Here is a 119,162-nt window from a genome sequence, read left to right on the forward strand (position 1 = left end):
CAGTTTCCCCATCCCTCCGCAGAGGGATGAAGTCACTGGACAGCGGGTCCTGTGACTTGCTTCTGGGTCAGCAAGCAGGGTGAGCTCAGCTCTGCGGGCCCCCCTGGCCTGGCTTTGGGGGGTCGGAACGGCCTGGGGCTGGGGGGGGGCTCCACGCCATAATCCCGTGGGATCCCGGGAGCTGGTGGGGGGGGTGCAGGGCCAGACCTGCCCTCCCTGGTCCCCCCCTTCCCCACTGCATCTGTCCAGCTCTGAACCCCCAGAGGCTGGGCTGGCCCAGGAAGCAGGAAGGCGCCCCAACTGGGCGCGGAGCTGGGGAAGGGGGTTGACTTTCTGACACCCCCCCCCACCACGCGGCCCCGGAGCACCGGAGTGAGAGTCTAAGTTATAGAAAAGTGTGTATGGGGGGGTGCTGGCGACAGAGATGAGACTCTGACCCCGGACGCCCTCCCCAGGACCGCGGCGCCCCTCTGGCCGGGCGTTTTAGCGACCGCAAGGCAAGCCGCACGTCGGGCCTCAGTTTACCCACGGAGGGAGGCCGGACCACCCAGCCCGCGGTCCTCACTCGGCCTCGGCCCAGCCCGACGGGGAGGGCGCCCGGGGCTCGGGAAGGGGCTTACCGGCGGCGGCGGCCCGGGCTCGCGGAAGCGGCGGGCGGGGTGGGGGCCGGCGCCCCTCCCTCGCGGGCTCGGGGCGCGCGCGGGCGGGGCCGGGCGGGGCCGGCGCGATCTGCGGCGGGGGGCTGCCGTCGGGCGGCGGCGCGGGCCGGGCCGGGCGTGCGGGCGCCGTGACCTTGGGCGCGGGGCTGCTATTCCGGGCGCCGCGCTCAGGGCCCGGGAATGCGGCTCCGCGGGCGCCCTCGCCGCCGCCCGCGCCCCCAGCCCGCCGCCCCCGCGAGGGCCCCAGCGCCGGGCGAGCGCCTCCCGGGGGGCGGGGGCCCTCCCAGCGCATTCCCGGGCGCTGCGGTCACCGGGCGCGCCCCGCCGCGCCGCCAGCCGCGGTCCGGCCAGACCCCTCCCCAAGGGCCCTCCCGGCCCGCGCCGCCCCCGGGAGCTCGGCGCCCGGCGCGGATCGCGCCCCCGCCCCGGCCCCCGCGGGGACCCCCAGCCCCGCCCGCCTCCCGCCGCGGCCCCAGCGCGCCCCCTGGCGGGCGGGCCGGGGCTGGCAGCCGGCGGGCGGGCGGGGGTGCCGGGACCCTCTCGCCCCCTGGGCTCCACGCAGGCTCGGCCCCGCGCTCCTCCGGCAGGAACCCCCCCCCTCCGCCTCGGGACCCCCGGACCTGGCCACAGGGAAGGGCGGGGCCCATGCGGGGCCGCGGAAGGGCCGGCCCGCCCCGCCCAGTCCGCCGCCTGCCTGCGGCCTCTGGGGCAGGGTCACCCAAGGGCATTTATTAAGCACCGAGGTGCGCTCCTGCAGCTTTTCTTGGCGGGGGTCACTGAGGCTTGAACCCAGAAATGTTCTACTTCTGACTTAACACTCCCAGCTCCCCTCCTTTTATTTTTTATTTTTTTATTTTTTTTTATTTTTGTAGTGCTGAGCGTGGGAACCCAGGGGCATTCTACCTCCGAGCTACACCCCCAGCCAAGCCCTATTTATTTATTTATTTATTTATTTATTTATTTATTTATTTTGCAGTACTGGGGATGGAACCAAGGAGCATTCTACCTCCAGGCTACACCCCCAGCCCAATTTTTTTATTCTTTATTTTTTTTATTTTTTTGGTGGTACTGGGGTTCCTGGAAGCCCTCCTACCTCCGGGCTACACTCCCAGACCTATTTTTACATTTTCTATTTGGAAACAGGGTCTCCTAAGTCAGTGCGCGCGGCTGGCTTCGAACCTGCGCGATCTTCCCGTCTCTGCCTCCCAAGCGCGGGGATGACAAGCGTGCGCCACCACGCCCGGCTATTCTTTAGTTTTTAAACAGGGTCTCACTGAGTTGCAAAGGGTCTCACTAAATAGTAACTGAGGCTGTCCACGAACCAGGATCCTCCTGTCTCAGCCTCCCAAACGTTGAGATTACAAGTGGGCACCACCACCACCCCTGGCTTTATTTATTTATTTATTTATTTATTTATTTATTTATTTTGCGGTACTGGGGATGGAACCCAGGGGCATTTTCCCTCCAAGCTACACCCCCTTGCCCTATTTTTTATTTTGAAACAGGGTCTCACTGAGTTGCAAAGGGCCTCACTAAGAAGCTGAGGCTGGCCGCGAACCTGTGATCCTCCTGTTTCCACCTCCCAATGCCCTGGGAGTACAAGCACGGGCCACCACGCCCGGCATTGTTTTTTATTTTATTTATTTTTTTAATTTGAAACAGGATCTTGCTAAGTTGCTGAAGGCCTCTCTAAATTGCTGAGGCTGGCCTGACCCATGATCCTCCCTCCTAGCCTCCAAATGCTGAAATTACAAGGCTATCTCAGTGCTTTTAACCGCGTGGCCATCCCAGGCCTGTTGGGGAGGCAGCCCCCACCTTCTGATGCACAGCCAGGCTCTGTGCAGGCATGGCAGGGGGTCAAGGAGGTCCCTGGACCCCCGAGGAGGTGCCAGCCACAGAGAGGTCAGAGAGAAGAGCGGTCTGCCCAGGGGAGGTTGGGGGCTGGAGCCAGTGACCTAAGTGGGGGTGGAGAAGAGCTTGGGGTGGGGGAAGGCTCTACTGGGGGGCCGGAGGGGCCGGGGCACGTGTCCTGGGGGACAGGCACTCTATCAGGGCGGGGGTGGAGGGAGGCAGTGGCTGGTCCCACCAAGAAGGTGGCTGGACAGGAGAGGCAGCAGGTTAGCCTGAGGAGGGAGGCCGCCCCATTAACTGAGCTTTTAAGATGGGGGCCGGAAAGGGGTGGCAGCCTGGGCCTCAGAGGCCTGGGGAGGACGGGCTTCGTTTGTTTATTTATTTATTTATTTATTTTGGTACTGGGGATGGAACTCAGGGGCATTCTGCTTCCAAGCTACAAGCTACACCCCCAGCCCTATTTTTCTTTCTTTCTTTCTTTCTTTCTTTCTTTCTTTCTTTCTTTCTTTCTTTCTTTCTTTCTTTCTTTCTTTTGCCGGTCTGGGGATGGAACCCCGGGGGGCATTCAACCTCCTACCTACACCCCCTGCCCTATTTTTTATTCTTTATTTTGAAACAGGGTCTCACTGAGCTGCAGAGGGCCTCAGTAAGTAGCTGAGGCTGTCCGCGAACCGCGATCCTCCGGTCTCAGCCTCCCGAGTGCTGGGATGACGAGCGTGTCCACCGCGCCCAGCTTTGGTGCCTAACTATTACCGATCAGTAATACTAGTACTTTCTTTTTCCTTACTGTGGACTAAACACACATTTTTATTTGGATTTCACCTGTCTTTTATTTTGATTTTTCCTTCTGCCAACGAACGTCCTTAGAATCCCTTATGACATTGAGCTCTTTCTGTTGTAATTAGTAAAAAGACCCACGCAGGTGGAAAAACAGATCATTGCAGTAAACAGTGGCCAGTTCCGATGCTCACTCAGCGCCCGGAGCCGATCAATGTCCCCGATCGGAGGCAGGTCGATGCTGCATCTGGCCGGAGCGACGCGGGGGACACGGGGGTGGGGTGTCAGCGGAGCCATGTCTGCTGGGTGGAGTGCCCCAGGAATGCCAACCCTGCCCAGGGGGAGCACGGACCAAGCCAGTGCCAGCTGGAGGAGCACCCGGTCTGGTGGGACAGACAGACAACCAGCAAATCAGGAAAGAAATGGATCAGGGGCAAAGAATTGTGGGGGTAGCTGGGCGTGGTGGAGCACACTTGTAATCCCAGCATTTGGGAGGCCGAGACAGGAGGATCGCGGTCTGCGGGACAGCCTCAGCTACTTAGCGAGACCCTTTGCAACTCAGTGAGACCCTGTTTCAAAATAAAGAATAAAAAACAGGGGTGGGAGTGTCACTCGGAGGTAGAATGCCCCTGGATTCCACCCCTAGTACCGCAAAGAAAATAAAAAATAAAATAAAAACAAAATACTAAAAAATAGGGCTGGGAGTGTAGCTCAGAGGTAGAATGGCCTTAAGTTACATCCCCAGACCCGCAAACGTAAGTAAATAGATAAGTAAAATAAAATTACAAAGTCTAGCCAGGCATGGTGGCTCACACTTATAATCCCAGTGGCTTGGGAGGCTGAGACAGGAGGATCGCGGTTCGCGGATGGTCTCAGCCTCTACTTAGGCTCCTTGCAGCTCAGTAAAATCCTGTTTCAAAATAAAGAATAAAAAATAGGGCTGGGTAGCCGGGCGTGGTGGCGCACGCTTGTAATCCCAGCACTGGGGAGGCTGAGACAGGAGGATCGCACAGGTTCAAAGCCAGCCTCAGCTACTTAGTGAGGCTCTCAGCAACTTAGTGAGACCCTGGTTCTAAATAAAGTATAAAATTGTAGAAAAGCCCCTGGGTTCCACCCTCAGTACCACACGCGTGCGCGCGCGCACACACACACACACACACACACACACACACACACACACACACACACACAGGACTGGGAGTGTAGTTTGAAGATAGAATGCCCCGGGGTTGACCCCCCACACAAAAAAGATTCCACTAGATACAGGAGGATCTGGTAGGAGGAGCGATGAGGATGCTTCCAGAAAGAAACAGAGATGCCAGGGTGGGACCCAGTCCCGGGGAGGTGGAGGGCGTGCGTGCCAAGCCCAGGCAGCACGCCCGCCCAGGCCACGCCGCTGGGACCTGGGGCTCCGGTCCCCAGGGCCGGCCTGCTCACGAGTGCAGCCCTGTGAGCCTCGGCCCGGGGAGGCCGCCCTGGCTCAGCATTTCCCCCACCTGCAGCAGGTATTTTGAGAGAAGCTTCCCGGCACTTCTCCCGAGAAATCTGCTGAGTGTGTCAAGTTATCTCAGGTCAGGGACAGAAGAGACCGGAGGGGAATCGGGCGGGTGGCCTGCAGCGGGAGGGGCTGGGCGCAGCCTGGGGTGCGGGGGCTCCAGCCTGAGACAAGCGGGAATCCAGGCTGGGCTCCAGAAAAAGGCTCTGTTCAAGAACGGCGTTAGAGCCGGGCGTGGCGGCGCGCGCTTGTCATCCCAGCATTCGGGAGGCTGAGACCGGAGGATCGCGGTTCGTGGACAGCCTCGGCTACTTAGCGAGGCCCTCTGCAACTCAGAGAGACCCTGTTTCAAAATAATGAATAAAAAATAGGGCTGGGGCTCCTACCTTTCTTATCTCTTTATTTTGTTTGTGGTTTTTGATTGTTGTGGTACTGGAGATGGAACCTGGGGGGCATTCTACCTGAGAGCTACATCCCCAGACTTATTTATTTATTTTTGTAGTACTGGGGATGGGACCCAGGGGCATTCTACCTCTGAGCTCCACCTCCAGCCCTATTTTTTATTACTTATTTTGAAACAGGGTCTCCCTGAGTTGCAAAGGGCCTCACTCAGTACCTGAGGCTGGCTGCGAACCTGTGCGATCCTCCTGTCTCAGCCTCCCCAGCGCTGGGATGACAAGCCTGTGCCACCACGCCTGGCTAATTCTAATATATTTTCATCACCGCAAAAGGAGACTGATAGCCACCAGCAATTGTCCTATCCCCAGTAGGTGAGGCGTCTACTGGAAGGCTATGTCCCCAGTTGTCCCTGAAAGCCCAGCGGCCAGGCTGTAGCAGGCAGGGAGCCCAGGGCAGCTGGTCGGGGGGCTAGACACGAGTTCCTGCTCAGCGGGACTCAGGCTGGGAGACCCTCCAGCTCAGAGGTGGAGGCTCATAGCACCGGCCGCAGCCACAGGAGAGGGAGGGACCTCGTCTGTGCCCAGGATCAGCTGACCTGGGGCTCCAGGCCAGGGCCTCTCATTTCTGCTCCCAGGTGGCTTCTGGCTGTCCAACCACGCGCTTTTACGGGATTGAGGGCTCTGCCTGGCACTGCTCCCTGGGGCTGCTGGGGCAGGATTTCTGGGGGACGGACTTGCAGGGCGCCCAGTGGAGTGGGGGCCTGGATCCGCCGGGACCTAGACTCCAGGCTTCGTCACTTGGGGTTCACTGAACCTGGGCCTGTACTGTCCTCTGCAGTAGGGTAGAACCCAGAGGCATTCTATCTCCGAGCTACACCCCAGGCCTATTTTTTATCCTTTATTTTGAAACAGGGCCGGAGTTCAAAGGGCCTCGCTAAGTAGCTGAGGCTCTTCTTGAACCCGGATCCTCCTGTCTCAGCCTCCCAAGTCCTGGGATTGCAAGTGTGCACCACCATGCCCAGCTGAGACTCTGTTTCAAAATAAAGAATAAAAAATAGGGCTGGGAGTGTAGCTCAGAGGCAGAATGCCCCCGGGTTCCATCCCCAGCACTACAAAACTAAATGAAGAGAAACACTTGATTTAACACACGGGTGCCCTGGCTTTCTGCCCCCAAGGATTCCAGGGTGCCAGGGGGTGAGGGTTCAGAGCCACACGCCCCTGAGTTGCTCACCCCTCCTGCCACGCTGGTTTCTTATCAGCAAGGGACCTGGGCTCCCCGGCCGCCGCCAGCTGGTCCCCAGAGTGGGCCTGGAGTCTTGGCCCTGGCGTTCAGTCCAGACTCCCACAAAAGTGCTCGCCAAGCACCCTGGGCCACGAGGAGCCCCTCCCTCTCCCTCACCCCCTGAGTGTTTCCATGTGATACACCAGGTGGACTGCGGCCATTCAGAAGGTGCCTCCTGTCCCCCCCGTGGTGTGGCTGGGCCCGATTCCGAAACCTGGTCTCTGGAAAATTCCAAGGCCTGGTTCCAGTCACCTGGGTGCCTGCTAATCCCTTCCCATTCTGGGCCTTATGTAACCTTTGGGGATTAATACCCTGGCGTCCACAGGCAGCAGCCTGGCTGGGGTCACAGCTAGCCCGTCCCTGCTAGCGACTGGGCCCTTCTGAGCTTATGTGGAGCCGGGGGACGGGTCCTGGGGCCCTGAGCAGCGTCAGCGCCCAGCAAAGGGGTCAGGGTTACGTCTGGGGCTCAGAGATGCCCCATCAACTGTCCCCTCTTTGGCCATTTTGGGGACACCTCCACTGGACCCCGGAGTCTGGAAGTCACAAGCCCCAGTGGCCACACCTTGGTGCACCTTCTCGGTACCAGAGCTCCATCACTGTGCCCCTCCGCCCAGGCAGGCCCCCTGCCCGCGGCTCCCCCACCAGCCCCAGCCTAGAGACCCCGGGCTTCTCTCCTGCCCTGAATCCTATGGGGCTCCCCAGTGCACAAAACGATCAAGCCCCCCAATGCCATGTGAGCCCCTGGAGCCCTCCACCCCGCAGCCCCCTGCCCCGGGCGGCCTCCCCAGGCTGGGTCCCGGTGCCTCAGTTTCCCGCCGGGTGAAAGGGGCGCCGTTAACAGTTCCCAGAGAGCAGAAAGGTGCGGGGCTCTACTGCGCGCCCCCACCGCGGCTCCCGGGGGCCGCCCCGCCCTCTCGCCCCGCCCACCAATCGCCCCGCCCACCAATCGCCCCGCCCCGCGCCCCTAGACTCCCGGGGCGGCGCTGCGCGGGGCCAGAGCCAGTCCTGGCGGTGCGGGCGCTCCCGCCGCGCAGATGGAGCCGGGGCCGAGGCGGCGGCGCGGGAGCCGCCAGGTGGTGGCCGCCTTCCTGCGCGACCCCAGCTCGGGGCGCGTTTACCGGCGCGGGAAGCTGATCGGCAAGGTGGGGGCCGCGGGGGGGTGTCTGGCCAGCCCTGCTGGCTGCGGCGCCGGGCGTGGCGGGAATCCGGACTCGGCTGTGCGCGGGCCTGCGCGTGTCCGGCGGGTGCGCCCGGCCCGGGCTCCAGCCCGCTGCGCCCCTGGATCCTGCTGCGCCCCTGGGTCCGGCTGCGCCCCTGGGTCCTGCTGCGCCCCTGGGCCCGGCTGCGCCCCTGGGTCGGGCTGCGCCCCTGGGTCCGGGCTGCGCCCCTGGGTCCGGGCTGCGCCCCTGGGCCCGGCTGCGCCCCTGGGTCGGGCTGCGCCCCTGGGTCCGGGCTGCGCCCCTGGGTCCGGCTGCGCCCCTGGGTCCGGGCTGCGCCCCTGGGTCGGGCTGCGCCCCTGGGTCCCGCTGCGCCCCTGGGTCCCGCTGCGCCCCTGGGTCCGGGCTGCGCCCCTGGGTCCGGCTGCGCCCCTGGGTCCGGCTGCGCCCCTGGGTCCCTCTGCGCCCCGGGGTCCGGGCTGCGCCCCGGGGTCCGGCTGCTCCGTCTCTGCCGGTGCGTGTGTGTGCCCGGATGTTGTGTCCATGAATTAGGCTGCGCGCCAACAGCCCGTGGGGCGCGTTGTGGGTCCGGGCGTAGTTGCGTCCCCCCGTCCTGTGTCTATATCGTGTTCTGCGGGTTGTACGCGTCCCGGGCCGGGTGCGTCTGTGTCGTGCGCTCAGATCTTGGGCTGTGTGTCCATCCAGACCTGTGCGTCTGTGTGTCCTGCGCTCAGATCTTGGGCTGTGTGTCCATCCAGACCTGTGCGTCTGTGTCGTGCGCTCAGATCTTGGGCCGTGTGTCCGTCCAGGCCTGTGTGTCCGTGCGTTGCCGTGTGGTTGAGTCCGTGCGCTGTGCCTACGGGCTGCTTTGCGGTTCTGGGTGTTGTCCCTGCCGTGGGTGCAGGGTCCGGGTGCGTGTACGTCCAGGCGCGGGGTGGCCGTGCGGCTTGTCCCGCCTGCGCGGTGGCCTGAGCCGGACCCGCCCCGCAGGGCGCCTTCAGCCGCTGCTACAAGCTCACGGACATGTCCACCAGCGCCGTGTTCGCGCTCAAGGTGGTGCCTCGTGGCGGGGCCGGGGCCGGGCGCCTGCGGCCGAGGGCGAAGGTACGCCATGCCCCTCTGCGCCCACCGCGCGGCCCCCGGGGGTCCCTGCCTTTCCGGGGTGCGTGGCCATGGCCTGAAGCCCGCGGGGCGCACCCCGGGGCGCACCTGTGCACAGGTGGAGCGCGAGATCGCCCTGCACAGCCGCCTGCGGCACCGCAATATCGTGGCCTTCCACGGGCACTTCGCCGACCGCGACCACGTGTACATGGTGCTGGAGTACTGCAGCCGACAGGTGCGGGGCGGGGCCTAGCGCGGCCACGCCCACCGCGTGTCTACGGGGCTGTGCGATCCCCGCCCCTTCTTCCCGTGCCTTCCCCACGCGCGGCGCTGCCTGGGTCCGCAGACCCAGCGGGGTCGCCCCTCCTGACCTGTACCCACCTAGGGGCTCTCGGCTCCCTTTGCACACCCAGGCTCGCTTATGGCGACCCCCGGCCTAGCTGTACCCTTAGGCTGGCTCCGCCCCCTAAGTGCACCTGCCCCCCCCTGCTCATGCACATTTCTGTTCTCCGCTGATGGCCTGGCGGTTTCCCCCAAAATCACCCCGGGCCGTGCGTGCATGCATACTCGTACCTGGGGTCCTCCCTGCTCGCCTGTGCCTGCGAGCTCACCCGGGCCGTCCCACCATCAGCCGTGCCTTCCCTTTGCCTCCCGGGGCCCCTGGGACCCCCTGCCCACCTGCCTGTGCCTGCCCGGCTGCACTCGCAGTCGCTGGCCCACGTGCTGAAGGCCCGGCGGACCCTGACGGAGCCTGAGGTGCGGTACTACCTGAGAGGCCTGGTCAGCGGCTTGCGCTACCTGCACCAGCGGCGCATCGTGCACAGAGACCTGAAACTCAGTGAGTCCTGGGGCGGCGGGAGGCCCCGGGGAGGGGGCGCGGGGTCCCATCTCCCCTCGTGCCCTGGACCTGCCCCCCCCCACAGGTAACTTCTTCCTTAACGACAACATGGAAGTGAAGATCGGAGACCTGGGACTGGCCGCCAGGGTGGGGCCCGGGGGCAGCTGCCACAGGTAAGAGCGGAGGCCCCCAAAGCCCCTCTGCATGGGCCTGGGGGACCCCAGGACGGGCATGGGATAATGCCCTGGTCACTCACCCCCAGAGTGCTCTGCGGGACTCCAAACTTCCTGGCCCCAGAGGTGGTATCCAGGAAGGGGCACTCCTGCCAATCGGACGTCTGGGCGCTGGGCTGTGTCATGTGAGTGCGTGCCCAGGGGCCCGGGTCTGTGGAAGACGGGCAGGCCCGGCCAGGTGGGGCCGGGGTCAGCTGCCCAGGGAAGGTTAAATAAGGGGGAGCCACAGCACGGGGGTGCACGGGTGTGTGGGGCGTGGGCAGGGCGCATCTGACACCCTTGGGGTATCCCGGCCTGAGCGGGGTGTAGTGGGGGTGACTGAGGGAAGACAGGTGAGTGTAGACAGGTGTGGGTGAGCAGTGCTCGCACAGGTAGACCAGAGCATGTTTACACAGGCAAACGGGAGGTAGAGCAGGTGTCAACAAATACGCCGGGCCGGGCGTGGTGGCGCACGCTCGACATCCCAGCATTCGGGAGGCTGAGACAGGAGGATCGCGGTTCGCGGACAGCCTCAGCTACTTAGTGAGGCCCTTTGCAACTCAGTGAGACCCGGTTTCAAAATAAAGAATAATAAAAATTAGGTTGGGGGTGTAGCTCAGAGGTAGAATGCCCCTGGGGTTCCATCCCCAGTACCTCAAATAAATAAATAAATAAATAAATAAATAAATAAATAAAAACAAGCCAGGCATGCTGGCGCACACTTGTAATCCTAGCATTTGGGAGGCTGACACAGGAGGATTACGGTTTGCCGACAACCGCAGCTACTTAGTGAGGCCCTTTGCAACTCAGTGAGACCCTGTTTCAAAGTAGAGAATTTTAAAAAATAGGGCTGGGAGTATAGTTCAAAGGTGGAATGCTCCTGGGTTCCATCTCCAGTACCACAAGGAAGAGAGAAGAAAGAAAGAAACAAAGAAAGAAAGGAAGGAAGGAAGAGAGAGAGAAAGAAAGGAAGAAAGAAAAAAATATCGCTGGGGGTGTAGCGTGGAGGTAGAATGCTGCTCTGTTCCATTCCCATTACTGCAAAATAAAAAAATAAATAATAAATAAATAAAACAAATACACCAGCATGGCAAAGGGGTGTGCAGGACCCAGGTGCCTGCTGTGGACAGACAGACAGACAGACAGCATCCACCAAGCAAGAGCCCAGGAATGGCCGGGCGTGGCTGCGGCTCAGGCATGAGACACCCCGGAGGTACCAGGCAGGATGCTGGGTCGTTCCCGGCCACGTGTGTGCCGGTAGTCACCAGCAAACTTCAGACGCGCGGGACGCCTGCCTTCCTGCTCCCCACCTTGCCCAGGTACACGGTGCTGACCGGCACCCCACCTTTCTCGGCGGCACCCCTGTCGGAGATGTACCAAAATATCCGTGCCGGCCGATACCCAGAGCCGGCCCACCTGTCGCCCAACGCGCGCCGCCTCATCGCCCGCCTGCTGGCGCCCAACCCGGCCGAGCGGCCCGGCCTGGACCACCTGCTGCAGGACGACTTCTTCACCCAGGTGCGCGGCGGGCCCAAGCGTGGCCCGGCCCGATGTCGGGCTCCTCGGGGGGCCCAGGGGCCCAGGAGTTGGGGCTGACCCGAGGTCACCTCTCAAAGGGCTTCACTCCTGAGCGGCTGCCGCCTCACTCCTGCCGCCATCCGCCCGTGTTTGCCATCCCCCGGCCTCTGGGCAGGCTCCTCCGGAGAGTGGGGCTGCTGCTGACCCAGTGCCCGGCCCCCTGTGAGTACGGCCGACGCCTGCCCGCCCTGGCCGCACCTGTCCCTGCATGGCGAAGCGAGGTGTGGGGCAGGCGCCTTCCCCTCCGCGCGGGCCCCGGCTCTGCCCCCCAAAGCCTTGTGCCTCTCTCAGGCCCCTTCGCCCCCAAGGAGGCCTCGGGCCCCGGAGAAGAGGGGCCAGAACCTGCCTCCATGGACTGGGGCAGCGAGGTGAGAAAATCAGGGAGGGGGTGTCCCTGCCCCCTTCTGCACAGAAGCCTCGGCCCACCTCAGGGCTCCCCGGCCAGGACCCCTCCCCGTGCTCGCCTCCTGACCCACCGGGGCTGTGACCCATCTCTGCCTAACTCTGTCTCAACCCAGGGTTCTCCGTGGGCCCCCGCCTCTACTCATTGGCTCATCCGCCACCTCTATTAAGTGCCGACTGTATGCCTCTGAGACGCACCTGGGCTTTATCCCAAGGGGAAGCCGGTTCCTATGTGTGCCAAGCAAGGAGAGCCCCCAGGGAGGGCCGGCGACCCTCGCCCACCTTGAGCCTCTTTTGGGGTGGGGGAGCCCTCATTTAGGCTGTTTCTTCCACAGGCCTCCCTGTCTGATACAGGGGCGCCCTGCCCCGAGGCCCCCGTCCACCTGGTCACACAAGGGACCCTTCAGAGTGACCCGGCAGGTGGGCAGACCCTCCACCCTAGGCAGAGGCAGCGGGTGGGGGGTGAACACTGAAAAATTGGGGTAGCAAGAGTGTCTTGAGGGGGGCACAGCCCCTCTCCCAGCCTCATTTTTTCCACCTGCAACATGGGAAAAATGGCAGGATCCTTCTGGGATTAAGATGAGATTTCCTAGCTGGGCGTGGTGGCGCACACTTGTGATCCCAGTACTTAGGAGGCTGAGACAGCAGGATCGTGGTTCGCGGACAGCCTCGGCTACTTAGTGAGGCCCTTTGCAACCCAATGAGACCCTATTTCAAAATAAAGAATAAAAGCCGGGCGTGGTGGCCACACTTGTAATCCCAGCATTCGGGAGGCTGAGACAGGAGGATCGCGGTTCGCGGACAGCCTCAGCTACTTAGTGAGGCCCTCTGCAACTTAGTGAGACTGTTTCAAAATAAAGACTAAAAAATAGGGCAGGGGGTGTAGCTCAGAGGTCAAATGCCCCTGGGTTCCATCCCCAGACCCACAAAAAGAAATAAAATAAAAAATAGGGCTGAGGGTACAGCTCGGAGGTAGAATGCCCCTGGGTTCTATCTCCAGTACCGCAAAAATAAATAAATAGAAGGAAGGAAGAAAGGAAGGAAGGAAAGAAAAACAGACAGACACCAGGTGTGGTGGCGCTCACTTGTAATCCCCGTGTTTGGGAGGCGGAGACAGGAGGATCTCATAAGTTCGAAGCCGGCCTTGGTGGCTTTAAGAGACTCTGTTTAAAAAAAAAAAAAATATATATATATGGTCTGGGAGTATAGCCCGGAGGGAGAAGGGTTTCCAGAAACCCCAGTAACACAAAAGAAAGAAGAAAGAAAGAGAGAGAGAGAGAGAGAGAGAGAAAGAAAATATGGCTGAGGGTGTAGCTCGGAGGTCGAATGCCCCTGGGTTCCACCCCCAGGTCTACAAAATACAAAATGAGAGGCCGGGCGTGGTGGCGCACTCTTGTCATCCCCGCGCTTGGGAGGCTGAGACAGGAGGATCGCGCAGGTTCGAAGCCAGCCTCAGCTACTTAGTGAGGCTCTCGGCAACTTAGTGAGACCCTGTTTCCAAATAAAGTATTAAATAGATCTGGGAGTATATCCTGGAGGTAGAAAGCCTCTGGGTTCCACCCCCAGTACCACCAAAATATAAAATGAGATTGTCCAGATGCAGGAATCCGGATGGGGGTGACTGGAGGGCCCTCTTAGTGGGAGCCCAGGACTGTCTCTCCCTCCACCAAGACACCCGCACCTCTGATTCCCCAGCACCCAAGGGGAGCCCGCAGCTGGAGGTGGAGGCAGCCATCAAGAATCTGCAGTGCTGCCTGGATGCCGGCCCTGTGGGTAGGCACCTGGTGCCCCCCTGCCCCCTGCTTTGCTTTAGTGGCGGAGGAAAACTTCCTGTGCCCCGTCCAGGGCCCTCTGGGTGTGACTGGGGTTCCCTAGGGAGCGGGAGGGAGGGCCTCACCACGGGGACTTCCGGCAGGTCTCTTAAAACTCTGTGCAGGGCAGCTGTTGGGCAGGGTGCTGGGGGCGGCCTTCTTTGGAGGGGAGGGTACCTCTGAAATTCATACCCAGTATTTTTTTTTTTTAATCGGGTCTGGGATGGAACCCAGGAGCATTCAACCCCTGAGCTACACCCCCAGCCCTGTTTTCTGTGTGTGTGTGGTACTGGGGATAGAACTCAGGGCCTTTTCTACCTCCGGGCTATACTCTCAGACCTATTTTATAATTTTATTTGGAAACAGGATCTCACTAAGTTGCTGAGAGCCTCACTCAGTAGCCGAGGCTGGCTTCGAACCTGTGCGATCCTCCTGTCTCAGCCTCCCAAGGGCTGGGAGTACAAGCGTGCGCCACCACGCCCGGCTCCCCCAGACCTATTTTTAACTCTTGTTTTGAGGTACTGGGGATGGAACCCAGGGGCATTGGATCTCCGAGCTCCACCCCCAGCCCTATTTTTTATTCTTTATTTTGAAACAGTCTCACTAAGTTGCAGAGGGCCTCACTAAGTAGCTGAGGCTGTCCACAAACCGCGATCCTCCTGTCTCAGCCTTCCAAGTACTGAGATTGCAAACGTGCCCACCATGCTTGGCGTGGAGCAAGTTTTTTTTTTAAATTAATTTATAGCCAGGCATGGTGTCACATACCTGTAACCCCAGTGTTTGAGAGGCTGAAACAGCAGGATTGCAGGTTGGAGGAAGGACAGCCTCAGCAACTCAGTGAGACCCTGTTTCAAAATAAAGACTAGCCGGGCGTGGCGGCGCACGCTTGTCATCCCCGCGCTTGGGAAGCGGAGACAGGAGGATCGCGCAGGTTTGAAGCCAGCGGCACTGGCTTAGGAGACCCTGTTTCCAAATAAAAATATAAAATAGGTCTGGGAGTGTAGCCCGGAGGTAGAAGGGCTTCCAGGAACCCCAGTACCACCACCAAAAAAAAAAAAAAAAAAAAAAAAAAAAAAAGAAGGCTAAAATGGGCTTAGCCAGGCATGTTGCCCTCGGCCTATAATCCCAGTGCTTGGAGGGAGAGACGGGAGGATCCCAGGCTCGCAGCCAGCCTCAGCTACTTAGTGAGGTCCTCTGCAACTTAGAGACCCTGTTTCCAAATAAAGAATAAAAAATAGGGCTGAAAGTGGTAGCATGGGGGTAGAAGGCCCCTGGGTTCAATCTCTGGTTCTGCAAAAAAAAAAAAAAAAGTAAGATGCCGTGGGTTCAATCCGCGGTACGTATGTACGTGTGTACATGCATGTACCCACGGTTGCCCCCAAACCCCTGTGCACGGCTACATGGGCTGCTGGACCCTCGTCAGCCCCCACTCTGCTCCCCGGCTCAGGTCAGCTCTCTTTGTGCAGCCATGGAAGACCCTCCGGGAGAGCTGCGGCCAGTCCTCTGGGCCCCTAAGTGGGTAGACTATTCCAGCAAATACGGCTTTGGCTACCAGCTGTCAGATGGGGGCAGCGGTGTCCTGTTTCGGGATGGTACCCACATGGCCCTGCGCCCCCCAGGAGGGTAAGTTAGGGGGCTCCTCTGTCCTGGGGGATCAGGCCCTCCCCCTTAATTTTTTTTTTTTTTTTTTTTTGGTGGTACTGGGGGTGGAACCCAGGGGCTTTCTACCTCCGCGCTGGGCTTTCTACCTCCGCGCTACACTCCCAGACCTGTTTTATACTTTATTTGGAAACAGGGTCTCACTAAGTTGCTGAGGGCCTCACTAAGTAGCTGAGGCTGGCTTCGAACCTGCGCGATCCTCCTGTCTCAGCCTCCCAAGCACGGGGATGACAAGCGTGCGCCACCAGGCCCGGCATCCTTTCTTTATTTTATTTTATTTTATTTTGAGACAGGGTCTCACAAAGTCAGCAAGGGTCTCACTAAATTGCTGAGGCTGGCCTCCAACCTGTGACCCATCTCAGCCTCCCATGTACTGGGATTACAGCATCCATCAGGACACCTGGCTGTGACCAGGACTGTTGAAAGGCCGGGGCTGGGCGTTGGGGTGGGGTGGTCCTTGAAGCCCCTGCAGGGCGTGTGGTGGGACGGGACAGAGCCCCACACAGCCCTCCCGTCCGCAGCCAAGTCTGCTACCTGTCGGCCCGCGGGAAGCTGGATACCTTCAGCTTGAGGAGTCTGCCGGGCGCCCTGGGTGCCAAGCTGGCGGTCTTGCGTCTGTTTACCAGCTACATGCAGCGGCAGCTGCGGGAGGTGAGCGCGGGGCTGCGCCGGGCAGGGGCTGGGAGGTGAGGACCACCCTGATGCCTTCTGTCTACAGGAGGGGGTCTCTCCCGCGCCCCACCAGCCCGCGGCGCCCGGCCTCTGCCTGCTGCGCTTCCTAAGCAGCCCGCAGGCCCTGCTCCTGCTGCTTAGTGACGGGACGCTGCAGGTGAGCCAGCCCTGGGAGGGACAACCGAGCTGTCCCAGGCCAGCTTTGGGGGCCAGGAAACAGCACCTGCGAAAAAATAGAAAGCAAAGCCGGGCGTGGCGGTGCACACCTGTCATCCCCATACTTGGGAGGCTGAGACAGGAGGATGGCAGTTTAAGGACAGCCTCAGCTACTTAGTGAGGCCCTCCACAACTCAATGAGACCCTGTCGCAGCTCGGAGATAGAATGCCCCTGGGTTCTAGCTCCAGACCCGCCAATCCCAGCATTTGGGAGGCTGAGACAGGAGGATCACGGTTCGTGGCCAGCCTCAGCTACTAGTGAGGCCCTCTGCAACTTAGTGAGACCTGTTTCAAAATAAAGAATAAAGCCGGGCGTGGTGGCGCACGCTTGTAATCCCCACGCTTGGGAGGCTGAGACAGGAGGATCGCGCGGGTTCGAAGCCAGCCTCAGCTACTTAGTGAGGCTCTCAGGAACTTAGTGGGACCCTGTTTCCAAATAAAATGTAAAATAGGTCTGGGAGTATAGCCCGGAGGTAGAAAGCCTCTGGGTCCCACCCCCAGTACCACCAAAAAAAAAAAAAAAAAAAAAAAAAAAAAAAAGAAAGAAAGAAAGAAAAAAGAATAAAAAATAGGGCAGGGGGTGTAGCTCGGAGGTCAAACCCATAAAAATAAATAAATAAATAAATAAATAAATAAATAAGGCTAGGGATGTAGCTTGGAGGTAGAATGTCCCTGGGTTCAACCCCAGTACTGAAAAAAAAAAAAAAAAAAAAGCAGATCCCAGCTCATGGTACCCGGGCTGGGCAGCCATGAAGACCTGCGGGGTCTCCTCCCCTCACAGGTCAGCTTCGGCGGGGTGGGGGCCCAGCTGGTGCTGAGCGGTGAGGGCGAGGGGCTGCTGCTCACCCACTGGGAGCCCGGGCGGCCCCGCACCTCCTACACCCTGGGAACGCTGCGGAGCCACGGCTGCAGCCCCGCTGCCCGCCAGCGCCTCGGCCAGGCGCTGGCCATTCTGCGGAGCGTCTAGCGCCCCCAGGTCACAGTGGACCACCGCGTGTTGGTGCCCCGACGCCGCCCGCCAGGACTGCATTTCTGCCCCCGCCGCCTTCCCCGAGGGGACATCCCTGGGGGGAGGGTCACACGGGAGGGACAGGAGGGCGAGGGACTTGCCTGGGGCTGTGACTTCAACCAGAGTTTTGTGGGGCTTTTTCTTTTTTCTTTTTATTAAAGAAAACTTGACTCTCTAAGCCGCCCTCTACTTCATTTGCCGGGGGGAGTCTGTTGAGCTTTGGAGATGGGGTAACGGTTCTGGTGGCAAAGATGGCTAGATTTTCACCAGGGCAGAAATGAGAACCGAGAGCCGGGCGTGGTGGCGCACGCTTGTCATCCCAGCACTCGGGAGGCTGAGACGAGAATCATGGCTCGAGGACAGCCTCAGCTACTTAGTGAGGCCCTGTGCAACTCAGTGAGACCCTGTTTCAAAATAAAGAATAAGCCGGGCGTGGTGGCACACGCTTGTAATCCCAGTGCTTGGGAGGCTGAGACAGGAGGACCGCGCAGGTTTGAAGCCAGCCTCAGGTGAGGCTCTCAGCAATTTAGTGAGACCCTGTTTCCAAATAAAATTATGAAATAGGGCTGGGGGTGTAGCCTGGAGGTAGAAAGCCCCGGGGTTCCACCTCCAGTACCACAGAAAAAAAAGAAAAAGAAAAAGAAAGAAAGAGAGAGAAAGGGTTCCAAGTCAGGCATGGTGGTACAGGCCTGTAATCCTAATACCTGGGAGGCTGAGACAGAGGATCACAGACTCGGGGCCGCCTCAGCAACTTAGCAAGACTCAAACTTAGTGAGTAGTGTTCCTAAATAAAATTAAAAGGGCTGGGGGCATAAACGGGCATGTGTTCATTCATAAAAATTCCCTCCACTGCCGGGCGTGGTGGCGCACGCTTGTAATCCCCACGCTTGGGAGGCAGAGACAGGAGGATCGCGCAGGTTCGAAGCCAGCCGCGCGCGCTGGCTTAGGAGACCCTGTTTCTAAATAAAAATATAGAAATAGGTCTGGGAGTCTGGGAGTGTAGCCCAGAGGTAGAAGGGCTTCCAGGAACCCCAGTACCACCAAAAAAAAAAAAAAAATTCCCTCCATGGGCATAGGTAGGCTTTCACGGGCGTGTGTTCACGCATAAAAATTCCCCCCATGGGCATAGGTAGGCTTTTATAGGCGTGTGTTCACGCATAAAAAATTCCCCCCATGGGCATAGTTAAGCTTTCATAGGCGTGTGTTCACGCATAAAAATTCCCCCATGGTAATAGGTAGGCTTTTATGGGCATGTGTTCATGCATAAAAATTCCCCCATGCCATAGGTAGGCTTTCACGGGTGTGTATTCACGCATAAAAATTCCCCCATGGGCATATATAGGCTTTCACAGGCATGTGTTCACGCATAAAAATTACCACATGGCATAGGTAGGCTTTTATGGGCGTGTGTTCACCCATAAAAATTACCCCATGGGCATATGTAGGCTTTCACGGGCATGTGTTCACGCATAAAAATTACCACATGGCATAGGTAGGCTTTTATGGGCGTGTGTTCACACATAAAAATTCAACCTATGGCCATAGGTAGGTTTTAAAGGGCATGTGTTGCCGGGCGTGGTGGCGCACGCTTGTAATCCCCGCGCTTGGGAGGCAGAGACAGGAGGATCGCGCAGGTTCAAAGTCAGCCGCGGGCGCTGGCTTAGGAGACCCTGTTTCTAAATAAAAATGTAAAAATAGGTCTGGGAATGTAGGCCAGAGGTGGAAGGGCTTCCAGGAACCCCAGTACCACCAAAATAAATAAATAAATAAATAAATAAATAAATAAATAAAGGGCGTGTGTTCACGCATAAAAATTCCCCCCATGTGCATAGGTAGGCTTTCACGGGCGTGTGTTCACACATAAAAATTCCCCCCATGGGCATAGGTAGGCTTTCACGGGCGTGTGTTCACACATAAAAATTCCCCCCATGGGCATAGGTAGGCTTTCAAGGGTGTGTGTTCACAAATAAAAAATTCCCCCATGGGCATAGGCAGGCTTTCTCGGAAGTGTGTTCACGCATAAAAATTCCCCCCATGGGCATAGGTAGGCTTTCACGGGCGTGTGTTCACGCATAAAAATTCCCCCATGGGCATAGGTAGGCTTTTATAGGCGTGTGTTCACGCATAAAAAATTCCCCCCATGGGGATAGGTAGGCTTTCACGGGCGTGTGTTCACGCATAAAAATCCCCCCATAGGCATAGGTAGGCTTTTATAGGCGTGTGTTCACGCATAAAAAATTCCCCCCATGGGGATAGGTAGGCTTTCATGGGCGTGTGTTCACGCATAAAAATTCCCCCATGGGCATAGGTAGGCTTTTATAGGCGTGTGTTCATGCATAAAAATTCCCCCATGGGCATAGGTAGGCTTTGCATAAAAATTCCCCCTATGGGCATAGGTAGGCTTTCACGGGCATGTGTTCACGCATAAAATTTCCACCATGGGCATAGGAAGGTTGCACGGGCGTGTGTTCACACATAAAAATTCCCCCATGGGCATAGGAAGGTTGCATGGGTGTGTGTTCACGGATAAAAAGTTTCCCCTATGGGTATATGCTACCGCATATCAATGCAGATCTTGAGAAAGCTCGACCAGGGGATCCGCAACGGCGTAGATCCCCCATGAAGCATGTCTAGCATTCCTTTCTTCATAAAATTATTTTAGGATTATTTGGATTAATATGTATAATTGGAATTTTATGTATAAGCATTATATCTAAAACTGATGGGCAGCGGCTCGTGAGAGACTCAGGCAGCAAAGATTTTTTCCGAAGGATAAAGATATCGGGCCAACATCAAGTTCAAACTGACCTTAGTTTGAGCCACTGGATAAGATCGGGTTCGAGTCGGCCTCGTGACGTAAGACAAAGCACACTATGATTGTTTAAATGTCTGGCACCCTGCCCTAAACTCTATAAAAAACAACTTTTTCCTGTCTTTGGAGATCCTGCTGCATGACTATGCCCTTGCTTCTACTGCCAGAAAAGAAAGTAAAAAACTGTAACGAATCCTAAATAAAATGGAGAGGGTTGAATCTAATTCGTGCGGTCGTCTTCTCTCATCGACCTCGGCTTCCCCTCACCAACACACGAATCTCGACTCCGCTGGGGCTGGACCCCGGCAGAATGGCGCCTACCGCGGGGCATGACTGGTGAGGAATCCCCCTCATTTTCAGGGAGCCAAGTAGATTGCTCGAGGGTGCTGCAGACCCCCGTTCCGTAGAACAGGCAAAGAAGGGCAATGACGTTGAAGGTGGGACATACTGAATCAAAAAAAGAGGTTTCTTCATTGATATTGCATACGATACTGCTAAGCATAAGAAAAGAGGTATCTGTTTTTACTCAGCAACTTAGACACTTTTCTCTCCTTTCTACGAGAATGTTCTCCTTGGTTTCCTGAAGAAGTAACTTTAAACTTAGAAACATGGAACAGGTTAGAAAAAGAAATGAAACTATATTATACTAATCATGGACCGGAAAGGGTCCCTGTAAAAGCTTTTTCTCTACGGAATCTTTTTAAAGATGCCTTAAATACAACTCATGAGGCAGTCTGTCTGGCCACCCGGAACCGCGATCCTCCTGTCTCGGCCTCCTGAATGCTGGGATGACAAGCGTGGGCCACCACACCCCGCCATCCTTTATTTTGAAACAGGGTCTCACTAAGTTGCAGAGAGCCTAAGTAGCTGAAACTGGCCACAAACTACAGTCAGCCTCCCAAATGCTGGGATTACAAGCGTGCGCCAGTGCGCCCGGCTCCGGCTCTAAATTTTTAATTTAGAGAAATAATCCACAATTTCCCTGGGGGTCTCAGGTCCACAGCAGTGGCAGGACGGGTGTCATGTGCAGGTATGACCACACGGTGGAGACAGAGGACGGGCCGTCTGGTCCACCCGGCTGCTAACAAGTTTTTTGAGGATTCTGAAGCAGGTGCTGCGTTTAATGTGTGCGTGCGTGCGTGCGTGCGTGCGTGCGTGCGTGCGTGTGTGTGTGGTGCTCAGGATGGAACCCAGGGGCATTCTACCTCTGAGCTACACCCCCGGCCCTATTTTTTAATTTTCAAACAGGGTCTCACTGAGTTGCAGAGGGCCTCACTAAGTAGCTGAGGCTGGCCGCGAACCGCGATCCTCTGGTCTCAGCCTCTCGAATGCTGGGATCACAAGCGTGCGCCGCCACGCTCAGCTTTAAATGTGGATTTCAAATTACGGAGCATCACTTGGTACAGAGAAATCCCTATAAGCCAGGCGTGGTGGCGCACGCGTGTCATCCCAGCATTTGGGAGGTGGAGACGGGAGCATCATGGTTCACAGTTCGAGGCCAGCCTCAGCTACTTAGTGAGGCCCTCTGCAACTCAGTGAGACCCCGTTTCAAAATGAAGAATAAAAAATAGGGCCGAGGGTGTAGCTTGGAGGTAGAATGCCCCTGGGTTCCATCCCCAGACTCACAAAATAAATAAGTAAATGAATAAATACATACATACATAAGTACTTAAATAAAGCTCTAGTAATAAAAGCACTAAAATAAAATCCAGGTGAAGGCGGCTGGGCAGGCTCAGGGGACCCCCAGCTGTGGTGGCCCCGACGCCCCTGGATCTGATCCTGTCTCGTCCCGCGTGGTCAGAGCCAGCATTCCAGCACCTCCAGGATCTCTCTGCCCCCAACCTCCAGCCTCCTTCCCCTAAGGGCCCTGGAAGACAGGAGCCTCGGCCGGTCACCGGCCCCCTCAACTGCACCTGCAGAGCCCCCTCTGCAAGGGAGGTGGCCGGTGCTCAGGCCCGGGCTGAGGGGAGACGTCCTGACGTCCTTGAGGTATTAAGTGTGTTGTGCCACGGAGTTCCCTCTTCTGTTTATTTATTTATTTATTTATTTATTTATTTATTATTCTGGGGATGGAACCCAGGGGCATTCTACCTCTGAGCTACACCCCCAGCCCTGTTTTTTTTTTTTTTTTTTTTTTTTTTTTTTTTTTTTTTTTTTTTTTTTTTTTTGTGTGTGTGTGTGTGGTCCTGGGGTTCTGGAAGCCCTTCTACCTCCAGGCTACACTCCCAGACCCATCTTTATATTTTTATTTGGAAACAGCTGAGGCTGGCTGCAAACCCTGATCCTCTTGTCTCAGCCTCCCGAATGCTGGGATTTCAAGCGTGCGCCGCCACTCCCAATTTACCCCAGCCCTTTTTATATTTGTTTATATTTTTTATTTGTTTGCAGAACTGAGGATTGAACCCAGAGGCATTCAACTTCTGAGCTACACCCCCAGCCCTACTTTTTGATTCTCTATTTGGAAACAGTGTTTCTGAAGGGGCTGTGAACCGAGATCCTGCCTCTGCCTCTTCCAAATGCTGGGATTATAAACGCGCACCACCATGCCCAGCTCTTATTTACTTTTGGGTTACTAGAGATGGCATTCTTATTTTTTCCTTTGGCAGTACTGGGGTTGGAACCCAGGGGCATTCTACCTCTGCGCTATGCCCCAGGCCTTTTTTTTTTTTATTATTTATTTATCTGGTGGTACTGGGGTTCCTGGAAGCCCTTCTACCTCCGGGCTACACTCCCAGACCTATTTTATACTTTTATTTGAAAACAGGGTCTCTTAAGCCAGTGTGGCTGGCTTCCAACCTGCGAGATCCTCCTGCCTCTGCCTCCCAAGCGGGGATTACAAGTATGGGCCACCACGCCCGGCTATTCTTTATCTTGAAACAGGGTCTGAGTTGCAAAGGGGCCTCACTCAGTAGCTGAGGCTGTCTACGAACCACGATCCTCTGGTCTCAGCCTCCCAAATGCTGGGATTACAAGCGTGCACCACCACGCCCGGCTTAGGGATGGCATTCTACCTCTAAAATACACCCCCAGCCCTATTTTTTATTCTTTATTTTGAAACAAGGTCTCACTAAGTAGCTGAGGCTGTACCTGAGGCTGGCCGCGAACGGGGATCCTCTGTCTCAGCCTCCCAAATGCTGGGATTACAAGTGTGTGCCACCACGGTGGGCCCAGCTTTATTTTTGAAGCAGGGTCTCACTGAGTTGCAAAGGGCCTCATGAAATTGCTGAGGCTGGCTATGAACCTGTGATCCTCCTGCGTCAGCCTCCCAAGTGCTGGGGTTACAAGGCCTTTTTCCAATAAGGTCACATTTAGGGGTTCTGGGGGACATTTCTTCTTTGGGGGTATCATTCAGGAAAGGACAACTCCCCAGGGCTAGGGATCCGGACCTAGGAGATTTCAGAGGGAAAGAAGGGGAGACCCCTAAGGACTGTACTGCAGCCCAGGAGGGGTCTCTAGCTAAGGCCGGGACAGCAGGGGTCCATGGCGCCCCCTCCTGGAAGCCCTCCAGGTCCCCCTCCACACTCTCCTGGTCTCTGCCCCCCAGGCCAACGCTCCCACCCCCCCCCTCCCGGCTCAGCAGCAGATTCTCCTCCCCTCAGGTGGGCAGCGGTCACCCAGCCCCTCGGCCCTCCATCCCCGCCACGCACACGCCGAGGGCTCCGTGTAGTAAAAAGGCTTTATTAAGAAGGCTTTGAAGTCAAAAAATAAAACTCTTGATACAATTTTTTAACCCTTAAATCAGCTCAGCAAATATATAATCAGTAATTTAGCTGTGTAAGATTAAAGGTCCATTACTTCATTTAAAATAAAATATATTTTTAGTTCTTAAAATTTATTCCATAAAGTACATATTTCCCTATAAATTCCCTACATATACACAAGAGGTAAAAAGTAAAAGTTAAAAAAAAAAACTTTAAAAAATTTAAAAAATGACCAAAAAAATCCTACTCTCTCTCTCACTCACACGCACGCACGCTCACATACGCACAACACGGCTGCGGGGAGGGGATTCATAATTAAAAAGAAATTACTTAGAAATTTCTGGTTGGGCCGTCCTTGGAACCCCACCCCCCACCCCCTCCAGCTCCCGGGGGCTGATGTACAAAAAAAAAAAAAGTAAAATCAGTAAACGCAGCCCCGCAACGGGAGTTAAAACGCCCCCCTCCTCTTCCACAGCCTAGGACCGACGGGGCGGGCGGGCACGAACACTGTCAGACCCCACACGGCTACATACGAGGGGGTGGGGGGCGGCGGGGAGGGGGCCTTCCACGAACACAAGGCGCACGCAGGCCTCTTCGCGGGTTTATTTCGGCCCGCCCGCTCCGCGCCGTGGCGGCCTGGTGGGGGGTTAAGGGTCCTCGGCCAGGCCGGCGCCCGCCCCCACTAGGAAAAGATATGGATGGCCTGCGTGGCGGGCGTGCGGCAGGCCGGGCACTCGGGCTCGCTGCGGCCGCAGATGCGCACGGCGCAGTCCATGCAGAAGAGGTTGTGTCCGCAGGGCACGAGCGCCGCCATGGCCTCGCCGTCCGCGCACACCACGCACTCGCGCGCGGGCGCGCCGTCGGGGGGCTTGCGGCCGGGCTCGCGCGCGCGCGGGGGGCGCCAGGCGGGCTCGCGCGCGGCCGGGGGCGCCCAGGGGGCCGGCCCGCGCAGGTCCAGCGCCAGCAGGTCGAGCGCCAGGCCGCCGTCGGGGCGCGGGCCGCGGCCCCAGCGCAGGTCGGCGCACACGTCGGTGCCGTTGGCCTGGAAGTCGCTGCCCGGCGCGTCGGCCGCGGCGCCCGTGCGCAGCGTGATGTGCGCCTCGATCTCCTCGCGCGCGCGGTCCACGTTCTCGGGCATGCCGGTGACGGCGAACACCGGCTCCCGGTCGCGGCCCGGCGTCACGATGTAGGTGTGCGTGCGCTGCTGGATGCGCTTGATGGTGGCGCCCTTGGGCCCCACCACCAGCCCCACCACGCGGTAGGGCACGCGCACCTGGATGGTGGTCTGGCCCGGCAGGTGCGGGGGCCCCGGGGCCGCCGGCCCGCCCGCCTTGCCGCGGGACGCGCGGATCAGCGAGAAGTGCTCGGCGGCCGCCAGGATCTCGCGCTTGGCCAGCTCCACGTCCTCCTTGCGGCCCGTGACGATGAAGACCGGCTCCTCGCCGCGCACCGGCGTCTTGATGTAGGTGTTGGTCTTGGCGCGCAGGGCCTTGATCTTGCAGCCTGGGGAGGCAGGGCGGGCGTGACCGGGGCGCTGGAGCTCCACCGGGGCCCCCCGAGCGAGCCAGGGCTCCAGGGTCCAGGGCCAGGCCTGTCTCATCCCAGCACCAGGGAAGCGGAGCCGGGGACTGCAGGTTCAAGGCCGGCCCGGGCAGCTTTAGGAGACCTTGTCTCCAAAAGGGCTGGGAGCCGGGCATGGGGGCACACGCTTGGCATCCCAGCGCTGGGGAGGCTGAGGCGGGAGAATCGCAGGTCCTACTTAAAAGTGGTAAGGCCTTCTGCCACTTGGGGCGACCTTGGTTCAAAATAAAGAATAAAAAGCCAGGGGTGGTGGGGTACCCTTGTGATCCCAGCATTCTGGAGGCTGAGACCGAGGCTGAGATCGCGGCCAGCCTCAGCTACTTAGTGAGGCCCTCTGCAACTCAGTGAGACCCGGTTTCAAAATAAATAAAAACAAGGCTGGAGCCGGGCATGGTGGCGCACGCTTGGAATCCCCGCACTGGGGAGGCTGAGACAGGAGGATCGCACGGGTTTGAAGCCAGCCTCAGCTACTGAGTGAGACCCTGTTTCCAAATAAAATATAAAATAGGACTGGGAGCATAGCCTGGAGGTAGAATGCGTCTGGGTTCTACCCCCAGTGCCACCAAAAAAACCCAAAAAACAACAAGGCTGGAGCCGGCGTGGTGGCACACGCTTGTAATCCCCGCGCTTGGGAGGCAGAGACAGGAGGATCACACGGGTTCAAAGCCAGCTGCGCTGGCTTAAGAGATCCTGTTTCTAAATAAAAAAGTATAAAAATAGGTCTGGGAGTGTAGCCTGGAGGTAGAAGGGCTTCCAGGAACCCCAGTACCACCCCCCCCAAAAAAATAGGACTGTGGGTGTAGCTCAGAAGTAGAATGCATCTGGGTTCCACCCCCAGTACCACAAATAAATAAATAAATAAATAAAATTAAAAATAAATAAAAAATAGGGCGGGGGGTGTAGCTTGGAGGTAGAATGCCCGAGTTCAATCCTCAGTAGTATAAAAATAACAACAATAATAAGTTTAAAAACCACAACAGTAAGTTTAAAAAAGAGAGAAGAGGTATACACGGGTGTGTGATGGTGCAAACCCAGGATCCCAGTATTTGGGAGGCTGAGACAAGAGGATCACTGGGTTCGAGGCCAGTCCCAGAAATCTTGGGAGACCCTGTCTGAAAACAAAGAAATAATTTTTTGGGGTACTTGGGATGGAACCCAGGGACATTCTCCCTCTGAGCTACACCCCCAGCCCTATTTTTTATTCTTTATTTGGAAACAGGGTCTCACTGAGTTGCAGAGGGCCTCGCTAAGTAGCTGAGGCTGGCCGCAAACCTGTTTGATCCTCCCGTCTCAGCCTCCCAAATGCTGGGATGACAAGCGCGCGCCACCACACTGGGCTTCCCTGGGACATCTTAAAAGGTCTGGGTGATCCCGAAGGGACAGCACTGTGGCTCGGCCTGGGATCTCACTCCAGAGGGGCAGGGACAGTACCCCCCTCCCCTCGTGGCACTGGGGATGGAACCCAGGGGCATTCAACCTTCAAGCTATACCCTCAGCTCTATGTTAGTTTTTTACTTGGAAATAGGGTCTCACTAAGCTGCTGAGGCTGGCCTTGAACCCGCAGTCCTCCTGTACCAGCCCCCCCCCATTAGGATTACAGGTGTCACCACGCCCAGTTGGGCAGCTGCCTCTGACCTGACACTTCACCCACTGTCTGGGTGGCCCAGCCCCATCCTGGATACCCCACCCCCACCCCAGGGCCTTTGCTAGGTCTTCAGCTCTGGCCAGGCCTGGGGTACTGCCCCCCAGATCCTGCCTGGCACCGCCAAGCACAGGACACAGCCTCAGCACCACCAGGGGGTGCACAGAGCGCAGCAGGCCTGGAAGGGGAACCATGGGGCCAGCAGGAGGCTGGAACCAGGGGCCCCAGCACGGAGCAGGGGCTTCACTGGCACCAACACTCTTCCCTGGGGATGGAACCCAGGAGCATTTGACCTCTGAGACACACCCCCTGCCCTATTTTGTATTCTTTATTTTGAAACAGGGTCTCACTGAGTTGCAAAGGGCCTCCCTAAGTAGCTGAGCCTGGTCATGAATGGTGCGTGATCCTCTGGGTCGCACCGCGCCCGGCCCCTCCCTGCTTCTCACACCCCACCTGTCTTCTCCTTTCTCTGCACAAATCACAGGCCAGGCCCCTCTCCTCCAGGAAGCCTGCCCTCCCTGTGTAGACTTGGACCACGCTTGCAGGCCTGACTCCCTGAGCTCGAAGCGGTGCACGGGCAGGCTAGGAAGCCATGCATGGGCCTCAGTTTCCCCATAGGACAGAAACACCCAGTTTGGCGGGCTCTGGAGCGGCCGGTGGCCTGAGGCAGCGCCCTGTCCATCTGGTGGCCAGGAACCCCCCACGGCTCCCCAATTCTGCTCTGCAGGGAGCTGAGCCCCAGTGGCCCTGAACTGAGTGCCAGGCCCACCCACCCAAAGACCAACAGCCACAGGTGAGGCTGAATGCAGACCCAGGCCCGGCTGGCGGAGGCTGGCCGACCTGCACGGCAACCCCGAGCCGCCCTGGCTACAGGTCCCCTGCAGAGGCCGCGCCAGTGGACATCACTCAACTGACCCCGTTTTGGGGCACGCTCTGGGCAGCGGGCCCAGACCTGGGATCTGCAGTACACAATCAAACACCAAGGCCCAGCCCCGCCAGAGCAGCACTGCTGCCCCACAGGGTGGGGACTGCCGCGGGCCCTGGGGATACGGGCAGGCAGAGTGGGGTGGGGGTGGGGCTCTGCCTGGGTCTACAGTAGAGGGAGGGGTCCTGGCAGCCCTGGCCCCAGCCCCAGCCCAGGCTGGCCCTTCTCTCCCCTGTTCTGTTGCCACGCCCCATCCAGACCAGGAGGCTGCGGGAGCTTCTCTGGGGCTCAGTGAGACGGGGTGGTGGCAGCTGACACAGGCTAGGTATACAGTAGGCATTCAATAAAGGCCTACAGGTGGGCATGGTGCCTGGTGGTTAGTGCTCGCCTAGTATGCCCCAGACCCTGGGTTCCATCTCCAGTATCAAAAGTCAAAAAAGATCTAAGCTGGGCACGGTGGCTTGTCATCCCAGTACTTGGGAGGCTGAGACAGGAGGATCACAGTTCTTGGACAGCATCAGCTACTTAGTGGGGCCCTCTGCAACTCAGTGAGACCCTGTTTCCAAACAGAGCATAAAAAACAGGACTGGGGGTGTATCTTGGAGGTAAAATGCTCCTAGGCTCAATCAGCACCACGAGAAAAAAAAAAAAAAAAAAAGAGAGAGAGAGAGAGAGAGAGAGAGAAAATGAATGAATTGCGGCACAGAGGGCGGAGGGAAAGACAAGGCCCTGCACCCTGGTACTGGTGTGCTGAGGAGGCTGGGCGGATGTACTCCTTGGGCCCCCTAGGGAGAGCAGCCCCAGGACCTGGGGAGTTCAGACACCCCCAGAGCAGAATGGGGTGGGTGAGCAGAGGAACAGAGTAGGCGTGGCCAAGCCACAAAGGACTTGCTGGTAACACTGGAGAACTGGGTGGTGGGAGAAGCTGGGAGCCACAGACGGTTCTGGAGTTGGGGAGAGGCAGGGACTGCTGAAGCTGACATCCCTCCTGGCAGCAGGCCCCCCTCCTGCACCCCACTTGTGGGGTGGGAACCCCCAGGGAAGATGCTGTCTTCCCTTCAGAAAGGGGCTGCCATGGCCCTGAGGTCACAGGGTGAGGGCACAGGGCCACCTGCGTCCCAAAGCCCTAGATCCTGCTGTCCACTGTCAGCAAGACCCTAGCCTGGCCCCATGGGTGTCACGCACACCCCCAGGTGATCAGGGCTGAGGCTGCCACTGAGACCCCAGGACGGGCTCTCCAGGGCCCTGCCGCCAAGCGAGCTCAGCCTGATCCCTGGGGGGCAGGTGCCCCGGCTGCCCCCTCCCCACTCTGGCAGCGCCTCTGGTGGCCTGGACACACCCTCAGATTCCACCCCCAGTGTCAGCCTGGTGCTATCTGGGAAAGACCCCAGGCCTGGGGCGGCATTATCTGTTCCCACAGGCTGAGGGACCCTGAGGACACAGAAGCTGCCCCCTGGCCCGCCCTGGTGCGGGACAGGGGCGGGATGCGGGGAGGGGCGGGGTGGGGTGGGGGCAGCCTAGGGTCAGCGGTGCTCAGCCTACCCACTGCGCGGCTCCTGGAGGTGGGTCCCAAGTCCCACACAAGGCCCAAATAATAAATAATAAAAGGACAAAAAGACAGGAGGATTCCGGCCAAGCGCTCCACCCACAACTAGCTAGGGAGGGGCGGCGGCAGGTGAGGGCAGCGCTGAGGTCCCCGCTGCGGGAGGGTGGCCTCCAATTCAAGTCCCCCACGCCCCTCTTAGCTCCAGTGTTTAAAAGTCCAGAGGCCACCCCCCAACTCAGCCCCGCAGCCCACCCCCGCCCCGCCCCGGCCCCACCCCGAGCTCTAGAACCCGGCCGCACCCGGCTACAGAAAGTTGAGGCCGGGGAGGCGGCGGGGCGGTCGCGGGCGGTGGGTGTGCGCTCCACGGGCACTGCCCACCGCCGCTCGACGGCCAATGAGCAGCGGCCAATCTGATGTCACCCTGCAAATCCAGCCCGAGTCTCTAACAAAGAGAACAATGAGGCGGGCCAGGGGGACACTCCACGGAGCCGCAGCCGGGGCCCCTCGCCCGGGGCCGCCGAGGACAGCTGCAGGGCGCCCCGAGCAGCCTCCGCGCCGCCTCCCCCGGGCCCCCGGCATCCCCTCCCCGCGCACCCCACCCGAGGGTGCCCGGGGCTGGCTGGGAGGGCGCCTTCGTGTGGCCAGAATCCCCGATCCTGACCCTGCCCGCGCCGAGCCACCCCAAACCCGGGCCGGCCCCGCCCACGGTGGTGGGTGGACGCCCGGCGCCGGGGTCCGGGCGGCGGCCTCGGGCGTCCCCCCGGGCTGCCGCGCGGAGCCCCCTCCGCGGCAGGAGGCGCGGACAAAGGCGGCGGCCCCGCGGGCGTGACCCCCGACGGCGGCCACTCACCCTGGCGGCCCACGATCTCGGCGACGTGCTCGGAGCTGGGCACGGGCACGCACTCGGTCATGTTCACGCTCTTCTTGCGGCTGCCGATCACGCTCATCTGCTCGGCCAGAAGCGTCGGGGGGCCCAGGCCCGCGGGGTGCGGCGCGAAGCCGGCGAACACGTCGGGCGGCGGCCGCGGCGGCGGGGGGCTGGCGCCCGGCTCCAGCAGCGGCCGCGCGGGGGCCGCGGCCAGGCCGGCGCCGGGCTCGGGGCCGTCGGGGGGCGCGGGCTCGGCCTCCCCGCCCTCGGCGCCCGCGCGGCCCGCCGCCCCCAGCCCCAGCGCCGACAGCTGGTCGAGCGCCAGGCGCAGCGCGGCGGCCGCGTCGTCGGGCTCGGGCGGCGGGCGCGGGGCCGCGTCGTCGGCGCCGGGGCCCGGGGGGCGCGGGCCGGGGTCCCCGCCGCTCGCCGCGCCGCCCCCGCCGCCGTCGGGCTGGCCGCCGGGGCCGGGCATGGCGGGCGCTAGCGCTCGGGCCCGCGCTGCTGCCGCCCGCGCCGCCGCCGGCGCCGCCCTCCGCCTCTGCGAGCTCGGCCGCCGGCCGCCGGCATCCAGCGGCGGGGCGGGGGCGGCCGGCGGGGCGGCGGCGCGGGGCTGCTCGGCCGGCGGGCGCGCGGCTCTCTGCGGCTCGGCGGCTGCGGCGGCTCCTGGCGGCCGAGGCGGCGGCGCGCGGGACGCTCCTGCTCCGCCCCCGCCCGCCCGCCCGCGCCGCCGCGACGTCACCGCGCCCAACAATGGGCGCCGCCAGCGCGCACGCGCCGTCACGTGACGCGCCCGGCCACGCCCCGCGCGGCCACGCCCCCGGCACGTGCGGCGCTGAGGGCGGGGCCGGCGCCAGGCTGGGGTCGCCGCGCCCGGGCTCCCGCTCCTCGCCCGTGGCCCGGCTGGGGTCCCGCTGCCCGAGCCCCCCGAGATCGCGCCCGGCTCCCCCCTCCGCCGACAGCCAGGGACTCTCTCCATTCCTTTTTTTTTGGCACTGGGGGTGGAACCCAGGGGCTTTTCTACCTCCGGCTACACTCCCAGACCTATTTTATACTTTATTTGGAAACAGCGTCTCACTGAGTTGCTGAGAGCCTCACTCAGTAGCTGAGGCTGGCTTCGAACCTGTGCGATCCTCCTGTCTCCACCTCCCCGGCGCGGGGATTTCAAGCCTGCACCACCAGGCCCGGCTCCCGTCCCCTTTTGCGCCCTGTCCTCGAGCCCCCTGGCGGTCGCTCCCTGCCGCCCTCACCTGCCTCGAGCCCGGACCCACTGGAGCGCTCCCTCGGGGCCACCCCTAGCCACCCAGACCAGGGTCAGGTCCTCTTTCCCTGTCCCCCTGGCGACCCTCCTGAGCTTCAGGGCCCCACCCACCCTCTTCTGTGCAGCTCGACCCAGGGCAGGCCTTGCAGGCAGGCTGGGAGTGTCCACCCCAAGGCCTCCATGAGGCCGCCCTGGCTCGGGAGTGTCCACCCCAAGGCCCCCATGAGGCCGCCCTTGCTCGGCTGTCCTGTGCTGAGAAGGAACCTACCTAGCTTAGCTTGCCGGGCAGCCTGGGGTAGCTGCAGGGCCGGGAGGAGCCCGCCCTCCGCTCCCACCCTCTCCCGCTACCCTCACCCACCCTGGCCTCTGGCCTTGCGGAGTCCATCCGTTGTGGTCACTTCTCTCTAGACCGTGCCACCTGCCAAGGTGCTGGTCACAGCCCTGATGAAAGTCCTCACACCTCCCTGGCTGGTTCCTCTGACCGGTGAGGTCCTCACTCTAAAAGGCTGGGCTACGTCTGTAATCCTAGTAGTGGGAGGCTGAGACAGGAAGATGGCAGATGGGAGGCCTGCCTCCGCAATTTGACAAGACCCTCAGCAATCTAAGAAGACTATATTTCAAGATTAAAAAGAAGCCAAGCATCGTGGTGCACGCTGTAATCCCAGCACTTGGGAGGCTGAGACAGGAGGATCACACAGGTTCGAAGCCAGCCTCAGCAACTTAGTGAAACCCTGTTTCTAAATAAAGTATAAAAACATAGGTCTGGGAGTGTAGCCCAGAGGTAGCAAAGCCCCTGGGTACCACCCTCAGTACAATTAAAAAAAAAAAAAAAAGATAAAGCAAGCCAGGTGTGGTGGCATACACCTGTAATCTCAGCATTTGGGAGGCTGAGACAGGAGGATCGCAGTTCCCTTCCCGGACACACTCAACTACTTAGACCCTCAGCAACGCAGACCCTGTTTCAAAATAAAGAATAAAAATTAGGGCTGGAGGTGTAGCTCAGAGGTAGAATGCCCCTGGGTTCCATCCCTAGTAACTACACACACATACACACACACACGCACACGCACACGCACACACACATAGGGCTGTGGATCCTGCTCAGTGGTTAGGGCTTGTGCAGCACGTGGGAGGCCTTCCCTGGTTTGAGAGGGAAAGAGAACCAGATGGGGTGGCCCAGGGTCAGGAAGGTCCCGCTAAGGAGCCAAGATGGGAGTCCTATATGCCCAGGGGGGGCGGGGCTTCCAGCCTCATCCCCAGAGACCATGCAGCCCCCCCATATCACCTTGGCTACACGTCCTCAGCCCCCAAGTTGAGTGCGATCCCAGGGAATGCAGGCTGGGGTGCCTTGTCTGTCCTTTGGGGCACTGACAGGGCCCATGAGCAGAGGAAGCTGCTGCCCTGGGAGAGCCCTGGAGGTTGTAGCCAGATGTGGGTGGCTTGGGGACCTCCTGTCCCATCCACGGGCTGAGGCCAGGCACTGGCGGCCTCTGCCAGGTGCTACCACCAACCTAAGACCCCAGAACTTGTGTGTGTGTGTGTGGTCCTGGGGTGGAATCCAGGGGCTTTTCTACCTCCGGGCTACACTCCCAGACCTATTTTTTATATTTAGAAACAGGGTCTACTAAGTCGCTGAGAGCCTCACCAAGTAGCTGAGGCTGGCTTCGAACCTGTGTGATCCTCCCATCTCAGCCTCCCAAGCGTGGGAATTATAAGCATGCACCACCACGCCCACCAACCCAACATTTTTTTTTTGTACTGGGGATGGAACCCAGGGGCATTCTACCTCTGAGCTACACCCCCAGCCCTATTTTTTATTCTTTATTTGGAAACAGGGTCTCACTGAGTTCTAAAGGGCCTAAGTAGCTGAGGCTGTACATGATCCTCCTGTCTCAGTCTCCCAAATGCTGGGATTACAAGCATGTATCACCATGTCCAGCTTACCTATTTTTCAGTACTAGGGATGGAACCCAGGGGCATTCTACCTCTGAGCTACACCCCCAGCCCTATTTTTATTTTGAAACAGGGTCTCACTGAGTTGCAAAGGGCCTCACTAAGTAGTAGCCGAGGCTGGCCGCAAACCATGATCTCCCTGTCTCAGCTGCCCAAATGCTGGGATTATGTGCCACCACGCCTGGGTACCTGAGTTGCTGAGACTGTCCTCAGCCCTGGGATCCTCCTCTTCAGCCTCCCAGGTACTGGGATTACAGGCCAGTGTCCCTGTTCCCGGCTGAGGGGTGTAATGGGCCGCTGGCCACCTGACCTGCCTCCTTCACACTCCAAGTGCCCTGACCGAGGTTCTGTTCCCACAGGGACCTTGGGCTAGAACTCAAGAGGGACCCTCAGATGGCAGCTCACTGTTGGACAGCCTGCTGTGTGGATCTCGGTGGCAATGCTGGAGGGACTGTCCCATCCCTGCCTCAAGGCCGCCCAGAGAGCAACAGGTGGGCAGGGTGGTGGTCCAAGCCAAGTCCCGTGGTTTATTTAATCTAGGTTGGTGTAGGCTGTTGGGATCTGGTGAACAGGAACCCCAAGGTCATGGGCACCAAGAAGGGGTAGCCCTGAGCAAGCAAGACTGCACCGTGCCATGTTCCCAGGGGACCCCAGCTCAGGCCCCAGGACACGCCCTCTGCCTGTCTGTCCTGGGGTGAGGTGGGTAGTTCTGTCCTCTGGGCAGCAGGGCCAGGGACCCCAAAGCCGCCGTGCTGCTGCCCCCAGCCCAGCAGGGTGCCTCCTGAAACCCCCCTGCCGGAAGCGGTGCCTTCTGAGTCCTAAGTGTCTTATTTATTTACTTTGTGGTATGGGGGGTGGAACCCAAGGGCTTTTCTACCTCTGGGCTACACTCCCAGGCCTATTTTATATTTTATTTGTAAACAGTCTCACTAGGTTGCTGAGAGCTTCACTATGTAGCTGAGGCTGGTTTTGAACCTGCACAATCCTGTTTTGGTCTCCCAAGTTTTGGAAGACAAGTGTGTGCCACCAAGCCTGGCTTCTTCTTCTTTTTTTTTTTAAATCACAGTACAGGGATTAAACCCAGGGGTATTTTACCTCTGAGCTCCACCCTTAGCCCGATTCTTTTTTATTTGGAAACAGGGCCTGAGTTGTGGAGGGCCTAAGTAGCTGAGGCTGGCCGCGAACCTGGATCCTCCTGTCTCAGCCTCCCAAGTACTGTGATTACAAGGGTGCCCACCAGCCTGGCTCTGAGTGTCTGTCTTGACATCCAGAGGGTTGGGGATACCAACCCGGCAACACAGACCCCTCTCCATAGCAGGCTCTTTAGACCAGAGCCTGGCCAGGCTCACCAGACTTTGCCTCCTGACCCACACACAGGTAACTGGGGAACCTGGGTCCAGGGGGCGCCACCCTTCATGCCTGTCATCCCAGAGACTCAGGAGGACCGCCGAGCCAGCCTGGGCAACACAGTGAAGCCCCATCTCAGAATAAAAATTAAAAATGGCTGGGGATGCCGGGCGTGGTGGCGCACGCTTGTAATCCCTGCTCTTGGGAGGCAGAGACAGGATCGTGCTGGTTCGGAGCCAGCCCTGGCTTAAGAGACCCTGTTTCCAAATAAAAAAATATAAAATAGGTCTGGGAGTGTAGCTTGGAGGTAGAAGGGCTTCCAGGAACCTCAGTACCAACAAACAAACAAACAAACAAACAAACAAACAAACAAACAAACAGACAGACAAAGGCTGGGGATAGCCATGTGTGGTGGCGCACGCTTGTAATCCCAGCATTCGGGAGGCTGAGACGGGAGGATCGCGGTTTGTGGACAGCCTCGGCTACTTAGTGAGGCCCTTTGCAACTCAGTGAGACCCGGTTTCAAAATAAAGAATAAAAAATTGGGCTGGGGGTGTAGCTCGGAGGTAGAATGCCCCTGGGTTCCATCCCCAGACCCGAGAGGGGAAAAAAGGCTGCAGAAGCCAGGCTAGGCGGCTCACACTAGTAATCCCAGTACCTGGGCGGCTAAGACAAAGGATTGCTGTTTTTTTTCCTTTGTGGTGCTAAGGATTGAACCCATGGGCATTCTACCTCTGAGCTGCACCTCAGACCTATTGTTTTAAATTCTGAAACAAGGTCTAAGTTGATGACAGCCTCACTAGGTTGTGGAGGCTGGCTTTGAGCCGGAGGATTGCAGGTTTGAAAAATCCTCAGCAACCATAAACCAGACATGGTGGCGCATGCCTGTAATCCCAGTACTTGGGGGACTGAGAGGGAAGGATCACAGGTTCAAGGCCAGCCTCAGCAACTTAGTGGAACTTGGCAACCTAGTGAGACCCTGTTTCAAAATTTAAAAAAGGACTAGGGGTGTAGCTTGGAGGCAGAATATCCCCGAGTTTAATCCTCAGTCTCGTGTACACACACACACACACACACACACACACACACACAAAATTAGGGTTGTAGCTCAGAGCCAGAATATTTCTGAGTTCAACCTCCAGTACCAAAGTAAAATCAAATAAACAGAGGGCATGGCACATAGTTCAGTGGTGTACCCAGTGTGAATCCCAGTACTTCAACAACTAAAGAAACAAGGAATCCTGGATGCTCACAATTAGCACAGCCTGCAACCGCCTTCTGGGGACAGGACCGTGCCCGTGCCCCACCGCCTCAGTGTCCTGGAGGGACATGGGCCCCATGGTGGGCTCAGCAGGTGACCCCAACTGACAGGAGGTCCGAGCTAATGGACCACAGCCTGTCACCTACAGGGACGATGGCCGAGCCCTAGGGGGCCAGGAAGGAGCCTTGCTGTCCTCTGACCACAGATCCTGGCTGGGGCAGCAGGGCTCCTCGGCCCCTCAGACCACACCGACACACCCTCACAAGGAAGCCATTTTCTCCACCCTCACAACAGCTCTTGTATCATCAATTTATTGAAGGAAACAGCTTGGCGCGGCGCCTCTCGCTGCCCTCACTGGGCCCCAGCCCCCTTGCTGGCTGCGGGCCCGACGCTGCCCTCACGCTGCAGGCTGCAGGCAGAGCAAGGCGGCCGGGCCAGGCCACCTGGCCACGGGGTCTGGGCACGGGTGCCCTGGCAGCCCTCCTGCACTGAGTGCCTGGGCAGCAGCCGTGGGGACAAGGCTGGCGTCAAGAACGGGGGCACCAGAGGCCCTGAGTTCACACTTGGGGGGCCTCCTCCCAGGCAGGACTCAGGAGCGCGCCCCACTCCCTCCAGAGCCCAGTCCTGCAAAGGCGAGCGGCGGCCCAGCGCGGCTGTGGGCTAGGTCTGCGGGCGCGCAGAGTAGAGGTGAGCTCGCATGCGGCTCGGGCCCAGGCACGGCCTCTGGAAGGACGGGGGACGGTCACTGCGAGGCTGGAGGGCAGCGCCTGGGCCCCTCCCCGCTCCAGGCCAGGGCATCTGCAGAGCTGCCCCCCCCCGCCCCCCACCGGCGTGGGGCCAAGGCAGGGGCGCCGACCCGGCACCTGCTCTAGGCGCGCTCCAGCTCCTGGTCCGGCTCGGGTTCCTCCTCCTCCTCGTCCTCCTCGTCCTCATCCTCCTCATCCACACAAGTCTTGTCCAGCGGCGCTTCACCGTCGCGGGCCAGCTCCTCCACGTGGGCCAGCATGTCGGCCATCAGTGCCTCCTCCAGCCGCTTCCGCACCTGCTGTACCAGCTCCTCCTGCTTCCTGGGGACAGGGATGCTGCGAGGCCCTGCGGCTCGGGGCTTGGGAGGCCCAGCAGCCAGCAGAGGTACTGAGGGGAGGACTGCGGGTACGCTCACCCCGTGCCCCACTCCCCGTGGCGCCGTGGGGCGCCATGCTCCTGACACCTCCCTGGGCCGCAGGCACTCACCCAGCCAACAAGCTACTAAACTCAGTGGCACCTTGCCCACTGGCACGCCACTTGGGTGCTGGCACTGGGGACCAAACCCTGGGGCACTCTACCTCCAAACTATACACCCAGACCTATTTTGCCACCACGCCCGGCTCCCTTTTTTCTTTTTTTCTTTTTTTGGGTGGTACTGCAGGTGTAACCCAGGGGCTTTTCTACTTCCAGGCTATACTCCCAGACCTATTTTATATTTTATTTGGAAACAGGGTCTCACTGAGTTGCTGAGAGCCTCACTAAGTAGCTGAGGCTGGCTTCGAACCTGTGTGATCCTCCTGTCTCAGCCTCCCAAGCGCTGGGATTACAAGCGTGTACCACCACGCCCAGCTTTTACCCCTATTTTTTATTCTGTATTTGAAACAGGGTCTCTCTGAGTTGCAAAGAGCCTCACTAAGTAGCTGAGGCTGCCTGGGAACCATGATCCTCCTTCCTCGGCCTCCCAAATGCTGGGATTACAAGCGTGCGCCCCCACGCCTGGCCTAACTGTTGCTCCTTAACTTGCTGGTTGCAGAGGGTGGTGTCCAGCTTCCCAAGTGTTGGGGCTGTGGGCGTGCACATCGTTAAGGGGCCGGCCCCGCATTCCAACTGTGGGCTCCCTTACTCTGCCCCGTGGTGGTCTGGGTTTCCTTCACTATTGCTTAAGGGGTTTGGGAAGAAAAAGGGAGTCCAGGTGTCCACCCACTGAGTGGCCGGTCCCTGGCTCCCTGTGCTGGGCTCGTGGGCGGATTCCGGTGCTGCCCCTTCCTCTGCCCACCGCCTCCGGCTCCCGACAGCAGGGCGGACACGGCCCCCGCCAGGCTGTGGACGCGGCTGGAAGACGCCTTCTGTGTCTGAGAACATCCTTAGGAGGTTGCAGGGCCAGGCCTGTGAGCTGTGGGGCCGGGGCCACAGGACGGGGCGTGGGGCTGCTGAGCGGGTACCTGATGTCCTCGTCGGTCACCATGAACGCTTTGCACAGGGGCTGTGTGGTGTTCAGCCATACGCCAGGGTTCTTCTCCACGGCGGCGGAGAGCTGCCCCGTGATGGGCATGGTACTGGTGTGCAGGGCGCTGGCGATGGCCGACAGCAGGGTCTCGTCAGTGCAGCCCGGGCCTACCCCTGCCAGGAAGGGAGGACAGTGCCCAGCAGGCGGTCAGGGGCGGCACCTCTGGGCTTCTGTCTTCAGGGTTCCCTGAGCATGACCGAAGGGACTCAGGAGCACCTACCTCTAGGCCACACCCCTGCCCGTCCTAATTTTCTTTTTCTTTTTGGTACTGGGGATGGAACCCAGGGACATTCTACCTCAGAGCTACACCCCAGCCCTATTTTTTATTCTTCATTTTGAAACAGGGTCTCACTGAGTTGCAAAGGGCCTAAGTAGCTGAGGCTGGCCGCGAACTGTGATCCTCTTGTCTCAGCCTCCCAAATGCTGGGATTACAAGTGTGCGCCACTATATCTGGACTGCTTTATTTATTTATTTATTTACTTATTTATTTATTTTTGTGGTTGTAGAGATTGAACCCAGGGGTATTTTACTTTTGAGCTACACCCCCAGCCTGATTTAGGCTGCCCGCGCAATCCTCCCGTCTCAGCCTCCCGAATGCTGGGATTACAAGCGTGCCCACCACACCGGCTTTTTTTTTTTTCCCAATTGAAAACAGAACATGGTTTCCCTATGCTGTTGAGACTGGCCTCAAACCTGAAATTCTCCTGTCTCAGCCACCCAAGTACTAGGATTATAAACCTGGATTTTTTTTTTGGTGTGGTACTAGGGATTGGACTCAGGGGCATGCTACCTCTGAGCTACACTTCCAGCCCCTACTTTTTAATACTTTTTACTTTGAAATAGGGTCTAAGTTGCAGAGCCTCCCGAGCGCTGGGATGACAAGTGTGCCCACCAGGCCCGGCTCTCTTTTTAATTCTGAGAGGCCTCGTAAGCTGGGGAGTGCGGCCTCACTAGCTGCTGAGGCTGGCTGTGAAGCTGCAAGCCGTCCAGACCCAAGCCTGTGGCAGGGCCCAGCGCGCTGCCCTTGCCCTCTGAAGTGGTTTTGCCTTTTGTGATGCTGGGCCTCGTGCCCTCACTGAGCCTGGCCTGAGCCTCTGATCCTCTGGTCTCAGCCTCCCAAGTACTACAGCCACGCGCCATCGGCCTGGCCCTGGCAAGTCTCCTTACTTAGGACCGCTGAAGGGGAAAGGGCCAGGCGGGCTGGTTCACACCACCGCCATCCAACCACACGAAGGACAGGGAGTCCCCGCCCACAGGCCTCCTCCAGCCCCAAGGTCAAGCAGCAGAAAGCAGCCCAGCCCGGCCAGCCCGCCTGGGGTCTCCTCCCTCAGGGTGGGGGTGGGGCGGGCTCACCCTGCAGACCCTTGGGCAGGTCCATAGTTCTGACCAGCTCCTCCGCGATGTCGAAGGCGCTCAGGCCACTTAGTTTCTTCTCCCAGAACAGCTGCAAAGGAGGCCGCGTGGGCGGTCGGGGGCCACCTCCCCCACAAGCCCACCCAAGAGTCGGGCGTCCCGCCTCCCAGCTCCAGGCCCGGCCGGCAGCCGGCAGCCGGCAGGCCTTTGTACACAAGTGTGGAAAGAGCCAGAGGTTCTGTATCTTTTTGTGGTCGCAGGAATTGAAGGCAGCGTCCCTCCATCACGGGGTGCTCAAGTCTTGTCCCCCTTCCTACACTCCCAGCCTTACTTATTTATTCTGTGGTCCTGGGGATGAAACCCAGGGGCATTCTACCACCGAACTACACCCCAGCCCTGTTTTTTCTTCTCTATTTTAAAGCAGGGCCTCACTGAGGTGCGGAGGCTGGCCTTGCGAGCCTCGTCTGTCTCAGCCTCCCAAGCGGCTGGCCAGGCGGAGCTGCGCCACCGTCCCGGGCTGGGCGCTTAAGTTTCTTTTTGTTTCTGTCGCGTCCCTCCCCGCTCCCGGTACTGGTGACCGCAAGGCATGCTTCCCACAGAACGGGCGCAGAGCAAGGCTCGGCTGCGAAGGGCGGAATCCCAAAGAATCTGGGCTCCTTTACCTTACTTTACTTCTCGTGGTACTAGGGATTGAACCCAGGCGATTCTACTTGGAGCCACACACCCCCAGTCCTTTTAAGTATTGGGGATGGAACTCAGGCGCACTGTACCTCCGAGCTACGCCCCAGCCCTATTTTTAGTCTTTTTAGTTTCCAGACAAGGCCTCGCTGAGTTGTGAAGGGCCTTGCTGGGTAGCTGAGGCTGTTTGCAAACCGAGATCCTTTGGTGGGTCTCAGCCTCCAGGCTGGGATTACAAGTGTGGCGCACGCCCGACTCTATTTTTTTATTTTGAAACGGGCTCACTAAGTTGCAGAGGGCCTCACCAAGCAGCTGAGGCTGGCCGCGAACCTGCAATCCCGTCTCAGCCTCCCAAGGTCCGCTCGCTGCGCTCCTGGGGCCCCTTCCCCGGCCCTGGGCGGTCTCTGCGCTCACCTGGCGCGGCTGGTCCACCGCCTTCTGCGGGTCGCTCTTCACCTTGTTGCTGGGGTGGTTGGTGATCTTGGTCACCGGCTGCTTGAAGATGGACGCCGTCTGCCGCACGGGCAGCGCGGTGTTCAGGTCGGGCTTGCCCTGCGGGAACCAGGGGATGCATCGGGACACGCCGGCCCCAGCCCACGGCCGGCGCGGGTGGCGCGCCCCGAAGGCCGGCTCCCGCGTTGGGGGCGGGGGGCGCCGCGCGGGCTCCGGGAGCCAGGCGGGCCGCGTCCGCGCCGTCGCCATCGTCGCCATCGCCCGCCCTCCCTCCGGCCCCGCAGGGCGTGGCCGCCCCCGCCCGGCGCCCGCCCGGCCCGCGCACCTTGGCCTGGCTGGCGGAGTCGTAGCGCACGCGCTGGCGGCTCTTGTTCACCTTGCTCATCAGCATCTTGCCCGTGCGGAAGTCGAAGGTGCTCAGGTCCATGGAGCCGCCCAGGTACCGCGCCAGCTGCGGCTTGCTGCGGAACTTCTTCCCGCTGGGGCTGCGGGCGAGCGAGCGGAGGGGAGGCGGGTCGGCGCGGGCTCGGCCCAGCCCGCCGGGCCACCCCAGCCCCAGCCCGCCGAGCCCCCCAGCCGGGGCGCCCCCGAGCCCCAGCCCGCCGAGCCCCCCAGCCGGGCCCCGGGCCTGCTGCGGCCTGGCGCCAAGGCCCGAACTGGGCAGGTGTGGAGAGCAGCCCTCCGGGACGGGGGCGGGGCAGCACCGGGCCCTGCCTTGGGTGGTCACTGCCTGGAGGGGCCCAAGGGGGTCTCAGGAGACTTTCACCTGAAACCACACTGCGGAGCGACTGGCAGGATCAGGGCAGCGAGCAGGCGGGTGTAGAACCAACAACCCATGCGGAAACCGGCCAGCGGCCCCTTGAACGCGCTGAAGCCACTTCCACGTGCCCTGGCCACTGCACCCTAGAGTGGACCCCAGACCCGCGGACACGCCCGCAGAGGAACGCATGTCGTAGCCCATGGCTCGTAGGTCCACGGGTGGACGGACAGACATCAGAGTGCCACCCAGGCACGAGGCTCTGATGTTGGATACAACAGGATGGCCCTGAAGACACACAGCCAGCACGTGCCCGGACCATGGGACCATGGGACGCGTCTAAAACAGGCAAGTCCAGAGGCAGATGGATTCCCGCAGAAGGCTGCACAGGCCTGGCGGCCCATGGCGGCAGGGTTTCCTTTGGGTGATGAAAATGTTTTGGTGTTATTCGGTGGTGATGGTGGCACAAACCGGTGAATACACTAAAACACCAAACTGCAAACAATTTTGAACTATGTGGTATTGATATTTAAAAAAGTCATTCAAAATAGTTCTAATAGCACTTGCCTGGTATTCAGCAGGCCAGCTGGGTCACGCAGTGACTTCTAAACAGCTGCTGTTATTAATAACTCATGCCGAGCTTGGTGGGCAGCTAGCCTTTGTCTTCTGGAACCCTCTAGGGCAGGCTCCTAGAGGCCAGACGGCTCGGACGGCTCAGAAGCCAGTCCAGCCAGAAGGAAGCCGACTCGGCCAGCCCAGCGGCATGGAAACAGTGGGTGACAGCACCCCAGCCAGGGGTGGGTGACCCGCAGCTGGGGCCCAGGAAGCTGCGCTCTCCAGTCCCCCCAGGAAACGGGATGGTGCCCAGGGCTCAGGGCGGGCGCTGGGAGGGAGAACTGCGCGGCCTGGGGCCCCAGGGGCAGAGGACCCTGGAAGGTCCGCTCTCCCCATTATGCTCCGGACTGATGATGACAAGCCCAGGGCAAGGAAGAACCAGAGGCTCAAACGACCACAAAGGGGGAGCTGGCGCCGCCGCCGGCCATCCCAGCACTTGGGCGGCTGCTGGCTTCCAGGACAGCCTGAGCAGCTTAGTGGGACCCTCAGCAACCTAGCAAGACCCTGTTTCAAAATAAGGGGCTGGGGCTTGTAAGTAGAATGCCCCGGGGCTCAACTCCCAGAATAAAAGAAGGAAAACCATCCCAAGGAAGGGACCCCCAGTACTCAGGAGCCAAGAGCCAGCACGTCTACACCCGCACCCGGCCCCTCAGAAGGGGCCAGGGACGACAGTGGGTGAGGGGCGGGGCTGTGTTGCAGGATGTTAGCGCGGTCCTGGCCTTCAGTGATGAAGAGTCTAAAATGGAATCTGAGTCAGGCGTGGCGGCGCACGCTTATAATCCCAGCACTCGGGAGGCTGAGACAGGAGGATCGCGGTTCGCGGACAGCCTCAGCTACTTAGTAGGCCCTTTGCAACTCAGTGAGACCCTGTTTCAAAAGAAAGAATAAAAAATAAGGCTGGGGGTGCAGCTCAGAGGTAGGATACCCCTGGGTTCCATCCCCAGTACTGCAAAAATGGAATCTGGCGATGGCTGCGCACATCTGAAGATGTACGAATAGGCTAAGAAGCCACCGACTTCCACAGGGGCGGACTGCTCTGTAGGTGAACCCCATCTCATGAGAGCGTCATCCCACCATTTGGGAGCTGTTTGTGGACAGCATCAGCTATGTAGCCTCAGCAACTAAGCAATATCCTACACAACTTGAGACCCTGCTTCAAAATAAAAAATAAAATAGGGCTGGAGGATGCAGCTCAGAGGTAAAATGCCCAAGGGTTCGTTCAATTCACACACACACACTTGTAAACCTGTGCCTGTGGTCTTGCTAGATTGCTGACTCTCACTACTTGAGGCTGTCCTCAAACCTGGAATCCTCCTATCTCAGTGCCTCCAAAGTACTATGATTACAAGTGTGTGCTACCATGCTGGCTTTTTTTTTTTTTCCCCCTGTGCTGGGGGTGGAACCCAGGGGCATTCCACCTCCGAGCTACACCCCCAGCCCTATTTTTTATTCTTTATTTTTGAAACAGGGTCTCACTGAGTTGCAAAGGGCCTGAGTAGCTTAGGCTGTGAATGATATCCTCCTCTGTCAGCCTCCCAAATGCTGGGATTACAAACGTGCACCACCATGCCTGGCTGGCTTTTTTATTTATTTATTTTATTGTTACAGTTACTGGGGATGGAACCCTGGGCTTGTAACTCTGAGCTACACCCCCAGCCCAATTTTTAGTCTTTTTTTTATTTTTTATTTTATTTTACTGCTGGTCTGGGAATGGAACCCAGGGGTATATACCTCTGAGCTACACCCCCTGCCCTATTTTTTTTTGGTGGTACTGGGGTGGAACCCAGGGGCTTTCTACCTCCGGGCTATACTCCCAGACCTATTTTATATTATTTGGAAACGGGGACTCACTAAATTGCTGAGAGCCTCACTCAGTAGCTGAGGCTGGCTTCGAACCCGTGCGATCCTCCCGTCTCAGCCTCCCAAGGGCAGAGATTACAAGTGTGTGCCACCACGCCCGGCTCATTCTGTTTTGAAACAGGGTCTCACTAAGTTGCGGAGGGCCTAAGTAGCTGAGACTGCGAACTGTGATCCTCCTGTCTCAGCCTCCTGAATGGGATTACAAGCGTGCGCCACCACACCCGACTGTCAGGCTTTTTTAAAAAAAAAGTTAAACGGCATCTCTGGCATCTCACTGGGTGGTTGAGGTCTTACTACTTCCTGAAGGTCTTCGCCTGCGATGCTATGTCAGCCTCGCAAGCACTGGGATGACACACGTGTACCACCACGCACTGGCTATTCATTTGTTGGGGGGATTCTGGGGACTGGACATGGGGTGGTTTATCACTGCGCCACCCTGGCCATTTTTACTTACTTATTATTTTGGTACTGGGGATTGAGCCTAGTGGTATTTTACCATTGAGCAACACTCTAGCACTTTTGATTTTGAAACAGGGTTTAAGTTGCAGAGGCTGTCCTTGGATTTGTGACTGTCCGTCTCAGCTGCCCAAGTACTGGGATTACGCTGATGTGCTCATTCTCCGCTCACTAGGTTTTTACTTCTGTACTTACTTTTGGTATGAGGGACTGAACCCAGGTGGGTTCTACCTTTGAGCTAACTCCCAACTCCTCCTTTTTTGTGTGTGGGACTGGGGATTAAACCAGGGCATTTTACCTGTGAGCTACAACCACAGTTCTATTCATTGACTGATTGATTGATTGGTGGTTCTGGGGCTCCTGGAAGCCCTTCTACCTCCAGGCTACACTCCCAGACCTATTTTATACTTTTTTATATTTGGAAACAGGGTCTCTTAAGCTAGCGCTTCGAACCTGCATGATCCTCCTGTCTCCGCCTCCCAACGGGGGGAGGGGGAATTGGGGGGATTACAAGCCACCACGCCTGGCATTATTTATTTTTGGCGGGTCTGGGGATGGAACCCAGGGGCACTGACCTCTGAACTACACCACCTGCCCTGTTTTTTATTCTTTTATTTTGAAACAGGGTCTCACCGAGTTGCGGAGGCCCTAAGTAGCTGAGGCTGTCTGCGAACCACAATCCTCCAGTCTCAGCCTCTGGAATGCTGGGATTAAAAGCCTGTGCCACCACACTCGGCTTACTTATTAGTTTCAGACAGGGTCGCTGGGTGTGGTGGAGCAGGTTTGTAATCCCAGCATTCCGGAGGCTGAGACTGGACACGTGTAATCCTCCTTTATCAGCCTCCCAAGTAGAGGGATTATAGGTGTGTGCCACCATGCCTGGCTCCCTCAGCCCCCCCCCCCTTTTTTAAACTCAGGGGTATTCTACTTCTAAGTTACACCCCAGATCTCTTTTTACTTATTTTGAAACAGGGTACCATTCCCCTGTCTCAGCCTCCCAACTGCAGGTGGCTAGCCCTCTTTCTTTTTTGTGGTACTGGGATTGCACCCAAGAACATTCTACCCTTGAGCTATACCCCTAGCTTTTTTATTTCCTGGATACTGGGAATTGAACCCAAAGGCATTCTACCTCTGAGCTACATCCCAGCCTGATTTTATTTCTTGTTTTTTTCTTTTTGTGGTACTGGGGATGGAAACCAAGGGCAATCTACCTCTGAGCTACATCCCCAGCCCTTTTTTTTTTTTTTTTGGTGGTACTTGGGGTGGAACCCAAAGGCTTTCTACCTCCGGGCTATACTCCCAGACCTTTTTTATATTTTATTTGGAAACGGGGTCTAAGTTGCTGAAAGCCTAAGTAGCTGAGGCTGGCTTCGAACTCGTGTGATCCTCCTGTCTCAGCCTCCCAAGCGCGGGGATTACAAGCGTGCGCCACCACGCCCGGCTCCCAGCCCTATATTTTTATTCTTTATTTTTTTAATTTTTAATTTTGTGTGGTACTGGAGTTCCTGGAAGCCCTTCTACCTCCAGCCTATGTTCCCAGACATACATATATATATATATATATATATTTTTTTTTTTTTTTAATTTGGAAACAGGGTCTCTTAAGCCAGCGCAGCTGGCTTCAAACCTGTGCGATCCTCCTGTGTCCGCCTCCCCAGCGTGGGGATTACAAGCGTGCGCCACCACGCCCGGCTTATTCTTTATTTTGAAACAGGGTCTTACTGAGTTGTGGAGGGCCTAAGTAGCTGAGGCTGGCTTTGAACCGGATACCATCCTGTCTCAGCCCCCCAAGTACTGGGATATATAAGCATGTACCGCCACAGCTGACCACTGAAGTATTTAAAAAAAATTTTTTTTTGCAGTACTGGGGATTGAACCTGGGGACATTCTACCTCCGAGCTATACCCCACCCCTATTTTTATTTATTTATTTATTTATTTATTTATTTATTTATTTATTTATTTATTTGTGTGTGTTACTGTTTGAGGAACCCAGGGGCTTTTATTCTTCTGGGCACACCCCCAGCCCAATTTTTTCTTCTTTTTTTGCAGGTCTGGGGATGGAACCCAGAGGCATTTGGCCTCCGAGCTACATCCCCTGCCCAATTTTTTATTCTTAATTTTGAAACAGGGTCTTCCTGAGTTGCAGAGGGCCTAAGTAGCTGAGGTTGTCCACGATTGTCCAGTCTCAGCCTCCCAAATGCTGGGATTACAAGTGTGCGCCACCACGCCCAGCTTATTCTTTTATTTTGAAACAGGGTCTCACTAAGTTGCGGAGGGCCTAAGTAGCTGAGGCTGTCCAGGAACCCGGATCCTCCCGCCTCAGCCCCCCAAATGCTGAGATTACAAGTGTGAGCCACCAAGTCTGGCTCTGATTTTATTTCTTAAGGAAACGGTCTCACTAGGTTGCTGAGAGCCTAGGCTGCAGAGGCTGGCTTTGAACCTGAGTATCATCCTGTCTCAGCCTCCCAAGTACTGGAATATATAAGCATGTGCCACCATGGCTGATTCCCCAAGTTTTTCTTTTTTCTTTCTTTTTGCAGTACTGGGGATTGAACCTGGGGGAATTCTACCTCCAAGTTACACCCCCAGCCCTACTTTTTAGTCTATTTATTTTGTGTGTTTGTGTGTATGATACTGTTCGTGGAACCCAGGGGCTTTTCTTCCTCTGTGCTACACTCCCAGACCTATTTTATACTTTATTTGGAAACAGGGTCTCACTAAGTTGCTGAGAGCCTTGCTAAGTAGCTGAGGCTGGCTTTGAACCTGTGCGATCCTCCTGTCTCAGCCTCACAAGTGCTAGGATTACAAGCGTGCGCCACGCCGCCCGGCTCTTATTATTTTGAAACAGGGTCTCACTAGTAACAGAGGGCCTAAGTAGCTGAGGCTGTCACCGAACTGTGATCCTCCTGTCTCAGCCTCCCAAATGCTGGGATTACAAGCACACACAACCACGCCCCCCCAAGCCTCTGTGTGTGTGTGTGTGTGTGTGTTACTGGGTATGGAACCCAGGGCATTCTATCTCTGAGCTATACCCCAGCCCTATTTTTTATTTTATTTTTTTTAGACAGGGTCTCACTGAATTGCAAAGGGCCTCACGAGGCAGTAGCTGAGGCTGTCCTTGCACTGCGATCCTCCTGTCTCGGCCTCCCAAATGCTGGGATTACAAGAGTGGGCCACCACGCCCGCCATCCTCCCCCAAGCTTTTTAAAATTTTGAAATAGGTCTTGCCAAGTTGCTGAGGCTGGCTTCCAATGTGCAGTCCTTAAGTCTCAGCCTCCCATGTACTGGGATGATAGATCTGTCTCACACCTGGCTTGACTGGATATTTTATTGAATGAGAACTAAAGATCTGATGAAACCATATATAGTAAAAAGAGCCCCTCGGCCTGAGCTTCGCCCAGAGTCCTAGAGGCCAGTATCCCAAGACCAAGGTCCTGGCCCAGGAGCACCCAGACCCGACCGTGGAGCAGCGCTGCACTAGCCCAGCTTTACCTCCTACAGCCGGCCGGCTCAGGGTGGGGCTCAGCTGAGGACCTGAGAAGTTCTGGTTACACAGGGACAAGAGGTGTGGCGACCAGTCTCTGGACACTCAGCGCCTGAACCATGGGCCTTTGCAGAGGTCCACCGCCTCAGAGTGGCCCTCCCCAGCCTGGACCGCAGGGGAGGCGCCCGGTGACCTAGCGACCCCAAGAGAGGAGGGCCCACTCTTAGGGCCAGCCGAATGGCCAGGCCAGAAACCCAGCAGGTGCTGCGGAGGCGTGTGTTAATTTAACAAAGCACCAGAGAGGCCCACTCGGACTGCTCAGCAGCCCTTGTGTGTGAAGGGAACCCTGAAGCCTACCAGTGTGCATGGAACCCGTTCTGGCAGATCCCGGCCAGAACAGAACTCCAAGAATTCCAGCTTTCTAAAGCGCGGGTGAAGGAGTGAAGTCAGGGGGCAGGGAACAAGGGTAGCAACCAGTGTCCCTCAGAGAGGCTGCTTACAGCTGGGAGTGGTGCTGCACACCTGCAATCCCAGTACTTGGGAGGCTGACATCCCGGGAGGATCCCAAGTTCCAAGCCAGCCAAGGAGCAATTTAGCAGACACTGGTTTCAAGATAAAAAATAAAATAGGGCTGGGGGTGTAGCTAGGAGGTAGAATACTCCTGGGGTCCAATCCCCAGTACCCAAAAGAAAAACAGACTGTAGCCCCACTATTCGATGCATGAAAATCTCAATTTATGGAGTCCCAGCTAATTATAGTACACCTTGCAGGCCCAAGGGTCCCACCTCCCCTTGACCACCCCCGCTCTTCTTGGAAATCAAGACCTCATCTTGCTCTGAGCCAGTTACCACACTTCCAAACACAAGCTACCCCTCACTCTAGCTTCCAAAGACAAAGGCAGGACAGCAAAGACCGACACAGGCCCAGAGTGCTGGGCCTCAGACGGCTAAGGCGATGCCCCGCTCCAATGCACCCCCTCACTGGCCAGGCGAGGCGGCACCTCCAGCACAAAGCTGGCACCCCAACACTGAAGAAGCGATAAAGCTGGCTCAGAATCAAACGCGTCCCTCGGGCTGGGGGTGTAGCTCAGCGGTACTGTCTCCCTAGGTTTGATCCCCAGCGAGAGAAAGAAAAAGAAAACTTTCAAAATGAAAGAACACACAGCAGGTGGCCGCCTGTCAAGCCAGAGCGGCAGGCAGTGACTCTTTGTTCGTCCAAGGGGATGCCCTGCCGTTCCCCAAGCCGCAGCCGGCCCCTCCTTCCACTCGGGGTGGAGGGCTCGTCCAGGACCGCGCCCCCGGCAGCTCTCCGCCAAGGCTACCGTCTCAAGGGCTCCGGGGTCGCAGGCGAGGTCTCGAGCCAGGGCACACAAACCGCGAGGGACAGCGCCCTTGGAACATGCCCAAGAGCGAGGGGGGGTCCCTAAAATAAAAACGCGGCTGGGAGACCCGGCCCCCCTGCGGAGCTCATCCCCAGGGCGGGGGTGGGCCCGGGAACGTGCCCTGCTCCCCGACACCACGGCTTGGCCACCCTCCCCGGGCTCCGCTCAACCCCGGGAGCGCCCCAAGGGACCAGAGGGAGAACCCGCCCCCACCCCGCCTCCCAACAGCGTCTGACCGCCGCCCGGCGCCCCTCGCCCAGCGCGCACGCTGCCCACGGCCGCGGGTACAAAGGCCTCCGCGCTGGCCCGCCCGGGAGCCATGCGGCCGCGCGCCCGGCAGGACGCATGCGCACTGGGCCGCCGCGCGCCTGACGGGCACGCACGCGCGACGCACGCCGGGACGCACGACGCACGCGCGGCCCAGGCCGCGGCCCGGGGCAGGGACGCCCAGGCCGGCGCAGAGGCCGCTGGGAGGCGCCCGTTGGGGCCCTGCGCGGCCGGCGCGCTCATTCACCTATAGTAAAAGACATCCCTGTGGCCGGCCGACAGCCCCGACCTTCTGGGCACTTCTTCCCTCTCCCAGCCCTGCGGGAGCGCCGGGCACTCCCACCTCTTCCGCTCCATCGCGCCCGGCTCCTTGGCCCGCCTCCGGGCCCGCCGCCGCCGCCGCGACCCCCGCTCGCCGCCGCCGCCGCCTCAGCTGCCTTCGCCGCCGCCGCTTGCCGCGGCTGTTCCGGCCCGCGGGCCCCCGCCCTCCACCCCCAGCCGGGCGCGCGCCGGCTTTGCCGCCCTCTCGGCCCCCTCCCCGCGCTCGCCAGCCCCCGCTCGGGGGGCCGCTCCGCCCACCCGCCCGCGCGTGGGGCCCCAGTGCGCAGCCGCGGCCCAGGCTCCGCCCCCGCCCGCCCGCGGTCTCCGCCCCGTGGCGGCGGGGCCAATCCGCGCGGGGTGGGCGGGGCCTCCGGCCGGGCCGCGCGTGCGCTCTCGGCCTCCGCAGTCCGCGGGCGCTGGACAGCGGACTCCCGGCCGGTGCGTCCTGGGGCTCCTCGCGGCGGCGCTTTTCGTCCGGGGGCACCCGCGGGATGCGCGCCCTTGGTCGAGGAGCCCCTTCGGACTGCTGGTGTTCTTTCCTCCGCGTGGGGCCCGGGCCTTTCCGCTGCCCCTGGTCTCCCAGACCCCAGACTTCTCCTTGGGCGTCCAGATCTCGTGGCAGGCTGGGTGACCAGCCCCCTCCGTACCCCAAGTGCCACCCAACACCTAATTATGGCGATGCTGGGGATGGAGCCCAGGGCTCTGCGTGTGCAGGGCGAGCGCCCCACCCTCGAGCTAGTCCTAGCCCCGCGCAATAGTCTTCTGACCCCTCAAAATCCTGGAATCTGAGCTCCTTTCTCCACTGCAGGACAGCCATGTCTTTCTGATGGACTAGGTCCCCATCACCCCGCCCCCGCCCTAACCAGACAGGTAAGGAACCGGTAGGGTCACTAGACTCTGTCCCTCACGCTCGGCCTTGCTCTGGGTGCACGACTGGCGCTTCTTAAAAGGACTGTCAGCCGGGCGTGCTAGCACACGCTTGTCATCCCCGCGCTTGGGAGGCTGAGACAGGAGGATTGCAGAGGTTCGAGGCCAGCCTCAGCTACTGAGTGAGGCTCTCAGCAACCTAGTGAGACCCTGTTTCCAAATAAAATATAAAATAGGTCTGGGAGGATAGCCTGGAGGTAGAAAGCCTCTGGGTTCCACTCCCAGTACCACCAAAAAAAAAAAAAGAATAGGGGTAGAGATGTCACTCAGAGGTAGATCGCCCCTGGATTCCATCCCCATTATCGGGGGATTAAAAAATAAAAGTCTTAGTCGTGTTCCAACCCCAATACAGCAAAAACAAACCCTGTTTGAAAATAAAAAAGGGCTGGGGGGTGTAGCTTGGAGGTAGAATGTCCCTGGGGTTCAAGACCTCAGTATACCCAAAATAAAAAAGACGAAATTAAAACACAACTAGTTTTTTTTTTTTTTTTTTTTTTTTTTTTTTTTTTTGCGGGTCAGGGGATGGAACCCAGGGGCATTCGCCCTGTGAGCTACACCCCCTGTCCTATTTTTTACTGGGTCTCACTGAGTTGCAGAGGGCTTCACTAAGTAGCTGAGGCTGTCCCTGACCCACGATCCTTTGGGTCTCAGCCTCCTGAATGCTGGGAGTACAAGCGTGGGCCACCACGCCCAGCTAGTTTTTGGTTTTTTGACAGTACTGGGGTTGGAAGCCAGGGGCATTTTACCTCGGAGTTATGCCCCAGCCCTATTTTTATTTTTAATTAATTTATTTTTTTGGTGGTACTGGGGGTGGAACCCAGAGCCTTTCTACCTCCAGGCTATACTCCCAGACCTGTTTTTTTTTAATGTATATTTTATTTGTAAACAGGGTCTCACTGAGTTGCTGAGAGCCTCACTAAGTAGCTGAGGCTGGCTTTGAACCTGTGTGATCCTCCTGTCTCAGCCTCCCAAGTGGGGGGTTACAAGCGTGCGCCACCACGCCCGGCCCTCACCCTTATTTTTAATTCTTTATTCTGAAGCAGCGTCTCACTGAGTTGGAGAGGGCCTCACTAAGTAGCTGGGTCTGTCTGCGAACCGCCATCCTCTGTCTTAGCCTCACGTACTTGGATTATAGACAGATGCCGCCGCGCTGGGCTTAACATGTCAGTGTATAAAGTGGAGGGGATGTTCCTGTGGACTGATGAAAGCAGATTAGTTGTTTCTGAGCTGGTTTTCTTGGACGGGGTAAAGCAGTGGGGATTTCCTTGTGCCTGTGCGCAGTGTTGTTTGGACATCTGCCTGTTACCTGTCTCTGTCCTGACTTCTTAAGTCAGCCTGGAACTGTTGGTGTTAGTGAGTTCATTCTGGTCTGGTCCTTTGGGCCTAGTGCAGCCCAGTCTATGGATATATTTAACTGTGTGAGTGTGTGCTTGGTGGGGGTTGAACCCAGGAACATTCTACCTCCAAGCCATACTTCCAGCCCTTTAAAAAATTTTTATTTTAGGCCAGGCGTGGTGGCGCACGCTTGTAATCCCCGCGCTAGGCTGAGACAGGAGGATCGCACAGGTTCAAACCCAGCCTCAGCTACTTAGTGAGACCCTGTTTCCAAATAAAGTATAAAATAGGTCTGGGAGTATAGCCCGGAGGTAGAAGGCCCCTGGGTTCCATCCCCAGTACCACACACACACACACACACACACACACACACACACTGAAACAGGGTCCCACTAGGTTGCTGTGGGTTTCACTAAATTGAGGAAATTAGCCTCAAATCTGTTAATCCTCCTGTTTCAACTTCCTAAATGCAGGGATTACAGGTGGAAGCCACCATACCCATTTTTTTTTTTTCCTTTTGCAATGCTGGGATTGAATCTGGGGCCTTATGCAGGCTAGGCAAGTATTCTACCACGGAGCCACTGAGCGACACCCCGTACCTCCTGGGCTCAGCCTAAACCAGTGGTAAACGCTACTCATCATCCAGGTCCTTCCGTCTCAAGCTTCTTAACTTGGTCTCATTTGAAAAGTTCCTTCTCCATGGAAAAGGGCAGGTCCTTAGGGCACGGACCACTTGTCACCCCGCTGTCACACACGCTCTGAAGAGCTGAGTGGGCAGATGAGGGAGAGGGGAGGCGGTGATGGGAGGACGATGGCCAGGAGGATCTGAGCCCCGCCCCCACCACCTCCCCTGGACTTCGGCAGCCCTGACCCCGGACGCTGCTGCTCTGGACACAGGCTCTCCCTCTAACCCAGGCCAGGGCGCGATGGGGTCAGCTTCAGAGCTGGCGTGTGTATGGGGACGCGGAGGCCCAGGCCAAGATGGTGAGCGGTGTGAACCAGACTGGGGCCAGCCCGGGCACGGACACAGGTGTTTCTGTTACAGATCCCAAGCCAGGGAGGGGCACCCGGCCTCCACACCCAGCTCTGTGTGTGTGTTACTGGAGACTAAGCCCAGGGGTATTCTACCTCTAAGCTACACCCATCTCTGTATTATTATTATTTTTTTCAGTACTGGTGATGGAACCCAGGGGCATTCTACCTTTGAGCTACACCCCTAGCCCTAGTTTTTATTCTTTATTTTGAAACGGGATCTCACTAAGTTGCGGAGGGCCTCACTATGGAGCTGAGGCCGTCTGCCAACCATCCTCCGGTCTCAGACTCCCAAATGCTGGGATGACAAGCGTGCGCCACCAAGCCCGGCCTGGAAATAAGTGTCTTTATTGGAAGATTCTGTCTCATGTAGGCTACAGCAAGGTGGCTGGCTGTGAGTCCAGAAAGCAGCCGCCACCTCCAGAACCCGCAAAAATTAAATGCCTGCAGTTTCCCCCTCTTTCTGGCTCTTCCCAGGGAAGGCAGTGGCCCTGTCACAAGGACCCCAGCACCATGGAGGCTGGGGAGGAGCCCGGCCTCCTGTCCACAGTCTCGGGGCCGCAGTCCTGTGTGCGCTTCCGGGGCGCCTGCCCAGCTCACATCCTGACTGTGGCTTCAGGAGATGCCGGCTAGAGGCGCCTATATCACCAATCCCAAATCCCTGACCCACAGATGCTGGGAGACTGAGTATTTATTGTCTTAAGCCATGAAAGTTGTGGGGTAACTTGTTAGGGCGGCGCTAGATGAACACACGCTGTACAGCAATCATCCATCAAACATTTTAAAGGCCGAGACCATTTCTGCCAGCCACTGGACAACCGCCCTAGGTTCGCAAGTGGGTGGGACTGGAAGGACCCCGGGGTCACCGGGTTGACCCAAGTCGCGGCAGGATGGAGGTCCAGGCGGGGCTGGTGTGTAGATGATCCCAGCGACACGGCAAGTCCCGAGATGCAGCCTGAATCTGCCATGTCCTCCGCGGCCGAGGTGGGAGGAGCCGCAGACGCCTGGGGGAGGGGACAGGGCCAGTGAGAGTGACGTCCCTCACGGGGAGCTGGCCCTACCAGGTACACCTGAGCCGGCAGATGGGTCCACTTCACGTCAGCTGTGTAATGGGCATGTAAGAGCAGTGTGCACGCAGCACGGTCGTGTGTAAACAGGCTGACAACACCAGCAAAATGAACGGCCTGACTCTGCGTACAGGGCCCATCCCAGGGGGCTGGCGGCGGTGGGGTCAGCCTCAAGCTCCCCATCTGTAAAGTGGGGCGTCCCCAGCCTTCCCGGGACTGGTGGGCAGGCACTGCTCAGCCTCCAAGGCTGGCGGCCCTGAGGGCACCCGCCTTGGAACCCCTCCGATCAAGGTTGCCTGTTGGGCTGGCCAACGCTAGGCAAACAGGGAGACACCTGCAAGCCCTCTTCATGCAGGACCTTAGGGGTGAGCAATCCCGGGAGCCCGGAGACCCCAGCTCTTCCGGCCTCAGCAACCCTGGCGCACCCCGGACTCACCAGAGGGTCCACGAAGGGCTGGCGCCACTAGTTGTCCTTAAACTTGCCATTGATGTACGGAACCCAGTCGAGAATGAGCCGCCAGTCGGTGGCCCACACCAGCCCCACAGTCCCCACGGCGCCCCACACGCTGGCCGTGGGAATCCTGTGAGGACAGTGGCGGTCAGAATCTTCCTCCTATACCCCTCTCCTGTCCCCACCCGTGGGTGCCATCTGGCCCCAAGCAGCTGCCCAGGCCTGGCCCCCGCCCAGGCCGAGGGTCCCACCAGATGGACTCGACGCCCCTGCCAACCGCAAGCCCTCCGGGAGTTCTGGAGGGGACCGTGCTCACTCAATGACCAGCCCTCTCCCAGGAGACCATCCAGAGGCTGGCCCAGATAGGACTGCCCAGTGTCAGGTGGCCCTGGGACCCCTGCCTCGTCTAAGCAGCTCCAGCCCATCTGTTAACAGGTTCTGCTAGCTGGGCGTGGTGGCGCACACTTGTAATCCCAGCATTCAGGAGGCTGAGATTGGAGGACTGTGGTTTGTGGACAGCCTCAGCTATTCAGCGAGTCCCAACTCCGGACCCTCAGATAGTGTGCTAGGGACTCCCTTCTAAGGACCAGAAAAACGTAGCACAGCATAGCAAAAATGGTAGAAAGTCACTTCCAAGATGGAGTTGGAACGCTGTGGCACTGGGCGTGATGATGCACACTTGTAGCACTCCCAGCTACTCAGGAGACTCAGGCAGGAGGACTGCAGTTTCAAGGCCAGCCGCAGCAACTTAGCAAAACTCTTGGCATCTTAGCACGACTTTCAAAAATCAGTAAGTCAGGTGCCGAGCGTGGTGGCGCACGCTTGTAATCTCAGCATTTGGGAGGCTGAAACAGGAGGACTGCAGTTTGTGGCCAGCCTCGGCTACTTAGTGAGGCCCTTTGCAACTCAGTGAGACCCTGTTTCAAAATAAAGAATAAAAAATAGGGCAGGAGGTGTAGCTTGGAGGTCGAATGCCCCTGGGTTCCATCCCTAGACCTGCAAAAATAAGAAGGGAAAAAAAAAAAAAGAATAAAAACTAGGGGTGAAAGCCGGGCGTTGTGGCGCACAGTTGTAATCCCTGCGCTTGGGAGGCTGAGACAGGAGGATCGCACGGGTTCGAAGCCAGCCTCAGCTACTTAGCGAGGCTCTCAGCAACTTAGTGAGAACCTGTTTCCAAATAAAATATAAAATAGGTCTGGAAGTCTAGCCCGGAGGAAGAAAGCCTCTGGGTTCCACCCCCAGTGCCACCAAAAAATAAAAATAAAATAAAATAAAAATAGGGGTGAAGGTGTAGCTTGGAAGTAGAATCCCCCTGGGTTCAATCCCTGTACAACCAAAACAAAATAAAGCCCTGGGCTTGGGGCGCTGGGGGAGGGACTTCTCCTTTAGGCGGGGGCCCTGGAGAACCTGTCTCAATGGAGAGAGCCCCAAGTGCAGACCGGGGACAGCTCTGTCTCCCTCATTTACTGCCGCCCTCTAAAGCTGGCACCGGGGCAAGGGTCCCCAAACAGCGGGGTTCTTTCCCCCCGTGACACAATCATCACTCATCACAAGAGCAGTCCAAAAACTATGCTGTTTGAGCCGGGCGTGGCGACGCACACTTGTCATCCCAGCATTCGGGAGGCTGAGACCGGAGGATCGCGGTTCGCGGACAGCCTCAGCTACTTAGTGAGCCCCCCCCCCCCCGCAACTCAGTGAGACCCGCTTTCAAAATAAAGAATAAAAAGTAGGGCAGGGGGTGTAGCTCAGAGACTGAATGCCCCTGGGTTCCATCCCCAGACCTGCAAAAAAAAAACCTCTGAAAAACTATGCTATTTGGACTCTTAACTTCCCCATCATCCTGGTCACTCCCCCGGGGGACCCTAGGGATTTGAGGGGTCTGGGAGGAACCTGTGAACTTGGCTGACCTCCACCAGGCACCGAGGATGGACATTCACAGTCCCCACGCTGACCATCCTGCAAAAGAAGCTGTCTCCGTGAGGGGGTGACGGGCAGAGTGACCAGTGACCTCCACGTCATGAGGATCAGGCACAGCCCTCAGGGCTTCCTGGGAGGAGACTGGTGTCCTGCCCCCCTAAGTCGGAGGCAGGTGGGATGGGCTGCAGCCCCTCATACAGGTGCCTGTGAGCTTCCTCCACCGCAAACCTTCCTTTAGTGTTTTTTTTTTTGCCCTCTAATTAAAACATCAGCCACCAGAGTTTATTGCTTTATCTCCAACACATAGCGAGTGCTCAGAAAATGCTTGCTGACCCAACAAACGTGACTCCTGTTGCACCTGAAAATTCCACTGTCCACTATACTTTCCGGACACTCCCTCACCACCCTACCAGGAACAAGCCCTGTTTCTCTGCACCTCAGCAGGAGAGCAGATGACCCCAGGTTCAGATGGTCACCCCGATTCCGGCTCCCAGGGGGCCACCACAATCCTAGCCTGGCTCCCATGTGCGATTACAAACAGGTGCAGGTGTATCGTTCACACACCTTTTAAAAAAAAAACATTCCAAGGACAGGAGGCCCGGACAACTCAGCCAGGCCCTGTCTTAAAATAAAAAGGGCTCAGTCGCCAGCAACAAAAATATTGAATAAAATCTTTTTTAGCGCTGGGTACTGAACCCACAGATACTTTACCTCTGACCTACACCCCCGGCCTTGCTGTATTTCTATTTTGAAACAGGGTCTAAGTTGCGGAGGGCCACATCGCTAAGGACATCTGCGAACCCGGCTCCTCCTGTCTCAGCCTCCCGAATGCTGGGGTTACCAGCGTGCGCCACCACGCCCCGCTCACTTTTTAAAAACCAAAACAGAAGCAAAGCCGGGAGCCGGCAGGTTGCGATTCAGACCCAGGGCACCGACTGGGACCCAGGACGCCCGGGGTGGCCACACACGCTCCTCGCCTCCCGGGCGTGTCTGTCCCCGTAGGGCCCCCCAGGTAGAAATGGAAAAACTGATGCTCGGAGCGGCTGAGCCACGGGGCGAGGGTGCCGGAGCGGTTCGCCTGTCCCAGCCTCAGTTTCTCCCTCCGTCACCGGCACAGCAGAGGGCTCCAGGCCGGACGGCTCCGGCGGGTTGGGGCGGGGATGGCGGGAGGCTTCCTCACCAGTTCTTGACCAGCTGCTGGTAGCGCGGGCCCAGGAATTTGCTCAACATCGTGCCTCTCTGTCCGCAAGCTCAGGGTCACCCGGTCCTGCGCGGACCCGGACTCAATACGCATGCGCGGCCGCAACGCGCACGCGCGCAGGGCACACGCCCGCCTTGCCGGGTGGCGGAGTGCGCGGGACCGGAAGGGGTTGAGACCCACTTCCGGGGAGGGTCGGAATACGTAATTACGAGGCTCTTGATGGGCGGGCGCGCGGGGCGGGGCTTTGGGTCACGTGGCGGAGACTTCCGGTTCCTGCGCTCGGGCTGACGGGACCTCACCAGCGCGCAGCTCGCGGCTGCACTCGCGCTGCCCTTTCGCTTGGGCCGCGTTGTTTACAATGAAGGGTATTGAGGCCCTGCGGGGCGGCGGCCTGGGATCTGGAGTCGCAGTCGGGCTTTAGGGGCTGTAGGATTTTGGCCGAGCGGCACTGCCTCCCTGAGCCTTCAGTTTGAGTTGTTCGCGAGTTCCCGCGGCGGAGGGAGCGCGCTCCTCGGGGCGCCGCAGGAGCTCCCGGGTCTCGCTCACGCGGACCCCCACCGTCTCTCCATCTTGTCCTCAATTCTCCAAGCGCCGCCTCCCTCAGGAAGCTCTCGGGGACTGCTTCACCCCAGCACCTTGACGGAATGGCCGGATCCTGCGCGAGGCCTGCGTTCTTTGCTTTGGGTCCCGGAGTCGAGCGGCCTTTGTCGTAAGGGAGGGACCCGGTGGCTTTGCCTGCCCAGCCCCAGCCCTCCTCCTGGGACCTGACCTCGACCCCGACCAGTTCCCAACATGGAGACTGCAGTGTGGGCGCCACCACAGTAGACATCCCCTCCAGATCTCTCCAGTTGTCCTGGGTTTTTGGGTGCTCGGGATCAGGAAGCATATTAATATGGCTGTTGGGCCGGGCGAGGTGGCGCACGCTTGTCATCCCAGCACTCGGGAGGCTGAGACATGAGGATGGCAGTTCGCAGACTGCCTCAGCTACTTAGGCCCTCCGTAACTAAGTAAGACCTTGTTTCAAAATAAAGAATAAAAAATAGTGCAGGGGGTGTAGCTCGGAGGTCAAGTGCCCCTGGGTTTTGTTCCATCCCCAGACCCGCAAAAAAAAAAAAAAAAAACAAGGCTGTTGGCACAAAGTTAAAAAGTGGAATGTAGCTGGACATGGTGGTGCGTGGTAGTACATCCCAGCAACTTGGGAGGCTGAGACAGGATTATCACAAGTTATAAGGCCAGCCTGGAAACTTAGTGAAGAGACTGTCTCAAAATAATGAAAAGGCCAGACATGCTAGGGCTTGGGAGACTGAGACAGGAGGATGGCAGGTTTGCGGCCAGCCTCAGCAATTGGCGAGACTCATCAACCCAGCAAGACCTGTTTCCAAACAAAAATTAAAGTAGGGCTGGGGTGTAGCTTGGAGACAAAATGCCCCTGGGCTCAATCTCTGGTGCCACACACAATAATAAAATCCATAGCGCGACACATGCACAAAAAATAAAACGAAATAGGCCTGCGGGTAGAAACAGACACCCCCACACGGTGTGTAATTCACCAGAGTACCAGAAAAAAAAGAAAAATGTCTTCAAATGGATATACTGGTTTGCTGGGAGCCTGCAGGGAGGGGCAGGGCTCAGGAGGTCACCCATCTCCTGACCCCAACTCCTCCCACTTCTAAGGCACCAACAGGCAAGTGTTGGGGCTGCCCACTTCCAAGGAGCCAGAAGCTCCTGGGACCAGGACCGGAGCCCAGGTACGGGTGGCACTGAGATCTGAGATAAGCAGGGCCCTAACAGCATGTGCTAGCACCCCGCTGCCCAGGGCTCCATGGTTTGCAAGTCTGGTTCTGGAGGAGAGGCAACACTCCTTTCAAGAGCAAGGAATTGAAGTCAGCAGCAGCAGGGAGCCATAGGTGGTTTCAGAAGGAATGTGGCCCACCCCACTTTCTGCGTGATACTGGGATCGAAGCCAGGGCCTTGAGGGCTCTCCCGAGATACAGCCCAGCTCTTGCCTCTTTCTGTGATCCTGGGGCCTGAACTCAGTGATCTGTCCTCTGAGCTACTGTCCAACCCTATTTTACTTATTTTGAAACAGCATCTCCCTGATTTAACAAAGCTGGTCTGGAACTTCTGACCCTCCTGCCTTAGCCTCTGAGTAGGTGGGATTATGGGAATCTCCTCTTGAGGCACTTAGTGATTCTCCCACCCACACACCTGCTGTCTTGGATGGGCTAATCTAATCTCTCTGTAACATCCGGGCACACAGCCAGAGCACTTGGGAGGCGGAGAAGAGGATCCCAGGCCAGCGGCCAGCCTCAGCAACTTCAGCAACTTCGCGAGGCCCACTTTCAAAATAAAGAATAAAATAGGGCCAGGGGTGTAGCACAGAGGTAAAATAGCCCTGGGCTCAATCCCCAGCACCACCAAAAAACAAAAAGATGCTGGGCGTGGTGGCGCACGCTTGTAATCCCAGCATTCGGGAGGCGGAGGATCCCAGTTCCCGGACAGCCTCCGCTACTTAGTGAGGCCCTTTGCAACTGAGACCCTGTTTCATGCATAAAAAAAAAACTAAAAATAGGGCTGGGAGTGTAGTTTGGAGGCAGAATACCCTTGGGTTCCATCCACAGTACTGCGCGCGCACACACACACACACACACACACACACACACACACACACACACTATATGCACAAATCAGTTCCAGCATTTATGCAGCTGGAGGAGACAGAGGCTTCTGGGCCACTGTCCGCCTGGTCCTGTGGGCAGAACTAGAAGCAAAACCAGAGGTAAGTAGGTCCTTACAGCAGAACCCCACGAGGCCCAGAAGTCACTAAGGACTGACTCCACGTTCCTGCCTATCCCAGGGCAGCCGCTAGTGCTGCGCTGGAGGACCTGGGCTCCTCAGGCCTCCCTTGACCTTCCCCAGGAGCACGGCTACCTCGAGGGCATGAGGCCCCAGGAGTGGCCAAGACCAGCTGTTGGTGTGAAGGCAGGCCGCGAGGCTCCAAGCCGGGGAAAGTGACCAGTGGTCCCTGTGGTAGACCCAAGCCTGAGACCAGATGGGGGATCCGGATGGGCCCACCCCAGGAAGGCCGCCTGTCCACACCAGGGTGGCCACTCCGGGTAGGAGCCTGCCAGGGTGAAGCAGGGGCACGCTTTATGCTGCCCCTCCCGGCAGCTGCAGCCCCCAGATCCAGGGCATGGGCTGGCATCCCACACTAGAGGAGGCAGTGCTCCAGGACACTCCTCCCGTGAGAGGCACCACGGTCCCAGTGGAGAGGTGTTGGGGTCCCCAGGCTTCAGGGGCTGTCACCCTCCGAGGACTCAGGGAGAAGAGCTCCCGGGGCCCTGGCGTGTGCACGTCTGTGTGAGAGCTCACAGGGCCCTGCAGGGTGCATGCGCATGTGTGGTCTCTTCCTACTTGGCCAGATCAGGAAGAGCCCAGGCTGCACGGCAAAGGGGGAACTGGGTGCCGCACAGAGCGAAACCCCAGCTTCTACCAAGCCCCGCCAGGGGACACAGGCCCACTCCGCTCTGGAATCAGCTCCCGGAGTACAGGCTGTGGAGGGGTGCTCAGGTCAACATCGGGTCTTTTTAATACAACTTTTAATAATCTGGTCGATCACGAAATGCAATGCTTACTTCTAGAAACAGCAAGACACGAGACTTTTATACCAAAAAAATTGTTGCTTACAAAACATATGCAAAAGAAAGCTGAAAAAAAAAGACACAGAAGGCGTCATCCTTACTAATTTTCTTCTACATTTAAAAAAATTTCATAACTAATGTTTTTTTATTTTCCTTAAAAAAAATATTATGCTTAGGCACGATTTGCTGGTGGCTTCCGAAGAACAAGCCAGTTTCGCACAGCGTCACCCTCAACTGAGTGATATGTTTTGATTCTTCCATATTTTATATAGTTAAGGCATTTCTTTTCCTTTTCTGACAAAGTGTATATTTTGTTGCTTGCTTTCTGGTTGTTTACCCCCCGCCCCCCCCCCAAAAAAAAAAAGAAAAAGAAAAAGAAAAAGAGAAAAATGCCCCTCTGCCCAGCCACTGGGCTGGGAGGCGATCGGAACCGCCTGGGCCGGCCTCAGCCCGGCCGGCCCAACACGGTGGTGAAGACCTGGCGCCTCCTCCGTAGACCTGAGTCCAGGGCGCGGACAGCTCGTCTGGGTCCCGCGGCGGTCGCACCTCTCACATGTGCCCGGCCGGGTTGTGGGCCTCGCTCAGCCCTGGGTGGGTGCCTGACAGTACCATCTGGGGGTCTCCGACCACAGCAGACACCTTCTCCTCCTCGCGCCGCTTCAGGCAGGCCGCTTTGGGGTTCAGGTTCCGCTCTGGGAAGAGGGGAGAGTGCCGTGGGCGAGGGTCCCTGGGGCCCCGAGGGTGGAGCGCCCACAGCCTGCCTCTGCTTCTCTGCCAGGGAAAGCGGCCAGGGCGGGGAGCCTACCTCGCACCTGCTGCTCCAGGCCCAGGATGACCTGCACGGCCTGCTGCAGGATGAGCAGCTTGGTCTGCGCCTTGTCCGACTTGAGGTGCATCTGGCACATGCGCCCCAGCTCCCGGAAGGCCTCGTTAATGTCCCGCACGCGCACCCGTTCCCGCGCGTTATTGGCCATGCGCCTCTCCCGGTCCCTCAGGTCCTTCTCCTCCAGGGACAGCACCTCTTCTGTACTGCTGGGTCACAGCACCGGGGCTCTGTTAGCACGCGCTGGGTGGGAGGCGTGGCTGCCGGCGGAGTGTGTGTGTGTGTGTGTGCGCGTGCCTGCCTGAAGGCTGGGGTGACACCGCATGTTGGCGATATTGGTATGTGATGGCTGCTGTGGGCTGGTGGCAGTTGTTGGTGATGGCTGGTGTTAGTGTGGGGTGACAGAGGTGTCAGTGGCAGGCAAGTGACAGGGTTGTGGTGTAGTCACACAGATGACGGTGGTGCTGCGTGCGTGGGAGCATGTGGAAGCATTCTCCCGTGTGCGTGTGCTGCCCACGTGTGAGCACTCAGACCCAGCGTGAGGCCAGGCCGGGCTGTGTGCGCCACTCGGGAAGCCCCGAGGTCGCTGCCCTAGCTGTTTACAGGGAGGAGCCTGGCCCTGTGGCTGCTGTTCCCTCCTGAGACGACGACCTTCCCCACCAGGGTAGCTAGCTAACTGCTGAGCGGAGCGCTGGCCTAGGAGGCCGAAGCCTGGGTCCAGAGCACAAAGGTCAAGCCAGCGCACACCAGGAGGCCCCGCGCTGTCTTCCCCAGGTGGACTCTGTCACTAGCCGGGCTGACCCCCTGCGTCTAGCCACTGCAGACTCCCGAGCGTGTGGTCTGCACCCTACATGGCCCCAAGTGTCCGTGCCCAGGAGCCTGGAGCCCAGACGCCCACTTGCGGGGCCGTTCTAGGCCGCTCTGGCTTGCGTGCCCTCACTGCTCTGCCTGGGTATGAGGGAGGCCTGGCCGAGATGCCGGGGCCTGCGCACTGACCCTGCTCCTCAAGGCTGCCGCCCTCCCACCCTGCCTCGGGGGCTGGAGCCCAGGACAAGCGCGCAGACCAAACTGTGGACCAGAGGCGGCCATGCTCCTGGCTGCTCCTTCCCTCAAGGAAGGAGAGGCCCTCGGTGGCAGTGCGGCCATCCCCGTGTCGGGCAGCAAGTGCGAGGTGAGGAAGGGTCTGGGGTGGGAAGCAGAGGAGGTGCACAGCCGGGCGCAGAGGGCAGCGTGAGGCAGAGAGCAGAGGCAGGCTCGAGAACGGGCGGGGCACGGCGCGGAGGACACAGCAGCCTGGCCGGGCACTGCGCCGGTCCAAGCCAAGTGCTGCAGAGAGAAAGGGTTAACGGGACCACGCAGGAGCAGAATGGGTTAAGGAAGCAGCTGCCAGCAGGAGGTCACAACGGGACCTGCACCTTCCACCTGCCCAGCTGGGGAAGGGGCGTAGGAGCCCCCACTTCAGACAGGGAGATGGGCAGAGGAGGGGCAGGCCGAGGGTGCCGCACATGCGTGAAGGCAGTTGGCGAGGGCGGCTTGGGGCCCAGCTCAGCCTCAGGGCCGGGGGCAGCCTGCCCGAGAGTGGGCTCTGGCTGGAGCCGGTGGGCGGGAGCCCCTGGGTTGCAGGACACCGAGGTCTACAGGGCTGGGGGCCCAGAGAGCCTGGCCCGGCCCTCCCGCCCTGGAGGGCCAAGGGAGCGGTCAGGAGGGGCTGCAGGGCGTGGGGACACTGCTGCGGGGAGCAGGGTGGGCTGCGGCGAGGCGGGCGGGGCGGCGCCCCACTGACCTCGCACCTGCTGCTCCAGGTTGAGGATGACCGACACGGCCTGGTGCAGGATGAGCAGTTTGGTCTGGGGCTTCTCACTGTTGAGGTGCAGCTGGCACATGCGCCCCAGCTCCTTAAACGCCTCATTGATGTCCCGGACCCGCAGCCGCTCGCGGGCGTTATTGGCCACCCGGCGCTCCTTCTCCCGCTCGGCCTTCTGCTCTGGGGGGAGAAGGTCGTCCTCGTCCTCGTCTGGGCTATGGGGGAGGGGGCCGGGGCCAGAGGGAGACAGTGAGGCTGCGCGCGGGCGCGGCCGCGGTGCGGGCTGGTGCGTGTGCTGTGCGTGTGCGCGTCCTGCGGGGCGGAGGAGGGTGGCACCTGGTCCGCGTGCGCGGGGCCTTCAGCTCCTTCTTCTCCTCCTCTGAGTGGTCAGCCACTGAAGCGTTCTCCTCGTCCTCCTTCTCCTCCCGCTTGATGTCGCCGGTGCCCACCACAGCGCCGGCCCGCCCGAGGCCTGCAAGGGTCTGGGGTCAGGGGCTGTGGCGGGTAGCCACCACCTCCATGGCTGCCTGGGGACCCCTCTCGAAAAGACACCAGCTCTTCTGGGACAGCCAGGTCTTCACTGACCAAAAACAAGAGCCGGAAGAAACCCCAAATGCAAAGAATTGAACCCCCACCTCACACCACACACAGGTACCAAGTCCAGACAAGAATAAGAACTGAAGGGTAAAACAAGACTTCTTCATAATACTTAGCAGAAAGACCGTGTGCAAATCCCGTTGCAAACTTTGGGGCAGCAGGGAGTTTTTGGAATACCAAAAAAATCGTCTGGGGGGTAGCTCAGCCCAGGACAGGTCCCTGGCTCCAGCACCAGCACTGCAAACACACACACACACACACACACACACACACACACACACACCCCTCAAAACAAACAAACAACTGACAGCCATTTTCTCTTGTAGGGGAAAAAAATAATAATTTAAAAATATGAGCTGGGTATGGTGGCACACACTTGCAATTCCAGTACTTGGGAGGCTGAGACAGGAGAATCACAGGTTCCTGGCCAGCCTCAACTACTTAGGCCCTCTGAAACTTCGTGAGACCCTGTTTCAAAATAAAGCATAAAAAATAGGGCTGGGGGTGTAGTTTGGAGATAAAATGCTCTGGGTTCAACCCTCAGTACTGCAAAAATAAATAAATAAAAATTAAAAATATGAAGCCAGGCATGGTGGCACACACTTGTAATCTCAAATACTTGGGAGGATGAGACAGGAGGATGGCAAGTTTGAGGCCAGCCTCAGCAGCTTAGATCCTTTGCATCTTAGTGAGTGTGTCTGTCTGTCTGTCTGTCTCTCTCTCTCTTTCTCTTTCTTGTACTGGGGATGGAACCCAGGGGCATTCTACTTCCAAAGAATACCCCCAGCCCTATTTTTTAGTCTTTATTTTTGAAACAGGGTCTCACTGAGTTGCCAAGGACCTCATTAAGTTTCTGAGGCTGTCTGCAAACCACGATCCTCCTGTCTCGGCCTCCCAAATGCTGGGATTACAAGCGGGCACCACCATGCCTGACTCATGAGACCCTATTTCAAAATAAAAAATTAGATCCAAGCATGAAAGTTTTTTGAGGTCCTTTGCAACTCAGTGAGATCTTGTTTCAAAGTAAAGAATAAGCCAGGCATGGGCGCCTGGGAGGCTGAGTCAGGATCGCACAGGTTCGAAGCCAGCCTCAGCTACTCAGTGAGGCTCTCAGCAACTTAGTGAGACCCTGTTTCCAAATAAAATATAAAATAGGTCTGGGAGTGTAGCCCAGAGGTAGAAAAGCCCCTGGGTTCCACCCCTACTACTGCAAAAAAAAAAAAAAAAAAAAAAAGGCCCTGGGTTCCATCCTCATCCTCAGTATTGGTGGACGGGGGGATTCGGCTGAGGCGTAGCTCAGAGATAGAATGCCCCTGGGTTCAATCCCCAGTGCCACAATATTTAACATATAAAAATATGTGACATTTCAGACTTTGTGTGTGTGTGTGTGTGTGTATGTGTGGTACTGGGGTTTCTGGAAACCCTTCTACCTCCAAGCTACACTCCCAGACACCTACTTTTTATATTTTTATTTGGAAAGAGGGTCTCTTAAGCCAGTGAGGCTGGCTTTGAACCTGCTTGATCCTCTTGTCTCTGCCTCCCAAGCCCGGGATTACAATCGTGCGCCACCACGCCTGGAGGGACATTTCAGATTTTAGTCAACCTTGCACACCGGAGCCAGGCTCATCTGTACATTATTTCAAGTTAAGTGTATATGTGTTACCAAAGCAAGCACTAAAAGTTTTTCTTAGAAGAGAAATATAATTTTTTTTTTTTTTTTTTTGGTGGTACTGAGGTTCCTGTAAGCCCTTCTACCTCTGGGATACACTCCCAGACCTATTTTTTTACATTTTATTTGGAAACAGGGTCTCTTAAGCCACCACGGCTGGCTTCAAACCTGCGCGATCCTCCTGTCTCCGTCTCCCAAGCGCGGGGATTACGAGCGTGCGCCACCACGCCTGGCAGAAATATAAATTTTTAAATCGAGAAATTTTTTTTGTTGTGGTACTGGGTGGAGATAGAACCCCTCTGAGGTACATCCCCAGCCCTATTTTTTATTCTTTCCTTATTTTTTTTGCGGTACTGGATATGGAACCCAGGGATATTCAATTTCAAAGCCACACACCCTGCTCTACCTTTTATTCTTTATTTTGAAATAAGGTCTCACTGCGTTGCAAAGGGCCTCACTAAGTAGTAGCTGAGGCTGGCCAGGAACTGCGATCCTCCTGTCTCAGCTCCCCAAATGTTGGGATTAAAAGGATGTGTTACCACGCCCGGCTTATTCTTTATTTTGAAACAAGGTCTCACTGAGTTGCTGAGGGCCTCACTAAGTAGCTGAGGTTGTCCGCGAACCATGGTTCTCCTGTCTCAGCCTCCCAGACGCTGAAATTACAAGTGTGTGCCACTACGCCCAGCTCTTCATTATTTATTTTGAAACAGGGTCTCACTAAGTTGTGGAGAGCCTCACTAAATAGCTGAGTCTGGACAGGAACCTGTGATTCTCCTGTCTCAGCCTCTCAAGTACTAGGATTACAAGCGTGGCTACTTGAGAATATTGTGTGTGTGTGTGTGTGGCGTTGGGGATAGAACCCAGGAACATTCTACCTCTGAGCTACATCCCAAGTCCTATTTTATACTTTATCTGGAAACAGGGACTAAGTTGCTGTGGGCCTCACTCAGTTGTCGAGGCCGGTTTCTAACTTGCGACCCTCCTGCCTCAGCCTCTCAGGTACTGAGATGCCAAGTGTGTGCCGCCACATCTGGCTGGGATGAAGATTTCCATGTTGCCCAAGCTAGTCTTGAACTTGGAATCCTCCTGCATCATGGTACCTGGCGTAAAATGAGTTAGCTTTCTTTTTTGGTGGTACTGGGGGTAGGACCCTGGGGCTTCCTACTTCTGGGCTATGCTCCCAGACCTATTTTATACTTTATTTGGAAACAGGGTCTCACTAAGTTGCCGAGAGCAACTGAGTAGCTGAGGCTGGCTTTGAACCTGTGTGATCCTCCTGTCTCAGCCTCCCAAGCGCAGGGATGACAAGCGTGCGCCACCACGCCCAGCTCTAAAATGAGTTTCTGATTCCTACAGGATACTACCAGCAGAATAAGAAGGCCACAAACTAGGCGTGGCAGCGCATGCCGATCCCAGCGCTCAGGAGGTAGGACGGCAGTATTACAGGTTTCAGGACAGCCCCCACAGAGCAGTAGTGAGGCTCTCGGCAACCTAGTGAGGGTGAGGGGACAGCTCCTGGGTTCAATTCCCAAGACTACAAAAAAGTGGGGGCAGGGCCTGGGAGGTAGAGCTTGGAAGCAGAATGGCCCTGGGTACAAGCCCCGGTACAGTACCACATACAGGCCAGAACTGAAGGGATTTGTCATCCATGCAATCAACAAAAGATTAATCTCCAATATGCAATGCATTTTTTTTCCTTTTTGTGGTACTGGGGATGGAACCCAGGGGCATTCTACCTCCAAGCTACACCCCTGAACTATTTTTTATTCTTTATTTGGAAACAGGGTCTGTCTCACTGAGTTGCAAAGGCCTAAGTAGTAGCTGAGGCTGGCCACGGACCGCGATCCTCCTGTCTCAGCCTCCCAGATGCCGAGATTACAAGTGTGCACCACGCCCGGCTTTGCAAAGGGCTCTTTCAAGTCCAGGAGTGGTGTGCAGAGCAACAGAGAGGTGGTAGGCCCCCAAATGGGCATTTCCTATGCCAGGACGCCAGTGGCACGATATACAGAAACCCTTTCCATTACATCAAGAAACTAGAAATCCATGTTGGGACCAGGTAAAGCAACTGTTTCAAACCCTTAAGCTGTGATATACACAATACTGCCTTGGGAGGGGAAGGTCGAGAGGGTAACCGACTGCTTGAAGATTGATGTACACTGCTGAGCTGCGCCCCTGGCCTCCAGCTGCTGGCTCCCTGCCAGCCATGGCCACGCGAGGGCGCCGGTGAGCACTCACCACTGAGCCCTGCAAGCCTAGGGGCGGGCACTGCCTGCCTCCTTCCCTCCTCTGCCCGGGCCCCGGCCCGCTCTGCCTTCAGCTTGCCAGCCAGTCCTGCCCTGAGGCCTCTCACTGGGACGCCCCTGTCTGGGATGCCACTCTTTCCTGGGACCTCAACCTGCACACCCTTTCCTCCTGGCCCACCTCTCTGAGAACGCTTCTATTCCACTCCTGGCATTCTCCCGTCGAGGGCAGTGCAGTCACAGCTCAACAACCTGCCTCTGAGCGGGGGAGGCAGAGGCCCGGGCGGTGGGCATCCCTCTTAGACCACGCCTACAAGGTGCCAACCCGGGACCTTTCCTGGGCTCCCACCCTTCCCCGCTGGACCCTCCGTGCCCACCCTGGGGCCAGTCCTCGGGGAGCATCTGGGGTTTACAGACGTCCGTCAGGCTTGGTGGGCTAAGTGGGGCTGAGCTCCAGCCCTTAACCGGGCAGAGAGCGGGACTCGGCCCCTGGGAAGCTGCCTGGGGACAGAGCTCTGTGGTTCTGTCTCCTGAGGGAGGAAGGCAGCCCCGACGGCAGGGCCAAGTCTGCGCCGTTGGCTGGGTCGGCACTCACCGCTGTAGGTGTCTGGCGGCCGGGCGAGGTCGGGCAGGGCGCTGGGCTGACTGGGGAGGGCTGCGTGGTTGTGGAGGAGGCTGGCACTACCGGCAAGGCTGTCCTCAGAGTGGCTGCCCCCGACCTGGGGACCAGCAGAGGGCAGGTAAGGGTGGATGGCTTCCACCCCTGCCCACCCCTGCCCCACATTCACCAGGCCTACGTACCGCCCACCCAGCGCCTGGGGGCAGGTCAGGGCAGACGGCTCCCGCCCCCTACCCACCTCCGCCCCCAGGCCACCAAACACTCACCAGGCCCGTGTGCCGCCCACCCAGCGCCAGGGGGCCACTGAAGCCGGAGGCCAGCGCCCCGTGGCCTGGCAGCAGCCCATGCACGTCGCCGGCCGTGCCCACGGCGTGGCTGCGCAGCACGTGGATTGCCTCGTCCAGGTGGTCCTCCACCTTGCTCTGCGGGCGTCAGTAGGCAGTGAGGGCCGCACGCTCCTGCAGGAGGGAGCACTGCGTGCCCTCGCCCCAGAGCCCGGCTTCCCTGGGAAATCAACCTTTTGACCTTTTTTTCCTTTGTGGTTCTGGTGATTAAACCCAGGGGGCATATACCTCCAGCTCAACTTTCTTTCTCTAATTTGAAATAGGGTCTCACTACGTTGCAGAGGCCCTAAGTAGCCGAGACAGGCCGGGAACCCTGTCTCAGCTTCCAAAGTACTGATATGACAAGCATGCCCCACCACGCCAGCTAAATCAATCTTTTTTTCTGTGAAAAAAAAAAAAAAAAATCCAGGTGTGAATCGGGCTTCTGCCCCTGATTTACACCCCCAGGCCTTTTTATCTTGAAATAGTCTTGCTAAATTGCTGAGGCTGACCTCAGGCCTGCGGTCCTCCATCTCGGCCTCTCTAATGACTGAGACCACAAGTGTGGGCCACCCAGCCTGACTTCAAGGACACGGCAGGCATGCGGCCCCGCCCCGCACCAGGGCGCAGGGGAGCTCACCAGGCCGTGGAGGGTCCCGTCGTAGGTGGGCGATAAGGCACCAGGGGCCCCCGCTCGGGGCCACTGTGACGTCCCTGGAAGGAGCAGGAAAGGCTTGAATGGGGAGAAGCAGCAGGACACAGCCCCTCAGCGACCAGGGCCCATCCCAGGGGAGAGACATTTGGGGACAGTTGGGTCCTGTGAGGCCGAGGCCGGCCACGCGGGGGCGCCCGACGCCGACACGGCTGCTCTCGGGCGGCCTCAGGCGGTTTACTTTCTTAACTTTTATTAGTGCATTATGAGCTCACATCACAATCAGGTCTCCCATAGCCTGGGGAAGCCCTGCAGGCAGCTCTACAGCTGAGCTGCTTCCCACCCGCCAGTCCAGCCTGGCACACAGTAGGCACCCTGGAGGCAGGGCAGCTCCCCACCCTGCTCTCCCTGGCACACAGTAGGCACCCTGGAGACAGGGCAGCTCCCCACCCTGCTCTCCCTGGCACACAGTAGGCGCCCTGGAGGCAGGGCAGCTCCCCACCCTGCTCTCCCCGGCCACCGCTAGGCTCCAGGAGCAGGTGGGGAATGGCGAGCTCCAGGCAGGGCTGCGCAGACCCTGCTAACCAGAGCTAAGTGAATCCTGAGGGTTCCCATGGGGCAGGGGCGAAGAAAGTGTGTGTGTGTGTGTGTGTGTGTGTGTGTGTGTGTGTGTGTGTTACTGGGGATAGAGCCCATGTGTATTCTACCTCCAACTTACATTCCCAGCCTGATCTTTTCTTTACTTTGAAACAGGGTCTAAGTTGCATAGGGCTTAAGTAGCTGAGGCCGGATGCATACCCGGATCCCCCGTCTCAGCCTCCCAAGTACTGGGATTACAAGTGGCACCATCAGGTCTGGCTTTTCCCCCCCTTTTTTCTACTGAGGTTTTTTTTTTTTTTCTTTTGGTGGTACTGGGGTTCCTGGAAACCCTTCTACCTCCGGGCTACACTCCCAGACCTATTTTTTTGTGTGTGTACTTTTTTATTTGGAAGCAGGGTCTCTTAAGCCAGCATAGCTGGCTCCAAACCTGCGCGATCCTCCTGTCTCCGCCTCCCAAGTGCAGGGATTACAAGTATGCGCCACCACGCCCGGCCCTACTGAGATTCTAACGGAGGACCTCACTAAGTTGCTGCAGCTGTTCTCCAACTTATGAAACTCTTCAGTCTCCTAAGTACTGGGATACAGGCATGTGCCACACTTGGCTACCAGCAGTTTTTTTGCAGTACTGGTGACTGAACCCAGGGGCATCCTATTTCTGCACTAAATCTCCTACCCTATTTTTTAAATTTTATTTTATGTTTTATTTTGAAACTAAAGTTGCTATGGCTGGCCTGTGATCCTGGGCCTCAGCTTCCCACTCCTAGGATTACAAGCCGGCGCCGCCACGCCCAGCTCAGGCAGTACTTCTAAAACGGCCACCCCGGACTTCCAGAGACTTCAGCTCTTAACTCTCTTGCCCCCAGCTGAGGCCAGGAGCAGGGACAGGAAGATCTGCTGCCTGCCCTACCAGAGCCAGACACAGGGTATACAGCTGGCATCTAATATCCGCCAGGCAAGCAAACAGAGTAGGCGCGTTCTGGACACCCTGGAGCCCAGCTCCTCTAACACAGCGAGGCCACAGGCTTCCACCCAGCTCCCCTCCCAGGCGCGGGCGGCCTGAGCCCTCCAGACCCACCTGCAAGGCCCTGTGGGGAGCCTACGGGCGTCGAGGGGCTGGGCGAGAAGTTATTGCTTGAGTGATCCGGGGAGTAGATCTATACGGTGGGCACAGGGAGGAGAAAGGGCGGTCAAGGGCCGCTGGCGGCACCCCCAGCCCGCCCCTGGCCCGCGCCTCACCGAGGCCAGCGCCTTCCCCAGGGCGTCCCCGGAGCTGCTGGCTGTGCTTCCGCGGGAACCTGTGTGGAGAGAGGTGAGGACCCAGGGTAACAGGGCCGCCTGGCCTGGGGCCAGTGTCTTGCCGGGGGTAAGGCTTGGGGCCTGCGACAGGAGCCAGGGGTGACACGGCCTCAGTTTCCCCAGCTGTGAAACGGGAAGCTGACTCCTCCCAGGGCTTTCCCAACACCCCAAGGCCAACACAGGTCCGATGCCCAGAGCGCAGTGTGAGGTGCACGGGTCCTTGCTCAGCCCTACCTAGGAGGCCGTCAGCCCCAGGGACGGGCGGCGTATGGCTGGAGACGCTGCTGTACGAGGCCCCGGGAGTGGAGGAGAAGGTGGACACGGCTGGCAGCCCGCCATTGACCTCCGCCCCGTGCAGCTGGTAGCCCTGCGAGGGTGGGGTGCTGTCAGTTGGGTGCCGCTCGGGCCCATGCCCCAGGCTCGCCGTACTCGGCCTACCATGCGCTCGTGCTGGTGAAGACCGCCAAACGTGCCGCCGCTGCCCGCAGAGCTGCCACCGGCCGGCGGGAGGGGCAGGGGCGACGAGCTCCCGCCCAGCATGGGCCCGAAGCCAGCCTGGCCAGGGGCGCTCCAGAGCTCCGCGGAGGGGTGGAGGCTGGCATCTGCGGAGAGAGGGTGGTGAGGCGCAGCGGGGGCCAGGCCTCCCCTCCAGGGCGGCCCCACGCACCTGTCATGTAGAAGGGGGCGGGGTAGGCGCTGCCAGGGGGCTTGGCAGAGGGGAAGGCTGCAGCATCCCTGCCGTAGTCGTCACCTGAGCTGGGCGGGTACACCTGCAGGCGGGAGGGCCTGGTCAGCGGGGACAGGTCACTCCAGCCTCACTCCCCGCCCGCGGCTGCCTCCGACGCCACCCTGGCTTCGCCCCCAATGCTGTGCCCAGACCCAGGTGCTGCCCTGGCCCCGTCTCCCTGGTGCCTCCCACCTTTTTTTCTGCGGTACTAGGGATTGAACACAGAGGCATTCTAGTTCTGAGCTACATCCTGGCCCTATTTTTATTTTGAACCAAGGCCTCACTGAGTTACTGAGGCTGGCCGGGAACCTGTGATCTTCCTCTCAGCCTCCCACGTACTGGGTTACAAACGTGCGTTATACCCAGCAACCCCCAGCCCCCCTCCCCCAGTCCCAGCCCCCTGCACCTGAGGACCTCTGCCTAGAATGCTGTCCCCTCCCTCATGCAGTGAGGGCCACTAGCTGCCCGGGCCCGACCGCAGTGCCCGCAGAGCGCTCGCCCCACGTAGGGCCCAGGGTCGGGGCTCCCTTGGCTCCATGGCTGACCCCCGGCCTTGGAGGCAGAGCCCTGAAGTGGTACTGACCATGCCAGCCCCACCCAGTGCTGCTACGACAGAAGGGGCTCAGCTGGACTGGACAGGGTGGCACCGTGACCGCTGGGTACTGTGTGGCTGGGTGGGGTTCTCAGGCCTGGCCACACCCTCAGCTTGGCCGTCTAGACTCCACGCACACCTGGTTGGGTAACCTCGGGCCCGGGTCCCCTCCCCATGCAGAACGGCATGGGGCCTGCTGAGAACTGGAGCGGGGGGGGGGGGGGGCAGCGGCGGCGGCGCCAGGACACACCACGGGTGCGTGCGTGCGTGTCTTTCTACCTCTGAGACACCCCCAGCCCTACTTTACTTTTTACTCTTGAACAGGGTCTTGCTAAGTTGCTGAAGCTGGTCTCAAACCTGCAACCCTCCGAGCTCTGCCTCCCAAATCAAGCGTGGGCCACCGTGCCCAGCTTTGCACGGTACTGAGTCTTAGGACAGCCTGAGCCTGCCGTCGTCTCCCGAGGCCAGTCCCCAGTCATGAGCGCGGCCTCCCCAGGGTGCCCGACGACGGTGCGGGGTGGGTCAGGCAGAAGGCCTGCATGTTTCGATCACACGGGCCTGCGAGCCGCCACGGTTCTCGGGGAGGGACGTCCCACAAATGCAGGGAGCGGGGCTCACAGGCCCCACTGCCACACCAAGGAAGCCTCGGCCTCAGTGACCCTCCTGACGCGCGAGAAGGTGAGACTGGACTGGGGACCTGCCCAACTGGCCCTCGGGGAGCCCCGTCACTCACCGAGGAAGGAAGACCAGGCGGGACCTTCCGGACCTTCTTGGGCTGTGAGTCTGTTGGGAGCAAGAGGAGTGAGCAAGGCCGCCCTCCCAGGCCCTGGCCTCGGGCGCCAGGGCCTCGCGGCTGCTACGGGTGGTTACAGAGGAGCCCCGCCCTAGGCGCTGGGGGGAGGACCCTAAAAGCGCCTGTTTATTTTTATTTTTATCTTTTGCAGTACTGGGGATGGAACCCAGGGGCATTCTACCTCCAAGCAACAACCTCTGCCCTACTTTTTATTCTTTTTAAATTTTGAAACAGGGTCTCCCTGAGTGCAGAGGGCCTCACTAAGTAGCGGAGGCTGTCCATGAACAGCGATCCTCTTGTCTCAGTCTCCCAAATGCTGGGATTACAAGCGTGTGCCACCACGCCCGGCTAGTAAAATTTATTAAAAGTCCTAAGTCTAGCCAGGCGTGGTAGTGCACGCTCGTAATCCCAGCACTTGGGAGGCTGAGACAGGAGGATCCCACAGGTTCGAAGCCGGCCTCAGCTACTTAGTGAGGCTCTCAGCAACTTAGTGCAATCTTGTTTCAAAATAAAAAATAAAATGCTTGGCGTGGTGGCGCACCCTTATAATCCCCACGCTTGGGAGGCAGAGACAGGAGGATCGCACAGGCTCAAAGCCAGCCTCGCTGGCTTAAGAGACTCTGTTTCCAAATAAAAAATATATAAAATAGGCCTGGGAGTGTAGCCAGGAGGTAGAAAAGTTCCATCCCTAGTACCACCAAAACCAAATAAATAAAAAATAAATAAATAAATAAATAAAAATAAAGCCAGGTGTAGTGGCACACGCTTGTAATCCCCACACTTGGGAGGCGGACACAGGAGGATCGCACAGGTTTGAAGCCAGCCTTGCTGGCTTAAGAGACCCTGTTTCCAAATAAAAAATATATAAAAGAGGTCTGGGAGTGTAGCCCGGAGGTAGAAGGGTTCCATCCCCAGTACCACCAAAAACAAAAAAATTTAAAAGTTTAAAAAATAAAAAATAGAACAGGAGCCTGGCATGGTGGTGCACATCTATGATTCCAGTACTTAGGAGGCTGAGACAGGAGGACCACAGTTTCAAGGATGGCCTCAGCAAGTAGTGAGATTCTAGGCAACCTAGCAAGACCCTGTTTCAAAACAAAAACCAAAATTGGGATCAGGGTGTAGCTCTGAAGTAGAACCCCAGAGTTCAAGCCCCAGTACTACACACACACACAAAAAAAAACAGCCCCGATTCCACCTACATGGGTGCAAAGGTGCAAAAATCCACGAAGAGGCAGACAGTTCCTGCCTCGGGAGTTCGGGAAAGGAGGCGCTAACTGTGTTTGGGCCCAGGACAATCACCTCCCCCAATGCCACCTAGGCAGCCCTCCACACTCACGGACCGGCACCTGCTAGTCCACCAGACCAACACTAGGGGCACTCTCGCTATTAGGCAGGGATCTGGCCAGGCCAAGGGTGTGCGGGACGTCAACAGCCCTCCTTTCCCTTTGCAGTGGCCCTGGGCACAGAGCGGAGGCTCTGCTGCCGTCCCTTGGCACATCGAGGCCACAGCGCGTCTCTGGGAGGAGACATGGTGGAGAAGCCCGGCTCACCCATGTGCTACTGGCTGCGAGCTCAGTGTGCAGGAGTCAACCAGACACCCAGGGCTGCGTGGCACTATGGGGTGGCCACTGCTTGCCTGACGTGCACATGGCCCTGGCTTCCATGCACCACGAAAAAGCAACAGGAGCCACAGAGCGTGGTGGTGCATGCAGTATTCCCAATACTTGGGAGGCTGAAATAGGAAGACCACATGTTTGAGGCTAGCCTCAGCAACTCAGGTCCTGTCACTTAGTGAGACCTTGTTTAGAAATTTAAAAAAAACCACATGGGGGTGTAGCCCAGAGGTAGACTGTCCCTGGGCTCAGTCTCCAGTCACACACACACACACACACTCTCTCTCTCTCTCTCTCTCTCTCCCGCGTCTGTTGCTGACAACACTGGCGGGAGTTCTAGGGACCCTAGCCCTGGACTTCTGGGAGCTGTAGCGCAGTGCAGGGGCCTCGAGGGGGGTCGGAAACACCAAGGGCTGCGAGGCTCCGTCCACCCGGCGCGTCTGTCCCAAGCCGTCCCGCAGCCCCACTCACCCAGGGCGCCCTCCGCGGCTCTCCGCCGAGGGTTGCTGGAGTACGAGTAGTACTGGGAGCTGCTCTTGATGCTTGAGGGGGACAACGGCCCGGGGCTGCTGAGGCCCAGCTCGCCCGGCAGGAAGCCAGCCTGCGGGGAAGAGCCATCAGGAGGCAGCGGGCAGGCCCCAGCCCCCCACCACACAGGCCAGAGCCATGCAGGACGGGCCCTCCCTACACGGCCACCTTCCCGACGTGCCCCATCCCATCTCAGGCACTGTGAGCCCTGCGCAGCACCGCGCTGTCTTCGTAAGGAAGGCAGAGCAGAAAGGAAAACCCCGCAGGAGCCCGAGCCCCATGGCCACCAGACAGCCCTCAGGCAGCCTGCACCTGTGAAGGATGCAGGCCGCAGGGTCCTGAGGCTGCCCCGGGAGGGCGGGGCATCTAAGCCCCTGCTGAGCGCGCAGGCGGGGGATGCTGGGGCAGGGCCTCCCTCTTGCTCTCGGCCACAGTAGCAGCAGTAGCAGCGTGGCCGCTGCCTGTCCAGCGGTGGGGACACTTGGCACGGGGTGGGGTCGCCAGGCTTAGCCCCACGCGGAGGGCATTGAGCAGAAGCAGCTGAAAACTGGGATGCAGAGGGCAGTGGGGGGCGGGAGCTCCAGGTCTCCCTCACCTGCGTCAAGCCGCCGACACCCGAGTCTCTCCCAAAGGTGGCGTAGGTGCCGCGCTCGCCGGCCTTGCCTGCGGGGAGGAAGGTCGTCACTCACCAGCGCCGGGCACGCATGCACTCAGCAGGCACTCGGCCAGCACACATGGCTGGAAGCTGGGGACACTGGCCTCCTCGCCTTTCACCGGGCGACAGGCTCGGGGAGAAGAGCTTCCGCGAGCCCGACCTCCAGCGCCCGTGTCCCCCGGGCCCCGGCTCCTTCCCTCTAGGCTGAGGCGCCAGCCCCGGGTCTCAGGGCCACCCGTGTCCCTCCAGCCGTGGCACCTTGCCCTCTCGCCAGGTTGGCTCTCCACCGGCACCGAGCCTGAGCAGCCCGAGGGCTCCCCGGCGCGGACCAAAACACAGGTGAGGAGCGGCAGGCAAGGCCGGGACAGGGACAGCAGCGCCCAGCACGGATGCAGGCCCGCCACTGCACGGGCGCCGGGCCCAGCCCCAGCTGCGCCTGGATTACTCAGCGCCGGAGCCATCCAGGTCCCCTGTGGGCTTAAACTGGGTGCTAAACTTGATGGACAGGTGTACCATAAACAGCCTTGCCCTGGGTGGATTATCACACTAGCAAACAAATTTTCACTTTCTTTCTGGTGCTGGGGATGGAACCCAGGCGCAGTCTGCCTCCAAGCTATATCCTCAGCACTACCCCTCGCCTATTTCGAAACAGGGTCTCACTAAGTCGCTGAGGGTCTTGCTAAATTGCTGAGGCTGACCTCAAACCTGTGATCCTCCTGTCTCAGCCTCCCATGTACCAGGATTTGAGATACCATGCCTGGCCAAACTGCTTATCTCAAAAGAATAATTTCACAGTTGACATTTGGCACATGCCTGCAATCCCAGTACTTGACAGATTGAAACAGGAAGATCAGTTTTTGAGGTCAGCCTCAGCAACTCAGACTCTGTTTCAAAATAAAAAAAATAGGAAGGGTTGAGAGAGTAGCTCAGAGGCAGAAAGCTCCAGGGTTCAAACCTCAGTACCAATAAAAACAATCTCAACTACTCTCTTCTTGTGTGGCTTCGCTCTCCCCACCCTTAGTGGTCACCCTGGGGCAGTGGAGACAGGAGAGGCCACACTGGCTGATGCCCCAGGCGCCCCGCAGACCGGTTACACCTGCTGCTGGGGCTGTTGCTCCAGTCCCGGTGAGGACAGAGCCCACCCCACCTCCCGGGGGCGCCCACTCCCAGCTCCCAGCTCTCCTGGGGGAGTGGGGGAGGCCGAGGCGGGTGGCAGGTGCACTGCAGCACTGCTGATAGGATGGCCACGGGAACTGGGAACTGCCTGCATGGTGCTGCCTGCCAGCCCGCCGCCCGGGGCCAGCAGAAGCCGAGGAAGGACTGGGAGAGGGCCACCTGGACCACGCGACGGGCCTCACCTCCTCATCTGGAAAGCTCGCTGTGCCCCTTCACTCTGTGCGATTACATTCCCCCACTCAGCAGGCGGAGACCCCAACCCTGGGCCGGGGCAGAGAGCTCCGGGTGGTGTCTCGCCAGCCAACCCAGGAGGCCAAGGGTCACGCAGTGCAGCAGGGAGCCCCGCCTAAAGCCAGTAACAGCTATCTGATGGTATGGTCCCTCGGCTCAGCCAGCGCCCATGCTCCTCCCCCTCTCTCCAGCCACAAGGGGCCAGGGGCGAGTCCCGGGGGCGGAGGCAGCCCTGCTGAAAACCTGGTTGCTTATGAACCTCGGGTTGGTCACTTTGTTCTTTTTTTTTGCAGGTCTGTGGATGGAACCCAGTGGCATTAAACGTCTGAGCTACACCCCATTTTGAAACAGGGTCTCGCTAAGCTGTGGAGGGCCTAAGTAGCTGAGGCTGTCCGTGAACCGTGATCCTCCAGTCTCAGCCTCTGAATGCTGGGATTACAAGCAGTGCTACCACGCCCAGCTGATTTCCCCTCTGTGGTGCTGGAGAGGGAACCCGGGCGTACACACACACACGCACACGCACGTATGCATGCACACACGCAAGGTAGGAGCCAATCCAATCCCCCGGCCACACCCCAGCCCCACAGGTCACTCCCTGGCGAGCCAGCCGTGGGTTGGCTAATGAGGGTGCGCAGGGCTCCCACACACCACCGGCTACAGAGGTTCTGGGGGAATCCACGGGTGGGGAAACCGAGGCAGGCGAGGGACAGTGCTAGACCAGGGGCAACGGGAGAAATGGCTCTGGCCACTGCAGCCGGGCAGCGGGGCTCGAGCCTGCCTGCTGCTCTGGACACCTTCCAGTCCCACGAGCCGCCGCCCAGGCCCAGCTGCACACTCACCTCCGAGTCCAGGTCCGGGTCCCAGGAACGTGGGTGCAGAGAGGCTGCCATGAGACTCCCCGAAGTGTGCGCCTTCGCTGTAGGTCTGGGAGGGAGGGGTGGTGGAGCTGGCCCCAGGGTGGCAGCACACCATGGTGCCAGGCCCAGGACTGGAGCCCGCACCTCCAGCCCAACTCCTGGGGAGTGGGCAGCTTCCCAGGTCCCTTCCACCCAGCCTCAGTTCCCCCATTTGCCCCCCTCACCCTGGGAGGAGGAGCCTCTGAGGGCTTCCTTACCCGGCTGGGGTCGAAGGAAGAATTATTCTGGTCACTGGTGCCCCAGGAGCCTGAGCTGGGCCGCTCCTCGAGGCCTAAGGGCAGGACGGAGAGTCAGGGTCGCCCTGGGCCTGCAGTCCCCAGCGCGAGAACCTCGCTAGACCTCGTCCCGACCCAGCGCACACCGCCCAGGCCACACTATTCCACACCAGCACCTAGCTGCCCTGGGCTCAGCGCTTCCCCCAGGCAACTCTGGGGCAACTGACCCCCGCCACAGCCCTAGAGGCAGCTGTCTCCTGGTGCCGAGCTTCTCCCCTTCCTTGGGCCTAGCCCTGACCACCTCGGCCTGGGCACCTGCGCAGGTGCAGCACCCCAACTCCTAGAAAGGCTCACTTGGCCCTGAGCAACTGCACAGAACAATGAGCTGATCCCGGGCACCCCAGTGGGCGGCCCAAGACCTTGGCCTGCGGGTGGGGTGGGCCCTTATCTCCCTTAGCACTCGCAGGGCAACGGCTGGGGCGGGGGCAGTCACACGGGCAGCCTGTGGCTCCTTTCTGGGCTGGGGCCACACACACCCCTCATGGGAAGGAGAACAGCCCCGGACCCCGCGCCCCCACTCCTCTGCTTTTTCAACAGGGTTACACGCAGACCCTGCTCTGCAGGACGAGGTGTCCTCATGGGACCCAGCCTGGTGGCCCCACATAACGCCAGGCCGGACACGGAGACGGCAGCCACCTCCATCTGCACCAGAGCCTCTTTCAAACCGCACCCTTCTATTTCAGTGCCTTTGTGCTAATCATTCCCCCTGGAGAACTGGTGTTTAATTGCTGTCTTATTTGCATGATTATGCATATTAATCTCCCAACCTAATGAATATTCATGTCTCGTTTAGATTCCCCCAATCAAACATTTCCAATGTGATTACGGGTGGGGGCTGGGATATTGCCTGGGCCGGTGGGGGGCGGGCGGGGGCTCCCAGGAACCCTAGGAATCCAAGCACTTGTTGCCCGGTTTGGAGCACCGACACCCCAGGATCCTGGCTCAACTTGGGCTCCTGGAGAGGCGGGTGCACCGGGGCCTAGAGCTCCAGCCCCTGCAGAAGCAACCTCGTTCCTGCTCCAGAGCCCGGCCCACGGGCTCCCACCGTGCACCCTGGGTCCAGGAGTCTCAGGTAAGCACACGTGGAGGCGCCTTCCCAGCACCAGTTAGGGAAAGCCCATGCCAGCCCTCAGATCCAGCACCCACAGCTTCCACCCTGAAGGCCTGGCATTGGTGGGGGGCTCTCCTGGGCCCTGGCAGAGGAAATGGGGCCCCACTCCACCCTCCCTGGAAACCCCCCAGCCTGGCCCTGTCTGCTCTTGTTGCAGAACTGATAAAAACAAGGAGGCCCCACCCCTCCCCATGAATACAGTTATTAAATCCCCACTGATTAATTATGCATTTTAATAACCCAATCATGAATATTCATAACACAGGCCTCACTTGAGTACTAATTAAAATGTACTAATAGAATAAGACATTGTCAGGATGTAATTCTTTTATGATTTCCTCTCAATGCTGGAGGTGACGTGGGGAAGGGCAAGCGCTGGGGAGGGACCATGCCCCTCAAGTCTTCCCGGCCAGGCTACCACGAGAAGAGGCCTAGAGTGCACGGGCGGCGGGGGCCTTCAGCTCCAGTTCCCGCCAACTAGAGCAGACCAGGCGGCCCACCTGCCCGGGGAGCTGTGAGAAGCACAGGCAAGAGGCTGCAGCAGGGTCCTGGCCACGCCGGCCCTGGGTGTGCCCTTCAGCAAGGGGCAGGGCTGCGAGAGCCCAAAGCGGCGAGGGGCCGGTGGCCCGGTCCTGCGCTAGACCTGGCCTAAGGCCCCACGCTTCAGGGAGCCCGTCAAACACCGTGGTGTGAAGGGAGATGGCTAGAGCCAGACCAGCAGACTTCAGGACCAGCAGGGCGGCCTGCAGCCCCAAAAGGCAAAGCCCAGGGTAAGACGGGTCAGGGTAGCCAACACTCAAAGCCCAAGCCCGGCACCAGACGGCTGGTGCTGGGCTGGACTCTCCGTGACAGCCCCAGCCTGCTGAGCACCCTCACACCATGGACTCAGCGTGAAACCCAGGAAGCATCCTCTCGCCAGGACCCTGTGACCACCCCACGCGACCTCAGCTCTGGCCGGGGTCAGGGTCCGAATGACACTGCCCAGCATTGGCGCAGCTTCGAGAAGCACGCCCTGGCTCTCCTGCCTCCCTCTCAGCCCTCCATGCCCCTGCGGTGCACAGGGTCTCCACGTCTGATCCTTGCTCGGCCCCAGAGAAGTAGTGGCCTTGCTGGCCCCGTGTCCCCAGCACTGCCTCGCGCAGGCTGGGCCCCACGCACGCGCTTCCGCTTACTTGTATATGACATAAATAACCGTGTCTCCAAAAACCTTCCAGGACAATCAAAATCCTTCCCGTGTCAATCTTACGGCGCGGCCAGTGGGGCCGGAGGAAGGGCTTCCAATGTGAGGTGAGTCCTCAGCAGCACTTTGAGCTGAATCAAGCCCCTTACACAGCGGGGCGGGTGCTCCCCCACTGCGCCAACCCCCAGCTCTTAGTCTTTGATGAAGACAGGGGTCTCACTGCGCTGTCCAGCCTCAAACATGTGACTCCTGCTTCGGCCTCCCGGGGGCGAGGAGCGAACCCAAGGCTTTGCACATGCTAGGTGAACACCGCCACTGAGCTAAAATCCCAAGCCCTTCTTATTCTTATTTTTAATTTGGAAATAGGGTCTCCCTAGAGCTGCTGGGCTGACAGGTGTGTGCCACCACACCCAGACCAGTTTTCCGTAATTTTATTAGTTAAGGTCGAGATGGATGGCTGTGTGTGGCCATTGACTCCTGCTCGGGACAGCGCAGCCCCCAAACAGAGCGCAGAGCGCACTGGCCCTCCAGGCCCCCGGTGCCTCGGCTGAAAACGCCAGAAAAGGCGCGCATGTGCACTGAACACGCAGCTTCCTTGTCCTTACTCCCAATTACAGACACACTATTTACACAACATTTACATTAGATCAGGTATCATAAGTCATCTAAGGATGGTCTAAAGTCTACAAGCACCGGGTGTGGTGGCACACACCTGTCATAGCTCAGTACTTGGGAGGCTCAGACAGGAGGATCACAGGTTCAAGGCCAGCCTCGGCAACTTAATGAGCCCCTCAAGCGACTTAGCAAGACCCTGTTTCAAAGTGAAACATAAAAAATGAAGTCAATCAGTAAGCCAAACATGAGGGAGGGAGGGACCAGGTGAAAGCGGGGAGGGCTCATGAAGGGTGTGTGCACGCGTACCTCTACCACCCTGTACCCCGCTAGGATGTATGACTACGCCGCACCAATAAAAACATCTTTAAAACGGGAAAAAAAACATAAATGCTGAGGGTGTAGCTTGAAGGTAAAATACTCTTGGTTCAATTCCCAGTACCAATAAGTAAATTTAAAAAAAAAGGGGCTGGCGTGTAGTTTAGCCCCTGGGTTCAATTCCTACTACAAAAATAAACAGTGTACAGGAAAACACGTGTAGGTTTTATGCCAACACTGCACCACTGCAGGTGAGGGGCCCGAGGGCCTCTGGATTTAGATATTCCTGGGGGGGGGGGGTCCTGGAACCAATCTCCCATGGATGCCGAGAGATGCTTGTAATAATTATAACCACCACTACCTTGTACCACGACTGCAACTTGAAAAACCAAACGGCCTCGGGAGGCTGAGACAGGAGGATCGCAGGCTCAAGGCCAGCCTCAGCAAACAGACTATCACCAACCTCATGAGAGCCTGTTTCAGAATAAAAATTTAAGCCGGGTGTGGTGGTGCTTGCTTGTAACCCCAGTGCTCGGGAAGCTGAGACAGGAGGATCAAGGTTCCTCAGCTACGTAGTGAAGCCACCTGCAACTTAGTGAGACCTTGCTTCAAAATAAAGAATTAAAAAAAAACAGGGCCGAGGGAGTAGCTCAGAGGTAGAAGACCCCAGGGTACCACACGCTCAAACCAAAACGGCACTTCTTTTAACTACTACTACCAAGCAGAGCTCAGTTTGTTCACCTTGGGAACCAAAGAGGCCCAGTGGTCGCGGCCCTGCGCACGCTCGCCATGCGTGCTGCTCTTGTGGTACTGGGATTTAGCCCGGCAGCCTTCTACCTCCAAGCTGCACACCAGCCTGGTCTATCTTTATATTTTTGGTACTGGGGATTAAGTCCAGGGGTAGTCTATCTCCAAGCTACAACCACAGCCTTATTTTTATTCTTTATTTTGAAACATGGTCTAAGTTGGAGAGGGCCTAAGTAGCTGAGGCTGGCCATGGACCTGCCATCCTCCTGTCTCAGCCTCCCAATACTGGGGTTACAAGTGTACGCAACCATGCCAGGCTGGATACTTTTTTTGGTCCCTAGATTCTGAAATTTTAAGGAGACTTCCAGGGTCAGTGGGGCTCTGGCAGGTGCGTTCTGGGGGATCAGACTGGGGGGAGGATGTTGCCCGCCAACAACCACATGCAAGCCGGACAGGACTGTGGCCGGTTCCCAGGGCCAGAGGCAGGCGGTGGGAGGCTCGGCTTCTTGCTTGGCAGGAGACCTGGCAATCCCAGAAACCCCTGGGGGCCAGGGACATGGGCCCTCGACCTGGCCCTCAGCAAACAGATCTGGGCTGAAGAGCGAGCACCATTACCACGTTCTTGCCCTGTGACACGTGGGGATCTTGAGCCCCGGAGGCTGGGAGGGGCAAACTGGCAGCTGCATCTACAGGAAACCAGGGCTCCTCTCCACCTGAATCGCCAACATGACACTGCCCAGCCCAGGGGACCGGTAGATGGAGGCGGCCTCAAGATCGGGGTCTAACAAGTTCCTAAATAGCTCACAGAGGAAGCCGGGCTCCCCAGCTGCATACCACCCAGGCCTCCCTGCTGAGGTCAGATCGGCGTCACGAGCAGCGAGAGACTGCGGAGCATCAGGACCCAGCCGGTGTCCCAGCACAGCCAACGGGAGCGTCCGCCCCAGAGTGAGAGCTGCCACCCTGGGCTCTCCCCAAGACAGACGCAGGAGAGAAAGGACCGTGCACGGGCGTGGTGGGCACCCAGGATCCTAATCGCAACTAAATGACGCTCATGCAGAGACCCACGTCACCAAGGTTCCCTGGCTGGAAAACATTCCTAAAGAAATGCTGTGACCGGGTGGGCTTTGGGGGCGCAGGAGCACCAGAACCAGAGGGATGGGAGCTGTGCTGGGACCCTCGTGATGGCCGCCCCATCGCACCATGTGGAAACAGGGCTGCAAAGCCGGGCGTGGGGGCACACGCTTGTCATCCCAGCATTCGGGAGGCTGAGACAGGAGGATCACGGTTCAAGGACAGCCTCAGCTACTTAGTGGGGCTCTCCACAACTCAGTGAGACCCTGTTTCGAAATAAAGAATATAAAGTAGGAGCCAGGCGTGCGTGGTGGCACACGTTTGTAATCCCAGCATTCGGGGGGCTGAGACCAGAGGATTGTAGTTCGCAGCCTCAGCTACTTAGGCCCTCTGCAACTTAGTGAGACCCTGTTTCAAAATAAAGAATAAAAAATAGGGCAGGGGGTGTATCTCAGAGGTCGAATGTCCCTGGGTTCCATCCCCAGACCTGCAAAAAAAAAAAAAAAAAAAAAAAAAAGAAAAAGAAAAAGAAAATAGGGCTGGGGAGCCGGGCATGGTGGTGTGCAGGCTGTGATCCCAGCATTCCGGAGGCTGAGACTTAGTGAGGCCCTCAACAACTCAATGAGACCCTGTTTCAAAATAAAGAATGAAAATAGGGCAGGGGGTGTAGCTCAGAGGTAGAAAGCCCCTGGGTTCCACCACCAGTACCACCAAAAATAAAAAATAAAATAAATAAAAATAAATAAAAAATAGGAGTGGGGTTGTAGCTTGGAGGTAGAATGCCCCTGGGTTCAATCCTCAGTACTGATATTAAAAAACACTCATTGCTAGGCGTGGAGGCGCACTCCTGTGAGTGTGCAGGAGGCTGAGGACTCGGGAGCAGGTTCGCAGCCAGCCTCAGTTGCTCAGTGAGGCGCTCTGCAACTTAGGGAGACCCTGTGTCAAAGTAAAAAAGAAAATAGGGCTGTGGTGTAGCTCCGAGGAAGAACACCCCTGGGGTCAATCCCCCGCCCCAGGCAAAGCCCCACATCAGTATCGTGAAAAACACACCCTTACTGGAGCAGGGAGGAGAGCTCTAGCCCTCTGCAGGAGCGAGGCCTTCGACTCCCAAGTGCAGAAGGGAAGGCAAACATAGGAATACACTTTGAGAACAGGAAGACTGAGATCAAAGTGGGCGAGGAGGGCTGCCGACAGATAAATATCGATTCCCAGTGAAGCAGATTCCTTGGAGGGAAAATCCATAAAACAGATAAAGCAGGAGACAGTGGAAGCAAGGACAAAGGAAGGAGAGGAGCGTGCGGCTGCTTGGGGCGGGGCGCAAGCGCGCCCCCCCAGCCATGGGGCCTGCACGGCACGATTTAGAACGCGGCGGCGGGCATGGGCGGACACCTGCACCCCAGTACCCGGGAGGCTGAGACAGGAGGATTGCAAATTCGCAACCAGCCTAGCAATTTTTTTTTGGTGGTACTGGGGTTCCTGGAAGCCCTTCTACCTCCGAGCTACACTCCCAGACCTATTTTTACATTTTTATTTGGAAACAGGGTCTCCCTAAGCCAGCGCACGCAGCTGGCTTCGAATCTGCGCGATCCTCCCGTCTCTGCCTCCCAAGCGCGGGGATTACAAGCGTGCGCCACCACGCCCGGCCAGCCTAGCAATTTAGCAAGGCTTTCAGCAATCTAGGGCGACTGGTTCTAAATAGAAATATGCAATAGGGCTGGGGGTGTTGCTTGGAGGTAGAATGCACCGGGTTCGATCCCTGGTGCCAAAAATAAATAAATGAATATAATTAAATGTGGCTCAAATGGATGACTCCTCTTTCCTCTTCTGTATGTGTGGTCCTGGGGATTAAACCCAGGTGCACTCTGCCACTGGGCTACAACCCACAACCCATGTATTTACTGGTAAGTTGCCGAGGTTGGCTTTGAACCTGTGATCCTATTTCAGCTTCGCAAGTACTGAAATTACAAGTGTGCGTGGCTTCCCATTGTATTTTTCAGACAAGGTCTAGGTTGCCCAGGCTGGCCTGGGACTATCCTCCTGCCTCTGCCTCCAGTCGCCCGGCTACAGGCGTGCGCCCCTGTGCCAAGCTAAGTGTGGTGGGGGGACCCCACAGAGCGGCAGCACTGGGCAGCTGGAAAGAAAACACGTCTCGGCTTCCTCATGGGGACAACTGGGGTGGTAACGCTCCCCCATCAGCCCATGAGCACCGAGCGCCAGATGAGCCGAGGCTGGCCTGACACAGGGCTGAGGCCTTGGTGGTGCCAAGCGCTGCTCTTGTGCAGTTGTTACGGAGCTCACGGGCAGCCACAAGAAAGAAGCGATCTGTGCCGCCAACGACGCGCGCATCGCCAGAGAACCCCGCCGCGTGGGAAACCGCCACTTCCGAAGGGACCCGCTTCTCTAGCCAGGTGGAGAGACCGACTGGTGGCTGCAGGGGTTGGGGTCGGTCAAGATGGGCACGATTACAGTGGTCATTACGACTCTATGCAGAGATAAGACCATGCAAAGCCACACACGTGCACACACACAGAACCCGAGTAACTGAACTGTACCCCTGCCAGCCTCCCGCCCTGGGGGGCCAGGCGTGTGTCACTACAAGACCTTCCCACGCACAGCCCACACCCTCCTGTAACTCCACAATAATTCCAAAGTGTTGGCCAGGCGGGGCATGGTGACACACGCCTATAATCCCAGTACCTGGGAGTATGTGGCCAGCTTCAGCAAATTAGTGAGGTCCTCCACAATGTGTGAGACCTTGTTTCAGGAAAAAACATAAAATAGGGCTGGGGGTATAGGTTGGAGGTAGAACGCCCCTGGGTTCAATCCTCAGTGCCACCACCACCAAAAAAAAAAACAAAGTTGGCCAGAGGAGAAATTCGCCCCACACAGAACCCCCATGGCCCACTGCCCTCTGAGAAGAGAGCTGCCAGCTGTCCATCCACCCTTGTGGCAGGGACTCGAGCTCACGGGGGACAGCAAAAGCCAGCCAGCTCCCATGGCTGGGGTCCCCCACCCCATGGGCTAGACCAGTCCTCTTGTGTCCCTGGACCCCTGGGTCTCCTGTGAACTGGACAGATGCCCCTTGCAGATGAGGTAACCCAGGCTAGCATGGGGTCCACTGCTAGAGCTGCACTGGGTGGGGTCAGCCAGCCGCATGCCCGGGGACCAATGGCACCGCATCCCTGCAGATGAGCACAGCTGGTCGGCCTAGCGGGCCCCGGCTCAGATGTGCAGGAACAGGCAGGGAGGTGTGCGGCGGAACCAGAGGGTGCGAAGCCAATCTGCAGATGTCCGCAGGCTTCTGGCTGACTGGCCAGGCGTCAGGGAGGGGTGCGCCCAAGGAGCAGCGTTTTCAGAGCCTGGCAGCCCCAGAGCAGGATGGCCACCCGGGCTGCCAGCACGGGGCAGGGGACAAGGGTGGACGGCCACCATGTGGGACAGCCCTGGGCCCCAGCCTATCTCACTCCAGGACCCTTGGCTGCTTCTGGGGTGAGGGGGCCGGTGGGGATTCCCACGGCCCGGGAGCACCCAGGTCACCCTGCAGCCACTTCCTCAGGCAGAACAGGAGGCCAGCGAGGGCCAGTGGGGCGGCAGGACTACGGCCTCCTGGGCATGAGCCGCTGTCTGCCCCTCTGGCCAGAGCTTCCTGCCCCAGGGGTGGGGAGCACGCAGCCGGAGGCGCCACAATTCTAAGACCTCCAGGAGAGCAGTCAGGTCCACAGAGAGGGCCTGAAGGTGCGGAAGAGTCGTCAACAGGCAGCTGGACAAGTCCCTCGTGCCCTCCCCGCCGGATGCTCCCACAGCCAAAGTGAGCTTCCCGACCAGTGAGAGGTTTCTGCCCACAACCCTCCTCGGCTCTCTGCCGCCCCAAGGACAACCCAGGGTGACCCCCAGGCTCTGCAGGACCCGCCCCAGGTCCCGCTGCCTCAATGCTCATGGGTCGGCCCCAGCCTGGTCACCCTTAAGTTGCCGAATCCACCCTCAACTTCTGAGGGCTCCCCTGCCCGTCTGTCCTCTGTCCACTGGCCCAGGCCTGCCCGGGGTGCTTCTGGTGTCAGCCCTCAAGTCCCAGGTCCCAGGATGCCCCGCCCCGCTGCTGGGACCACCAGGGGGCAGGTCACCCCGGCACCAGATTCAGTGCAGAGGTGACGTCTACCAGCCCAGGATGGAGGTGGCCGGCAGCCTCCCTCGCGGAGGCTTGTGAGGTAGACAGGAGAAAGGGCCAGCCCTGGGGCGGGCAGGGCACCCTGTCCCCGGCAGGCTGTGAGTGAGGTCAGACTCTCAGGGCGGTCCCGGATTTGCAGGCAGCGCTCCGTGTGATCCCCAGCAGCCCCCCCCCACAAGCCCGCCTCCTCAGGGAAAACCCACTCCTACCTGAACCTCCAAACTGGGCTCCAGCCAGGGAGGCAGGCCGGCCCTTCCCATTGGCCACCGGCAGCGGGAACATCTGAGGGACACAGAGGGACGGCGGTGAGGCGCCGGGCAGCAAACCCAAACCCCACGGTCCCGGGCCGAGCTCGGGGCACCAGGGACGCGGAGGCTCGTGTTCCCTACAGCGGGGCGCACCCGCAGGCCCCTGCTGCTCAGCCAGGCAAGGCTCGCTGTCCGCTGCCAGGCCCCGCCTGCCCTCGGGACACTGGGCACCCCAACAGTGCTGGGGCGCTCAGGGGTCAGCGAGCCTCCGCCTTGGGTTTTACCCCCAGCACCAAAAATAAAAGCCTGCATTTAAGGAGCTTGTACCTGCAGGGTGGGCGACCGGCTGAGGCAGGGGGTACAGAGCGTTCTTTCCACTTCAGCTTAGAAAAGCGAGGCTTTCCTGCCCAACAGGTGGAGGGCTGGGGGTGCGCCTGAGGCAGGACCCCCGCCCCCGCCCCCGTGCAGGACCAAGAGGACAGCAGGGCTGGGAATGGAGCCGGGGAAACAGGCAGAGGCCCAGGCTGGTGCTCCTACTGCCCCCGGTGTGGGCCTGCCTGTCGAGAAGGGAAACTGAGGCTCGGGGTGGCAGAGCAGGGGTGGAGCCCAGGCAAGGCGGACAGGGCGGCTCTCCCAGACACAGCGGGGATGGGGGACCTGCCACTCTGCACCCCTCCCCCACCAGGACCCAGGCGCTAAGTCCCTCAAGACTAAACAGCTTAGCAGCTTTAACCGGAAAGACCCAGCATCAACAAATGCTTTTGGGCAGAAAAAACAAGAACCTCCCTTGCCCACGGACTGAGTTTTAGAGATTCATTCCTTCGGGGACCGACTGGTGAACCCCCAGTCCCCACGGTCTTTCTTGACCAGCAAGGAGGTACCAGCAACGTACCGATGGCCAGGACTGAGGTGCCACCCTCTCCCCATTCTATGCATGGAACCTCTCCCTTTTTTTTTTTGGGGGGGGGTTTGGGGATGGAACCCAAGGGCATTTAACCTCCGAGCTACACCCCCTGCCCTATTTTTATTCTTTATTTTGAAACCGGGTCTCATTAAGTTGCAGAGGGCCTCACTTAAGTAGCTGAGGCTGTCTGCGAACCGCAATCCTCAGGTCTCAGCCTCCAGAATGCTGGCATTACAAGCATGCGCCACCACGCCCGGCTAGAAACCTCTCCTTAAAGAGGGAAGCTGAGCCTCCGGGGAGCCTCTGGGGTCTGCATCCCCGGTTCCTGATCCCCACTGTGGTCAGGGCTCAGCTTTGTTCTGGTATCAAATGGTACCTGTTCTCTGAGGACTACCCCCTCACTGGGGAAACTGAGACCTTCTCTGGGGGATGGTCTGATCTGAGGCCACCGCAAGAAGTGAGAGCAACTCCATTTCTGTCTGCCTGTCCCCCAGGGTGCCAGGCCTCCACAAACAGAGCACTCAGGAGGCACCAGGCCATGTCCTCAGGCTCCAAAGGCCTCGAGATCAGCCCCGAACCACCCCCACCCGGTGAGCCTCAGTTCCCTTGGGGCCAGACAGGAGGTCTCCATGCCCAGGCTGGGGGCTGCTCACAAAAGAGAAAGGCTCAGAAACCTGCTACCCACATAAGGGCGCCACTCACCACCAGCTGGGCACTCAGGCTGAGCACCTCTTACTTTTTTTTTTTTGCAGTACTGGGGATTGAACCCAGGGGCATTCTACCACCACCACCCCCCGCTACACCCCCAATCCTATTATTTATTCTTTGTTTTTGAAACAGGGTCTAAGTAACTGAAGCTGTCTGAGAACCCGGAAATTCCTGTCTCAGCCTCCCAAATGCTGGGATTACACGCGTGTGCCACCATGCCTGCCTCCTTTATTCTTAGTTTGAGGCAGGATCTCACTAAGTTGCGGAGGGTTTAAGTGGCTGAGGCTGGCCGCGAACCTGCAGTCCTCCTGTCTCAGCCTCTCAAGTTCAGATGACAAGCATGTGCCACCACGCCTGGCTTCGCACAGAATTTTAATGGCATGGTTTTTCTCTTGGTATCAACTGATGTGATTGCAGTGCCAGAGACGGAACCCAAGAACTCACACATCCTAGACAAGTGCTCCACCACCGAGACAGCCCTCCAGCCCTCTGTGAGAAAGGCTCTTTCTAGGATGACTCCTGATCCTCCTGCCTTGGCTTCCCCGTGGTGGGGGTGACTCTGAGGGGCTTTCCCTACCCCCAGTGGACTGGGAAGGACAAGGGCTTCCTGTTGGTCTCAACCTCAAATCATTCAAAGAAATAATTGCACACCTGTCCTGAGCCAGGGGCACGGGGCAGCTACAAGGGAGGGACCCGGGCAGCAATGGCGGGAGATGCCTCTCCTCACGCAGACAAGAAGAGCCGAGCATACCCGGGGAGGCCCGAGGCGGGCCCCTCGCCCCCTTGCCTCGGTTTCCCCACCTGGGCAGCGATCTGCTGGTTCTGCGTGGCGAGGGGCCAGGCCTACAGACTGAACCGTGCACTCTCCCACCCCAGCACGGCTCTGTTCCAGCCCAATAGCCTGTGACCTGTCAGTTTGACAAAAAAAAACAAGCGAAGCCCTTCTGGTTACTCAGCCGAGGAGTGAACATAAAACAGGGCTTAAAAATACCAGCATGGCCCTTCCGGAGCCTAGTGCGCCCGCCTGCCCCGGGTGGTGTTTTTCTGCGTGGTGGCTGGTGTGTCGCTTGGGTTTGGGGACTTTTTCCTTAACAGACCTTGGTGTCCTGGGCCTTGGACAGAAGGAAGGTTCAATTCAGACTGAAAGTGCGGTCCTCTAGCTGTTTTGGGCCAAAATGGTGCTTATAGGTATGTGTGTGTTAAGAAACCAGCCACACAGAAATCAGAAAGTAAAAAAAGAAAAAAGTTTTTGAGTTTTTCAAAGAAATGCTCTCTCGCATCCCAAGGTAAACTGAGGGCCCTGGCCTTCAAGATCTGGGCCCACTGGCACTCAAGAAACCTCCAGCTTCTCAGCTTTGCTGTGCCTGAGCCGAGGCCTTTGGGAAGGGCACCTGCTCCGAGCCTCCACATGTGTGGCGGGGAAGTGGGCAGCTCAGGGGTGATCAGAGCACTGGAGAGGGCACGGAGCCTCCCTGCCTCCCAGCAACTCCGCACACCAACTCCTCCAGGCCGGCTGCGCACCGCACCCCTGGCCCCCACCACCGCTGCACGTGGCCGACAGCAACCAGCTGCATTGTGTCCTGTGTGCCCGGCAGGGAGGCGCGCAGACGGACGTCCCAGCGCCAGGTCTGTTCTCTCTCCACTGCTCCGTCCAGCCGGAGCGAGTGGCCCTGATCACACTCACTTTACGTGTCAAGGCCACTGTCCACTCACCCAGCCAGCCTGGGGCCTCAGGACAGAGCGCACGGTGGGTGGGGGCTGCACGGTCCTGCACGGGGGAGCCCTGCGCAGGACCGGGCAGCCTGGGAAGCCCCGCCCCTCTGGGTCTCAGTTTCCCTATCTGCACAGCAGTAGACACCACCCATTCCCTAGCCAAGCAAAGAAATCCTAGCTTTGATGCCGGGCGTGGTGGCGCACGCTTGTAATCCCCGCGCTTGGAAGGCGGAGTAAGGAGGAGCACACAGGTTTGAAGCCAGCCGCACTGGCCTGAGACCCTGTTTCCAAATAAAAATATAAAAAAACAGGTCTGGGAGTGTAGCCGGGAAGTAGAAGGGCTCCCAGGAACCCCAGTACCACCAAAAAAAAAAAAAAAGAGAGAGAGAGAGAAAAAAAAAGATCCTAGCTTTGTACATACTGTTATTGGGGTGTCAGCCTGCCCGCGGGGGGGTTCTCAGAACCCCAGCCCCACCTGGAGACCACTCATACAAACAAGCTGAAGGCCCAGGCTCCCCAGGAGTGCTTTAGGCTGCCCTTGTCCCCCCCCTGAGCCCGCCCGGGAATCCCGGGGGCCGCTCACCATGCTGAAGTCCAGGAGATCGCTGAGCTCCTTGTCGGTGCCCACCGGAGCCATCCTCTGCGGCTGACTCATCCTCCAGCAGCAATGACAGGCTCGGCGACCAGGGCGCCCTCCAGCCTAGAAACAGGCCTGCTCAGGGGAGAAAGAGGAGGGCTTTGAGCAACCATGGCCAAACTCAGGCTCCTCCTGACCCTTGGGGAGGAAGCAGGGAAGCTGAGATGCTGGGGTACTCTGCAGGCCCCTCCCCAAAGGTCAGGGGAGACTGAACAATTGGGGGGAGGGATATAAATTGCACCAACTCCCTAGGCGACCACCAAGGAATCAAGTTGCACGTTTTAAACGGAATGCAGGGCGCCTGGAGACTCTCCTTTCCAACCCCGGGCGGCCCCGCCCCGGGAGGGGGCGGGGAGGCCTAGGCCCCGCCCTGAGAAAAATTCGGTGGGGCCCCCCTCCAACAGCTGTCAGAGCACGCTAGAGCTCCAGTCACCCCCAAATCCGAAGCGAAAGAAATCCGCAAGTCAGAAAGCCACAAAGACTCCCTCTGGGCTTCGGGGCTCAACTGGGAAGGGGGGGGGGTGTGGAATCCTGGCCCAGGGAGACCCGCAAAGTTTCCCTTCACCCCTAACCTCCTCCTCCCTGTCCCGAAAAAAAAAAAAAAAAAAAAAATCGAAAAGCCCAGTCAAATTTTCTTTTCAGAAAAGAAAGAAGAAAAAAAAAAAAAAAAAAAAAAAACTCCGAGGTTGTTTTATTGTCAGGACGCATCCGGGAATTATTTTTAAGAAACTTTGAAAACATCCCTCACCTCCCGTCCCTGGGGGGAGGGGGGTCCTAAGACCAGGGATTCCCCGCGAAGAGGGGGGGGGGGCTCCACCTCGGGGTGGGGATCCACCTGCCAGGCCCCCTCCCACCCCAGGCCAGGGCGCAGCCGAGGCCTCCCACCCTAAGAACTTTTTCCAGGGTTCCCCAGGCAGGGGCGGGGGCGGCCGAGGAGAAACCGCGGCGGCTGGGGGAGGGGAAGGGGCTCCGCGGAGCAGGAGGGAGACCCCAGTGGAGGCGCGGGGGAGCCCCCTCTTTGTCTGCCAACTTCCAGACACCCGGCGAGCGGCGGGCGCCCCCTCCCCCGCCACTTTTTCCTCCGTTTTCGCTCGGCCCCTTGCGGAAAGGCGTGCGAAACTGACTTCTGGTCGAGTTGTCCGAAACCGCACTTCGGAGCGTGGGGCGCTCGAAACCGATTTTCGGGTCGACCGGGGACGGGCTGGAACGGACTTTCCGGCGGGAGGGGGGCCCCACACTCCGCGGGGCGCCCCGAGGGCGGCGGGGGCGCGGGCGGCGGGGCGGGGGGGGCGTCCCGGCGGCGGCCGCGCCCCCGGCCCCCGGCCCCCGCCCGCGTAACGCGGAGCAGATGTTCCCGCGCCGGCGGCGGCCCCGCAGACAAAAGGCCCGGGCGCCGCCGCCGCCGCCGCCGGGCCGGACCCCGCCCGCCGCCGCCCCGGCCGCGCAAAGTTTCCCCGCGCGGGCGGCGGGGCCTCCACGTCGGCGCCCGGCGCGCAAAGTTGGAGAACAATGCGGCCCGCGCCCGCGCCCGCGCAACTTCGCACAAAGCGCCGGGCCCGCGCTTTACCTGCTCGGCGCGGCCCGGGCGCGGGGGGCGGCATGAACGGCCCCCCCGGACAAAGGGGCGTCGCGGCCCGGCCGGCCGAGGGTCGCGCGCGGCCGGCCCCGGCGCTGGGGCGGCGGCGAGCGGCGTCCGCGGTGTGCGCCGCCCGCGTCGGGTCCGGCTCCGCTCCGGCCCGCTACGCCCGCGGCCGCCGCCGCTGCCTCATCTTCCTGCGGCGGGAGACATGTTCCGCCCCCCGCCCCGCGCCGCCCGCGCCGGCCCCGCCCCGCGCCGGCCACGCCCACCCGCGCGAGGCCCCGCCCCGCGCCCCGCCCGGCCGCCGCGCGCCCGGGATCCCTCCGCCGCCCTCGCGCCGCCCCGGCCCCGCGCCTCGGCCTCGCCAGCCCCGTCAAGAGGGCTCTGCGGCCCCGCGGAGCCCGCGGGCTCGGACGGAGCGCGCTCGGTGGGCGCCCACGGGCGAGGAGCCCCGAAGAAGACAGGGACTATTTTCCTCCGCGGAGGCACACGCGAACGTCACGCCTGACGCAAGCGGTAGAGGACGTGAGATTGAAAGATAAGGCAGGTCCGTAGCGACCAATAGGCGGCCGAGACATTCTGGTTGGCGGGGCTTCCAGCCATTCACGGCCAGGTCCCGCCCCGCTCCGGTTCCCGCCCCAAGGCAGAGGCGGGACGCTGGGCCCGGGAGGCCGCCAGAAGCGGTGGGGGTGGGTGTTGAGGTTTTTTTTCTCTGGTTGGCGTGGCCGCCCGCGCGAAGGCGTCGGCTTGGTCGTCTCTGAGTTTCTCGGGGCGAGGGGTGTTGCAAGCTTGAGTCCCGCGCCAGGTCCATTCTACTGGCGGAAAAACCGAGGCCTATTCCAAAGTTGGGGCGTCAGGGAACCCCAAGCGGGACCCGGGCTGAGCCTTGGAGTTTGAATCTGAGACTGGACCAAACCAAGGCCAGCTGGGGCCTTGGGAAACCTCCGTGGTCTGCGCGTTATGGCCAGGCCGGAGGGCTCCTCAGCCAGGCCCTAGGAGAACCGAGGACGATGCGGGAACAGGATCTTGCGAGCCCCCAGCCCCCGAGAGCGCGCCCGTCCCCTGTCCTGGCTTTGCAAAGCGCAGGGGACGCCCCTTCCGTAGATCTGGAGCCCCCAGCCCATCCCCAGTTCAGCCCAGGGCTGAAAAGAAGGAATTAAAACGGGCACAAGAGACCCGAGGATGGCGGTTCTCGGCCAGCCTCAGCTGCTTAGTGAGGCCCTCTGCAACTCAGTGAGACCCTGTTTCCAAATAAAGAATTAAAAATAGGGCAGGGAGTGTGGCTTGGAGGTAGAATGCCCCTGGGTTTCATCCCCAGACCCGCCACCACCCCCAAAAAAAATAGACTAAAAAATAGGGCTGGAGGTGTAGCTCAGAGATATAATGCCCCTGGTTTCCATCTCCAGTACTAAAAAAAAAAAAAAAAAGTGTGTGTATGAAGGGGCACTGGGATTGAACCCAGGAACCTCCAAGTTACACCCTTATCTTTTTTTTTCGGTACTGAGGATGAAACCCAGGGGCGTTCTACCTCCGAGCTACACTCCCAGCCCTATTTTTTATTCTTTATTTGGAAACAGAGTCTCACTGAGTTGCAGAGGGCCTCTAAATAGTTGAGGCTGCCTGCGAACCGCGATCCTCCTGTCTCAGCCCCCTGGGTGCCGGGATTACAAGCGTGCGCCACCATTCCCAGCTTATTCTTTATTTTGAAGCAGGGTCTCACTAAGTTGCAGAGGGCCTGCCTCACTAAGTTCCTGAAGCTGGCTGCGAACTCAGATCCTCCTGTCTCAGCCTCCCAAGTACTGGCCCTCAGCCACTTAGACCCTGTTTCAAAGTAAAAAATAAAATAAGAGCCGGGCGTGGTGGCGCACACTTGTCATCCCAGCATTCACGAGGCTGAGACAGGAGGATCGTGGTTCGCAGCCAGCCTCAACTACTTAGTGAGGCCCTCTGCAGCTCAATGAGACCCAATTTCAAAATAGAGAATAAAAAATAGTGCTGGGGGTATAGCTCTGAGGTAGAATCCCCCTGGGTTCCATCCCCAGAACCGAAAAATAAAATAAGACTGAAGCCAGCATGGTGGCACATGCTAGTAATCCTAGTACTTGAGAGGCTGAAACAGGAGAATCACAGGTCCATGGCCAGCCTTAGCTAGTGTGTGTGTGTGTGTGTGTGTGTGTGTGTGTGTGTGTGTGTTACTGAGGGTTCAACCCAGGAACATTCTATCACCTAGCTATACCCCCAGCCCTATTTTTTATTTTGAAACAGGGTCTCATTAAGTTGCAGAAGGCCTCACTAAGTAGCTGAGGCTGGCTGCGAACCTGGGATCCTCCTGTTTCAGCCTCCCAAGTACTGGAATTACAAGGGTGCGCCACTCAGCCCGGCTAGTCTCAACTACTTAGCGAGGTCCTCTATAACTTAGTGAGACCTTGTTACAAAATAAAAAATAGAGCTGGAGGTATAGCTCAGAGGTAGAATGCCCCGGGGTTCGATCTCCGTATCGCAAAAAAAAAAAAAAAATAGGGCTGAGAGTGTAGCTCAGAAGTAGAATACCCCTGGGTTCAAAATCAAAAACAAAAAACAAGCCGGGCGTGGTCACGCACACTTGTCATCCCAGCATTTGGGAGGCTGAGACGGGAGGATTCAATTCACAGGCAGCTTCAGCTCCTTAGCGAGGCCCTGTGCAACTCACTGAAACCCTGTTTCAAAATAAAGAAGCAAAAATGGGGCTGTGGGCGTAGCTCGGAGGCAGAATGCCCCTGGGTTCCATCCCCAGTAGCACAAAAATAAACAAACGAAACTCAAAAATATAACAGGGCTGAGTGTGTGTTACTCGGGCAGGAGGAGACCCCGGTCTCTGTGAGAATGCCATTCCGTCACCCAGCACCGACCGGGTACCCGGCTTGTGCTGGACACTGGACACTGGGACCCCCCCATTTGTCCCTGCTGTGTCTTTTCCCGTGTTCGTTCTCAGCTTCCCATGCCTGAGCCATAAAATACACTGTAGAGGAGAGCATGGGTTCAAAGCACCCCTCACGCCGGGCCTGCTGGGGGCCGTGCACCCTGGGGCTCACACCTGCTTAGGAGCCTCTCCCAGCTCCCACAAGCCACCCTTGTCTTCCCCGGGAGGCCCGAGTCGGGGCTGAGTCACCCAGCGGGCGGGCCAGCCCGTGGGGGCCCCTGCTGGCCACCACCTCTGCAGGCCCGAGGCCTGGGCGCACCCTGCAGGGCCCTGGCACGGGGACAGGCTGCCAGCACCTGGTGCCAGGGCCCCTCGAGGGCGGCCCCGGGCCTCCCACCCCCACCGGCCTGACTGCAGCCTTTGTTCTCCACCTGCTGCCGACACTGAACCCCGTTCCAGACACACCTACTGTGCGCCAGGCACCCAAGCCTGTCCCTGGTGGGAAAAAAAAGTCGAGGATAAGTTCTGCCTCGGAGGCAGAAGGTTCTGGAAGGCAGACAGGACAGTTGGATGGTTGTTCTCAGAGCCAATGGGATTGGATTTATGACTTTCGGTTCCATTTAGCTCCAGAGTGGGGGTGGGGGGTCCCCTTGACTATTTTTTTTCTGCGGGTTTGGGGATGGAACCCAGGGGCATTTGACCCCCGAGCTACACCCCTGCCCTATTTTTTTTTTTTATTATTCTTTATTTTGAAACAGGGTCTCGCTGAGTTGCAGAGGGCCTCACTAATTAGCTGGGGCTGTCCTCGAACCGCGATCCTCGGTCTCAGCCTCCCTAATGCTGGGATTACGCCCGGCTCCCTTGACTTCTTGAGGGGTGTAAACAGTCCTCCCCACTTTGGCCTCACCGGCTTCAGTGTCCTGTCTAGTCTCCTGGCAGGAGGGAGGAGGCGCTGTGCCCACGCTGGCCGCCCTACCAGCTTTAGTTTGCCATCCCAGAGCTGAGACCGGCAGGGGGAGGGGGCTGCTAAAGAGGGATGGGTGGTGGCTTTGTTCAGACTACCAGGGAAGTCTGGCGGGTGCTACACACCTGTCATCCCAGCATTTGGGAGGCTGAGACAGGAGGGTCCCAGGTTGGAGGCCAGCCTCAGCAAATTAGAAGGCCCTTAGCAATGTACTGAGACCCTGTTTCAAGAATAAAGAGGGAGCCGGACGTGGTGGCACACACTTGTAATCCCAGCATTCAGGAGGCTGAGACAGGAGGATCGCGGTTCATGGACAGCCTCAGCTACTTAGGAAAGCCCTTTGCAACTCAGTGGGACCACATTTCCAAGTAAAGAATAAAAAACTAGTGCTGGGGGTGGCGCTCAGAGGTAGAATGCCCTTGAGTTCAATGCACCATAACAAAATAAATACATAGGGCAGCCGTGCGTGCTGCCGCATGCCTGTCATCCAAGTACTTGGGAGGCTGAGACAGGAGGATCACAGGTTTGAGGACAGCTTCAGCAAGTAATGAGACTCTCATCAACCTAGCCTGACCCCGTGTCAAAATAAAACTAAAAAACAGGGCTAGGGGCGTTGCTCAGAGGTAGAATGCCCCTGGGTTCATCCTCCAGTACCACAAAAAATAAATAAATCAAGCCGGGCGTGGTGGCGCACGCTTGTCATCCCAGCATTCGGGAGGCTGAGACAGGAGGATCGCGGTTCGCGGACAGCCTCAGCTACTTAGCGAGGCCCTCCGCAACTCAGTGAGACCCTGTTTCAAAATGAAGAATAAAAAACAAGTCACCCAGTGCAGTGCGTGGCGCACGCCTGACATCCCAGGACTTGGGAAGCTGAGACGGGAGGATCGCAGGTTTGCGGACAGTCTCAGCAAGAAGCGAGATTCTCATACACCTTGCAACACCCTGCTTCAAAAATTAAAATAGGGCTGGGAGTGTAGCTCGGACGTAGAATGCCCCTGGATTCAATCCCTGGTAGCACATACACAAAAATGTAGAGAATAAAAAAGTAGGGCTGGGGGTGTGGCTCGGAGGTAGTCTTAGAATGCCCCTGGGTTCAATCCCCCTTACCCACACACAAACTAAGCCGGGCGTGGTGGCGCACGCTCGTCATCCCCGCGCTTGGGAGGCGGAGACAGGAGGATCGCACAGGTTCGAAGCCAGCCGCGCTGGCTTAAGAGACCCTGTTTCCAAATAAAAAGGTATAAAAATAGGTCTGGGAGTGTAGCCCGGAGGTAGAAGGGTTTCCAGGAACCCCAGTACCACCAAATAATAATAATAATAATAATAATAATAATAATAATAATAATAATAAATAAAAAGGGCTGGGCGTGTAGCTCAGAGGTAGAATGCCCTTATCACAATATCAAAAAAGAAAAAATGACTCCCTGCGGAGGGGCCCAACCTCAAGATACCCCTCCCCACCCTGACCACCCACCTCGGCTTGAGCTGTGGATTTCTTCATTCTTGTTTGTTTGTTTGTTTTCTGTATTTGGGATGGAACCCAGGGGCATTCTACCTCCGAGCTATTTTTACCCCCAGCCCTATATTTTTTTTCCTATTCTTTATTTTGAAACAGGTTCTTACTAAGCTGCGGAGGGCCTCACTAAGTAGCTGAGGCTGGCCGCGAACCGATACCCTCTGGTCTCAGCCTCCGGAATGCTGGGATGACAAGCCTGCGCTGCCGCGCCCGTCTTGGGATTCATTGTTCACTCTCACTATCTCCAGGGAGGGGTTTTTCCAATCCTGCTGCTCAAGCCTGAGCCTGGGGGCCTCCTAGGATGGACTATGGGGCTGGAACAGTGGTAAAATGGTTAGCACTTGCCTAGCAGGTATGAGGCCCTGGGTTCTATCCCCGGAATCCTGCCCACCCCGTCCAAAAAAAGCCAAAACAGACGAGAGAGAGAAAGATATATATATATATATATATATATAGCCAGGTATGGCGCCTCCTGGTACTTGGGAGGCTGAGACAGGAGGATCACAGGTTCATGGCCAGCCTCAGCTACTTATTTATTTATTTGTTTATTTATTTTGGTGGTACTGGGGGTGGAACCCAGAGGCTTTCTACCTCCAGGCTATACTCCCAGACCTTTTTTATATTTTATTTGGAAACAGGGTCTCACTAAGTTGCTGAGAGCCTCACTAAGTAGCTGAGGCTGGTTTCGAACCTGCGTGATCCTCCTGTCTCAGCCTCCCAAGCGCGGGGATTACAAGCGTGCGCCACCACACCCGGCATAAGCCTCAGCTACTTAGTGAGGCCCTGGGCACCTTAGTGAGACCCTGTTTCCAAATAAAAAATAAAGTTGGGCGTGGTGGCGCACACTTGTCATCCCAGGGCTTGGGAGTCTGAGACAGGAGGATCTAGGGTTCATGGCCAGCCTCAGCTACTTAGTGAGGCCTTCCGCAAGTTAGTGAGACCCTCTTTCAAAATAAAGAATAAAAAATCAGGCTGGGGGTGGAGCTCGAGGTAGAATGCCCCTGGGTTCCATCCCCAGTATGGCAAATAAATAAATAAATAAATAAATCGGGCTGGGGGTGTTGCTCAGAGGTAGGATGTCCTGGGATCAGGCCAGGTGGGGGAATGATCTCGGGTGGTGACCAGGGCCCTGGGGATGGAGCCAGGGTGAGGACGGGAGGGGCAGCCGGGAGCCAAAGGACCGGCGCCCAATCCTGCCCCACCGCTGCTCTGAGCCCTGACCTGGGTCTCTCCGTGACCTCAGACAGAACCCCAGGCCAAGTTTATTTCCTCAACGTGGACTGAACCTCAACCCGGTCTCCGTGACCCTGGCCCCATCCCGGTCCCCTGCGCCCCCAGCCCCCTCACCGGGGCCCTGCCTATCCGCCCGGGGCCAGCCCCACCTGCCGGGCCCTCCCCTCCTGGCCCAGTGCCCTCAGCTCCTGACGCAGGGCCCCAGGGCCTGTCCTGCCACATTCCGGGGTGGCCTGTGCAAACATGGGGTGCCTCCCCATCAGCCCCCACGGGGCAGTGTCTGGCCCAGTTATCCTGGGGGAGGCGGGGCCGGGGACCGGAGGCCAGCCAGCTTCCTGCCCTGTGCCCACCTCGGGGTGCCCCAGCTCACCTCAGTGCCAAGAAGAGGATTGCTCCTGTCCACTCTGGGTGTGATGGAGAGGCCACCTTCTTCCCGGGGGGGGGGGTCCCAGATCCTCGAGCCTTGCTCAGAAGACAAAGAAAGCCATCCTGTTGTCCGATGGGGAAACCGAGGCCCTTGCCCGAGGCTAGCCGGCTCCCACACCGGCTCCTCTGCTTTCCGGAGCCCCAGTTTCTTCCAGAAGAAGGGTGGGGGCCGTCTGGGCTGCTGGCCCTGTGGGTGCAAAGGCCAGGAGGTCAGAAGTCATTCAAGCCATACACCTAGGCTAAGAATTTAGGATTTGTTTTTGTTTGTTTTGGTTTGGTACTTGGACTGAACCTAGGGGCTCTCTACCGCTGAACTACACACCCAGCCCTCCCTCTTTTTTTTCAGTACTAGGGATGGAACCCAAGGGCATTCTTCCTCTGAGCTACACCCCCAGCCCTATTTTTTATTCTTTATTTTGAAACAGGGTCTCACTGAGTTGCAGAGGGCCTCACTAAGTAGCTGAGGCTGCCTGTGAACTGCGATCCTCCAGTCTCAGCCTCCCAAGTACTGGGATTCCAAGCCTGGCCCACCACACCTGGCTCCCTGTATTTAATTTTTTGTTTTTAAACAGCATCTAAGCCGGGCGTGGTGGCGCACGCTTGTAATCCCCGGGCTTGGGAGGCAGAGACAGGAGGATTGCACAGGTTCGAAGCCAGCCGCGCGCGCTGGCTTAGGAGACCCTGTTTCCAAATTTTAAAAAATGTAAAAATAGGTCTGGGAGTGTAGCCCGGAGGTAGAAGGGCTTCCAGGAACCCCAGTACCACCAAAACAAACAAACAAAAAAAAACCCACAAAAAACAAAACAAACAAACAAACAAACAAACAAAACCCAGCATCTAAGTTGCCGAGGATCTCTTGCTAAGTTGCTGAGGCTGGTCTTGAACCCGTGACCCTCCTACCCAGCCTCCCAAACTGGGATTACAGGTATGTGCCACTGTGCCCTGAAGATTTGGGGTTTATTCAAGGGCACAGGGGAACCAGGAGGGTCATAGTTTCATTGGGGGACCAGGAAGGGAGGTTAGGGGGGAAGTGGGGCATAAAGGCCTGACTGTGGGGTAAGATAACAGGAAGAGACCCAATTTATTTTTGTTGTTTATTTTTGTTGTTTATTTTTGGTGCTGAGAAGTGAACTCTGGGGGCATTCTACTTAGGATCTATACCTCTAGACCATTTATTTATTTTTATTTATTTATGTGTGTGTGTGTGTGTGTGTGTGTGTGTGTGTGTGTGTGTGTGTGCACTAGGGACTGGACCCAGGGGCATTAAATTTCTGCCCTACAACCCCAGCCCTATTTTGTTTTTTGTTATTTATATATTTATTTATTTTTGGTGGGTCTGGGGATGGAACCCAGGGGCATTTGACCTCCGAGCTACACCCCCAGCCCTATTTTTTTATTCTTTATTTTGAAACAGGGTCTCACTAAGTTGCAGAGGGCCTCACTAAGTAGCTGAGGCTGTCCGCGAACCGCGATCCTCCGGTCTCAGCCTCCCCAATGCTGGGATGACGAGCCTGCGCCACCACCACGCCAGGCTCAGGGGCAAAGTTTTTGTAAAGGAAAAAGTGTGAGAGGAAATGCCCCGAGGGCATGGTGGTTACTCTGGGTGTTGTGGGGACACTTTCAGTTCTTACTTTATACTTTTATTTAATACGTAGGATTAGCTGAGTATATGTTTAACGTTTTCTCTGTGTGTTTCAGTTTTTTTTGTTTTCTTTTGTTTTTTGTTTTTTGTACTGGGAATTGAACCCAGGGGCATTTTACCCCTGAGTTACTATAGCCTCAGCCCTATTTTTTAGTTGTTGTTGCTGTACGGGAGATGGAACCCAGGGGCATTCGACCTCCAAGCTACACCCCTAGCCCTGTTTTTTATATTTCTCTCTCTCTCTCTCTCTCTCTCTCTCTCTCTCTCTCTCTCTCTCTCTCTCTTTTGGTGGTCCTGGGGCCCTCTACCTCTGGGCTACACTCCCAGACCTATTTTTATATTGTATTTGGAGACAAGGTCTCTTAAGCCAGCTGAGGCTGGCTTCGAACCTGCGCGATCCTCCTGTCTCAGCCTCCCAAGCGCGGGGATTACAAGCGTGCGCCACCACGCCAGGCTCCTAACCCTGTTTTTTATTCGTTATTTTGAAACAGGGTCTCACTGAGTTGCAGAGGGCCTCAGTAAGTAGCTGAGGCTGTCCGTGAACCGCGATCCTCCAGTCTCAGCCTCCCGAATGCTGGGATTACAAGTGTGCGCCACCACGCCCGGCTCATTTTCTTTCTTTCTTTCTCTTCCTTCCTTCCTTTCTTTCTTTTTCTCTCTCTCTTTCTTTCTTTTGTGATACTAGGGGGTGTAACCCAGGGGCTTTTCTACCTCCGGGCTATACTCCCAAGCCTATTTTTATTTTTTACTTGAAAACAGGGTCTCACTAAATTGCTGAGAGCCTCACTAAGTAGCTGAGGCTGGCTTCGAACCCGCGCGATCCTCCTGTCTCAGCCTCCCAAGCGCGGTGATTACAAGCGTGCGCCACCACGCCCGGCTTATTCTTTATTTTGAAACAGGGTCTCACTAGGCTGCTGAGGCTGGCTCAGAACCTGCGATCCTTCTGTCTCAGCCTCCCAAGTACTGGGATTACAAGCGTGCGCCACCACACCTGGCCAAATAAAATTTTTAAAAAATTAAATGGGGCTGGGGTGTCGCTTGAAGGTAGAATACCTCTGGATTCCATTCCTAGTACCAAACAAAAACAAAAACAAAAATAGAAAGAAAAGAATAGAAAAAGTAGCCGGGCGTGGTGGTGCACATTTGTAATCCCAGCATTGGGGAGGCTGAGACCACAGGATCGCGGTTCGCGGACAGCCTCAGCTACTTAGTGAGGCCCTCTGCAATTCAGTGAGACCCTGTTTCAAAATAAAGAATAAAAAATAGGGCTGGGGCTGTAGCTGGGAGGTAGAGTGCCCCTGGGTTCATCCCCAGAACCGCAAAAAAAGGGGGGGGAAGCCCCAGGATGAGGCAAGCCTGAAGTCCCCTGCTGCCTGCCCACACCTGCCTGTTCTGCCCATGCCCGGGGAGGCCGGTCCCCTCGGCCTGCAGTGCCATCCCTGCCTTCCCTCTTCCACCTGGACAGTGTGGTTATTCCTGCCCCAGGGTCTTTGGACAGGAGGGCCCTACCAGATCGCTCTGTCTCCCATGCCTCCTAGCCACGAGCCTGTGGCCCATTCACCCAGCAACAGGCGGAGCTGTCTCCCCGGCGGGTCTCCAGCATCCAGCCCCCGCCTGGCTCCTAATGGGCACCCAGAGGCCAGCACGCAGGTCCTCGCTGGGCAGAGAAGGAAAGTGGGCCTCAGAGGAGGAGGCCTGGGAGCCGCAGGGCGAAGGCTTCTCCTGGGTCCAGGGGCAGCTGAGGCCTGAGCGGCGGGGGCAGCTGGGCTCCCAGGCCCAGCAACACCGGCTGGGTGAGGGCAGCAGCTGCCTGGCCGCGGGCCAGGCCCGGAGAGCTGCACTCCACTCAAGGCGCTCACCATTTCGGCCTCCCCCCTGTATCCCTCTCTCTCTCTCTCTCTCTCTCTCTCTCTCTATCTCTATCTCTATCTCTATCTCTATCTCTCTCTCTCTCCCAACCCTCTCTGTCTGCCTCCCTTTCCCTCTCTGACTCTGTTTCTATTTTTTTTTTTTTTTTGTTGTTTGAGGTTGGGGATGGAACCCAATCACCCAGTTCTACCTCTGAACTACACCCCGTCTGATTTTTTACTTTTTATTTTGAAACAGGGTCTCACTGAGTTGCAGAGGGCCTCACTAAGTAGCTGAGGCTTGGTTGCGAATCTGTGATCCTCCTGTCTCAGCCTCTCAGGTACTGGGATTACAAGCATCTACCCGGCTCCATGAATTTTAACCATTTAGCAAGAATCTCAGCAACTTAGTGACACGCTGTTTTAAAATAAAAACAAGGCCAGGCGTGGTGGCGCACGCTTGTAATCTCAGCACTTGGGAGGCTGAGACAGAAGGATCGCAGGTTCTGAGCCAGCCTCAGCAGCCTAGTGAGACCCTGTTTCAAAATAAAGAATAAGCCGGGCGTGGTGGCGCACGCTTGTAATCACCGCGCTTGGGAGGCTGAGACAGGAGGATCGCGCGGGTTCGCAGCCAGCCTCAGCTACTTAGTGAGGCTCTCAGCAACTTAGTGAGACCCTGTTTCCAAATAAATATAAAATAGGTCTGGGAGTGTAGCCTGGAATAGAAAGGCCCTGGGTTTCCCATCCCCAGTACCACACACACACACACACACACACACACACACACACACACACACAGGCTAAGAAGCCAGGCGTGGCAGCACACACTTGTAATCTCAGTACTTGGAAGGCTGAGACAGGAGGATAGCAGGTTCACGGCCAGCTTTGGCAACTTCTTGAGGCCCTCTGCAACTTAGTGAGACCCTGTTTCCAAACAAAATATAAAAATAGGTCTGGGAGTATAGCCCGGAAGTAGAAAGCCTCTGGGTTCCACCCCCAGTACCACCAAAAAAAAAAAAAATCCCTATGGAAAGAAAGAAAGGAAGAAAGGAAGAGAGAAAGAAAGGAAGGAAGGGAAAGAAAAAAAGGAAAGAAAAAAAAAGAACCCATCTTCAAACCTCAGGATTCTGTGTCCCGCGTAGATCCGGAACCGCACTCTCTGCCCCGTGTGCTGAGGACAGAGCCCTGGGCCCCTCAGCTCTGGCTCCTAAGGGGCCCACTTCTGGGGCTGTGCCTAAGCTGCGCCCGGCTGACCTTGGGGCTCAAGGACCCCTCTCCCGGAGCTGGGGGGCCTTCACCCTGGGCCTGTGTCTTCCCTCTGCGTGGTGGTGGGGGCGCTCAGTGCATGGCTCCATCCTGCGGCTGGCGGGGTGCTGGGGACCCTCCCCGTGCTCCCGGGGTTCAGGTCCGAGGGGCACACTGGGGTACAGGCTGCCGCCCAGCGGGGGCACCTCTGTAAGGGTGCGGGTGGTCGGCATGTAGCCCACCCCTGGCTGGGGCAGATGGGCTCAGGAGCCCCCGAGTGAGGGGCGCTGGAAGGAGGGGTGGAGAAGTCCAAAATGGAAGGAAGGAAACGGCGTCCTGCCTGAGCTGCCCTTGGCCCCTGTAGACGCGTTTTGACCTCTCCCTCTCTCTCGCCCCGATCTTCCAGGGACGCGGCTGCAGTGGGGCCCGTGTCCACCAGGGGGCGCGCGGCGCCCAGAAATCTGCGCCGCGGACGGCGGGCCGCGCAGTGTGCGCATGCTCACTGCGCACCCTACACGCGCCCAGGAACGTCCCGGTGGGGCTGCACGGCTCTCGTGTGGCCACAGCCCACGTCCCTCTAGCCACACACATGATCTCAGGCCTCACGGACCCGGGGACCCCAGATCCCTCACCCCATCTCAGCGCTTATCTCTGCCACCCCAATTCTGGTCTCCAAGCTCTCTGGCTCCACGAGATTGGGTGCTCTTCCAAGCCAGGCTCTGCCCGGGGGGGTCACTCTTGCACCCTGGCACCCCATAATCACACACAGCCCCTGTGATTCCAGGGAATCCACGCCCTGCTCTGAGACCCCCAAGCCCAGTCCACCGCCAGAGGTTCCATCAATGCGAAGCCGGTGAACAGAGACACACCTGATGCCCATCTGGGCCAGATGAGGGTCCTCCTCCTCCCTTTCTTCTCCGACTGGTGGACTCCTGTTCATGCTGCGGGGCCCTGGGACACTGGCCCCTCTTTTAGGACATGGTGCCTGGTCTCTCGGGGTAAAAGCCCTAGCAGCTCCAGGGAGAGCAGGCAGGTGCCGGCCTCCCTGCTACAGGCTCGCCTGGGCTGATGGCGGGGCTTCCAAGCTGAGTCTGCAGACATGAGCCCGCCGCCGCTGGCCAGTGGCAGAGGTCTGGGGCTTCACAAGTGTCCATCCCCGGCCTCACCCCGGTGGCCGCCTTTGTGGCTGAGAAGCTGCCGTAGCAGGTTCTGCGGGAAGGCCCCTGCCACCGCGGGCCACGCTTCCCAGCCTCTGTCCCTGTTACTTCTGGTCTGGACGCCCTCAGCCCCCAGGGGCCATCTCCCTGGCAACAGCGGCCATGGGGTCAGCTGCCCCATCGATCTCCTCTGACCCCCGCCACCCCGACCCTGGACCCGGAAGAGGACGAGGAAGTGGGGTCAGGCCCGGGCTCCTGGAGGGCCCCGTGTGGCCAGGACAGGGGCTTTCGAGTGGAGGCTGGGCCGGGGTCTAGGTGGGCAGCAGGGTCAGAGGTCAGGGGAGCCCCAGGGTGGAGGGACAGGGCCTCACAGCGCCATCTCAGGCCTCAGGTCGCCGCCGGTACAGCCTCTGCCTTTTAAAATTTTACTTTTATTTTTATTCTTTGCAGTATTGGGATGGAACCAAGGGGCATTGCGCCTCTGAGCCACATCCCTTGTCCTATTTTTTAGTCTTTTTATTTTTATTTATTTATTTTCTTTTTCTGTGGTACTGGCGATGGAACCCAGGGACATGTACCTCTGAGCTACACCCCTGGCCCGGTTTTTTAGTCTTTTTTATTTTGAAACAGGGTCTCACTAAGTTGCTGAGAGCCTCACTAAGTAGCTGAGGCTGGCTTTGAACCTGTGCGATCCTCCTGTCTCAGCCTCCCAAGTGAAGGGATTACAAGTGTGCGCCACCACCACGCCCGGCTATTTTTTTTTTTTTTTTTCAGTACTGGGGATGGAAACCAGGGGCATTCTACCTCCCGGCTACAGCCGCAGCCCTATATTTTATTTTGAAACAGGGTCTCACTGAGTTGTGTGTGTGGGCCTCACTAAGTAGCTGAGGCTGGCCGTGAACCTGCGCTCCTCCTGTCTCAAACTCCCAAGTACTGAGATGATAAGCGTGTGCCCCCACGCCCGGCGGCACTCTATCTTCTAAAAGCCTCCACCATTTTATCTCCCAAGCAGTCCACTATTGCAGCTTCTAGAAGAGTCCACCACTGGTATTTCCGGAAGATTCCACCATTCCAGCTGCTATGGGGTGCATCCCGAGCTCTGGGCTGCGCAGGAGGATGCAGAGTCTGAGTCTTCCTGGTGCTCCCTGGGTCCCGGGGAGCAGCGGAGGGAGGAGCAGGCCGCCCTGCCGTCCATGGGGCCAGCTCAGCGGGTGGTCCAGAGAATATGGACCACCATGTGGTCCCAGGACAGGATCCCGGGGCAGGAGCTATACAACCCCCATAGCTGAGCCTGGCTCTCTTACCTTTCTGAGCCTCAGTTTCCCCATCTGGGCACGGGGCTGGGGCACACTTGGCGTTTTCCAGCGGGGCCGTTGGTGGCTCAGAGAAGGCCGGCCACTGGCCCGGGGCCACACAGCCAGCCGGTGAGGGCCCAGCGCCAAGTCTATCCTGCCCCCTGCCGTAGAGGCTGAGGGAGCCTGGTGGGATGCTGGCCCTTTAAGAGCCTCCTTGGGGCGCGCTGAGGGGTTATCGATTGCAGCCTTGCAAACGTGCGATTAGATTATCCGGTGGGGAAGGGCGGGCAAGCGGCCCCCCACCCCAAGCCAGCGAAGCTTCTTGTAAAGGGCACCCGAGTGGGGGGCCCTGGGGCTCACTCCTGGGGGGCTGCCTGGCCAGGTGGTCTCCTGTATTCCTGTATCCATCGAGCGATTAATGGGTGCCCGGGGTGTGCGGGTTGCCTTGCTGCCATCTGTGTGCAGGAATAGGACCGAGCCGGGGCGTGGAGGCGCGCACCTGTAATCCCAGCCTGTAATCCGGGAGGCTGAGGCAGGAGGATCGCACGGTTCGAAGCCAGCCTCAGCTACTTAGTGAGGCTCTCAGCAACTTGGTGAGACCCTGTTTCAAAATAAGGAATTGGAAAAAGGGGGGATAGGGGTGTAGCTCAGCGGTAGAATGGCCCTGGGCTCGATCCCCAGTACCATAAAAAGAAATACAACCTGGGTGTGGTGGGGCACACTTGTAACCCCAACATTTGGGAGGCTGAGACAGAGGATTGCAGTTTGTGGCCGCCTCAGCTACTTAGTGAGGCTCTCTTTCTTTCTTTCTTTCTTTCTTTCTTTCTTTCTTTCTTTCTTTCTTTCTTTCCAGTACTGGGGGTGGAACCCAGGGACATTCTACCTCCAAGCTACAACCCAGCCCTAATTTTTATTCTATACTTTGAAACGGTTTCACTGAGTTACAAAGGCCTTACTAAGTAGCTGAGGCTGCCCACAAACCACGATCCTCCTGTCTCAGCCTCCCAAATGTTGGGATGACAAGCGTGCGCCACCATGCCCGGCTGAGACCCTGTTTCATACTAAACAATAAAATAGAGTTGTGGGTGTAGCTCAGAGATAGAATGCCCCAGTACCACAAAGAAAAAAGAAAGGCATATCAGTGAGACCCTGTTTCAAAATAAAGAATTAAAAAATAGGGTGGAGGGTGTAGCTCAGAGGTAGAATGCCCCCTGGGTTCCATCCCCAGTACCACGGAGTTGCAAAGGGCCTCACTAAGTAGCTGAGACTGGCCTTGAACCTGCAATACTCCTGTCTCGGCCTCCCAAATGCTGGGATTACAAGTGTGTACCACCACGTCTGACTTCTTCTTCTTCTGCTCCTCCTCCTCCTCCTCCTCCTCCTCCTTCTTCTTCTTCTTCTTCTTCTTATTATTATTATTAATTACCATAATCAAGTACTTTTATTGGTACTGGGGATGGAACCCAGGGCATTCTACCTCTGAGCTACACCCCCAGCCCTATTTTTTTATTCTTTGTTTGAAACAGAGTCTAAGTTGCAGAGAGCCCCGCTAAGTAGCTGAGGTTGGCCACGAACCCCGATCCTCCTGTCTCAAGTACTGGGATTTTCAAGTGTGCTCCACCATGCCCAGCTTAGAAATCAGATCTTAATGACAGAACAGCCTCACTTGTACATTATTTTCTTCTCATTTAGATTAAAATGCTGGTCTGTCTGTCTGTCTGTCTGTCTCTCCCTCCCTGCCCCCCTTCCCCGGGCATTCTACCTCTGAGCTACATCCCTAGCCATATATATATTTTGGTGGTACTGGGGTTCCTGGAAGCCCTCCTTCCTCCGGGCTACACTCCCAGACCTATTTTATATTTTTGAAACAGGGTCTCTTATGCCAGCACGGCTGGCTTCGAACCTGCGCGATCCTCCTGTCTCCGCCTCCCAAGCGCGGGGATTACAAGCGTGCGCCACCACGCCCGGCTTCCTAGCCCTATTTTTTATTCTTTACTTTGAAACAGGGTTGCGCTGAGTTGCCAAGGACCTCCCTAAGTAGCTGAGGCCGTCTGCGAACCACGATCCTCCTGTGTCAGCCTCCCGAAGGCTGGGATGACGAGCGTGCCCACCACACCTGGCTGTGAGTTATCTTCTTTTAATGGACGCCTCTGGGAGGCTGGGAGGCTGGGCTGAGGCCAGGAGGATGAGAGGCAGGCCTGGAGAGTCGGTGTGTTGGGACAGGCGAGGCTGCCTCCAGCCCAGCCCTGAGGCCCAGGGGGAGCCCGGCAGGGAAGGGGTCCGCGCAGGAGGGGTGCGGCCCCTCCGCAGGAGTAATTAAGGGCTCTGGGCGTCGCTGTGGCGTGATGTATGTGCGCCTTAACTAATCATTTATTAGGTCCCTGATGGTTCGTCAATATTAATTCATTTATTTAAACAACTCGGCTCTGTAATGAAGATGTGGGCCGAGATGGGAACCTGTGGGTGGTGGGCAGGGATGCAGGGCCGAGGCCTGCCAGGCTGGAGGCCCCAGAAATGTCAGGGGGCCCTGGGGGTGGCGCACACGCCTGCCATGCCAGCGCTTGGGGTGCCAAGAAAGGAGGATCGCAGGTTTGAGACCAGTCTCTGGAATGTAATAGGGCCTTTCTTTCTTTCTTATCTTTCTTTCTCTTGTGTTGGGGATTGAACCTCAGGGGTATACTACCCCCTAAACCACATCCCCAGCACTAATTATTTATTTACTTATTTGTGGCACTGGGGATGGAACCCAGGGGCATTATACCTCCGAACCACATGCCAAGCCCTATCTTTCTTTCTTTCTTTCTTTCTTTCTTTCTTTCTTTCTTTCTTTCTTTCTTTCTTTCTTTCTTGTCTGGGGATGGAACCCAGAGGCATTTGACCTCCGAGCTATACCCCCTGCCCAATTTTTTATTATTTATTTTGAAACAGGGTCTCAGTTGCAGAGGGCCTCACTAAGTAGCCGAGGCTGGCCGCAAACCTGTGATCCTCCTGTCTCAGCCTCCCGAGTGCTGGGATGACAAGCGCGTGCCCCCATGCCCAACTCTCTCTGGCTTTCTTCCCTGAAGTTTCGGCGACAGCGCCACTTCCCGTCTGTGCCCCAGCCTCAGAGGTCCCGCCATCTCATCTGTCTACCACCCCGGGCCCTATTTTATTCCAAGAGCTCATGGCTCCTGAGATTGTCCTGGCGATTTGATTGATCTGTGGAGCGGTTCGGTGGCGGCCTCCCACTGCTAATTCACTGGGACTGTGCTCTCTGTCGCCCCCTGTGGCGGGCACTGTCTTCAGCCCCTGGGTCCTGCTGGACCTCAGGATGGCGGGGCTCCCCAGCGCTCTCCCTATACGGCCCAGAATTCTTTTTTATTTTTATTTTTTGTGGTGCTGGGGATGGGACTCAGGGGCATTCTACCTCTGAGCTGCACCCCCAGCCCGATTTTTAAATTCTTTATTTGAAAACAGGGTCTCACTGAGTTGCAGAGGGCCTCACTAAGTAGCTGAGGCTGTTGGCGAACCACGATCCTCCGGTCTCAGCCTCCTGAATGCTGGAATTACAAGTGTGTGCCACCACACCCGGCTTCCAGAACTATTTTCTTTTTGTTCTTTATTTCCTTTCTTTTCTTTTCTTTTTTAATTACTGGGGACGGAACCCAGGGGCATTTGACCTCTGAGCTACACCCCCTGCCCTATTTTTTATTCTTTATTTTGAAACAGGGTCTCACTAAGTTGCCAAGGGCCTCGCTAAGTAGCCGAGGCTGGCCATGAACCTGTGATCCTCCTGTCTCAGCCTCTTGAATATTAGGGTTATCAGCATGTACCCCCATGCTCAGCTTCCCCCAGCCCGATTTTTTCTTTTTTCTTTTTGTAGTACTGGGGATGGAAGTCAGGGGCATTCTACTTCCGAGCTACACCCCTCAGCCCTATTTTTTATTCTTTATTTTGAAACAGGGTCTTGCTAAGTAGCTGAGGTTGTCCAGCTACTTAGTGGTATTTAGTACCGCGATCCTCCTGTCTCAGCCTCCTGAATCCTGGAAGTACAAGCGTGCGCCACCACACCCGGCTCATTCTTTATTTTGAAACAGGGTCTCACCGAGTTGCAGAGGGCCTCACTAAGTAGCCGAGGCCGTCTGCGAACCGTGATCCTCCTGTCCCAGCCTCCCAAATGCTGGTTTTACAAGCGTGCGCCACCTCTCCTGGCTCCCCTGGGCCCTTTTTGCCCTGTACTGGGCCTGGTCCGAGCTGCCGGGTGCCGAAGCTGGGTCTTGGTGTCCCTGTGGCCTTTGACTCGCCAGCTGGGGTTCCAGTGTAGACCAGTGCTGGCGGTTCCCTGAGGCGGGTAGGGGCACCAAGCCTGGGGCATCCCTGATGCTGGCGGAGCCTCTGCTGATCCGACAGCACTTCCACGGGTGGCCAGGGCATTAAAGTTAACTTCCTCTTAAACAGACTTAATTAGTGTTCTCCAGTTCCACATAAATTAATCGTGGCCGGCCACGGAGGCTGGGACACCGGATCGATGGGGCGCCTCGGCCGGCAAGGAATTCTCGGCTCATCCGTCAGGCGCCGGCTGCTAACTGCTCATGGCTTTATCTTCCACAGCCCCACGCTGGAGGAGGGCGGCCCCTTGTACAGCCTCAGGCTCCACATCCGGAAAATGGGGTGCTGTGGCCGGCTCCGTGGTTCGCGCCTGTTGTCCCTGGCACTTGGGAGGCTGAGACAGGAGGATCGTGGGTTCACGGCCAGCCCCAGCAACTTAGCGAGACTCTATTTCATAATAAAATAAAATAGGGCTAGGGGTATAGGTCAGAGGTAGAATGGCCCTGAGTTTGCTCCTCAGTACCATAAAAAATAGGGTCCTGCAGCCAGGTGTGATGGCGCACGCTTGTAATCCCAACACTTGAAAGGCTGAGACAGGAGGATCCGGGTTCGCAGACACCCTCAGCTACTTAGTGAGGCCCTTTGCAACTCAGGGAGACCCTGGGGTTTCAAAATAAAGAATGATCCCGGCGTGGTGGCGCACGCTTGTACTCCCAGCACTCATGAGGCTGAGACAGGAGGATCGCGCAGGTTCGAAGCCAGCCTCAGCTACTTAATGAGGCTCTCAGCAACTTAGTGAGACCCTGTTCCCAAGTAAAAATATAAAAATAGGTCTGGGAGTATAGCTCAGACGTAGAAAGCCCCTGGGTTCCACCCCCAGTACCACTCAAAAAAAAAAAAATAAAACAAAAAATAAAGAATCAAAAATAAGGCCAGAGATATAGCTCAGAGGTAAAATGCCCCTGAGTTCCATCCCCAGTACCGAAAAAAAAAAAAAAAATCCCCATCCCTTTGGAGACCAGGTGTCACTCAGAACATGCGCAGGTCAGCTACCTGGAACACCGGAACAGATCCTCATGTCTGAACCTCAGTTTCTCCAACTTGACGCTGGCCAAAACTGACCTGCATGTCCCCGGAGCCTTCGAAGCCCTCCTCCCCAGCCCGGCCCTTCTGAGGACGAGCTCTCTCCCTGTGTACCTTCCAGATGGCCAAGGCTGGAGGGTCAGGCTGGGCCCAGACGCCCCTCCACGGGCTGGGAAAGGTACTTCTGGGAAGACGTGTAGCTGGTTCTCAGAAGCCCAAGCCCAAGACCCCGAGGGACTCCGTTGTCTTCTCAGATCCTCCCCCACCCCAACACGCGCGGGAAGAGGGCTGGGGGGGGGCGAGCGGGGGGATCGGCAGCCGCTCAGCTCCAAGGCGCCCCCCACAACTGTTTCAAAATAAAGAATACGCTTGTCATCCCAGCATTCGGGAGGCTGAGACAGGAGGAATGGGGTTCGCGGCCAGCCTCAGCTACTTAGCGAGGCCCTCTGCAACTCAGTGAGACCCTGTTTCCAAATCAAGAATTGAAAATAGGGCTGGGAGTACAGCTCGGAGGTAGAATGCCCCTGGGTTCCATGTCTAGCATCACAAAATAAAATAAGATAAAATAAATAAAATGAAATAAAATCAAGCTGGGGTTGTAGCTCAGAGGTAGGGTGGCCCGGGTTCAACCCGCAGTACCAAAACAAAAGACACAAATGCATTTGTTTCTGGGCCTTGGGGTTGGAAGTCTACCACTTGACCTAAATCCCGATATGGACAGGGATGGCGGCTCCTGGAGGCCCCAGAGGCGCCCGCAGCCCTCAGCCCCATCCTCGGCGCCTCCCCGTCCCTCCCGCCTCGGTCCCCTGAGGACTTCCTGCAATCTTCCTGTTTCCTTTGTACCCGATTTTATAAATAAAGCTTTATTGACGCACAGCGACGTCCCCACCCACTCGCCTGCATTCTGTGGCTCTTCCTGGTCCCCAGCTGAGCTGAGCGGTCCCCACAGGGACTGTTGGCCTCCGGAGTGATATACCAGCTCTCTGGCCTTTACACAAAGAGTTTGGCCAAGCTGGGTCTCCAGAGCCTGGACCCAAGCTGGGGAGGCCCCAGAGTGGGCGAGGGCCTCTGGGGCATTATGAGGAGAACGTGTCCCAGAGGAACTCGGGGACTCAGGGTGCTGGAGAACTAAACGAGGGCCGAGTGGGGGAGGAGACCAGCATCTCCACTGAGAAGACGGGGTAGACGGTGTCCATGCGGCGGCGGCTGCGATGCAGGGCATGGGGAAGGTCGTGGGGTTTGCTGAGACATCTGGGTGGCAGGCCAGTGGCCCTTGGTTAGGGCTGGGGTGCAAAGTGCAGGCCTAGAACCTTCCATGGTGCCTGAGCAGGGTGGCCCCCAAAGCCCCCGAAGGCCGCAGAATACTCTGCCCGCTTCCTCGGAAGCTTCCTGAGTTGCCTGTCGTTTATTTGGTCAATTATAGGAGGCGCTTAGTGCCCCGGAGGTCCCAATGCGTACAGAAGGCCCGCATCAGACAGGGAGCCATCCTTGGGGGCCGTCGCACTGGGCCTTGAGGGTCAAAGGAGACCTGAGTTTGCAGGGAATGTTTTGTGTCACCAAGTCCACAGGGAAGCCGTGGCTGACCACGCCTCTGGGTGGCCGTCAGTGACCGGGCGATGTCCCTGGCAGTGGCGGGGAGTCTGGTCCAGCCTGGGGCTTGGGTCCAGCTTGTACAGGGCCTCGCTCGTCCACCAGAGGAGTCAGGGCTCTATCTGGAACTCAAGAGGGACCCTTGACCCATAAATGACGCCCCCATCCCAGCCCGGCCCTTTCCGTTGTCCCATGAGGGGGCCACCAGACTTTCTGCTGGGCACCTCCCGGGGGTCTCTGCTGTGGGTGGCAGAGAACTGGGCCTGGGCTTTTCCCAAGCCTTGGGGGCTCCCTCCCGCTCAGCAGGGCTCTCCCGGGCACACACCCCATCTTCCGAGGATGCCCGGGAAGATGGGCCATGGAGCGGGTGAGCCGATCAATAGGCACCGGGGCCGGCGGAAGCCAGAGCCATCCGGCTGCCTGCTGTCCCCCACCCCACCCTCCGGAAGGTGGATAAGGCTCCGGGACCCTCTTGAGGGAAGCCTGGCACCCGCCTGCCACCCGGCGATCCTATCTCCCGTGGAAGGGTCCAGTTCCTGAATTGCCCCGATGGGCCGCACCGCAGGCCCTCATCGCAGCCTCTAATAGCCTGGGCCTAATGTTTTATTGTTGGTTTTAAAAGTGTAATTAGTTCAAGTGTAAACAGAAAAAACCTGCTTAATTAAGAATTTTTAAACAGGGGCATAAAGCGGTAGCGGAAGCATTGACGGAACCTCAAGCTGCCTTCATAAAATTGATCGGGGGTGAGGCTCGGCGTGGAGGGCCGGGCGGGGCGGGGCGCCGGGGCCTGCCGTGGGTGCCACACGCCTGCCCGCCCGGGGCCCCCGGGACCCGCTGGTTTATGATCGGGGTCTCTGGATGGTGCCTAGTGATTTTTACGCATTAACGGAGACAACAGTCGGGCCTAGGCAGCCTAGAACGGGTGGCAGAGCCGGGTCCCCTCATCCTGGGGCTGGCTGGGTGGGCAAGAACTCTCTAGCCAAGGGAGGCTCTGGTTCTCCTCTGGCTGGTTCACTGGACACACACACACACACACACACACACACACACGGCAGTTGATACCCTCTTGGTGGACACTATATCTCGCCTCCTGGGTCATCCAGACTGTCTCTGCCTTGACATTTCAATGTCAATCAGTGCAGGGGGCTCCTTTTGCCCAGGTCGGGGTGATGCTGACAGTGAGGCCGGAGGATGGACGTGAGATAGACGGGGAACCCGGACCTCTTTCTTTAGAACGATCCGGAGCCCAAAAGGCAAGGTCCAGATTGAACCCGTCGCTGAAGAGAGCCAGGTGGCCCCTGACCCATCCCCAGAAGGCTAAGAAGAAGGTCCCCGGTTGCACTGGACCCTTGAGGAGCCCCGAGGGCCAGCGGTCCAGGGTGCCCACGGGGACCTGAAACCCGGGGCTGAGGCTGCTGAGCAGGGCGGCCGGGTCACGAGATGGGGCTCTGCCGCAGCCTCAGCACCTCATCTGGTGGTTTCTGCCTCTCAGTGGCTTTCGGAGGCTGAAAACAGTTTCTGGAACATGGCGGCTGCTGACTGAGTGCGCTTCCCGACACAGTGCCTCCAGGATTCAGAGCAGTGGCTGACCCCTTCACCTCTAGCCCCCCAAGGATGCTCACCAGGGCCCGCGAGGCCCTGCCGCTCTCATAGAGGACAAGGTGGCCTTGACCAAGTGCTTGTAGTTAGTCCCCGCATCCCAGGTGACTGGCGGCATTTAGCTTACCCAGGCCCCGGGCCACCCAGGTGTCAGAGCAGGGAGTCCTGACCCCCCCACCCCCGTCCCTAGATTCTGAGGCAGGAAGGCTGCTTGGGGACACCTTTGGGAAGATCAGAGAGGCTGAGACGGTACCCTAGGCAGCTCAGCAGGTCAGGACAGGGCATCCTGGACCTTGGCCCCCTCTGCCCCGCAGGTTTCTTCCTGAGAAGCAGAGATGGGCCAGGTTCTCTAGTGGTCCCCGGTCTACCTGCCTGCCCACCTGCGTCGGGGTCTCTGCGGTGTCCCCCTACGTAGCAGCGGCTCTTCCCAACAGATCACGGCGGTAGCAATAGACAGAGGGAGATTCTTGGCTGCCCGAGCCGCACCTGCTCCCAGCCAACGCCACAGAGGAGAGCTGATATTAATAGCTGGTGTGTGGACACGGGAGTTCTTTTTACTAGTTGGCATGTGAGAGGTCCCCACTGGGAGCCAGATGTGCAGACATGGCTGGGCGCATCTGCAGGCCAAGAGCTCTCCACCCTGGGGCCCTCTGGTTTGAGGGTCTCTCTCTTTCTCTGTCTTTGTATCCATTTTTTTCTTCTTTTTCTGATACTAAGAATTGAACCAAGAGGCATTCTACCTCAAGCTATACCCCCAGCCATTTTAATATTTATTTATTTATTTATTTTTGTCGGTGGTACTGGGGTTCCTGGAGACCCTTCTACCTCCGGGCTACACTCCCAGACCTATTTTATACCTTTTATTTGGAAACAGGGTCTCCTAAGCCAGCGCGGCTGGCTTAGAACCTGCGCGATCCTCCTGTCTCCGCCTTCCAAGCGCGGGGATTACAAACGTGCGCCACCACGCCCGGCGCTAGCTACTTATTTATTTATTTATTTATTTATTTATTTATTTATGGTACTGAGGATTGAATCCCAGGGGCATTCTACCTCTGAGTTATATCCCCAGCCCTTTTTATTCTTTATTTTGAAACAGGGTCTCACTAGGTTGCTGAGGCTGGCCACGAACGGGTGATCCTCCTGTCTCAGCCTCCCAAGTACTGAGATTACAACAGGGTCTTATTAAGTTGCTGAAGGCCTCACTAGGTTGCCGAGGGCCTCGCTAAGTCTCCGGGGCTGGCCTCAAACCTGCAATTCTTCTGTCTCAGCCTCCCAAGTCCTAGGATTACAGGTGTGTGCCACTGTGCCTGGTTTACATTAGAAACATTTAAACAACATATCAGGATAAGAGATGTCGGGTTAAGAATTATTTGTGTGTGGTACTGAGGATAGAACCCAGGGGCTTTTCTACCTCCGGGCTCTACTCCCAGACCTATTTTCTATTTTATTTGGAAACAGGGTCTCACTAAGTTGCTGAGAGCCTCACTCAGTAGCTGAGGCTGGCTTCGAACCTGTGCGATCCTCCTGTCTCAGCCTCCCAGGCGCTGGGATGACAAGCTGCGCCACCACGCCCGGCTCTCGGGGTAAGAATTATACACCGTGAGGTACAAAGAACTCACGACTATGGTTTGAAGGTTGTAACAAATGTGTCACTGTGCTGGGCGTTAACTTGTAAGCAGAATTCTGTGCGTTATTTTGTTGTGGTTCTAACCCTCGAAGTCGAACTTGTTCTCTCACTGGCCATTTGTGTTTCCTCTGGGGGCGTAAC

The 119,162-nt window shown here is 57.9% G+C and overlaps 5 protein-coding genes across 6 annotated transcripts; 1 reads left to right on the plus strand and 4 right to left on the minus strand.

Moving 5' to 3' along the window:
* Positions 1-7,496: 7,496 nt before the first annotated feature.
* On the plus strand, positions 7,497-17,075 carry PLK5 (polo like kinase 5 (inactive); the record flags this gene model as incomplete). Its single annotated transcript, XM_080713893.1, has 15 exons — positions 7,497-7,604; positions 8,610-8,723; positions 8,839-8,955; positions 9,429-9,558; positions 9,644-9,731; positions 9,821-9,916; positions 11,090-11,288; positions 11,387-11,510; positions 11,640-11,716; positions 12,086-12,170; positions 13,446-13,519; positions 14,985-15,184; positions 15,742-15,871; positions 15,939-16,049; positions 16,890-17,075. The coding sequence occupies 15 exons, from the start codon at positions 7,497-7,499 to the stop codon at positions 17,073-17,075; spliced, it is 1,839 nt and encodes a 612-aa protein (XP_080570019.1).
* Positions 17,076-24,277: 7,202 nt separating this feature from the next.
* On the minus strand, positions 24,278-30,664 carry MEX3D (mex-3 RNA binding family member D; the record flags this gene model as incomplete). The annotated part of the gene is made up of 2 exons (XM_080713894.1): positions 24,278-25,133; positions 30,175-30,664. 2 exons carry the CDS (start codon positions 30,662-30,664, stop codon positions 24,313-24,315), a joined length of 1,311 nt encoding a protein of 436 aa, XP_080570020.1. The 3' UTR covers positions 24,278-24,312.
* Positions 30,665-36,627: 5,963 nt separating this feature from the next.
* Positions 36,628-50,034, minus strand: MBD3 (methyl-CpG binding domain protein 3). The gene is made up of 7 exons (XM_080713260.1): positions 49,916-50,034; positions 41,076-41,235; positions 40,712-40,849; positions 39,620-39,710; positions 38,201-38,378; positions 36,875-37,078; positions 36,628-36,734 (listed from the first exon to the last, which is right to left on the minus strand). Exons 1-6 carry the CDS (start codon positions 49,927-49,929, stop codon positions 36,880-36,882), a joined length of 780 nt encoding a protein of 259 aa, XP_080569386.1. The 5' UTR covers positions 49,930-50,034; the 3' UTR covers positions 36,628-36,734; positions 36,875-36,879.
* Positions 50,035-53,999: 3,965 nt separating this feature from the next.
* UQCR11 (ubiquinol-cytochrome c reductase, complex III subunit XI) lies at positions 54,000-57,894 on the minus strand. Its single transcript, XM_080713576.1, has 3 exons — positions 57,803-57,894; positions 54,691-54,835; positions 54,000-54,191 (listed from the first exon to the last, which is right to left on the minus strand). The coding sequence occupies exons 1-2, from the start codon at positions 57,850-57,852 to the stop codon at positions 54,718-54,720; spliced, it is 168 nt and encodes a 55-aa protein (XP_080569702.1). The 5' UTR covers positions 57,853-57,894; the 3' UTR covers positions 54,000-54,191; positions 54,691-54,717.
* Positions 57,895-62,013: 4,119 nt separating this feature from the next.
* Positions 62,014-93,084, minus strand: TCF3 (transcription factor 3; the record flags this gene model as incomplete). 2 transcript variants are annotated; one of them, XM_080714190.1, is made up of 18 exons in its annotated part: positions 62,014-62,156; positions 64,071-64,306; positions 64,428-64,563; positions 69,193-69,316; positions 69,483-69,638; positions 70,180-70,253; positions 71,867-71,945; positions 72,028-72,086; positions 72,322-72,454; positions 72,526-72,689; positions 72,755-72,857; positions 74,140-74,189; positions 76,287-76,416; positions 76,939-77,006; positions 79,245-79,329; positions 79,520-79,593; positions 89,011-89,083; positions 92,958-93,084. In XM_080714190.1, the coding sequence occupies 18 exons, from the start codon at positions 93,027-93,029 to the stop codon at positions 62,014-62,016; spliced, it is 1,959 nt and encodes a 652-aa protein (XP_080570316.1). The 2 variants fall into 2 exon arrangements, with proteins under 2 accessions (XP_080570316.1, XP_080570315.1); XM_080714189.1 differs by lacking the exon at positions 64,071-64,306 and adding an exon at positions 62,270-62,496 and having other exon boundaries at positions 92,958-93,029.
* Between the last annotated feature and the right edge of the window lie 26,078 nt (positions 93,085-119,162).

The sequence above is a fragment of the Muscardinus avellanarius genome, assembly GCF_963383645.1.
Source record: "Muscardinus avellanarius genome assembly, chromosome: 16".
Taxonomy (NCBI): domain Eukaryota; kingdom Metazoa; phylum Chordata; class Mammalia; order Rodentia; family Gliridae; genus Muscardinus; species Muscardinus avellanarius.

What these genes read in the sequence shown, in the direction of transcription:
- MBD3 (XM_080713260.1), bottom strand. An exon ending in CCTGCCCAAGGGTCTGCAGG is followed by an intron (nt 38,379 to 39,619) that starts GTGAGCCCGCCC and finishes CCTTCCTGGCAG; the next exon opens with GGGTAGGCCCGGGCTGCACT. An exon ending in GTGACCGACGAGGACATCAG is followed by an intron (nt 37,079 to 38,200) that starts GTACCCGCTCAG and finishes CCCTGTCCCCAG; the next exon opens with GAAGCAGGAGGAGCTGGTAC.
- UQCR11 (XM_080713576.1), bottom strand. Translation starts at nt 57,852, where the DNA reads ATGTTGAGCAAATTCCTGGGCCCGCGCTACCAGCAGCTGGTCAAGAAC. An exon ending in CAGCAGCTGGTCAAGAACTG is followed by an intron (nt 54,836 to 57,802) that starts GTGAGGAAGCCT and finishes CTGTCCTCACAG; the next exon opens with GATTCCCACGGCCAGCGTGT.